The 133032-nt window shown below is 41.3% G+C and overlaps 2 protein-coding genes across 2 annotated transcripts; both read right to left on the minus strand.

The window, feature by feature from the left end:
- Nucleotides 1-15358: 15358 nt before the first annotated feature.
- Nucleotides 15359-54452, minus strand: LOC140485916 (NXPE family member 3-like). Its single transcript, XM_072584363.1, has 4 exons — nucleotides 53791-54452; nucleotides 33030-33103; nucleotides 22718-22927; nucleotides 15359-15903 (listed from the first exon to the last, which is right to left on the minus strand). The coding sequence occupies exons 1-4, from the start codon at nucleotides 54393-54395 to the stop codon at nucleotides 15359-15361; spliced, it is 1434 nt and encodes a 477-aa protein (XP_072440464.1). The 5' UTR covers nucleotides 54396-54452.
- Nucleotides 54453-84157: 29705 nt separating this feature from the next.
- On the minus strand, nucleotides 84158-106220 carry LOC140485917 (NXPE family member 3-like). Its single transcript, XM_072584364.1, has 4 exons — nucleotides 105573-106220; nucleotides 101026-101077; nucleotides 96782-96803; nucleotides 84158-84702 (listed from the first exon to the last, which is right to left on the minus strand). Exons 1-4 carry the CDS (start codon nucleotides 106175-106177, stop codon nucleotides 84158-84160), a joined length of 1224 nt encoding a protein of 407 aa, XP_072440465.1. The 5' UTR covers nucleotides 106178-106220.
- Between the last annotated feature and the right edge of the window lie 26812 nt (nucleotides 106221-133032).

Genomic DNA, 133032 nt, shown 5'->3' on the forward strand with positions numbered 1-133032 from the left:
ATGATGCACATTATTGACAGAATACAAATAGAAATTCAAGATTATCAATTCATCGGCTTCAGGAGCATTAGTTCTTTGTTGACACAATCTTTAGGAGTTCTTAATGCATGCAACACCTCCCCCACTTACTCTCACCCTCCCAACCTGCTCCATCATTAACTCTGCACAGCCTCTGGATGGCCTTCTCACTCACATGCAATAACAGTCTTGGCTGGGACACCCAATTTCATCTTCCATACGATCTCCCTCTCTCTCATTTAAGGAGGAAAACATCCCACAATCAGGCAGAAGTAATCAAGCTGGGTAGTCTGCTGCCCATCATTCAGCTCTTTGCCCTGTTATGAGGAGAGGATATTGATTCTGACTGTCCTGAGCAGTGCCTGGACTGCTATTGGAGGCTGGCTTTGATTTACTGCACTGGGATTCCCGAAGCAAAGGCTACTCCTGTTTTTACTGTTCTGAGGGGTATTGATTTCTGGCTTTACATCTTTGCTAAATGGCCTGGCAAGATAGTAATAATATGAGCCTGATACCTCTGGCCAAGAATACAATGTGTAGAAAGGCAAAGCAATGCATGCAGTGATGTTCTGAGCATCTTGGTATGTGCAGAATTAGTGAGCATTATGACAGCAAGCTCAAAGGTACAACCTGGTCTCATCCATGGGCTGGGTGTGTGTCCCTGACCACCAGTGTCCTTCATGTAATGTTACAGTCGTAGTTGTTGGTATAGGCAAAGATTAATTGATTGATTGACTTATTGTTGTTGCATGTACCGAGATACAGTGAAAAGTGTTGTTTTGTGTGCTGTACAGGCAGATCATACCATACAAAGTGCATCAATAGTAGAACAGAGTGCACAATACTATTTTTTTCTGGATGGCATGATGTAAATCATGGTGTTCCACAGGGTTCGGTCCTTGGACCCCAGCTATTTTCAATGTACATGAACCACTTGGATACAGGGATAGAAGGCTCCATAGCCAAATTTGCAGACAACACAAAAATAGGCAGGATTATAAATGGCAATGAGGAAATAACAACTTTACAAAGGGGTATAGACAGGTTAGGAGAGTGGGCCAGATGGAGTTTAACATGGACAAGTCTGAGAGGTCATGCATTTTGGTCAAAAAAATGGGAAGGCGACCTATTATCTAAATGGGAAGAGACTTTGGGGTGCTCCAATGCAGAGCGATCTGGGTGTTCTTGCTCATGAGTTACAGAAAACTAGCATGTAGGTACAGCAGATAATAAAGAAACTGAATGGAATGTTGGCTTTTCTAGCTAAAGGAATAGAATATCAAGGTAAGGAAGTATTGTTGCAACTATACAAGGCATTGGTGAGACTGTCCCTGGAGTATTATGCACAGTTTTAGTCGCCTTATTTGAGGTAAGATATAGTGGCATTGGAGGCAGTTCAGAGGAGGTTCACTAGATTGATCCCAGAGATGAGGGGCTTGTTGTATGAAGAGAGATTGAACAGATTAGGCCTATACACTCTGGAATTTAGAAGAATGAGTGGAGATCAAATTGTGGTACTCAAGATAATAAAAGGTGTAGATAAAATAGATGCAGAGTGAATGCTTCCTCTTGTGGGGCTCCAGAATGAGAAGTCGTAGTCTTAGGATAAAAGGTAGCAAACATGAAACAGAGTTGAGGAGAAGCTACTTTTCCCAATTCTGTGGAATTAACTTCCCCAAAGTGCAGTGGATACTGGGATAGTGAGTAAATTTAAGGAGAAATTAGACAGATTTTTGATTGGTAATGGGTTGAAGGGATATGGAGAGAAGGCAGGAAAATGGGGGTGAGAAGCATATCAGCCATTGTTAAATGGTGGAGCAGGCTCAATGGACCAAATGGCCTCATTCTGCCCCTATATCTTATAAACTTATGAGCTTATGAATACAGTATTAGAGCTGCAGAGAAGGTGCAGAGCTAACATTTGAGAAATTTACACGGAAGTCTGATAACAACAGGGAAGAAGCTGTTCCTGAATCTGTTCATACATGTATTCAAACTTCTTTATCTTACTCAAGTAACTGAACTGCTGCTGCACAAAGGCAAGATGGCGCCCAGCATCCAGATCAATAAAGTTTGGGCAATCGAACGCAGGAAGATCTGATGTGGATTTGGGTTCAGGTCTTTATATGGCTGGGGTAAGGTGTATTGATAGGTGGAGATAGAGCCGAAAGAGAGAGAAGAATAGTTGGACAGACAACTGAGCAGATAACCATCAGCCTAGGAGAATGAATAGCTATTAATGGGGACAATTAGTGGCTAACAATAGGTTATGTATGAGAGCATATCATTTGATAACAAGGCCTGGTGTTTGGGAGTTTGGGTAAGGACATGGAAGAAGGTGCCTCAAACATTAAAATTGTAAACTCGATAATGAGTCCAGAAGGCTGTAGAGTTCCCAAACAGAAAATGAGGTGCTATTCTTCCAGCTCACACTGAGCTTCACTGGAGCACTGAAGCAAGCCTGAAGCAGAGATGTTGGCCAGGGAACACAGTGGTGTGGTGAAGTGACAGGCAACTGGAAACTCAGCGTCTTTTTTTTTGTGGACAGAATGTAGATGTTCTATTAAGCATTCATCCAGTCTATGCTTCATTTTTCCAAAGGATAAATGAAATTTTATAACTGGATCGTTACATGTCATCATGAGATGCAACTGTTTTAATTGTAAGGGACTATTTGGTCTAGAATCTATGCCATAATACAGCATTCTGGGTAATACAAGATGGAGGATGGGAAAAATGTCTGGCTGTAACAGCTGCTCCTTTTTTGAGGTATTTTAGATGCTGGAGGTAATTTCCTCGAATTCCAGGAGCAGCAATTACTGTTTCATATGCTGTTGCATTGTTTTGGAACTTTAAAGTCAAAACAACGCAGTTTTAAAAGGGAGGAGAACAGACAAAGGAAACACATGTTGAGGTCATTGCAAGAGAGAGAGAGAGAGAGAACCTGCACAGTTACTGCCTTTGCTGTTTGAATTCGTGTATCGCTGGATATCGGAGTGCATCTAGGAAAATTATCAAACAGTGAAATTCACAACTGATCTTGGAGGAACTGATGGGAGAAGTTCATAGCACAGAATCAGATAAGTTAATCGTTGTTTGAAGTGTGGCTTACAGAGAATCTGCAGGAGTGAGTAGAGTAGGTTCTTTCTTGATTATATGCTTTTGGAGAAATGTCTCTTGATTAAACTTAAAATATAAGCCATGACTATTAATTTAACCTGGGGCAGTGTTTGTAGAGGAAAAGACGGTGTTATTTTCTGGGTCTTATTGAGGAAAGAGATCAATCTGAGACTGGTACAGTTGAGAACAGAAGCAAGTCAAATAGTCAGGGCAGGCAGGGGCAAGGTAGGACTCATAAATTAAACTGCATTTATTTCAATGCAAGGGGCCTAACAGGGAAAGCTCATGGCATGGTTAGGAACATGGGACTGGGATATCACAGCAATGACAGAAACATGGCTTAGGGATGGGCAGGACTGGCAGCTTAATGTTCCAGGATACAAATGCTACAGGAAGGATAGAAAGGGAGGCAAGAAAGGAGGGGGAATGGCATTTTTGATAAGGGATAGCATTTCAGCTGTGCTGAGGGAGGATATTCCCGGAAATACATCCAGGGAAGTTATTTGGGTGGAACTGAGAAATAAGAAAGGGATGATAACCTTATTTGGATTGTATTATAGATCCTCTAATAGTCAGAAGGAAATTGAGAAACAAACTTGTAAGGAGATCTCAGCTTTCTGTAAGAAAAATAGGGTGGTCACGGTAGGGGATTTTAACTTTCCAAACGTAGACTGGGACTGCCATAGTGTTAACGGTTTAGATGGAGAGGAATTTGTTAAGTGTGTACAAGACAATTTTCTGATTCAGTATGTGGATGTACCTACTCAAGAAGGTGCAAAACTTGACTTACTTTTAGAAAATAAGGCAGGGTGTCAGTGGGGGAGCACTTTGGGGCTAGAGACCATAATTCTATTAGATTTAAAATAATGAAGGAAAAGGATAAACCAGATCTAAAAGTTCAAGTTTTAAATTGGAGAAAGACCAATTTTGATGGTATTAGGCAAGAACTTTTGAAAGCTGATTGGAGGCAGATGTTTGCAGGTAAAGGGACAGCTGGAAAATGGGAAGCCTTCAGAAATGAGATAACGAGAATCCAGAGAAATTATATTCCTGTTAGGGAGAAAAAAAAGGCTGGTAGGTATAGGGAATGCTGGATGACTAAAGAAATTGAGGGTTTGGTTAAGAAAAAGAAGGAAGCATATGTAAGGTATAGAAAGGATAGATCGAGTGAATCGTTAGAAGAGTATAAAGGAAGTAGGGAAATCAGGAGGACATAAAGAGGAGATGAGATAGCTTTGGCAAATAGAATTAAGGAGAATCTATGGGGGTCTTACAAATATATTAAGGACAAAAGGGTAACTAGGGAGAGAATAGGGCCCCTCAAAGATCAGCAAGGCAGCCTTTGTGTGGAGTCACAGAAAATGGAGGAGATACTAAATTAATATTTTGCATCAGTATTTACTGTGGAAAAGGTTATGGAAGATATAGACTACAGGGAAATAGATGGTGACATCTTGCAAAATATCCATATTACAGAGGAGGAAGTGCTGGATGTCTTGAAACGCATAAAAGTGGATAAATCCCCAGGACCTGATCAGGTGTACCCTAGAACTCTGTGGGAAACTAGAAAAATGATTGCTGGGCCTCTTGCTCAGATATTTGTCTCATCGATAGTCACAAATGAGGTGCCAGAAGACTGGAGGTTGGCTAACGTGGTGCCACTGTTTAGGAAAGGTGGTAAGGACAAGCCAGGGAACTATAGACCAGTGAGCCTGACGTTGGTGGTGGGCAAGTTGTTGGTGGGAATCCTGAGGGACAAGATGTACATGTATTTGGAAAGGCAAGGACTGATTCTGGATAGGGTAAAAACAATGACTGCAGATGCTGAAAACCAAATACTGGATTAGTGGTGCTGGAAGAGCACAGCAGTTCAGGCAGCATCCAACGAGCAGCGAAATCGACGTTTCGGGCAAAAGCCTTTCATCAGGAATAAAGGCAGTGAGCTTGAAGCATGGAGAGATAAGCTAGAGGAGCTGGATAGTCAACATGGTTTTGTCGGTGGGAAATCATGTCTCACAAACTTGATTGAGTTTTTTGAGGAAGTAACAAAGAGGATTGATGAGGGCAGAGTGGTAGATGTGATCTATATGGACTTCAGTAAGGCGTTCGACAATGTTCCCCATGGGAGACTGATTGGCAAGGTTAGATCTCACAGAATACAGGGAGAACTAGCCATTTGGATACAGAACTGGCTCAAAGGTAGAAGACAGAGGGTGGTGGTGGAGGGTTGTTTTTCAGACTGGAGGCCTGTGACCAATGGAGTGCCACAAGGATCGGTACTGTGTCCTCTACATTTTGTCATTTGCATAAATGATTTGGATGCTCGCATAAGGGGTACAGTTAGTAAGTTTGCAGATAACACCAAAATTGGAGGTGTAGTGAACAGTGAAAAGGGTTACCTCAGATTACAACAGGATCTTGACCAGATGGGCTGAGAAGTGGCAGATGGAGTTTAATTCAGATAAATGTGAGGTGCTGCAATTTGGGAAAGCAAATCTTAGCAAGGATTATGCATTTAATGGTAAGGTCCAAGGGAGTGTTGCTGAACAAAGACACCTTGAGGTGCAGGTTCATAGCTCCTTGAAAGTGGAGTCGCAGGTAGATAGGATAGTGAAGAAGGCGTTCGGTATGCTTTCCTTTATTGGCCAGAGTATTGAGTACAGGAGTTGGGAGGTCATGTTGCGGCTGTACAGGGCACTGGTTAGGCCACTGTTGGAATATTGCGTGCAATTCTGGTCTCCTTCCTATCGGAAAGATGTTGTGAAACTTGAAATTGTTCAGAAACGATTTACATGGATGTTGCCAGGGTTGGAGGATTTGAGCTATAGGGAGAGGTTGAACAGGCTGGGGCTGTTTTCCCTGGAGCGTCGGAGGCTGAGGGGTGACCTTATAGAGCTTTACAAAATTATGAGGGGCATGCATAAGATAGATAGACAAAGTCCTTTCCTGAGGTAGTGGAGTCCAGAACTAGAGGGCATAGGTTTAGGGTGAGAGGGGAAAGATATAAAAGTGACCTAAGGGGCAACCTTTTCACGCAGAGGGTGGTACGTGTATGGAATGAGCTGCCAGAGGAAGTGGTGGAGGCTGGTACAATTGCAACATTTAAGAGGCATTTGGATGGGTATATGAATAGGAAGGGTTTGGAGGGATATGGGCCAGGTGCTGGCAGGTGTGACTAGATTGGGTTGGGATATATGGTCGGCATGGATGGGTTGGACCGAAGGGTCTGTTTCCATGCTATACATCTCTATGACTCTATGACTCTATCCCCTCTTTTTTGTTTAAGGAAGAGGAATCCTTTTCTGATAACATGTAAAGATCATAAGATGTAGAAGCAAAATTAGGCCACTCAGCCTATTCAGTCTGCTCCATTCAGATCATGGTTAATATGTTTCTCATTTTCCTGCCTTTACCCTATAATCTTTGATCCCCTTACCATCAGGAACCTATCAATCATTGTCTTAAATATACTCAAGGACTGAGCCTCCACAGCCCTCCACAGTAATGAGTTCCACAGAGTCTTCCTGAAGAAATTCCTCCTCATCTCAGTTCTAAAGGATGGACCCCTCTCTTTGCGCCCTCATGTCCTTGTCTCTCACTAGACATCTTCTCCTCATCCCCTCTATCCAGGCTCCTCAGTAATCTGTAAGTTTCATTCAATTCCTCTCTCGTCCTTATAAACTCCATCAAGTATAGACCCAGAATCCTTAATCGTTTCTCTTATGACATGCCCTTCACCCCCAGGATCATTTCTTGTAAACCTCCACCAGACCACGTCTAATACTGACCCATCCGTCTTTAGATACGTGGCCCAAAACTGCTCACAATATGCCAATGCAATCTAACCAGAGCCTTACACCGCCTCAATAGTACATCCCTGCTCTTGTATTCCAGACCTCTTCACATGAATGTCATGATAGAACTTGCCTTCCAAACCACTAACTGACCGTATATCTTAACCTTAAGCGAATCCTGAACTAGGATTCACAAGTCCCTCTGCATTTCAGACTTCGGAAGCCTTTTTCTATTAAGAAAATAGTCCATGCCTCTATTTGTCCTACAACAATGTATATAATCTCACACTTTCCCATACTGTATTCCATCTGCCACTTCTTTGACCACTCTTCTAGCCTGTCCAAGTCCTTCTGCAGCCTCCTACTTCCTTAACACTACTTGTCCCTCCAGCTATCTTTGTGTCATCTGCAAACTTTGCAATAATGACCTCAGTTCCTTCATTCAGATCATTAATGTATAAAGTGAATAGATGTGGTCCTAATACTGACCCCTGCGGAACTCCACTCGTCACTGGTTTCTATCCTGATAAGAGAACCCTTTTATCCCCACTCTCTGCCTTCTGCCAATCAGCCAATCCTCTATCCAGGCCAGTACCTTGCCCATAACACCACGGACTCCGATCATATTTAGCAGCCCCCTGTACAGCACCTTGCCAAAAATCTTCTGGAAATCCAAATAGATCATGTCCACTGGCTCTCCTTTGTCTAACTTGCTTGTTACCTCCTCAAAGAATTCTAACAGATTTGTCAGTCATGACCACCCCTTGACGAAGCCTTGATGATTCAATCCTATTTTACCATGTATGTCCAAGTACTCTACAATCTCATCCTTAATAATGGATTCTTAAATCTCACCAGTGATAAAGGTTAGGCTAACTAGCCTATTATTTCCTATCTTCCACCTCCTCCTCTTCTTAAACAGGGCATGACGTTAGCCATTTTCCAGTCCTCTGAGACTGTCCTTGACTCCAGTGATTCCTGAAAGATTACCACCAATGCCTTTACAATCTCCTCAGCTATCTCCTTCAGAACTCTGGGGCCCACTTGATACAGGTGGTTTATTTGCCTTCAGACTTTTCAGCTTCCCCAGCCCCTTTTCCTTCATGATAGCTACTACACTCACCTCTGCCCGCTGACTCTCGTGAAGTTCTGAGATGTTGCTGTCTTCCACTCTTAAAGCTGATGCAAGGTACCTATTCAGTTTCTCTGCCATGTCTTTGTACCCCATTAACACATCTCCAGCATCATTTTCCAGTGGTCTAAAGTCCACTTTTTTCTAATCTGTCTATAAGAAGTCTTGCAAGCTTCTTTTATATGAAACTGGTTAGCTTAGTTTCATATTTCATCTTCTCCCCAACCTTGTTGCTTTTTTGATCCTCTGCTGGTTTTTAAAGGTTTCCCAATTCTCTAGCTTCCCACTAATGCTCACCACATTGTCTGCTTTTCCTTTAACTTTTATGTCTCTGACTTCCCTTGTTGGCCATGGTTGCCTCATCCTCCCCTTAGTTTGTTTCTACTTTCTTGGGATGAATTTCTGTTTTGCCTCCCAAATTACCCCCAGAAACTCCTGTCATTGATGTTCTACCATCATCCCTGCTGGTTCCCCCCAACCCCCCACCCCCCACCCACCGCCACCCCCCCCCCCCCCCCACCCCCAGTCAACTCTGGCCAGTTCCTCCCTCATGTCTTTTGTAACTACTTTTACTCAATTGCAATACTTTTACATCTGTTTCCAGCTGCTCTCTCTGAAACTACAGAATGAATTCTATTATATTATGGTCATTGCTCCCTCGGAGTTCCTCCCACCTTGAGCTTCCTAATAATGTTTGCTTCATTACACATCACTAAATCCTGAATTTCCTATTCCCTTGTGGGCTATTCTACAAGTTGCGCCAAAAAAAGTGTAGACATTCCGTGAATTCCTGTTCTTGAGATCCACTACAAACCTAATTTTCCCAGTCCACCTGCACATTGAAGTGCCCCATGATTTTCGCAATCGTGCCTTTCTTACCTGCCTTTTCTATCTCCTGATTTATTTTCTTCCCCACATCCTGACTATTGACATAACTCCCATCAGGATCTTTTTACCTTTGTGGTTCCTCAACTCTACCCAAACAGACTCTATGCCTTCCAACTCTTGCCATTAATTGAATTTAATTTTTTTACTAACAAGGCAACCCTGTCCCCTTTGCCCACCTGCCTGTCCTTCTGATAAAATATGTACCCTTGGATATTTAGTTTCTAGCCTTGATCCCCTTGCAGCCACATCTCTGTGATACCCATAACATGGTGCCTACCAATTTCAATCTGCACTATTAGGTCCTTTACCTTGTTTCGTATATTGTGTGCATTTAAATACAGCACCCTCTATCCCTTGACCACCTCCATTCTCATAGTTATCCCCTTATCTGTTCAGCTTGAAGTTAGATTCCTGATCTTTTTCATACTCTCTGTCCTATTACTTGTTCTGGAAACTTTAACCTCTGCCAAGCCCTCCCACCTTTAACTCTTTCCATAATTTTCCATCCAACTGAAACCACTCCCCCAGCCCATTTAATTTAAAGGCCTATCCATAGCCCTAGTTATATGATTCTCAAGGACTCTCATGACTGGTCCCAGCAACATTCGCGTGGTGCCTATCCAGTTGGAACAGCTCCCTCCTTCCCGAGTACTGATGCCAATGTCCTGTGAATTTGAACCCATTTCTCCCACACCAATCTTTGAGCCATGAGTTTATCTTGCTAATCTTGTTGACCCTGTGCCGATAAGCTTGTGACTCCAGAAACTATTATCGTTTTGATTCTGCTTTTTAATTTAGTCTCTGGCTGCTCATATTCCCTCAGCAGAACATTTTTGCACTTTCTATCTATATCGTTGGTCCCTAAATGGCCCACAACAACGGGATCTTTTCCATCCTACTCCAATTTGCTCTGCAGCCCAGATGAGATATCTCGAACCTGGGCATAGCTTAAGTGGATATAAAGTTCAGGGAATTTGGAGACAATGTGCAAGTTCAGTACAGAAGGGAAGAGGTTCTTTTTGTATTCATTTTTTGGGGCTCATAGTTTTTAGTTTTTTTTTTAACAGGGTAAATTGAAGCCAGGGATCAGAATCCAAGCAGAAAGTGACATTACAGGAAAACTGTAAGTTCATTCATTTGTGGCAGGTAACACACCCTTCAGGACTCTCAATCTTGGCCACAGAGAACAGTGTCTATTCCCCTGACTATACTATCCCCAATTACAATGACATTTCCCTTCCCTCCACCCTTTTGAATGGCTTCCTGTACCATGACGCTATGGTCAGTTTGCACATCCTCCTTACAGCCCCCTTACGCTCATCCACATAGGGAGTAAGAATCTCAAACTTGCTAGGCAGGCTCAAGGGCTGAGGCTCCTTCAGCACTACCTCCTGGATCCCTCTACCTCTCTCGTTTGTAGTCACACTCTTCTGTTACTATCCACTGACTGAATGTGAGGTAGCTAATCAAAGGGGTGTGACTGCCTTCTGTAACACAGCATCCAGGTAACTCTCCCCCTCCCTAATTAGTTGCAGTGGTCAAAGCTCAGACTCCAGCTCATCAGCTCTGAGCCAGAGTTCCTCAAATAACCAAGACATGCTATAGATGTGGTCACTATGAACCACAATGGGATCCACCAGCTCCCACAGCATGCGGTTACCACACATCATCTGAACTGGCATCTCTATTTTATTGACTTAACTTTTAAGTTCATTTTGAAAATTTCATACTGCACTTTTACTTTGTAGCCTGAAAAAAATCTCCCGACTTACCTTAATTTGCAGATAACCTAAAACAGATTGTCAACTTAGCAGCTATCACTAACAAATGGACTTCTCGTGTTCCTGTGATGTCATCTTCTGCTGGGCCTCTGATCCCTGGCTTCAATTTATCTTGTTAAAAAACTATGAGCCCCCAAAAAAGCAAACAAAAAGAATCTCTTCCCTTCGGTCCTGAACTCCTACATTGTCTCCAAATTCCCAGAACTATAAACCCACTTAGGCTGCATCTCACTGTGGATGTGATCTCTCCTTCCTGATTGTGTGAAACTTACTGAGAGGGCATATGGATATATTGTCTCTGTAGATTTAAATTATGCCTTGGTGAATGTACAACATAACCAGAACTGATCCTTATACAGTTACCGTGAATGTGTAGTGTATCTTCACTTTGCAGTGCTCTCTGTCATTGTGGATAGATCTATATCATGTACCGTAGGCTTGTCATTGTTATCAGATGTGACATCTTCAGTGTCTGAGTTATCCTCCTGTGTGATGTGTGTTGATGATATGCAGTTGAGGTCATAGATTCCCTGCAGTGTAGAAGCAGGCTGTTTAGCACATTAAACCATGCTGACCTTCTGAATGCCATTCCCCCCAAATCCTATCACCTTACCCTACCCCTGTACTCCTGCATTTACCACGGTTAATCCATCTAACCTACACATCCCTGGACACTGTGGACAATTTAGCATGGCCAATCCCCCTAAACTGCACATCTCGACTTTGGGAGGAAACCAGAACACCTGCAGGACACCCGCACAGACACAGGGAGAATGTGCAAACTCCACACAGACAGTTGTCCAAGACTGAAATCAAACCCGTGTCCCTGGTGCTGTGCGGCAGCAGTACTAACTGCTGAGCCACTGTGCTACTCTATTGATGGCACCTAGTCCTTCTGATCCATTAAGTAAAGACCGATTTTTCCTTTAAATAACAGAAATGCTGATAGAATGCCACAGGGCTACTATTCCATGGTGAAATATCTACTTCCCAGCTTTATTTTATACGGCTTTATGCTCTGTAAAAATGTCTGTGCAAGAATCTGTATTGCACTGCAGAGGTTTGCTTTCCCATTTTTATTTTGCTGCTGGCTTTAAAGTTCTTCTCTTTATAATTAAACTTAATCTCCTTTTATTCTTGCTGTAAATTTAGAAGTTGCAGGCTTGTGCTCTTAGGTTGTATTTGTGCCGAAAGATACAGGTTATGGTGACAGCATGCCTTATCTGAGCAGTAAGATGGTGGAACCAGTAAATGGCTGTGAACAGACTAACCTTTTCAATGAAGAAAACTGTTTCTTTAATTTTTATTCCTGTTTTTTGCTGTAGGCGTGCTTCTTTTATTTAAACCCAGGAGCTATCCTTTCAACTTGTTTTAAATTGTCCTTTTTTCTTTAAATGAGAGGTTTTCTGTTCCTGATGTTTTTAAACAGAAGGACAAAGGTAGAATGCTCAATATGCTCAGTACAGGTTTATAACATTTAATCCTGTTTGTGGCATTTTAGAATTGGCTTTAGTTCAGCTTTGAAATTAGACAGAATGATGGATGACTGTTTAGAAAAAGATGTTAAACCTTTTCAGACTTTAGTCTTCACTCATTAGTTGCCATGACTTGCTTTTAGTGCCACTGTGGTGCATTTGTAGTTTTCTATACGTTCACCCATTTAACAAATAACACAAAGAGTCAGTTTTTTTGTGAGGCAAGTATCTTGAAGTTTATTCACAACACAAACCATTCCTAAGATTATATTATCACAGATTTACACAGTGTGTGGGTTATATCCCCACTAATGTTAGCGTACGTTACTTTTACAAAACTGATTGCCTGAATTGCACTGTCTCCATTACAGAGAAAGTGACTGAAGCTGAGTCAGTTACGCTTCTTATAAAAATCACATGTGATGATATTATATAATTGTGTTAATGGTACAGCCCCCTGTATGGTATGGAATCTATGCTATAATATGACATCCTACAATTCGAAGTCCGCTTCAGTGAAAAATGTTGAATTTCTTTCATTTCCTATCACCTCATTAACAGTTGGACTGTCAGGGACACCGAGGAAATTATGAGCAGTGAGAAATATCTCACGCTATTCTACGTATACACTGAAAATACTCAATCATATCTGTACTCTCCCACTCTCCCAATAATATCTGTCACCACAAAAAAGCCTTTCCATGCAAACTGGATCTTCAAAATTATTTCTCAGCAAATTCCACTACTAGCTTCCTGGAAACTTATCAAAACACATTTGTTTAGCTAGGGACATACACAATCCCATCCTCAGCACCAAATGTAATGTACAACTGAAAGTTGGTAAATAAATAGATATATATATATAAATGGCCACAAGATGGTGCTATTGTAGAAGGGAAATTATATTTTGGTTGGCCAGATTGTTAGATTTTGCTTTAGTTCATATTTACTTTTGAGTGATACCTTATGTCTCAGAGTATAGATTGCTTTCTAAACTTAAGCAATATTGTTTGAGCTGATAGATTCATACTATTTGTGGGTAAGTTGCAGCATAAATAAGAGGATAACTAATTCAATATTGATCCATTACATTCAATCCATGATGGCAATGTGATTATAACAGGACCTGTTTTCCAGGCACAGCACATAATGTATTGAAGCAAGTAGAGCAGAATCTTTTCACATGTGCAGCATGGAGGAGCAGCAGGGAGTTTATGCATAATATGAGAAGCATGTATTTATATCATTGATACTGATACCACAAATGTCTCACCACAGACATTCACATCACAGGTATGAGGATGGACACATTAGCTGATGGATTTATAGTTAAATCATCATTAGTGTACACTTTTGAGTGCCACATATCTGAAAGGCCATTAAAAACGTACACACATTCTGTATGATTTTTCTAAAATTGTTTCAAGGAATAGAAACTATTAGAGAGTTTGAAATATTGGGGCTAGTTCCACTGGAGCAGAAAAGGCTAATGGATATGAATAGAGATTAATAAAATTCTGAACAATTTTGATAGGGTGAATGGGGAAAATCTATTTCATTTGATTGCAAAGATCATTAATTTAAACATATATCCAATAGAGCAATGTGAAATCATTTTTACACAACATTTCAAGGACAGAGTATTTTGTCACATGGAAGCATTCAGGTAGAGGTGCGATTTTACAAGAAAATTGGACATCTTTGAAGCACATAGCGCACTGGGAAGAGAGTGGAGCTGGAGAATTCCTTAAGCTGCATCTTGCAAACTCACGATCTCGCAATGTAGAAGGACAAGGGCTGCAAATATATCTTCAGTTTCCCCTCCAAACCATTCACCATCCTGACTTGGAAATATGTCACCATTCATTCATTATTCACCATCCATGCTGGGTTGAAATCCTGAAGTTCTCTCCTTAGGACATTGTGGGGCATGTGGACTGTTGCAATTTAAGAACGCAGCTCACTACCACCTTCTCAAGGGCACCTACGGCTGGGCAATAAATGTTGGCCCACGAGTGATGCCCACATCCCATGAGTGACTTAAAAAAAAATGAATTTTACATTTCTTGAAAAAAAACCCTAATTAACAGAACAGCCTCCTGCCTTGACTGTCATTTTCCATCCTGTTGAAGATAGTATGACCTTCCTTACACCATCCTCTTAACCAGCCTTGAACTTCCTGGTATTAGCCACCTCTCAGTCACCACCACCTTCTTCACCACCCAGTCAGCTCTGCATTACCCTCCCTCCACCTCCCTATTCACCTGCCCACTGCAAACCTCGACTCCGCCACCAGCCGCCATCCTTTCCTCAACCAGTCACCTCTAACCAACCCCACACCACCACCACCACCACCATCTTAGGCCTTATTTTCCAAAATTCTGGCACCAAACTCTTTCCCAAACAATCACTGTCACGTTGCGCTCCCCTGTCCACCTTTTTCCATTCCCACATTAGCTAATATATTGCTGCACCCCATCACTGCTATCCAACCCCACCACAGCCACTTCTAGCTCCCAGAGAGTGAGGACTGCAGATGCTGGAGATTCTGCATCGAAAAGTGTGGCACGGGGAAAGCATAGCACATCAGGCACCATCCGAGGAGGAGGAGAGTCGATGTTTCAGGAATGCCTGATGAAGGGCTTAAGACCGAAAAGTTGATTTTCCTGCTCTTCAGATGCTGCCTGACTTGCTGTGCTTTTCCAGTGCCACACTTTTCAACACTTCTATCTCCCAGCCTAATTGATAGCAGTGGTCCAATCTCCCATTTGACTTTGTCAGCAAGGTATTGGTTAGTGTGTATGGTAATGAAGACAGGAGTGCGATATTGGGTGTTCCTTGAGCTTCTGGTACTGCGCTGGAAGCCTACATAGCCAGAAACAAAGAGGGTGCACCCACACCCCGGGCTGATATGTTAATGTTAGCGAGTATATCTCTGGGTGCCTCTGAGTGTTAGATTTGACATTTCTTCCTTGGGATTTTTAAACGTTTAGTGGATGACTGTGAAAATAACTGCTGTCCACATGAATTAAAGAGGATTAAATAAATCTTGGAGCTCAAATGGCGCTGTTAATTTTCATGGTATTTTCAACAATAATTTGAAGATTGCAAACTGCAGTTGGAACATATTTAAAACAGTGTATAACCCTTTTACAATGGACACACATATGAAAGAAACACATCTACTTCATTCTTTATAATGACTTGCTGGGCATGTATTTTATGAGGCAAGTAATGTGCTATCGTCATCTCCCAGGCATCCACAAAAGCCACGTTGATGCCCTCAAACATCTTTCTCATCACTAAGTCAAGTTGATAGGAATACCAGTCACTGCTGTGGAGGCTGATCTCCTGTGAAATGGCCTGGACATTGGCAGTCTTTATTACAACCAGTGTATCTGGGCTCCTTTCCAGCAATCGTAGAATTGACCTGCGGATATTCTGGAGCCTGCGGATGTATGGTTCAACTGGGAAAGTGTTGAAATGACACCAAATGGTGAAGGCTATAACAGTGTTCTTTCCACCTTTAATATCATCCAGTTTATTTGCGATGAATGGCAGGTCCTGACTCAAAGTAGGGGAGATTCGGATTGGTATGCCATGGGAATAATATTCCATACCAATTTTGTTTACTTTCTCCTCAGCAAATTGAGAGTTGATAAGCGTATTATTAGCAGCTCTCAAAGTTCTAAGACCTAAGACAGAAGATTACCATAAATCATTACTACTTAACGGAATTAGGTAAGGAAAAGAGTGCAATATTGTATAAGTTAGAAACTGTAGGACAAGGAAAACAAAACAGCATCTCTATTACAGAAACGAATGTGAACAAGTGTCAGAGATTGCAATAGCATTGAGAATAATGCAGAAGTTAGAAGCTTTAAAGTCAAAAGAATAAGCGGTCACATTAGAGAAACATAGCAAGAGAAATAATGCAAGCGCACGATTTAATTGCAGAGATGGGTCAAATAGATGACAGGATTGAGCATCGTGTAGAAAACAATTTCCAAGATCCAGGATTGCTTCAAACGTAAATATTAAATCACGAGCTGAACAACAAATAAACTATTCTATTCAACACAGCCTATATTTTATTATGCTACAAATATAAACAAGTGACAGATATGTTTGAATAAGCTCTATAAGATTTTGGCAATTATTTTAATCTGAGAGCAAATAAAATGTTTAGAAGATCAACATATAATAGAAGAATTGTAAGTAGCGGAATTGTTATGGTGCAGAATGAGTCAAAAAGTGTGGTGGTGGAAAAGCATAGCTGGTCAGGCTGTATCCGAGGAGTAAGAGAGCTGATAAGATTAACTACAGTGTGGAAACAGGCCCTTCAGCCCAACAAGCTCACACCGATCCTCTGAAGAGTAACCCACCCAGACCCATTTCCCTCTGACTAATGTTCCTAATAGTAGGAGCAATTTAGCATGACCAATTCACCTAACCTGCACATCATTGGACTGTGGGAGGAAACCGGAGCACACCCACGCAGACACAGGGAGAATGTGCAAACTCCACACAGACAGTGGCCCAAGGCTGGAATCGAACCTGGGACGTTAGTGTTGTGAGGCAGCAGTGCTAACCACTGAGCCACCGTGCCACCCTTGATGTCTTGAGCATAAGCTTTTCATCAGGAATGTTGTGGTGGGGAGCCTAAGGGAGCTGACAGATAAATGGGAGGGGGCTGGGGGGAAAGTATCTAGGAATGCAATAGTGGAGGGTGAAGGTGGTAAATCGGAGTGGAGGGTGGAGTGGATAGATTGGAAGGAAGACGGACAGGTAGGACAGTTCAAGAGGGCAGTGCCAAGTTGGAGGATTGGATCCGGGGTAAGGTAGGGGGAGGTGAGATGAGGAAACTGGTGAAATCAACATTAATCCAATGTGGTTGGAGGGTCCCAAAGTGGAAGATGAAGCACTCTTCCTTCAGGAGTCGGGAGGCTAGGATTTGGTGGTGAAGGAGTTGCATGCCCTTGGAGAAGTGGGAGAGGGAGTTAAAATGATTGGCCACAGAGTGGTGGGGTTGTTTTGTCCGAGGGTCCTGGAGATTTTCTCTGAAATGTTCTGCAAGTTGGCCGCAAGTTGGTGTGATAAGATGACAGGACATCTTATGGATGTGTATGCAAAGCATGATTCAGCTGGCAACAGACTGCTGATTGGTTTGTGCAGATGTGACAAGTTGTGGATGCTTCAAGTCATCAGTTTGATGACAGCTCTCTGATTGGTTCCCAAGAAAATGCTTAGGAATTTAGAAGATTATTGCTGGCCTGCTGGAAAATCAAGTTTTGGATCTCTATCTCTCTGCTGTAAAGGTCTGAACAAAGCCAGTTATATTTTTCCATCCAGTTGCTGTAAGCTGTTGCCATTAATTGGGAACTACGAGACTTTGCATTTAGTGTACCAATCACCCTGTGCCTTCTTTGAAGAAGTAAAACAAATTGGAGAATAACAATTGGAGAACAGAAGATAATGGAAGACAAAAGGAACAAACTCACCAAACCCTGAGGACTAGTCCTATTGAACTGTGTTTACCCATTTTGTTCCCTCCACCTATCACACAAATGTTTTCTTTTTTGTTTAATGGCGTCTGGCAATATGTGTTTATAGTGATTTAAAAGGGGATTAGAGGTTTAATTGTACAAAATTAGGTGGTTGTTTTTGACTGGTGCAAACATAATAGGCCAATTTACATCATTTCTGTGCTGTCAACCTCTATAATTCTATGACTATGCTGTATCCTAGACCAGTCCCCAAATCTGAGGACACATACAATGCTACTCATGATCCAATTTGAATCTGAATAAACTCCAAAGTCGCATCTTCTTTGGACTGTAGTAAATCCCAGAAGGACTCATCAACATTTCAATTCCAATAATATTTCTTTCTCTTGTGAATTCAGATTTCGAAGCTCATTTTTTCATTAACCTGTAGAGATTGTTCATAAAATTGTCCACAATTCCCCTGGATGCTCAGCTACTGTTTCAGAAAATAGCTCCAGAATGAGACATTTCTGTTATGCTGGACAATTTGAAAGGTTATGACTATTTCCCCTGATAGTAGAAGGTGAAAAAGAGATTAGTTTGAAATTTTTGGGATTATAAGGGGCTAGATAGAATAGAATTAGAGAAACTGTTCCCATTACTAGAAGGGTTGATAATCAAAGTGTACAGTTTTAAAATGTTTTGCAAAGGTTTTGAATGCACTTAGGATGATTCTTAAGCTCCAGTACTTCCAGGTCACCATCAATATGAATGAATTATCTGTCTGATGGAATCAGTTTAACAGAAAAGCATAGCTAGGTTCCTCGACTTAGAAGTAGCACTGTTTAGAACAAATAAGAACAAATAATTTCTAATCACAACTAAACAACTGTGAACTTCCAACACATTTTCTTGACAGGTCTTACTCTTTCCCTAATTATCCATTCTTCCTTCATGTTCCCATAAAATAACAGGATTTTCCTTCATTTTACCTGCCATTGTCCTTTTAGGTCTCATTTACTTTCCTAATTTCTTATTTAAGCTTTCTTGCAATTTAGGGATTCTGCTGTTTTGAGACCTTAATATTCACCATAAGCTTCCTTATTCACCTTTCTGCATCTACTCTGTCAAGTTCTCCAAGAATCTTGTATACTTTAATAAGTTGACCTCTTATTCTTCTATATTCCAGGCACAGACTTTTCAACTTCTCCACATACAGCAGTCTCTCCATACTTGTTTCAGCCTATAAACCTTCCCTCCAATGCCAATATATCTTACCTTTAGATAAGGGATCCCAAACTATTCACAGAATTTCGACTGAGGTCTGAGTAGTGCTTTGTAAAATTTCAGCAAAATCTCCCATTTTTCTACTCTATTCCTTTTGAAATAAAGTCTAAACTTTCATTTACATTCCCTGTTACCTGCTTAACTTGGATGCTAGCTTTTTATACTTCATAGGTAAGGGCTCCAAAATGCTTCTGGTCTGTAGCTTTCTTCAGTCTTTCTCCATTTAAATAATATTCTACTCCTCTATTCTTCCTGCAATAGTGCATAACCTCACACTTTCCCACATTATATTCTACTTGTCAAGGTTTTGCTCACTCATTTAAACTGTCGATATCCCCTTCAGACTTTGTGTGCCATCCTCACCATTTGTCTACAGCCTACTCTTTGTGTCAGCTGAAAACATGGCTATAGTACATTCAATTCCAGCATCAAGGTCATTAATATATATCCTAAATAATTGTGGTCCAACACTGATCCACGTGACACTCCACTAATTACAGATTGCTATCCTGAAAGTGTCCCCCTTATCCTAACTCCCTATCTTCTGTTAGCCATCCAGTCCCCTGTCCATGTCAATATACTACCTCAAACCCCATAGGCTTTTATGCTGTTAGATCACATGATGTGTGGTATCTTATCAACTGCCTTCTGAAAATCCAAATATATTTCATCTATCACTTTTCCTCTATCCATTCCGTTTGTAACTTCCTCAAAGAATGCTAATAAGTTTCTCAGATATGATTTCCCTTTCATGAAGCCATGTCAATGTATGTGTTTTTAAATGCTCTGCTATTAAATCCTTTTCAAAAGACTCAAATATACTCCAATAACTTACATTCAGCTAACTAGCCTGAAGTTACCTGATTTTTGGCTCTTTCCTTCTTTTAAATATAGGAGGAGCTCTCCTGTTCCACACAGCTCCATTTTCATGCAAGTTCTATCAGTTCTTGTTTGCCAGCTGCTTCAGTCTCAGTATTGCAGCCCTGGGAAACCTAGCCACTGTTGTTGAATTCAGGTGGCTTAAAAGAAATGAATGTGGAATCTCTTTTGAATTTTGAAATTACTGTTTCACTTCTGCAGAGTGAGCTAATGAGATAGGTTATTCCACCCCCATGGTTAAATTGCAAATGGTAGGTTGTGAATAACTTTCATATGTCTAACAATTTGGCACTCTGGATTAGTGGTGCTGGAAGAGCACAGCAGTTCAGGCAGCATCCAAAGAGCAGCGAAATCTACGTTTTGGGCAAAAGCCCTTCATCAGGAACAAAGGCAGTGAGCCTGAAGCGTGGAGAGATAAGCTAGAGGAGGGTGAGGGTGGGGAGAAAGTAGCATAGAGTACAATGGGTGAGTGGGGGAGGGGATAAAGGTGATAGGTCAGGGAGGAGACGGTGGAGTGGATAGGTGGAAAAGGAGATAGGCAGGTAGGACAAGTCCGGACAAGTCATGGGGACAGTGTTGAGCTGGAAGTTTGGAACTAGGGTGAGGTGGGGGAAGGGGAAATGAGGAAACTTTTGAAGTCCACATTGATGCCCTGGGGTTGAAGTGTTCCGAGGCGGAAGATGAGGTGTTCTTCCTCCAGGCGTCTGGTGGTGAGGGAGCGGCGGTGAAACAGGCCCAGGACCTCCATGTCCTCGGCAGAGTGGGAGGGGGAGTTGAAATGTTGGGCCACAGGGCCCCAATGTGAGACTGGGCGCCTCCTAACAGAACACTTTAGGGAACATCTCTGGGACACCCGCACCAATCAACCATACCGCCCCGTGGCACTGTCTGCCCATCTTTAACAAGGTAATTCTAGTCTGGTGGCCAGGTAAACTTCCAAATTACCTCACTTACATGTTTACTTTGCCAGAAGAACTTTTTGCGATGAAGGTTATGTTATCAAGAAAACTGACATTTTCAGCAAGGAAAAAAAAGCCTCAAAAGACACCACATTCTTTTCCTGTTTAAACCCGAGCAATGAGTAAGATCAGTGGCTTTAAATAGCTTTCACTTTTTAAGGTTTTTTAAGATGCCTAACCTTCCATCAGTAGACGATAAGACAAATGAAGAGATGCTTGAAATTGCAACAACAAAATTAACTCAAAATCACAAGATCCAGACAGTAACATGTCAGTACTTTGGTCCTTTGAATAGAGCTAGAAATCTACAGAGTTTTCTGTTGATGGGCAAAGTGAAAGGCAGCTGGAAGAAGGATTGACCTTGATGTACTTGTTGGCAAATATCACAGAATGCTTGCAAACAAATTAAAGGAGATGTGACAGATTGGACAAGGCAGACACAAGCATATTCTTATAGTAGATCTTCTGGTAGGGGTAGCTGCAAGATTTATACATTAACCTAGAACTGATTGTTTTGCTTTATGAGCGTAAGTATTCCAAATGTGTAAACCAGGCAGTAGTTAGTAACAGCAAAGCCAGGATGTTACTTATTGTACAGTGGCTACAGGTATGCCATGAAAGAAATAGCTGAGTAAATTAATTAACCGTGCACTAGTTCATGGAATTACATCTAAGAACTGATTCTAATCTGATGAATAAATAGTAATTAAGGACGATTATGGCACAAATTAGGAGTAAAATTAGGGCGCACGGTATTGGGGGCAAAGTACTAGATTGGATAGAGAATTGGTTGGCTAATAGGAAACAAAGGGTAGTGATTAACGGCTCCATTTCGGAATGGCAGGCAGTGACCAGTGGGGTACCGCAGGGATCTGTGCTGGGACCGCAGCTTTTTACAATATATGTAAATGATATAGAAGATGGTATCAGCAATAACATTAGCAAATTTGCTGATGATACAAAGCTGGGTGGTAGGGTGAAATGTGATGAGGATGTTAGGAGATTACAGGGTGACCTGGACAAGTTGGGTGAGTGGGCAGATGCATGGCAGATGCAGTTTAATGTGGATAAATGTATGGTTATCCACTTTGGTGGCAAGAACAGGAAGGCAGATTACTACCTCAATGGTATCAAATTAGGTAAAGGGGCTGTTCAGAGAGATCTGGGTGTTCTTGTCCACCAGTCAATGAAGGCAAGCATGCAGGTACAGCAGGTCGTGAAGAAGGCTAATAGTATGCTGGCCTTCATAACAAGAGGGATTGAGTATAGAAGCAAAGAGGTGCTTCTGCAGCTGTACAGGGCCCTGGTGAGACCACACCTGGAGTACTGTGTACAGTTCTGGACTCCAAATTTGAGGAAAGACATTCTGGCTATTGAGGGAGTGCAGCGTAGGTTCACGAGGTCAATTCCTGGAATGGCAGGAAAGACTGAAGCGACTGGGCTTGTATACCCTTGAGTTTAGAAGACTGAGAGGGGATCTGATTGAAACGTATAGGATTATGAAAGGATTGGACACTCTGGCAGGAGGAAACATATTTCCGCTGATGGGGGAGTGCCGAACCAGAGGACACAACTTAAAAATACGGGGTAGACCATTTAGGACAGAGATGAGGAGAAACTACTTCACCCAGAGAGTGGTGGCTGTGTGGAATGCTCTGCCCCAGAGGGCAGTGGAGGCCCAGTCTCTGGATTCATTTAAGAAAGAATTGGATAGAGCTCTTAAAGATAGTGGAGTCAAGGGTTATGGAGATAAGGCTGGAACAGGATACTGATTGGGAATGATCAGCCATGATCATATTGAATGGCGGTGCAGGCTCGAAGGGCTGAATGGCCTACTCCTGCATCTATTGTCTATTGTCTATTGTCTATAACACTGAAACCAGATGGCTGATTCTAACCTGGTACAAATCGTGTCAAATAATCAAACCACTGGCGTATTGTGGAATCTCCAAAAATATGAACAGTTTTCCCACGAAGACAGTTTGTGACACTGGCAGGAGAATTGAAGCTCCGAACATTACAGCTTGTTGATGTCCATTTGTCTTGAAAATAAAATCCAGATGGTGAAAGCAAAGGCTTGCCAGGCACACATTCTCCAAGGCTTACACCTGAAAATAAAGTTCATGGAGACTTGAAAGGATTTCAGTCACACATTTTCTGATGCTGTTTATCATTACAATATGTCCTCAAAGCATTTTCACATTGAATAGTCATTGTTTACTTGGCAATGAAAAATCAAATTGTACTTTTTATTGATTGCATGAGAAGTGTACAGTCAACAACTATGTTCCTGTGAGAAAAGTCCTATCATGGTCTTAAGTTGCAACAGTATGGAGGAGGCAGTCTTCAGTCTTTGTAGGAGCACATTACTGCAGATGCTAGAATATATACTGAAAACAAACAAAATGCTGGAAATCACAGTGAGTCAGGCTGCTTCTGTGGAGAGAGAATGAGCTAATGTTTAGAGTCTAGATGACTCTTCACCTGCTCTTCTTATGCTGAATCACAGGTAAGGAATATTCGAACAGAAGGACGTAAATAATAACGTTTTAATCAGAAAGGGAATCAAGGTTCATAGGGAAAAAGCTGGAAGATGGAGTTGAATATTATCAGATCAGCCATTGAATGGTGGAGCAGACTTGATGGGCTTAATGGCTTACATCTTATGTTCTTATAGTAAAGGATGAAATGAAACACAGTATAGGACATTCCCCAACATGGCATGTGGCATGGAGGTCAAATAATTAGGTAAGTTAGAGCTGTTGAGATATCTGGTCCCTTTCAACTACCAAAGCAATTAACCTTGGCGCCTGATGTTCCATGGATGACATTCCTAATCAATTAAGGTCCATAAGTAAACAATTAATGGCGTTTAAAGACCTCAACCGGCCATCTCAGCTGACACCCCAGATGTGAGAATAGTGGCCGCTTTCCTGACAGGGAAACCTGGGTGGTGTGCTTGGTGGTGTGCTGGGTGTGCAGGAGGAGATGCAGGGACTCGATTTGCCCCAATATGGAAGCAATTGGGCATCTGGATCGGAGCTGGGAGTGCCTGCTGAGAGCATCAACTGCCCTGGCTTGGAAACCTGCTGACTCAGAGTCACAGAATTAGACAGCACAGAGGCAGACCTTTCGGTCCAACTAGTCCATGCTGACTATGTTCCCAAGCTAAACTAGTCCCACCTACCTGCGCTTGGCTCATATCCCTCCAAATCTTTCCTATTCACGTACATATTCAAATGTCTTTTAAACATTGTAACTATAACACCATCCACCACCATTTCTGGCAGTTCATTTCACACACGAAACACTTAGTAAAAAGTTGCCCCTCATGTCCTTTCTAAGTCTTTTTCCTCTCACCTTAAAAACATGCCCACTAATTTTGAATTCCCCCACCTTAGCAAGATGTCCCTTGTTGTTCACTGTATCGATGCCCCTTATGATTTTATAACCGCCTACACTCCAGTGTAGAAATCCCCAGCCTTTCCAGTCCTTTTCTAATATCTCAAATATTCCATTCCCAGCAACATCCTGGTAAATAATTTCTGAATCCTCTCTAGTTTATATCTTTCCTAAAGGAGGGTGACCAGAACTGCACACAGAAAAGATCTCATCAACATCCTGTACAAACTCAACATGGCATCCCAACTCCTACACTCAAAGATCTGAGCAATGAAGGCAAGCATGCTAAAAACCTTCTTAACTACCTTGTCTACCTGTGACACAAATTTCAAAGAATTATGTGTGCGAACCCCTAAGTCTCCCTGAATGACACACTATCCATGGCCGTACCATTAATTTTATTAGTCCTATCTTTGTTTGTATTAACAAAATGCAATACCTCACCTTTATCCAAACTAAACTCCTCCACCCATGGACTTAATTGATCAAGATCTTTTTGTAATCTCAGATAAGCTTCTTCACCGTCCACCATACCACCAATTTTGGTGTCTTTCATAAAGTTACTAACCGTGCCACTTATATGCTCATCCCAATCATTTAACTAAATGACAAATTAAAGTGGACCCAGTAACAATCTCTGTGGAACACTGCAGATCATAGACCTCCAGTCAGAAAAACAACCCTCCACCACCATTCTCTGTCTCCTACCATTTAGCCAGTTTTGTATCCAAATGGCAAGCTCACCCTGAAACCTATGTGATCTCATTTTACTAATTAGTATACGACGTGGAATCTTGTCAAAGTCTTTAGTAAAGTCCAAATAAACAATATCTATCAATGTAATCTCAATCTTTTTGGTTACTTCGTTAAAAATACCAATCAAGTTTGTGGTACACTATTTTTCTCACACAAAGCCATTCTGACTATTCCTAATCAATCCTTGTATCTCCAAATACATGTTAATTCTATTTTTCATAATCACCCTTAACAATATACCCACCACCAGTGTCAGACTCAGTGGTCTATAGTTTTCAGGCTTCATACAGCTTTTCTTAAAAATGGCACAATGTTAGCCACCCTCTACTCCCCCAGCACCTAACTAGATGACACAAATATTTCTTCTAGGAGCCTGTAACTTCCCCCCTAGCACCTACAATATCCTGGAATATGCTTTATCAGGTCCTGGAGATATATCCACCTTTATGTTTACTAAAACGTCCAGCACTTCCTCTCTGTAATGTGTACTGTTTTCAAAATGTTGGTATTTATTTCCCTGAGTTTTCTAGCCTCCATCTCTTTTTCAACTGTAAAAGCCGTCGAGTCTCATCGCTCCCCTTGACCCCCACCCACCTTGTGTTATGCTGAGAAATCCCACCCTCCCTGGCTGCATAGCTTGGACATCTAGTGATGATCTCCATGTCCCAGTGGCTACCAGCCTCTGATTGGTCCACAGCTTCTGAGGGTGAGATATCAACATAGAGATATCTGATAGGCAAAGAGGTTTGCCTGTCAGCCTTGAGTAGCTGACTGGAACTTTATCCAGTGAGCTTTCATGTTGGTGGGGGAAAGGGATTACATTGCTCAAAGACAACCACCACTGCATCTAATGCAGAGAGCACTGAATAATAGCAAGCCTCCCAAGAACAAGAACAAGGACAAGAACAAGAAAGGATCACATCCCTCCCCACTTTAAAAGTCTTATTCCCAATAATAAGCAAAGTCTGTCTTGGCATCAGAAACTAATCATTCAGCCTCTCAAGCCTGTTCGGACATTCAGTTGGGTTATTGATGATTTGACAATCAAATTTATTTTGTCACCTTTCTACCATATTCCTGAAAACCGTAACAAACAAAACTTGATCAAGCTCACTCTTTATGGAGATAGAGTTCTAAATTTTACATTATTGTTTGAGTGAAAATACTTCGTGATTTCACCCTTAAAAGGTTAGCATTAATTTTAAGGTCTCGCCCTGGATTCTGCCACCGGAAGAAATCGTTTATTTGCAAATTTGCCACTGGATCCTTTCATTCACCTCTGGTCCTCTCTTTTGAACCTGGAAAATGAACAACTCACACATTACTATGGACTTGAATTAAATAGATCACGGCTTATGACAGAAATCTGGAAAAAACGGTGGTGATAAATTTCAGCTGATTTGGCTGATTGAGAGATTTAAAACTGCACTCACCAACTTATAGCTGGTTTTAATAGAGGTAGAGAGGTAGGTTGTGTGAATATTGCGATTGTAGAGTTGTACTTGTGTTGAGCATTGTAATTAGGCTGTGTCTAAGGTGTAACCTGAACTCTAGCTTTAACACTGGCTGGCTTCCCTGACCTCGTTCAGGCGATTGTCAGAAGGAATCATTACAATTTTTTCCAGCACTACCTGTCAGCCAGCAGGTGCAGAGGTGTATCCTCCATGTTTACCAAAAGACCTGTTAATCCATCAGCATTCAGATTAACCTGTCTGACCTCACTTTGTCATCTCAATTCCTCTCAGGATAGCCATTTCCTCCCTAGATCCTTCAACTCCACTCGTGATCCGATATTTGCTTTCTACATTTTCCTCCCTCCATAAGGACATGATAACAAACAAAATAGGACTAGCAGTAGGCAATTCAATCCTTCAAGTCTCTTCCACCATTTTAAAGGATCATGACTGATCATCCAATCAGAATCCTGTTCCTACTTTCACCCCATACTCTATGATCCCTTTAGTGCTAAGAACTATATTCATCTCCTTCTTGAGAACATTCAATGTTTTGGCATCAATCACTTTCCCAGGTGGAGAATTCCATAGGCTCACCACTCTGTGTGAAGAAATGTCTCATCACATCATGTTCTGAATGAACCCCCCCCCCCCCAACCCTATGATCACTGACCCTTTGCCATCTTGTCTTGTCCGCATATCCAACAATTCATGTGATTGACTCCCTTCCTAAAAGATTACTCCTTTCTGTCCATTAAACACTTCCCCCCACCTACACCCTGGAAATCACACTCCCTCCTCTACACTCCCTTGCTGTGCTGTGCCTGTCCGACATTTTGGATTCTAAAAATATTTGTGTTTCCATTTAACAGGACTTTAATGACCAAGGAAAAATCTGAGCTGCCAGGGCAAATACGCCACTGAAGCAAATTGCAGGCAGGGAGGCTAAAGACATGCAGCAGGTACATGGAGAAGCCATGACCTCATGTGGCTGGAAGAGGAAGCAGTGGGAGGGATGGTGGAAATTTGATGATGGAGGCAGCTAATGGAAGAAATAAGGCAACTACTGAAGGATGAGATTACTGTCAATTAAAGCTTGAAATGGGCTTCGGATATCCCATGGTGAAGTTGGATCTGAGACCGTACAACAGGCTGACGATTGAACTGTAGGGTCTGCAAGTGCCCAGGTGCAAGCTTCGTGTTACTCAAAATAATTATGTTCTCACATAACTTCAGAATATTTCAGCTAAGTACTAGAATCATGAAGGATTTCAAGGCATTTGGGAGGATTGGTGCAAGGATAGAAAGGGAAAGTGAGGCCTGCAGATGCTGGAGATCAGAGCTGAAAATGTGTTGCTGGAAAAGCGCAGCAGGTCAGGCAGCATCCAAGGAGCAGGAGAATCGACATTTTGGGCATGAGCCCCGCTCATGCCCAAAACGTCGATTCTCCTGCTCCTTGGATGCTGCCTGACCTGCTGCGCTTTTCCAGCAACACATTTTCAGCAAGGATAGAGAGGCAGGGTAATCAAGGGTTGTTCTGTTTACAGTAGATAAAATGCAGAGGATATCTGAAAAAAATATATTCAAAATCATGAAAGATTTTGATCGTGTAAATTGAAGAAATTGCCAGGGGATTGTAACTAGGGAACATTGATTTAAGAGAATTAGTAAAACAAATTGTAAAGAAATTATTTTTGTTCTTGTGCAGCGAGTTGTAAAATTGTGATTTAGAACACATTCCTTTAAAGCAAAGTGGAAACAAATCTAGTAGTAATATTTAGAAGAAAATTAGAGAAAGGTTTACAGGAATAATGGAAATGTAGGAAAAAACAGGTCTGTAATGTGAAGAATTGTTAGCAAGCGGAATAACACCTCTGCTTCTGAATAAGTTCAGTGCCTTCAGACCCTATACTCTGTTCTCCATTCTGATTTGTCTTTTATTCTTTAACAGCTTGGGTTAAATTCTCTCACCAGCTGAGTTTATGACAAATGCCTCGCTTTATGGCCCTCATGGCCTAATGGTTAAGACACTGACCACTGAAGCCAGGCTTAGTGGGTTCAAATCCTGTATGAAGTGAACTGAGCTTCATGGGTAGCATGATGACTCAATGGTTAGCACTGCTGTCTCACAGCATCAGGGACCTGGGTTTGATTCTACCCTCAGGAGACTGTGTGTGGAGTCTGCATATTTACCCTGTGTCTGTGTGGGTCCAAAGATGTGCAGGTTAGGTGGATTGGCCATTCTAAATTGCCCATGATGTGCAGGTAAGGTGGATTAGCCATGGGAAGTGCAGGGTTACAGGGATGGGTGGGATACCCTTCGGTGGGTTGGTGGGCTGAATGGTCTGCTTTCACAATGTAAGGATTCTATGATTTTAGGTCATTAGCATCCGAAAAAACAGTCAGCAGTTATTTAGGGTTTAGAGACCATCTGTATAGTTTAAGATAGTCACACAAGTATAATTTATAAGGAAAGTCCTGGGTTAGGAGCAGTAGTTTATAGACAGGTAAGCTCTGAAGATAGTACGGCCATGGAATTAGAGGACTTGCCACCTGCAAGAAACTGAACTGCATTCTATTTTTGCAGTAATGTTTAACATATAGTTTATTTAATACCAATATTGCACGTAACCATTGTGATGTAAAATGTATAAATATGCTGTTTTGAGCTGTAAATGGCAGAGTGTCTTGAAGCTTGACTCTGAGCTCTCTCCCACATTGCATTGGTACAAGCTTGAATAAAGAAGCCTGTAACCACCTCCTGATTGTAGGCTCTTTATGAAATCACATGGGTAGAAAATCCTCCAACAGATAATCTGAAAATTATTCTGACTGAAAAGATTAGGGCCAATCAAGGATAGTAGTGGGAAGTTGTGTGCGGAATCAGAAGGGATATGCAAAGTGCTAAATGAATATTTTTCATCAGTATTCACACTGGAAAAAGAAAATGTTGTGAAGGAGAATACTGCAATACAGGCTACTAGTCCAGATGGGATTGAGGTTCACAAGGATGAGGTGTTAGCAATTCTTAAAAGTGTGAAAATAGATAAGTCCCCTGGGTCAGATGGAATTTATCCTAGGATTCTTTGGGAAGCCAGGGAGGAGTTTATTGACCATGTAAAATAAATGGGACAAAAACTCTTGAGAGAGGGTAGAGAGTTTTGATTCATTTACGATACACACTTAAAGAACATAGAACATAGAACATTACAGCACAGTACAGGCAACTTTTAGAGATCTATGTACATGAACACCAAGATCTCTCTGCTCATTTACACTACCAAGAATCTTACCATTAGCCCAGTACTCTTTATTCCTGTTATTCCTTCCAAAGTGAATCACCTCACACGTTTCCACATTAAACTCTTATTTACCACCTCTCAGCCCAGCTCTGAAGCTTAGCTATGTCCCTCTGTGACCTTTGATCTTTGCCTTTGATCTTTATGTCATCATTGTCTACAGGAATAGTGTTGGATGACAGTTCAAGAAGGGGAGTAGAGACACCACTGGTAATTATAGACCAGTGAGCCTTACTTCAGTTGTGAGTAAATTGTTAGAAACGGTTATCAGAGACAGGATTTATAATCATCTCAATAGAAATAATTTGATCAGGGATAGTCAACACTATTTTATGAAGGGTAGGCTGTGCCTCACAAACCTTTCTGAGTTCTTTGAGAAGGTGACCAAACAGGTGGATGAGGGTAAAGTGGTTGATGTGGTGTATATGGATTTCAATAAGTTCCCCACAGTAGGCTATTGCACAAAATATGGAGGCATAGGATTGAGGGTGATTTAATGGTTTGGATAAGAGATTGGCCAGCTGAAAGAAGACAGAGGGTGGTGGTTGATGGGAAATATTAATCTTGGAGTTCAGTTACTGATGGTGTACAGCAAGGATCTGTTTTGGGGCTACTGCTGTTTGTCATTTTTATAAATGAGCTGGATGAGAGCATAGAAGATGGGTTAGTGAATTTGCAGATAACACTAAGGTCGATAGAGTTGTGAATAGTGCCGAAGGATGTTATTGGTCACAGAGGGACATAGCTAAGCTTCAGAGCTGGGCTGAGAGGTGGTAAATAAGAGTTTAATGTGGAAACGTGTGAGGTGATTCACTTTGGAAGGAATAACAGGAATAAAGAGTACTGGGCTAATGGTAAGATTCTTGGTAGTGTAGATGAGCAGAGAGATCTTGATGTTCATGTACATAGATCCCTAAAAGTTGCCTGTACTGTGCTGTAATGTTCTCTGTTCTATGTTCTTTAAGTGTGTATTGCAAATGAATCAAAACTCTCTACCCTCTCTCAAGAGTTTTTGTCCCATTTATTTTAAATGGTCAATAATTCAGTTAAAATATAAGTAAATAATGTTATTTAATAAATTAGGCATTCATACATATCACATTCCTCTTGTAATTGCTGGGCTAATGTGCATAGTGGATAACTCAAAGACCAGTTTTGAAACTTGCCGATCCAATGATCATTGAAAAACTGCAACTGTTGGAATGCTTTCCTTCTCAATCAATTTGATCAGCTGTTCGGCTGTGTTTTGATAGTAAAATCTGTCCTAAGAATGACGTACAATACCTCAGCAAGTTCTAATCGAGAAAAAAAATTCAAAATAAAGTTTTTTTTTAAACAGAAGTATGAAACCATGTGTTTAAATGGTTAAAATGCCCAAAACAGCTCAAGTCTCAAGATTTATGTAACTAATTCATGGTTTTTACAAAAAATAAATTGTAACAAGGTCAGTATTAGACACATGGATTTAAACTTTAAAAATACATTTTTGTGGAATCTATCTTAATTGTTTTATGGAGTCATAGAGATGTACAGCATGGAAACAGATCCTTTGGTCCAACTAGTCCATGCCGACCAGGTATCCCAATCCAATCTAGTCCCACCTGCCAGCACCTGGCCCATATCCCTCCAAACCTTTCCTTTTCATATACCTATCCAAATGCCTTTTAAATGTTGCAATTGTACCAGCCTCCACCACTTCCTCTGGCAGCTCATTCCATACACGTACCTCCTTCTGCGTGAAAAAGTTGCCCCTAAGATCTCTTTTATATCTTCCCCTTTGACTCTAAGCCTATGCCCTCTAGTTCTGGGCTCCTCCACCCCAGGGAAAAGACTTTGTCCATTTACTCTATCCAAGGCCCTCATAATGTTGTAAACCTCTATAAGGTCACCCCTCAGCCTCCGACACTCCAGGGAAAACAGCCCCAGCCTGTTCAGCCTCTCCCTATAACTCAAATCCTTCATCCCTGGCAACATCCTTGTAAATCTTTTCTGAACCTTTTCATGTTTCACAATATCTTTCCAATAGGAAGGAGACCAGAATCGCATGCAATATTCCAACAGTGGTCTAACCAATATCCTGTACAGTTGCAACATGACCTCCCAACTCCTGTACTCAATACTCTGACCAATAAAGGAAAGCATACCAAATGCTTTCTTCACTATCCTATCTACCTGTGTCTCCACTTTCAAGGAGCTATCAACATGCACTCCAAGGTCTCTTTGTTCAGCAACACTCCCTAGGACCTTACCATTAAGTGTATAAGTCCTGCTAAGATTTGCTTTCCCAAAGTGCAGCACCTCACATTTATCTGAATTAAACTCCATCTGCCACTTCTCAACCCATTGGCCCATCTGATCCGGATCTTGTTGTAACCTGAGGTAACATTCTTCGCTGTCCACTACTCCTCCAATTTTGGTGTCATCTGCAAACTTACTAACTGTGCCTCTTATGCTCGCATCCAAATCATTTATATAAATGACGAAAAGTAGAGGACCCAGCACCGATCCTTGTGGCACTTCACTGGTCACAGGCCTCCAGTCTGAAAAACAACCCTCCACCACCACCCTCTGTATTCTACCTTTGAGCCAGTTCTGTATCCAAATGGTTAGTTCTCCCTGAATTCCATGATATCTAATCTTGCTAACCAGTCTCCCATGGGGAACTTAGTCAAATTGAAGTCCATACAGTTCACATCTACCGCTCTGCCCTCATCAATCCTCTTTGTTACTTCTTCAAAAACTCATTCAAGTTTGTGAGACATGATTTCCCATGCACAAAGCCATGTTGACTATCCCTAATGAGTCCTTGCCTTTCCAAATACATGTATATCCTGTTCCTCAGGATTCCTTCCAACAAATTGCCCACCGCTGACATCAGACTCACTGGTCTATAGTTCCCTGGCTTGTCCTTACCACCTTTCTTAAACAGTGGCACCATGTTAGCCTACCTCCAATCTTCTGGCACCTCATCTGTGACTATCGATGATACAAATATCTCAGCAAGAGGCCCAGTAATCACTTCTCTGGCTTCCCAAAGAGTTCTAGGGTACACCTGATCAGGTCCTGGGGATTTATCCTCTTTTATGCGTCTCAAGATATCCAACATTTCCTCCTCCGTAATATGGACATTTAAATTAAACATGGTACTCAAATTCTTAATTAACTGAGTAAATGAATATGTAGACACATTAAATTGTATTTTATTAGTATACTTAAGTGCCAGCTACACCCATTACATAATTCATTCAAATAGAAAACCTTTAGTTTGGAATTCGTGGCAATAATTTATACTTACTTACCTGGTGTAGGTGAAGGACGTACAATGACATAACTTCGACCTTTGGGCAGTATGGGCTTTTTGATGTTTACCTTACTGAAAATATAATACATTGGTTACATGTTAAGCCAGTGCATCATTCAACTATTAATAAGTAGAGTTTGAAATGTGCAAAGCTTAAAATTATATACAGGAGTGAATTTTCACAGTGGTTCTCATTGTCAAATAGGACAAAAGAGTTGAGGAAATAGCACAGAAATGCATCCACTGCATTTTATTCAGACATTTCTCCAGCCTTTCCACCACCACTCCAATGGATAAGCAGGAGGCCCATTACAAAAATTCAAATCGACTTACTGAAGGTGTAAAAAGAATCTCTCTCTCAATTTAAAGCAGAAATTATGATTCTAGTGCACTTTTGAAATGTGTGCGGGTAGATTTTTAAGTTTTGACCAGAGTTTTAAGTTAACCCACAAAGTTATAGAAGTTATGTGATGCTTATTTTCATTGCAGTTAATTAGATGTAAAATTGGAAGACTTCATAATGATCTGGTCATTCATCTCATGCAGCATTTTAAAACCAATTGGTAGATGAACAATGCAAAATAGCTGCATAAGTTTACCCAGTGAGTCGCTGAGTCACAGAAACCAGAAACATCAATGAAATAACTGCACAGAGGCCAATATCCCTTCACCAAATCACCTTTTATATACATGTACACAATACAAAGACTCTGGCTAAATCAGAGCCAGTACCTAGAGTGAAGAGAATCCCTGGGACTCCTGTTTATATCTGTCATCCAGAATTCCCTGACTGGCCCAGGTTAACAGCCCCAATCAGGGATCTCATACTCAACAAGGTCTATCTGGCCAACCTCGTGTCAATCATAACAATCAAGTCTGGTGTTATATCCATACTGAGTTCGCTGAAGCCAGTGAACCCTGCTAGCAGTTTACCAATTTAGGATATTGAGGGAAGTGCAAATCAGCCTCAGCTATACTGTTCCAGAAGCCAATAGGTTGTGTTTAAGTACCATTATATCTGAAGGATCATATCGTTAAGTTGGACAAAATATATGCATATATGAGAGAGACCAGTGCCTATAGAATTGTAATTAGGGAAATATGTTCTGGGATGATTTTTTTACTAGAGTGCAGAGGGTCTGTGAGGAAGGATAGACAGTTGATAAGACAAAGTTGCAGTCAGTGTGATGGGTTCAAGTCATAGAGTCATTGAGTCATAGAGATGTACAGCATGGAAACAGACCCTTCAGTCCAACCTGTCCATGCCGACCAGATATCCCAACCCAATCTAGTCCCACCTGCCAGCACTGGGCCAATATCCCTCGAAACCCTTCTTATTCATATGCCCATCCAAATGCCTCTTAAATGTTGCAATTGTACCAGCCTCCACCACTTCCTCTGGCAGCTCATTCCATACAAGTACCACCCTGTGTGAAAACGTTGCCCCTTAGGTCCCCTCTCACCCTAAACCTATGCCCTCTAGTTCTGGACTCCCTGACCCCAGGAAAAAGATTTTGCCTATTTACCCTGTGTCTGTTTTAGCACAAGAAGTGTCAGGAATAAGGGTGAGCATGGATCAGTACTTGGAGCTATGATATTGTGACCATTACAGAGATTTGGACATCACAGGGATGGGAATGGTTGATGGATGTTCTAGAGTTTAGATATTTCAAAAGGAATAGGGAGGGAGGTATAAGAAGTGGGGTAGTGGCATTGCTAATCAGGCCTAGTATCACAGCTGCAGAAAGAGAAATTGTCGAGGAGGGTTTGTCTACAGAGTCAGTATGGGTGGAAGTCAGAAACAGGAAAGGGGCAATCACTTTTTTCGGGGTTTTCTGTAGATGCCTAATAGCAATAGAGACACGGAGGAACAGATTGAGAGGCAGATTTTGGAAAGTAAATTGACATGGGTGACTTCAACTTCACCAATATTGATTGGAACCTCCTTAGTGCAAATGGTTTGGATGGAGCAGATTTTGTCAGGTGTATCTGGGAAGGATTCCTGACTCAATATGTAGATAGACCGACTAGAGGGGAGGACATATTGGACTTGGTACTTGACAATAAACCAGGTCAGGTGTCAGATCACTTGGTGGGAGAGTATTTCAGTGATAGTGATCATAACTCCCTGGCCTTTGCTACAGTCATGGAGAGAGATAGGAGCAGACAGCATGAGGAAGTATGTAATTGGGGAAGGGGGAATTACAATGCTATTATGCAGGAATAGTGAAGCATAAAATGGAAACAAATGCTCTCAAGGAAATGCATGACAGAAATGTGGAAGTTGTTCAGGGAGCACTTGCTGCGAGTGCTGGATAGACTTGTCCCACTGAGGCAAGGAAGGGATAATAGGATGAAGGAACCTTGGATATCAAGTGATGTGGAACATCTAGACAAGAGGAAGGAGGAAGCTTACTTAAGGTTGAGGAAACAAGGATCAGATAGGGCTCCATAGGGATAAACAGTTGACAGGAAGGAACTGAAGAATGGACTTAGGAGAGCTAGATGGGGGCATGAAAAATCTTTAGTGGGCAGGATTATGGAAAACTGTAAGGTGTTCTACACTTATGTGAGGAACAAGAGGATGGCCAGAGTGAGGGTAGGGCTAATCAGTGATCTTAGAGGGAGCTTATGTCTGGAGCCAGAGGAGGTCCTTATGAATATTTTGCTTCAGTATTCACTCCTGAAAGGGACATTGTTGTTTGTCAGAACAGTGTGAAACATGCTGACATATTTGAATAGGTTGATGTTAAGAATGAGGATATACTGGAAATTTTGAAAAACATGAAGATTGATAAGTCCTCTGGGCCAGATGGGATATTACTACAGGAAGAAAGGGAAGACTTTGGCAATGATCTTTGTGTCCTTACTATCCACTGGAGTGTTACCATATGATTGGAGGGTGGCAAATGTTATTCCCTTGTTCAAGAAAGGGAATAGGAATAACCCTGGATATTACAGACCAGTCAGTCTTATGTCGATGGTGGGCAAATTATTGGAAAGGATTCTGGGAAACAGGATTTATGATTATTTGGAGAAGCATAGCTTGTTTAGAGAAAGTCAACTTGGGTTTGTGAGGTGGTAGATCATGCCTCATAAGCCTTATTGAATTCTTTCAGGATGTGACAAAACAATTGATGAAGGTAGAGCAGTGGATGCTGTGTATGTGGACTTTAGTAAGGCGTTTGATAGATTCTCCATAGTAGGATGGTTCAGAAAGTAAAGACGTATGGGATACAGGGAAATTTGGCTGTCTGGATATAGAATTGGCTGGCCCATAGAGTACAGAGTGTGGTAGTAGATGGAAAGTATTTAGCCCGGAGCTCAGTGACCAGTGGTGTTTTGCAGGAACCTGTGCTGGGATGTCTGCTATTTGTGATTTTTATAAATGACTTGGATGAGGAAATGAGAGGGTGGGTTAATAAGTTTTCTGATGACATGAAGAATGGTGGTTAGTGTAGAATGCTGTTGTAGGTTGCAACGCGACATTGACAGGATGTAGAACTGGGCTGAGAAGTGGCAGCTGGAATTCAACCTGGAAAATTGTGAAGTGATTAGTTTTGGAAGGTCGAATTTAAATAGATTAGAGGGTTAAAGGCAGGATTCTTGGTAGTGTGGAGGAACAGAGGAATCTTGGGGTCCACGTCCATAGATCCCTCAATGTTATCATCCAAGTTGATAGAAGGTGTATGCTGTGTTGGCTTTCATTAGCTGGGGGATTGAGTTTAAGAGCTGTGAGGTTATGCTGCAGCTCTATAAAGCTCTGGTTAGACCACAGTTGGAATATTGTGTTCAGTTCTGCTCTCATTATAGGAAGGGTGTGAAAGTTTTCAAGAGGGTGCAGAAGAGATTCACCAGGATGCTGCTCGGAATGGAGTGCATGTCTTATGAAGAAAAGTTGAGGGAGCTAGGGCTTTTCTCATTGGAGTGAAGAAGATGAGAGGTCACTTGATAGATGTGTACAAGATGTTGAGAGACATAGGTGGAGTGAATAGCTAGAGACTTTTTCCCAGGGCGGAAATGGCTATCATGAGGGGGTGTAATTTTAAGGTGATTGGAGGAAGGTTTAGGAGAGAGGTCCGAGGTATGTCCTTTACACAGAGAGTGGTGGGTGCGTGGAATGCACTGCCAGCAGTGGTAGTAGAGTCAGATACATTAGAGACATTGAAGTGACTTTTGGATAGACACATGGAAGATAGTAAAATGTAGGGTATGTAGGTTAATTTGATCTTAGAGTAGGATAAAAGGTCAGCACAACATCAAGGGCTGAAGGGCCTGTACTGTTCTATGTTCTATGTAAAACACTTTTTGAATAGCGTCAAATGGTTCAATAATCTCCAGTGCATGTCATTACAAGATTTTTTTTATTTGTGGGACGTAGGTGTTGCTGACTTGGACAGCATTTATTGTCCATCGTAAGTCGCCTTTGACAAGCTGGTGGTGAGTCACAGTCCATGTGCTGTAGGTAGACCCACAATGCTATTAGGGAGGGAATTCTGGGAGTTTGACCTAATGACACTAAGTGACCAGCGATATAGTTCTAAGCCAGGATCATGAATGGTTTGGTGGGGAACGTGCTGGTGATGATGCTGCATTGTCCTGGATGGTGTCACTTTTCTTGATTGTAGACTGGAGATGCATTCATCCAGGTAAGTGGGGAGTATTCTATCACACTCCTGGCTTATGCCTTCCTGATGGTAGAGAGGCTTTGTGGCGTCAGAAAATGAGTTACTCACTTCATTATTCTTTGCATCTGACTATCTCTTGTAGACATTATATTTATTAGATTAGTCCAGTTGGGTTTCTGGTTAATTGTAATACTCAGGATATTGATAGTGGAGGATTCAATGATGATAACACCATTGAACGAGAGGTGCAAGTGATTAGATTATCTGTTATTGGAGATGGTCATTGCTGGCATTTGTGTGGCACAGTGGCTCAAGTGGTTCGCACTGCTGCCTCACAGCGCCAGGAACCCGGGTTTAATTCCAGTGTCGGGTGACTGTCTGTGTGGAGTTTGCACATTCTCCCTATGTTTGCGTGGGTTTCCTCCAGGTGCTCCAGTGCATTAGTCAGGGGTAAATTGTGGGAATGGGTCTGGGTGGGTTACTCTTTGGAGGGTCAGTGTGGACTACTTGGGCTGAAGGGCCTGTTTCCACTGTAGAGAATTTAATCTAATCTAATCTCCCCATGCCTACATTGATTTCCTCCACGTTCTTCAGTTTCCTGACACCATCCAAAGATGTGCAGGTTAGGTGAATTGGCCATGCTAAATTGCCCATAGTGTTCACGGACGTATAGGTTAGGTGCATTAGTCAGAGCAAAACATATGGCAACAGGGTAGTGGAATGGGTCTGGGTGGGTTACGCTTCAGAGTATTGGTGTGGACTGTTTCCACACTCTAGGGATTCTATGATTTTCAGTCCCAGATTGCATACTTTCCAGGTCTTGTTACATTTGAACATTGACTGCTTCAGTGTCTGAGGAGTCATGAATGGTACTGAACATTGTGCAATCATTAGTGAACATCCTCACTTCTGATCTTATGATGGAGGGAAGGTGTTTGATGAAGCAGCTGAAGATGGTTGGGCCACAGACACTACCCTGAAGATCTCCTGCGTTTAAGATGACTGACCTCCAAGAACAGTGATCATTTCCTGTTTACCAGCTATGACTCCAACCAATGGAGTGTTTTCTCCAATTCACATTACTGGACGTCATTTACACCACACTTTGTTAAATGTGACATGAATGTCAAGGACAGTGTCTCAAAGCTAGTTATTTTTTTCTAAAAGCTGTTCCTTGGCTCAAGGATATTCTGTTTTTGATTTTTTTCAGAGGTGTAATAAACCAGGCCGGTCTCTGATCAGACTGGTTTGGTACAGAGATGAAAACGATTTTAAGAGGCCTTTTGTTTATATGTAAACAGATGGGACTTCAGGCCAAAGTGGTCATGTTTTAGAAGTGACCTGTATAATGAAAGGGGAGTGGTCTGCTCTCTAGCTGAGCTGAGCAGTTTAGTTCAGTCCAGAATTAGTTGGGAGTTCAACAGTGAGCTGTGTGGACACAAACTCTCTCTCTCTCTCTTCCCTTCTAACATCAACCTGTAAGAATATGTTCCATTCATTTATATTGGTTTCTAATGGAGTTTGCTTATTGGGACTGTTGTGTGCATTTGGAACAACACAGTTAAGTCTAGTTTGGATAGATTGAGTTCCGTAGGGGTTCTTTATTCTGTTCTTCATGTTTAATTGTGTAATTTTGTGAATTATTTTTTGTCTGTTTTATACCTGGTTGTCAATCTAGCTAACTTATCCTAGGTAATTTTTCATTGTACACTTACAGAAACACATTGCAATGTTATGGTCTGGACTGCCTGCTTAAGAATGTTTTGAGTGGTCTGGCCTAGTCCATAACAGATTAGGGACTGGTTGTGGGATTTTAAACAGTGAGTGGTAGTTGCTAGTGTCTTTATTTTGGGCGTTGGCTTGGTTGGGTAGACAAAACTTGGGATAGTAATGGCTCTTTGAGTCACCAAAAGTTTTCTGGATGCGGATGTGGTGACTTTGGAAGTATTGCAAAAAGTGAACAAGACCAAGCTGCAGGAATAGGCAGAGATGCTGGAATTGGAACTGCCTGCTTCTGTGAGGAAAGGAGAGATAATTATAGCAGTAGCTCCGAATTTAAACTTGCTGGGGAAACCATCAGAATCTGTAGAGATGTCAAGAATCTCCGTGCAAATGAAGCAGCTTGAGTTAGAGGCAAGAGATAAGAAAAGGGCAGCAGAAATGAAACAGTTTGTGTTACAATTAAAAACAGAAGAGAGGGAAAAAGAGAGAGCAGCAGAACAGGGAGAAAAAGAGAAAGCAGCAGAACAGAGGGAAAAATAGAGCAGAGAAAGATAAAGAGAGAGTTTTTGAACTTCAAAAACTGACACTTACAAATGAAAGTCAGCTTAAAAGCCTGGAGAGAAAGGCTGAGGATAGGCTTAGTGAGGAAGACAGTGAGGATAAGCAAGCCTCTGATCATCAGAAGCCCAGTGAGAAACTGTTTAAGTATATTCAAGCATTGCCTAAATTTGAAGAGAAGATATGGAAGCCTTTTTCATCTCATTTGAAAAGGTGGCTAAACAAATGCAGTGGCCACTGGCAATGTGGGTTTGGTTGATCCAAGTGAAACTTGTGGGTAGGGCTGGTGAGGTATTTGCATACTATCAGAGGAGGTATCTGGGGAGTATGAGGTGGTGAAAGAAGCCATTTTAAGTGCATATGAACTTGTACCAGGAACCTATAGGCAATGTTTCAGGAATCTCAGGAGGGACCCTGGTCAAACCTATACTGAGTTTTAAAAGATCAGAGTAATTTTAATAGATGGATAAGAGCTTTAAAAATTAAGCAAACCTATGATGCCCTAAGAGAGGTAATTATTTGGGGGGAATTCAAAAATTTATTGCCTGAAGTAGTGCGAACTCATGTGGAAGAGCAGAGACTTAAAACAACAAGGTTAGCAGCTGAAGTGGCTGATGACTATGAGCTAGAACATAGAACATAGAAAAATACAGCGCAGTACAGGCCCTTTGGCCATCGATGTTACGCCGATCCAAGCCCACCTAACCTACACTAGCCCACTATCCTCCATATGCCTATCCAATGCCTGTTTAAATGCCCATAAAGAGGGAGAGTCCACCACTGCTACTGGCAGGGCATTCCATGAACTCACAACTCGCTGAGGAAAGAATCTACCCCTAACATCTGTCCTATACCTATCACCCCTTAATTTAAAGCTATGCCCCTCATAATAGCTGACTCCATACGTGGAAAAAGGTTCTCATGGTCAACCCTATCTAAATGCCTAATCATCTTGTACACCTCTATCAAGTCACCCCTAAACCTTCTTTTCTCCAATGAAAACAGCCCCAAGTGCCTCAGCCTTTCCTCATATGATCTTCCTACCATACCAGGCAACATCCTGGTAAACCTCCTCTGCACCCGTTCCAGTGCCTCCACATCCTTCCTATAGTATGGCGACCAAAACTGCACACAATACTCCAGATTCGGCCGCACCAGAGTCTTATACAACTGCAACATGACCTCAGGACTCCGGAACTCAATTCCTCTACCAATAAAAGCCAGTACGCCATATGCCTTCTTCACCGCACTATTTACCTGGGTGGCAACTTTCAGAGATCTGTGTACATGGACACCAAGATCCCTCTGCTCATCCACACTACCAAGTATCCGACCATGAGCCCAGTACCCCATCTTCTTGTTACTCTTACCAAAGTGAATCACTTCACACTTACCTACATTGAACTCCATTTGCCACCTTTCTGCCCATCTCTGCAGCTTATCTACATCCTGCTGTAACCTGCCACATCCTTCCTCACTGTCAACAACTCCACCGACTTTCGTATCATCCACAAACTTACTCACCCAACCTTCTAGCCCCTCCTCCAGGTCATTTATAAAAATGACAAACAGCAATGGTCCCAAAACAGATCCTTGCAGAACACCGCTAGTAACTGCACTCCAAGATGAACCTTTACCATCAACTACTACCCTCTGTCTTCTTCCAGCCAGCCAATTCCTAATCCAAACCTCCAACTCACCCTCAATGCCATACCTCCGTATTTTTTGCAGTAGCCTACCATGGGGAACCTTATCAAACGCCTTACTAAAATCCATACACACCACATCTACTGCTTTACCCTCATCCACTTCCTTAGTCACTTTCTCAAAGAATTCAATAAGGTTTTTTAAGGTGAAGGGTGGAAGGTATAGGGGAGATGTCAGGGGTGGGTTCTTTACCCAGAGGGTGGTGGGGGCATGGAATGCGCTGCCTGTGGGAGTGGTAGAGTCAGAATCATTGGCGACCTTTAAGCGGCATTTGGATAGGTACATGGATGGGTGCTTAATCTAGGTTAGAAGTTCGGCACAACATCGTGGGCCGAAGGGCCTGTTCTGTGCTGTATTGTTCTATGTTCTATGTTCTATGTTCTATGTTTGTGAGGCACGACCTGCCCTTCACAAAACCATGCTGACTATCCTTGATCACATTATTCCTATCCAGATGTTCATAAATCCTATCCCTTACAATTCTCTCTAAGACTTTGCCCACAACAGAAGTGAGACTCGCTGGCCTATAGTTACTAGGGTTATCCCTACTCCCCTTCTTGAACAAGGAACCACATTTGCTATCCTCCAGTCTTCTGGCACTATTCCTGTAGACAACAAGGACATAAAAATCAAGGCCAATGGCTCTGCAATCTCCTCCCTTGCTTCCCAGAGAATTCTAGGATAAATGCCATCAGGCCCAGGGGACTTATCTATTTTCACCCTTTCCAGAATTTCCAACACCTCTTCCCTACATACCTCAAAGCCATCCATTCTAATTAATTGTGACTCAATATTCACATCGGCAACAATGTCCTGTTCCTGAGTGAATACTGACGAAAAGTATTCATTCAGTGTCTCCCCAATCTCTTCAGCCTCCACACGCAACTTCCCACTACTGGACTGGACCTATTCCTACCATAGTCATTCTTGTGGTCCATAAAACACAGCTTGGCTTCCAGAATCAATTTCTACCCATGAGGGATAGAAATTGGGACAAAAAGAAATCCTCACAAGGAAAGGGAAAGGTAGATCTCAGTGAACATCATCAGGATAACTTATAATGGGGTAAAAAATAAACCCTTGAGGGGGACAAAGAAGTTAAAAAGCTTAGGTGTTCTCAGTCTAATAAAGTGGGCCACACAAAGCCACAGTGTTGGTGGACTAGGAGAAAGCCAGATCTAGGAAAACAGGACAAGTCTGGAATTTTTGTTGGACTAGTAACAAAAAGCACAAGGGAAGTTAGACAATTGCTTCAGAGTGCACAAGGTGATCAGCGGTTGATTAAGGAGGAAGTGCCAGATCTGCTTAAAAAATATACATGCAAGAGTAAAGTTTATTCACATAGGCCAGGAGTAGTAGGTAAGGACGTTACAATATTAAGGGACATAGGATTCTCTCAGCTGAAGGAGGAGGCGATATGAACTCCTGTGAGACTGCTACCAGAAAAGGTACTGGCAACAAGAATTCATGATGAGATAAAAAGTGCTCAATTATGTAAAATGAGGCTAGAGAGTCCAAAAAAGTGTGGAGAATCTGTGATAGGGGTTCTGGACAAACCCTCAGCTCCAGGAATACAGTTTGTCCTTGCAAATGATATAGCTGATTCACCATGCTGCCTACTCGAGTTCAAAAGTCAGTGGAGATGCAGACAACTGAAGACATGGAGAATGTTTATCCAGGAATTTTCCCTGATTGTGTGATCACAAGATCACAGAGGTACAAGCTGAAGCAGGAGAGATCAAAAGGCACAGATAAGGAAACTGACATAGGGTTATCCAAAAGTTTTTTGATCAGATAAGTGGAACAGAGAAGGAGCAAATAGATAAGTATGCCAGTATCTTTAACACTGCTAAACTGATTGAATTACAACAGAAAGATGTGAACATAAAACAGTCATATTAAAAAGCATTTACAGAGAAAGAAAGTGATTGCATTTCTTTGTGTTATTACTTAACAAATGATGTCTTCATGAGGAAATGGAGACCCTCACATATCGAAGCAGATGTGAAATGGACAGGAATTTATCAAATTGTTTTGCCAGTAGGGTATAGAAAGGAGGTGCTGCAAGTGGTACATGAGCGACCACTTGGAGGTCATTTAGGGGTGAGGAAAACACAGGCTAAAATACAGAGACATTTTTACTGGCCTGGACTACACAAAGATGTAGTTCAATTTTGCTAGACATGTCATATATGTCAATTAATCGGAAAACCACAGGCAGTAATAAAACCTGCACCTTTAAAACCTATTCCAACATTTGAGGAACCTTTCACGAGGGTTTTGATTGATTGCATAGGTCCCCTACCTCAAACAAAAGGTGAGAATAAGTATTTGTTAATGATAATGGATGTATCAACTAGATTTCCAGAGGCAATCCCATTATGCAACATCACAACAAAATGGGTTGTAGAAGAATTACTTAATTTTTTTACTAGCTATGGACTGGCAATAAAGATCCAGTCAGATCAAGGATCAAACTTCACATACAAACTATTCAAGAAGGTTTTGGATAACTTGGGAATAAAACAATTCAAAACTACTGCGTATCATCCAGCATCGCAGAGCGCTTAGAGAGATGACATCAAACACTAAAGACCATGTTGTGGGCTTATGGTCAGGATTATCCAGATAATTGGGATAAGGGAGGTCAGTTTGTACTTTTTGTGATCAGAGATGCACCGAATGAATCAACCAAATTTAGCCCATTTAAAATAACTTTTGGGCATGAAGTAAGAGGACCATTAAAATTGATTACGGAGAAATTATTAAGTCAGAATTCAGAGACCACCCATTTGGATAATGTGTCAAATTTTAGAGAACCATTAAATAGAGCTGTAGAGTTGGCTGGATAGCATTTAAAAAGCATCACAGCATACAATGAAACAGCAACGGATAAGAAATCACAAATTCGCAATTTTGCAACTGGGATAAAGTATTGGTGTTACTTCCAGTAACAGATGAGCCTTTAAAAGCAAGGTTTAGTGGACCATATCAAATTGAGAGGAAATTGAGTGAAGTGAACTACTTGATAAGAACTCCAGACAGGAAGGAATCTCACAGAGTGTGTTATGTGAATATGCTCAAAAAGGTATTTTGATAGGGAAGGAAAGCAAGAGGAGAAGGTGTTAATGATTACAGCACAGGAGGAAGAACCAAGTTCAGAGGATTGGACAATGAGGAAGTTGTCAAAAATTGGGATAAATTATTGAATTACCTTCCACAAGAACATTGAAATGACCTGAAAGAGTTATTACTATCACATGGGGAGATAAGTGTAAATAAGCTGGGAAGTACTAACCTAATTATACATGTTCTAGATATAGGAGATGCTGTTCCAATTGAACAACATCCTTGTAGGCATAACCCTCTAAAGTTAGCACAGGCTCAGATGGAGATAGAGTGCATGGTCCAAGATGGAGTATTTGAAGTGAGTTACAGTGACTGGAGCTCACCCATAGTCATGGTACCAAAATCAGATGGTACCCAAAGGTTATGTGTGGACAATTGCGCAGTCAACGCCATTACAAAGACTGATGCATATCCAATTCCAACTGGAGGACTGTGTCAAAAAAGTGGGACAGGCAGCTTATGTTTCTAAGTTGGACTTGCTCAGAGGTTACTGACAAGTACCTCTGCCAGAGAGAGCAAAGACAATTTCGGCGTTTGTAACGCCAAATGGACAGTATCAGTTTCAAGTCATGCCACTTGGTATGAAAAATGCCCCAGCCACACTTCAGAGTCTGACTAATAAGGTCATTGCCCAACTGTGTGGTGTATATTGATGACCTGGTGATTTTTAGTCATTCATGGAAGGAACATTTACAGCATTTATCGTACTTGTTCAATCGACTTCGGAAGACAGGCTTGGTGGTGAACTGAGCTAAAAGTGAATTTGCCAAAGCCCAAGTCACCTTCCTGAGCCATGATATTCGACACGAACAAATGGCACCACGGGATGCAAAAGTGAAAGTAATTGGGGCATTCCCACACCGTCAATGAAGAAAGCAGTACTGTTGTTCCTGGGATTGAGTGGATTTTACAGAATGTTTGTGCTGAACTTTAGCAGTGTGGCTGCTCCAATCACTGAATTGTTAAAAAAGGGCAAGAAGTTTCAGTGGACAGGAAACTGTCAAAAGGCATTTGACAGCCTAAAAACTGTGTTAACCATTGCCCCAGTATTAGCCACACTAGATTACAAAAAGCCTTTCAAGGTGGCTATTGATGCCAGTGAGATGGGTGTCGCTGCGGTGCTCCTGCAGGAGGATGACGAGGGGATAGAAAAACCCATCGGGTATTTTTCTAAGAAGCTGAACATTCACCGACAGAAATATTCAATGGTGGAGAAAGAGACTTTAAGCTTGGTGTTAGCATTGCAACATTTCAGTGTTTATATTACCAGCAATGCATCTGAGACAATCATGCACACTGATCATAGCCCATTGTCATTTGTGGAGAAATTTAAGGACAAAAATGCCAGACTGTTTAGATGGAGCTTGTTGTTACAACCATTCAATTTGACAATTGTGTACGTGGAAAGTCGCAAAACTGTGATTACCACTGCATTGTTGAGACTCGAATAAGATACAGGGATATTCAGTGGCGGGTGTGCCACGGCTTGAATTTGCATGTGGTAGTGCTTGTTTGCATGTTTATAGTTAGTATAGTGTATCTGTGTGTTCAGACTAACAGGGATTTTGAAAGGTTAAAAATGAAGCCATCTTTTGGTATTGATGGTTCATTTTATTTTAGGGGGGGCTGGTGCCACTAAGTTAGCCCTTTTTTTTAAAATTAAAAGCTATTCCTTGGCTCCAGGATACTCTGTCCTTAATTTTTTCCAGAGGGGTAATAAACCAGGCCGGGCTCCAACCAGACTGGTTAGGTACAGAGATGAAAAGGATTTTGAGAGGCTTTTTGTTTAAATGTAAGCAGATTAGATTTCAGGCTAAAGTGGTCATGTTTTGGAAGTGCCCTGTATAAAGAAAAGGGAGTGGTCAGTTCTTTAGCTGAGCTGAACAGTTTAGTTCAGTCCAGTAGTTGGGACATCAACAGTGAGCTGTGTGGAAACAAATTCTCTCTCTCTCTCTCTCTCTGCCCTTCTAACTTCAACCTGTAAGCATCTGTTCCATTCATCTATACTGGTTTCTAACAGTGTTTGCTTATTGGGACTGTTGTGTGGAATTGGAACAGCATAATTAAGTCTCGTTTGGATAGACTGAGTTCTGAAGGGGTTCTTTATTCTATTGTTTATGTTTCATCGTGTAATTTTGTGAATGAATGTTTATCTATTTTAAACCTGGTAGTCAACTTCGCTAACTTTCTCTGGATAATTTTCATTATACACTTACCGAAACAAATTGCAAAGTTATGGTTTGGGGCTGTCTGCTTAAGAATGTTTTGGGTGGTCTGGTCTAGTCCATAACAGCTGTTACCCTCACTTCCACCCTGGATTTCAGTTCTTTTATCTATCTTTGAGCCAAGACTATCATGAGGTCAGGAGTTGAATGGCCCTGATGGAACTCAAATTGGGCATCACTGAACATTTTATTGCTAAGTAAATGCTGCTTGATAGCACTGCTGACGACACCTTCCATCCCTTTACTAATTGAGTGGAGACTAATGGGGTGGTAATTAGCTGGGTTGGATTTGTCCTGGCATGTTCTTATTCATTCTTCATTGATTCAGGATTTATCCCCTAGATTGACAGCAATGGTAAAGTGGGGATATGGCAGGACATGATGTTAAGATTGTGTTGGAGCACATTTCTGCTGCTGATGGCCTACTGTGCCTTATGGATGTTTAGTCTTGTGCAACTATATCAATTTGAAGTCTTTACTATTGAGAACAGCCATAATGCTACATTACACCATGTAAGATATTTTCAATGTAAAATAAGAACTTTGTCCCACAAGGACTGTGTGATGATCACTTTAACTGATACTGTCATGGAACAATCCATCTGCAATGGACAGATAATGAAGATGAGGGCTTTCTTTCTTGCTGGTTCCCTCACCATCTGCCAGTCTGACAGCTGTCTGGCAGCTGTATGCTGTAAGGTTCCTACCAACTTGGTCAGTCGTGCTGTTGCCAAGCCATTACTGTGGATATTGAAATTCCCCAAGCAGAATACATTCTGTACCCTTACCACCCTAGTGATTCCTCTGTTCAACATGGGGGAGTACTGATTCATCAACTAAGAGAAGCTGGTCTTTGGTAAACAGTAGGAAGTTTCCTTGCCCATGTTTTGGTATCATCAGGCTTGATGGTGTCGGAAATCAATGCTTAGGGCTCCCAGGACATCTCCCTCCTGACTAGACACAACTGTGCTGCCAACTCTGCTGGGCCTGTCCAGCTGGTGAAATAGAACATATCCGGAGATGGTGATGGTGGTCATCCAGACCATTGTTTTCCCTTCTGACCAGTAAAATTACCCAAAAGGACAGCAGATATTGCTGTAAACTTGCACCAGTTCACACTGTTTTGCCTGGACTGTATTGCAAACTGAAGGGTATGCAGGGAGATTTTAACAATTCAACATCAAAGGCACAATCATAGAATCCCTACAGTGTGAAAGCAGGCCATTCAGCCTTTTGAGTTCACACTGATCTTCCAAAGAACACCCTCCCCTTTCCCTGAGATCCTGCATTTCCCATGGCTAATCCACACATCTTTGATCAATTTAGCATGACCAATCTGCATAACCTACACATCTTTGGACTGTGGGAGGAAACTAGAGCATTCAGGGGAAACCCACACTGGGAGAATATGCAAATTCGACAAAGACTGACACACGAGGTTGGAATTGAACCTGACTCCCTGGCTTTACAAGGCAGAATGCGAACCACTGAGCCACCATGCCATCCCAAGTATATGTTTCAAATCTCTGGGCATCAGTATCAAGATATCATCAGGTAGCTGGGGAAAGAGTGATATCAAAAAATAAATTTCCGTTTAAAACTTAAGTGAAAGTTGACATTCCTGGAAAAGAGTACAAGGCTGGAAACACGATGCATTAACTTTTTAAGGTTGTTCTCACTTTAAACTTGTTGTGCTGTCCACCCTATAATGAGTGGAGAAGGAACACGAGACATTACGCGTGTAGTGTCTCCCACCCTCCCTCCTCCTCTAACCTAAAAAAAAAGGACTCAATTGGCTGAACAGGTAAGCTACTTAGTGTTCTTGTTTTGGAGACTAAGTGTAGAGTTATGGCAGCGCAGACAGTGGAATGTTCCTCCTGCAGGATGTTTGAGGTAGGGGTGACCACTGATGCTCCTGTTGACTTCATCTGCAGGAAGTGCAGCCAGCTCCAGCTCCTCACAGACCGCGTTAGGGAACTGGAGCTGGAGTTGGATGAACTGAGAATTATTCAAGAGGCTGAGAGGGTGATCGATAGAAGCTACAGGGACATAGTTAGCCAGAGAACAGAGGTAGCTGGGTAACAGTTAGAGGTGGGAAGGGGAGGAAGCAGGCAGTGCAAGGATCCCCTGTGGTCGTTCCCCTCAACAATAAGTATACCGCTTTGGATACTGTTGGGGGGGACGGCCTAGCAGGGATAAGCTGCAGTGACCGGGTCTCTGGCACGAGGTCCGGCTCTGAGGCTCAGAAGGGAAAGGGGGAGAGGAGGAGAGCGTTAGTTATAGGAGACTCTATAGTTAGAGGGACAGACAGGTGGTTCTGTGGACATGGGCGAGACTCTCGGTTGGTTTGTTGCTTCCCGGGTGCCAGGGTCCGAGATGTCTCGAACCGTGTCTTCAGAATCCTTAAGGGGGAGGGTGTGCAGCCAGAAGTCGTGGCACATTGGCACCAACGATATAGGTAGGAAGAGGGGTGAGGAGGTCATTCAGGAGTTCAGGGAGTTAGGATGGAAGCTAAAAGCTAGGACGGACAGAGTCGTCATCTCTGGGTTGTTGCCGGTGCCATGTGACAGTGAGGCAAGGAATAGGGAGAGAGTGCAGTTGAACACGTGGCTGCAGGGATGGTGTAGGAGGGAGGGCTTCAGGTATTTGGACAATTGGACTGCATTCTGGGGAAGGTGGGACCTGTACAAGCAGGACGGGTTGCACCTGAACCAGAAGGGCACCAATATCCTGGGAGGTAGGTTTGCCAGCGCTCTTCGGGAGGGTTTAAGCTAATTTGACAGGGGGATGGGATCCGGACTTGTAGTCCAGCAAGTAGGTTAGCTGTTTTTCAGGAAGTCCAAGAATGTAGGGAGGCTATGGAGAAGGTAGCACTGACAGGGAATACTTGCGGACACAGAGATGGGTTCAAGTGTGTATTCTTCAACGCAAGGAGTATCAGAAATAAGGTGGGTGAACTTAAGGCGTGGATCGGTACTTGGGACTACGATTTTGTGGCCATCACGGAAACGTGGATAGAAGAGGGACAGGAATGGTTGTTGGAGGTTCCTGGTTACAAATGTTTCAGTAAGATTAGGGAAGGTGGTAAAAAAGGAGGGGGTGTGGCGTTGCTAATTAGAAATGGTATAATGGCTGCAGAAAGGCAGTTCGAGGGGGATCTGCCTTTGGAGGTAGTATGGGCTGAAGTCAGAAATAGGAAAGGAGCAGTCACCTTGTTGGGTGTTTACTATAGGCCCCCCAATAGCAGCAGAGATGTGGAGAAACAGATTGGGAAACAGATTTTGGAAAGGTGCAGAAGCCACAGGGTAGTAGTCATGGGTTATTTCAACTTCCCAAATATTGATTGGAAGCTCTTTAGATCAAGTAGATTCGACAGGGCGGTGTTTGTGCAGTGTGTCCAGGAAGCCTTTCTAACTCAGTATGTAGATTGTCCGACCAGACGGGAGGCCATATTGGATTTGGTACTTGGTAACGAACCGGGACAAGTGATGGGCTTGTTAGTGGGTGAGCATTTTGGTAATGGTGATCACAATTCTGTGACTTTCACCTTGGTTATGGAGAGAGATAGGTGCGTGCAACAGGGCAGGTTTTACAATTGGGGGAGGGGTGCAAGACAGGATCTGAGGAGCATAAGTTGGGAGCATAGGCTATCAGGGAAGGATGTCGTTGAAATGTGGAACTTTTTCTAGGAACAGATACAACGTGTTCTTGATATGTATGTACCTGTCAGGCAGGAAAGAGATGGTCGTGTGAGGGAACCTTGGTTGACGAGGGAGGTTGAATGTCTTGAGGGGAGGAAGAAGGAGGCTTACATAAAGTTGAGGAAACAAGGTTCAGACAGAGCGTTGGAGGGATACAGGATAGCCAGGAGGGAGCTGAAGAAAGGGATTAGGAGAGCTAAGAGAGGGCATGAAAAATCTTTGGTGGGTAGGATCAAGGATAACCCCAAGGCCTTTTGTGCGTATGTGAGAAACATGAGAATGATGAGAACGAGGGTAAGTCCGATCAGAGGCAGTAGTGGGAGACTGTGTATTGAGTCGGAAGAGATAGGAGAGGTCTTGAATGAGTACTTTTCTTCAGTATTTACAAATGAGAGGGACCGTAGTGTTGAAGAGGAGAGGATGAAACGGACTGGTAAGCTAGAGGAGATACTTGTTAGGAAGGGAGATGTATTAGGCATTTTGAAAATCTTGAGGATAGACAAGTCCCCTGGGCCTGATGGGATATATCCTAGGATTATGTGGAAAGCAAGAGAGGAAATTGCAGAGCCGTTGGCAATGATCTTTTCGTCTTCACTGTCAATGGGGGTGGTGCCAGGGGACTGGAGAGTGGCGAATGTTGTGCCCCTGTTCAAAAAATGGAATAGGGATAACCCCGGGAATTACAGGCCAGTTAGCCTTACTTCGGTGGTAGGCAAAGTAATGGAAAGGGTACTGAGGGATAGGATTTATGAGTGCCTGGAAAGACACTGCTTGATTAGGGACAGCCAGCACGGATTTGTGAGGGGTAGGTCTTGCCTTACAAGTTTTATTGAATTCTTTGAGGAGGTGACCAAGCATGTGAATGAGGGTAGAGCAGTGGATGTAGTGTACGTGGATTTTAGTAAGGCATTTGATAAGGTTCCCCATTGTAGGCTTAAATAGAAAGTCAGGAGGCATGGGATAGTGGAAAATTTGGCCAGTTGGATAGAGAACTGGCTAACCGGTCGAAGTCAGAGACTGTTGGTAGATGGTAAATATTCAGCCTGGAGCCCAGTTACAAGTGGAGTTCTGCAGGGATCAGTTTTGGGTCCTCTGCTGTTTGTAATTTTTATTAATGACTTGGAAGAAGTAGTCGAAGGGTGGGTCAGTAAATTTGCCGACGATATGAAGATTGGTGGAGTTGTGGATAGTGAGGAGGGCTGTTGTCAGCCACAAAGGGACTTAGATATGATGCACAGCTGGGCTGAGGAGTGGCAGATGGAGTTCAATCCTGTCAAGTGTGAGGTTGTCCATTTTGGAAGGACAAATAAGAATGCAGAATACAGGGTTAACGGTAGGGTTCTTAGTAAGGTGGAGGAGCAGAGGGATCTTGGAGTCTATGTTCATAGATCTTTGAAAGTTGCTACTCAGGTAGATAGAGCTTGTAAGAAGGCCTATGGTGTATTAGCGTTCATTAGCAGAGGGATTGAATTCAAGAGTCGTGAGGTGACGTTGCAGCTGTCCATGACCTTGGTAAGGCCACATTTGGGGTATTGTGTGCAGTTCTGGTCACCTCACTTTAGGAAAGATGTGGAAGCTTTGGAGAGGGTGCAGAGGGGATTTACCAGGCTGTTGCCTGGAATGGCGAATAGGTCATACGAGGATAGGTTGAGAGTGCTAGGCCTTTTCTCATTGGAACGGCGAAGGATGAGGGGTGACTTGATAGAGATTTATAAGATGATCAGGGGAATAGATAGACAGTCAGAGACATTTTCCCTGGGTACAACAGAGTGTTACAAGGGGACATAGCTTTAAGGTGAAGGGTGGAAGGTATAGGGGGGATGTCAGGGGTAGGTTCTTTACCCAGAGAGTGGTGGGGGCATGGAATGCGCTGCTTGTGGGAGTAGCAGAGTCAGAATCATTGGTGACCTTTAAGCAGCAATTGGATAAGTACACGCTTAGGTGCTTAAGCTAGGACAAATGTTCGGCACAACATCGTGGGCCGAAGGGCCTGTTCTGTGCTGTATTGTTCTATGTTCTATTTAAGCAGCATGCAGGGAATAAAAATGCTGATGTCTGCATATGATGGTCATGGGTTTTGCTGACCTCAAAAACCACCTCACTATGAGATTTATTGACTTCCATAACAAGAAAGTGAACTCTCTTGAAATACAACTAATTTCAATGTCATGTTATTGGAATTTGCATGTGAAGTTGTAGTGATGTCACTAAGTAACCAGTCACAATTTGAAAAATTCTCACAGACAGGAAAACGGGCAATGAAAGGCATTAAAATAATCACTTCATAAAATTTTTTCTACAAAGTGAAGCAAATGTTGGGACATACACATAGAATTAAGGCAGAAGCTGAAATATCCATCAAAGTTTTTAAAAACAACTTAGCTTCAAGGATTTTGTTTAAAGATCTACCAATAGCTTATCATAAATTGGTGGCATGGTGGCACAGTGGTTAGCACTGCTACCTCTCAGCGCCAGAGACCTGAGTTCAATTCCTGCCTCGGGTGACTGTCTGTGTGGAGTTTGCACAATCTCCCTGTGTCTGTGTGGGCTTCCTCCCACAGTCCAAAAATGTCCAGGTTAGGTGAATTGGCTATGCTAAATTGACCGTCGTGTTAGGGGAATGGGTTGCGGGTCGGTGTGGACTTATTGGGCCGAAGGGCCTGTTTCCATTCTGTAAGTAATCTAATCTAAATCTGCCAATTGCCGCCATTCTGCTAATATACAGAGGAACCTTGATTATCTGAATTTTAGATTATCCAAAAACGATCTCAATGTACATCAAAAAGAAAAGTGTATTCAATTTACCTGTACTGATAAACTTGTGGAAACACTGACAAAAGCAAAGAAATACAAGCATCTCAAGCAAGAGTGACTGGATATTTTTAAACCTAAGGGTTAGTTACACAGTCCTTTGTAAAAGTAAATGCTTCGTTCCCTTCAGAGGAAGTAAACGCATCGCGAAACTGAGTTCAGCGGAAACTGACAAATGCTCTTGTGATTGTAGAAGCTGTTCAAGACCTTGCTTTGTGTCTCATGTGAGGAAAGCAGCAATCAAACTATAGTAAATAAGAAATTGTTCAGCGACATACCTTTGGAAGTAACGTTCTTCTTCTCCTACGAAGAGATCTTGCTGATACTCTCCCATTGTGTGGGTTAAGCGAGCAGAACAGGGAAGCTTCTTTGGTTTGTCACAGAACCAGGGCTCCCCAGTCTTGGGGTCAGTAAAGTTACAGAATGGTTGAGATTGAGGCAAACAAAGATTACACACAGTAGTCTCGGAGGCATTTCCTGATTTGAAAGTACTTTGAAAATATGCTCTCTCTGGCTGTTTCTCACGTAGTCTTTTAAGTGCTTGGATCCCTTCACTGGGATGAACCAACAAAACAAAAGCTTTAACTTTCCCCGGCCAAAGTAATTTAAAATTGATACGATAAATTCCATTTTGGTTGTCTATAACTGTTCCTGCTGAACCAGCTTTTAAAGCTGGGGTGTGGATCCGAGCTTGGAGATAGTCACCCCCATATTGCTTTGGGTGACGATCAAAATCTCTCATCTGCAGCATCACTTGTAACTGATCTCCCACATAGAAAGTCTTTACAGAATTTAAAATTACAAAGCGAACACGTGATGGGTCGCTGCTTTTCTGAAAGGGCACAGCAGAATTCGGGGGTGTAGGCCATTCGATCATTTTCATAAGGAATGTTCCCTCTGACCTTTCTTCAGGGGTGAAGCTATGATTCTGGTAGCCACATTGCAATAACCTGTCTGTCCAAGGTGCCTGCTCTTCTTCAATGTGTTCCTTTGTTGACTTTGATGCTGAAGCTGGGTATCTTTTCTTACTTTGCCCTGGTCTAGATGCTGAATATTTACTATACTGTGAATAGGAAGGAAATTTTTTTAATAAATATTTTCTATATCCTGCTTCCATTTGTCATTTTCAATTGTAATCCTTCAACTTGTTAAAGAGAAAAAGCAAGAAAGCTAAACAGAGTAGTTTAGGCCTTAGATGTTTTTTGGACTTTTGGCACAGACTGTGACATACTTTTAAATTTGGAAAGCTTGTCATTTTCTGATATTGTGATTATGAATGAGAGTCTGGCCTGACACCCGATATACCAATACTCTGAGCCGGGACTGTGGGATCCTTGGGATGAGGTGTTGTAGGACATGAAATAATGCAAAACATGCTCCCGCAAATTGGTGGCTTTGGAGAGATGGGAGATGGAATACTTGACGTAGAATTCTAAGCTCTGGAGCCATCTGAGTAGCAACAATATTTATATGACATATTATAATAAAGATGAGAAGGCCTGACTACCAACCCCTTGTAGTTTGATCGAACCTTGCCACCCATTCTCTTCATTATTCTAGTCTAAATGTCTGTCCAATAATCCACGATGACGGATGAATCACTAAAATGTCTCAGCAGAGTCTTGTCTTAGATAACAGAACATAGTAGATTATACTCCAGTAAATATATACAGGTAACAGTAACTCTTAGGCACATTAACTACCACAGCAAGAAGTAGGTAAGAACTGTATGGCTCACAAGAAGACAATGCAAGTCTCCAACTGCTGTCAGTCTAAGCCACTAAAATGGCCCAAACAGCTTGATGCTTCAGCATTAGCTGCATTAAGTATGAGATTGGTCAAAGCCTCAGTTTATCTTGAATTGACTTTTTCATTTCCATTCATTTATACAACAGCCTAGTTCAGTTTCTGATCAGTGGTAAGCCCTAGAATATTTAAAGAGAATTTGACAATGGGTCATGCCCTTAATTGTCAATAGGTGATGTTTTGATTAACTTTTGTTTGAGATGGTCTTTGTCTGCCACTTGTCACTTATCAGGCCAAGTTTGGATGTTGTCCAGGTCCTGCTACACTGATCCTTTAGTATCTGCGGAGATGCAAGTGGTACTGAACATTGTGCAAACATCAGCAAATGTCCCTAATTCTGGGCTTATGATGAAAGTAAGGTTATTGATGGAGAATCTGTACATGATTTTAGCCTAGGACACTATCCTTAAGAACTTCTGCAATGATGTCCTGGAAGTGAGATTATTGACGTCCAATAAAAACCATTTTCCATTTTGCTAGATATGACTCCATTTACATTGGCTCCTTAGACTTACACCTTTGAAATTTGTAGCCTCTGATACCCAAAAGGACAGGGCAGCAGATGCATATTAACACCCACACCCGCAAGTTCTCCTCCAAACATACATTCTGATTTGAAACTACATAATTGTTCCTTCACCATTGCTAGGCTTAAATCATTTAACTCCCTCCATTTTGACAGTGTTGGGGAATTGCAATGACTCAAGAAGGCAATTAACTGCCACCTTCTCATGGGCAACTGTGGATGGACAATAAATACTTGGCAAAATCCTGCAACACACAGATCTCTAGCATTAGGCTGAAAATTCAAGTATACAGGCAGTCACTGAGCTGGACAAAAAAGATCAGCGTTTGAAGAAGCTTAAATCAATTAGGGATTGTCAGCATAGTTTTGTGTGAGGGAAATCATGTCTCACAAATTTGATTGGGTTTTTAAGGAAGTAACCAATAAGATTGATGAGGGCAAAATGGTAGACATTGTTTACTTGGACTTTAAGTAAAGCCTTAGACAAAGTTCCACACTGTCGACCAATTAGTAAAGTTAGATCACATGGGATGCAGGGTGAGCTTGCCAGTTGGAAATAAAATTAGTTCAATGACAGGAGACAGAGAGTGATGGTGGGATTGTTGTTTTTCCGACTGGAGGCCTGTGACCAGTGGTGTTTCACAGCGACTGGTGCTGGGCCCACTTTTGTTTGTCATTTCTATAAATGATTTCAATCAGAATATAAAAAGCGTAGTTAGTAAGTTTGCAGATGACACCAAGTTTATAGCGGACAGTGAGGAAAGTTATTTAAGATTACAAAGAGATCTTGATCAAGAATAGGGAGGATGAACATGTGGCTTGAGGGATGGTGTAGGAGGGAGGAGTTCAGATTTGTGGGACATTGGAACCAGTTCTGGGAAGGTGGGACAATTACAAATTGGATGGTCGATACCTGAACCAGACTGGAACTAATGTCCTTGGGGGAGGTTTTGCTACTGCTGTTGGGGAGGGTTTAAACTAATGTGGCAGGGGGTTGGGAACCAGAAGAGAAGAGTAGTAGACAGTGAGGTGGAAACTGGAGACTGTAAGGATCATGACGTTAGCATTACCAAGGGGAAGAATAGGCAGAGCAAAGATGAACACAAAAAACTGGTGGCCTGAAGTAATGCAAAGAGTATAGTGTTTAAGGCAGATGAACTTAGGGCTTGGATTGGTGCCTGGAGGTATGACATTATTGTGATCGCAGAGACTTGATTGAAGTAAGGGCATGATTGGCAACTAAATGTTCCAGGATCGAGATGCTTCAGACAGGACAGGGAGGAAAGTAAAATGGTGGGGAGGAGTTGCATTGCTGGGCAGGGATGATATCACGGCTGTGCTAAAGGAGGACACTATGGAGGGCTTGAGCAGTGAGGCATTATGGATAGAGCTGGAAATAAGAAGGATGTAGTTACATTGTTGGGGAGGTACTGCAGGTTTCCCAACAGTGAGCGTGAGCTAGATGAGCAAATAGGAAAACAGATGATTGAAAGATGTAGAGACAACAGGGTGGTGGTGATGGGATTTTAATTTTCCCAACATTGGCTGGGATACACTTAGTGTCAGAGGTCTGGACGGGGCAGAATTTGTAAGGAGCATCCAGTAAAGTTTTCTAGAGCAGTATGTCAATAGTCAAACTAGGAAAGGGGCCATATTGGGCCTACTGTTGGGGAATGAGCCAGGCCAGGTGGTAGAAGTTGCAGTGGTGAATTTCTTTGGAAATAGTGACCACAATTCTCTGTAAGTTTTAGAATGCTCATAGACAAACATAAGAGTGGGCCTAAGGGAAGAGTACTAAACTGGGTCAAGGCCAATTATATCAAAATTCAGCAGGAGCTGGGAAATGTAGATTGGGAGCAGCAATTTGAAGGGAAGTCCACAATTTTTATGTAGGAGGCTTTCAAAGATAGGTTGAAGATAGTGCAGGATAGGCATTTTCCTTTGAAAACAAGGGATAGGAAAGGCAAAATTTGTGAACCATGGATAACAGGAGACATGCAACGAGCCAAGAAGAAAAGGGAAGCATATATAAGGTCCAGGCAGCTAAGAACAGAACAGGCCTTGGAGGAATATTGGGAGAGTAGGACTAATCTTAAACGAGAAATCAAGTGGGCTAAAAGGGGTAATGAAATAACTTTAGTGAACAGAATTAAGGAGAATCCCAAGGCCTTTCATTCATATATTAGAAGCAAGAGTGTGACTAGAGAAACGCTTGGTCCACTAAAAGATAAGGAAGGAAGGTTGTGTGTCGAACCTAAGAAAATAGGTGAGATTCTCAATGATTACTTTGCATCAGTGTTCACTGAGGAGAGGGGCATGATGAATATTGAGATTAGAGATAGAAGTTTATTTACTCTGGTTCACACTGACATAAGGAGGGAAGATGTGTTGGGTAGACTAAGAATATTAAGATGGACAAAACCCCAGGACCAGAAGGGATCTATCCCTGGTTGCTGAGGGAGGCAAGTGAGGAAATAGCTGGGGCCCTAACAGATATCTTTGTAGCATCCTTAAATACAGGTGAGGTGCCAGAGGAATGGAGGGTTGCTAATGCTGTCCCCCTGTACAAGAAGAGTAGTAGGGATATTCCAGGTAATTACAGACCAGTGAGTATGATGTCAGTGATAAGAAAGTTGTTGGAGAAGGTACTGAGGGATAAAATATATTATATTTGGAAAAGTATGGGCTTATCATGATAGGCAACATGGTTTTGTGTGGGGGAGACTGTGCCTTACCAACTTACTAGAGTTCTTTGAGAAAATGACCAAGGTGATAGATGAAGGAAGGGCTCTAGATGTCATATACATGGACTTTAGTAAGGCATTTGATAAGACTCCCCATGGTAAACTAATGGAGAAAGTAAAGTCACATGGTGTGCAGGGTGTTCTAGCTAGGTGGATAAAGAACTGGTTGAGCAACAGGAGACAGAGAATAGTAGTTGAAGGGAGTTTCTCGAAATGGAGAAAGGTGACCAGTGGTGTTCCACAGGGATCAGTATTGGGGCCACTGTTGTTTGTGATATTCATAAATGATCTGGAAGAGGCTATTGTTGGCCTGATTAGTAAGTTTGCAGATGACATGAAGATTGGTGGAGTAGCAGAAAGCATAGGGGATTGTCAAAGAATACAGGAGAATATAGATAGATTGGAGAGTTGGGCGGGGAAGTGGCAGATGGAGTTCAATCTGGGCAAATGTGAGGCGATACATTTTGGGAAGTCTAATTCTAGAGCAAACTATACTGTAAGCGGAAGAGCCTTGGGTAAAGTTGATGAGCAGAGAGATCTGGGAGTTCAGGTCCATTATATCCTGAAGGTGGCTACACAGGTGGATAGAGTGGTCAAGAAGGCATGGTATGCTTGCCTTCATGGGACAGAATATTGAGTATAAGAACTGGCAGGTCATGTTAAAATTGTACAAGACTTTGGTTCGGCTGCAACTGGATTACTGTGTACACTTCTACTCACCACATTACCAAAAGGGTGTAGGCACTTTGGAGAGGGTGCAGAGAAGGTTTATGAGAATGTTGCCTGGTATGGAAGGTGCTAGATTTGAAGAGAAGTTGAGCAGGTTAGGATTGTTTTCATTAGAAAAAAGGAGATTGAGGAGGGACCTGATTGAGGTCTACGAAATCATGAAGGGTATAGACAGAGTGGAGAGAGATAAGCTTTTTCCCACGGCGAAGGATTCAATAACAAGAGGTCACACATTCAAGGTAAGAGGTGAAAGATTTAAGAGGGATACATGCAGAAAATACTTTACACAGAGGGTGGTAGGTGCCTAGAATGCATTGCCAGAAGAGGTAGCAGAGGCAGGTATGGTAGATTCATTTAAGGTGCATCTGGACAGATGCATGAGTAGGTGGGGAGCAGAGGGATACAGATGCTTAGGAATTGGGCAATAGGTTTAGGCGGTCGATTTGAATCAGCACAGGCTTGGACGGCTGAAGGGTCTGTGCCTGGGCTGTAAACTTTTCTTTGTTCTTTGTTTTTTGTTACCAATTGGGTAAATGGAGTGAAGAGTGGCAAATAGAGTTTAAATTCGATAAATGCAAAGTATTGCATTTTGGTAAAACAAACAAAGACAAAATTTTCACAATTAAAATTAGGGCTTTGGGCAGTGATATAGAACAGAGATATAGGGGTTCAAGTTCATAATTCTTTAAACTTTGCATCATCTACAGTTAGGGGGGTTAAGCAGGCATTTAACGTGCTTGTTGTCATTGCTCAGATCTTTAAACATGAGTTGGAGCATTATGTTGAGGTTGTATAGGAGGTTGGTAAGGTCCTTCTAGAGTATTGTGTCTAGTTCTGATCTCCCTGTTATAGGAAGGATATTATTAAGCTGGAGGGTTCAGAAGAGATTTACCAAGATGTTGCTGGGAATGGAAGTTTTGAGTTATAAGGAGATGCCTGATAAACTGAGATGTTTTTTCACTGGAGCGTAGGAGGATGAGAGGTGACCTTATGGCAGCTGATAAAATAAGGAGGGGTATAGATAAGTTGGGGTGGAGGATTTCATGACTAGGAGGCACATTTTGAAGGTGAGAGGAAAAGGTTTTAAAAAAGACTGAGGGGCCTTTTTTTTAACCTCAGAGAATGGTTTGTGTATGGAATGAACTTCCAGAGGAAGTGGTGGATCTGAATATCGTTGCATCATTTAAAAGACATTTAGACATGAATAAGAAATGATTGGAGTGGGATGGGCCAAGTGCAGGAAGTTGGGACCAGTTTAGTTTGGGATTATGGTTGGCATGGACTACTTGGATCAAAGGGTCTGTTTTTGTGCTGAATGACTCCATGACTCTGTGGCTGTATGAATTGGAAGATCTCTAATCGCAGCTAACCATGCATTCTCTAATAAATGGTCAAAACAATTGCACTTTCTACCATGTTGTATGGATGTGACAATTCACTACACTGTACGAGCTGCTACTCATATGATGGTTTCAGCCATGGCTTTTACTCAGTGTACTACAGGACCTGCTTCATATAGTGCTATAGACAAAAATCACTTTGTGGTCTAGTTAGAAGAGTCTGTTAGAATTAACAAGATTTAGGTTATTGCATGTTCGTAGCTGGTTTTGGTGTACATGATTTGACTGGCTTTGTTCCAGAGATTTTGAGGAGAACCAGATATTAGGTCTCAATTCCTTGTGATCCTAAACTGTTTTGCCCACTGCTCCATAGGACATAATCAGAGTTGACGTCTCTGCTTTAATCCTTTCAAACATTTTCAGACACTTCTGGAACTATGGACAACAGTATTTCAGCTATCTCGATATACAAATATCATTGGAATCCTTTGATTTGTTTCTGGCTCAGAAATGCTCCAATTGTCTTTAAAGACCTCACGATCCGTGATCCTAAAGCTACCTGTCTTGGCTATGGATATACAACGACTGCTATTTCTCTATCTGTTCTGTGATTCAGAGTGCTTTCTGCCAAACGGCTCAGTGAGGACCTCTGCAGGTTTCTTCCACTCACTGCAAGGTAGACCAAATTCTCCAGCAGCCTTTCTTTCACAAAACCCAAACGAATTGCTGCTTCTTTCAACACACAAAACAAAGCAAAGGAAACTTATAAGCAAGGATTCACAATGAATCAGAATCTCCACGGAAATGTGGCTTGCTTTAAACTTAAACAGACTGTGATTATTTTTTCCTTCATTATAAATATTTGATTCTGCAATGCATATAAATAATTTAGTAATAGAGATGTACAACACGGAAATAGATCCTTCGGTCCAATCCGTCCATGCCAACCAGATATCCCAAATTAATCTAGTCCCATTTGCCTGCACCTGCCCCATATCCCTCCAAACCCTTCCTATTCATATACCCATCCAGATGTTTTTTAAATATTACCAATCTCTAGCACTTTCTCTGGCAGCTCATTCCATACACCCCACCACACTCTGTATGAAAAAGTTGCCCCTTAAGTCACTTTTATATCTTTCCTCTCTCACCCTAAACTTCTGCCCGTTAGTTCTGGATTCTCCCATCTGAGGGAAAAGACCTAGTCCATGCCCCCCATGATTTTATAAACCTTTATAATGCCATCCCTCAGCCTCTGACACTCCAGGGAAAACAGCCCCAGCTTAATCACCCTCTCCCTATAGCTCAAACCCTCCAAATTTCTATTGCTCATGGATCCTACTGCCTGTTTTCATTTCCCATTGGCTTCATTGCATCAGAGATTGATCATTCATTGTTGACTCTTTTCATTATGGAGTCTGGCCTTGCAAGATCAACATGTGTTAACTTTCAAATAAATCCAAACGTTTTTGAGTTGCATTTTCATCAAAGTTGCTTTTCAGTTTCTCAATCAGATGCCTCCACTTGCCTAGAGTTAAACGATGTAAGCTTAAAATCAAACATTATATTCTAAAGCAAAATCTAGGCTTTCATAACAATGAAGAAGAGGAGAAGTTTCTTCTCTTGATGGCCAGTGATCTCTTCCCTAGACAGTAATGAAGGCTAAGTTTTTGAGTACATTAAAGGCTGATTTAGACAGATTGTCAATTGATAAAGGACTCAAGCATGATTGGGGACAGGCAGAAAAATTGATTGAGGCTACAGTCAGATGAGCCATGTTTGTATTGACTAGAGAAGTAGGCATGATGGGCCAAATGGCCTAGTCATAGAGTCATACAGCACGGATACAAGCCCTTTGTCCCAAACTGGTCCATGCTGACCAAAATGTCCATCCATGCTAACCCCGTTTCCCTGCACTTAGCCCACATCCTTCTAATCCTTTCCTATCCGTGTACTTGTCCAAATGCCTTTTAAATTTTGATAATCTATCCACCTCAATCACTTCCGCTAGCAGCTCGTTCCATATGCGTACCAACCTCTGTGCCCCTCAGGTTCCCTTTTATTCTTTCCCCCTAATCTTAATCTGATGCCCTTTAGTGCTCGATTCCCAGAAAAAGACTGAGTGCATTCACCATATCCATGCCTTTCATGATCTTATACACTTCTATAAGGTTTGCCCTCATTACGCTCTAAAGAAGCAAAGTCCTAGCCTGTCTAACCTCTCCCTCTAACTCAGACAATTGAATCCAGGAAACATCCTTGTAAATTTCTCCTCCACACTTTTCAGGTTAATAAAATCCTTCCCTTAACAAGGTGATAAAACTGAACACAATGCTCCAAGTTCTGCCTCACCAACATCCTGTATAACTGCAACATAACATGCCCTGACTGATGAAGGTCAGTGTGCCTAAAGCCTTCTCCATTGCCCTGACTCCACTTTCAGAGAACCGTGCACCTGAACTCTAAGGTCCTTCTGTCCTTCCACACTCCTTTAGGCCCTCCCATTCAACATGAAACTCCTACCTGGATTTGACTTTCCAAAATGCAAGACCTCATACTTACTGACAATAAACTCCATTTGCTACTTCTCGGCTCACCTCCCCAGCTGATCAACCTCCTGCTGCAATTTCTAATAACCTTCTTCACTGTCCAAGTTACCGCCTATCTTAGTGTCATCAGCAAACTTACGAATCATGCCTTGTACATTCTCATCCAAATCACTGATATAGATATCAACCAACAATGGGCTCAGCACTGACCCCTGAAGCACTCCACTAGTCACAAGCCTCCAGTCTGACAAACATCCTTCCACTATTACCCTCTGCTTCCTACCATCAAGCCAATTTTGTATCCAAATTGCCAGATTACCATGGATTCCATGCGACCTAACCTTCCAGATCTAACCATGTGAAACCTTATCAAAGGCCTTACTGAAATCCATAGAGACTACATCTGCTGCCCTGCCCTCATCAACTTTCCTTGTCACTTCATCAAAGAACTCTAACAAATTTGTGAGGCGTGGTCTCCCACTCACAAAGCCATGCTGACTACTCCTAATCTAATCCTGTCTTTCCAAATGCATGTTTATGAAGAATCTTCTCAAGTAACTTACCCACCACAGATGTTAAGCTTACTGGTCTGTAGTTTCCAGACTTTTTTTTGCTGCCCTTCTTGAATAATGGCACAGCATTCACTACCTTCTGGGACCTTACCCGTGACTAACCTGCAAAAATATCAACTGGGGCCCCTGCAATTTCTTCTCTAGCCTCTTGCAGTGTCTTGCATCTATTTTTTATAATCTTACAAACTCGCAAAGCCCAGCCTTTAATTCCTTGCTTCCTCGATTTCTGCTGTGATGTTGACACTCATCTGATCATCATTTATTCTTTGCCCCCTAGCTTTTTGTGACATGTTGCGTTAATTGCATAATGGAATCTCCAAACTGGCTTGCCGGATTATTCTACCCTTAAAGGAGTAAGTGGCAGTCTTTAGTTGCACTGCTCCTTGCAGTTGAAAAGGACACCAGCAAGGAATTGGGAAGATGCTTACTGTCTATGTGCTGGGAGACATTAGGGAATTTGGGTGAAAATGTGACCCTCATTTAACAAAGGCAACACATGGGCTTCCTTAATGGAAATATGTGTGTATGTTGGATGAGGGCAAGATTGGACATGCCTTACGTTAGCCTGCTGGCACTTAATAGCCAGGCAGATAAAGAAGTGGTCCAAAACCGGGGCATGTTGAAGCTCAACTCAGGGAGTTTATTATTGTTTCAGGAGAAGAGGGAGGAAAGAAATGTAAGAGGTGACAATAGCAGCAAAAAGAGCATAAGCATCCATTACAAAAGTAAAAGGCAAAACATAAAATCATCCTAAGACCAGCCAACTGGATAATCATCATAACTATTCATCCCCAATACCTTAATGCAGTCCATGTTTCGAATCAGCAGCAAAAATGTCATCAGCTGGAAAGTGGATTGGCGTACAGACATGGTGGGTACTTGAGGCCTCACAATTGGCTTATATTTCTACGCAGTTTGGCAAATACTTGCAGATTATTTTATCTGAAAGAAAGAAATGGGAAAAGTAAACACTAACTGAAAAGCTGGCATCCAAGTTCAGTGGGTAATAAGGAAGGCAAATGAACAATTGGCCTTTGTTTTAAAGGGAATGGAATATAAAAGTAGGGAGGTTTCCCAGAAAGTATACAAGGCATTAGCCAGGCCAATGCTGGAATACTGTGAACAGTTTTGGACCCCTTATCTAAGATGTACTGTCATTGGAGGCAGTCTAGAGAAGGTTCACTAAGCCGATCCTGGGTTTGGAGGGACTCTTTTAAGAGGGAAGGTTGAGTAGGTTGCATGTGTACTCATTGGAATTTCGAAGAATTCAACGTTATTGAATTTGCAAGATTTTTAAGGAACTTGACAGGGTGGATGTGGAGAGGTTGTTTCCCTTACTGGAGAGCCTAGAATCAGAGGGCATAATCACAGAAGAAGGAGTTGCCTATTTATGACAGAGATAAGGAAAAATTTCTTTTCTCAGAGGGTAGTGAATCTGTGAAATTATTTGCTGCTGAAGGCTGTTGAAGCTGCATTGTTAAGTATATTCAAGGCTGATGGGCAAATGTTTAATCAATAAAGGGAATCAAGGATTATGGGGAAAAGGCAGGAAGTTGGAGATGATGATTATTAGATCAGCCATGATCTCACTGGATACTTGGGCTACTTCTGATCTTATGTCTAATTTCTTATATATCTGGACAGCAGCCTAATAGTCTTAACTACTGCATGCTTATTTGTATTGTCCTTTTATAGCACCATGATTGCAGACACATGTTTAAACATAAGTGCCTACTTTGTCAGTAGGCTATCATAAACTTTATACCTAGAAAGGAAGAGTGCCAAAATACAGCTAATGATTAGCTCAGGGGAGATAGTAATCAAGTTGCAGTTGTGCGTAGGTTTGAGGACAAGGAGGGTATAGGAAAAAATGTAGAAAGGGAGAAGTGGAAAGTAATTCTCCAGAATGTTACATTCATTGGAGCTGCACCCATGCAGGCAATTAGACAGTATTCAGTCATATTTCTGGCTTATGCATTGGGGCTTATGGTTTGGTATAGAGGAGATCGGAGGTGTGTTAACCTGCCACAGAATTCTGAGCCTCTACAAGGATGTCAGTATTGGGGGATTCAGTGATAGTGATCCCATTGAATTTCAAGGGTAAAAACCACACACCACCAGGCTATAGTTCAACAGGTTTATTTGAAAGCACTCAGCTACCTGCCACCCAACCTCCCCCCCCCCCCCCCCCCCCTATTTATCTCTCGGCCCCCCCCGGCCCACAAGCCTATTGCTGATGAAGGGCTTATGCCCAAAATGTCAATTCTCCTGCTCCTGGGATGCTGTCTGACCTGCTGTGCTTTTCCAGCACCATTCTCTCGATAATAAACTGATGTTAAATGATTTTTAACTTTGTCCACCCCAGTCCAACACCGGCACCTCCAAATGATGAATTTTAAGGCGTAATGGTTGGATTCTTATTTGTTAAAAATGGTCATTGCCTGGAACTTGTGTGGTGTGAATGTTACTTTCCATTTGTCAGTCCAAATCTTGCCATCTTTGGGCATAGAACTGCTTCAGTATCTGAGCAGCCACAAATGGTGCATTTATCACTGAATATTCTCTTCTTTGACATTATGACGGAGAGAAAATCATTGATGAAGCAACTGAAGGTGATTGGGCCTAGGATGCTATTCTGAGAACCTCCTGATGTTAAGATCATTAATCTCTAGCAGCCACAACCATTTTCTGTGCTAGGCATAACTCCAACTATTGAATAGAATCTCCCCTTGCAGAGTAGGGTTCAAGCTAAATAATAGAGGCAAGGGATCAAATATGGAAATAGGTAGTATTTCATAGAGTGGAGGCAAGGCAAGTAAAATTGTAATATGGAAAATAAGGATCAAAGACTGGCAGAAAGAATGCTAGAAAAATGAACTATTTGGGTGTTACTGAGTTGATGTGGAATTTATCATCTGATTTCTTAGAAAAGGTCAAGAGTCAAGGAGCATTTTGGTTTATTTGCTGTTTATTAAAAATAAACTGTTTGTGGGAAAAGGTGAAAACCTAAAGCTTTTAAGAGTTGAGATTGATTTGTGCCTTTAACGGCTTGACAACAAGCCTGAAGGAAAAATGGTAGGATTTTTGCTGCCATCAAGTAGCAACAGCCTATGGACTTATGGTTTTTGTTTTAGCGCAGACCTTAGTAAAGTTGTCAGGAGGGAAAACATTTCCAAATCTCTCTCAGTGAGTAAAACATAAAACTGTTAACGAAAACCAGCTGAAGCAATATCTCAGTGAAGTATTTATTTGGAATCAGAGAATGTTCCAGAAATCAATATTTCTGATCTCCTCATAAACTTTGAAAGCTAAACTGTTAACATATTCCAACAGCCTTGATTGGACCAAGTTTTCATTCAAAGTGAGGGTTTTTATTGCTTTGTGGCCAATAGCAACTTGATCTTGTTGACTGGAAACCAAACAAACTTGTAGTGAGTCAACTCATTCTGCCATTTTAGTTTGGATTCTTGATCCACAATATGTTGTTCTCTTTACCCTTTCTTTTCCGACACATAATACCTCTGCAGCATGGTGTCTTGTTCGGTCTGTGAATGAATGCATATTTTAGGATTGAGTGTGATATAGTTTAATTGAACATAATAGTTTACGTGACTAGTTTTGTCATTTGTTATGCATAAGTTTCTTTCCTCATAAACAAGTTATTTTTGAGTTGAAAAAAATCTGGTGAAAATCTATTTTGATCGAGATAACAATAATAAATGGAAACAAATGACTATATTGGTAGTTAAATAAACTATCAGTACTTATGGTATAGTTTATGGATGAATGGGGCTCGATTACTAGCGCAGTCCTCCATTGGAGTTGTACCCAGAGAGAAAAAATCTAATACTTAACCCACAGACGACCACTATGTGTTACAGAGATAAGAAAAAGACAAAGCTAATGGCTCTGTATCAGAATGTGCATAGCATTCACAACAAATTAAACAATTAAAATTTGACTGTACAAATTGAAGTACAGGCAGTCCCTAGGTTGCAAATGTGTTCCAATTTTGAGTCCATTTGCAAGTCGATTTGTATGCAAATCGGAACACTATGTTGGACAATATTAAAAAGCTGTTTGTAAATACGGGAATTGTTCTTATGTCAGATCTTTAAAAATATACCCCTATTTGGGAATGTATTTGTAAGCACAAGTATTTATAGGTCGGATGTTCATAAACTGGGGACTCCTGTAAACAAATATGCTCTATTACAAAGACATGGCTGTAGAATGACAAGAGTTTGTTCCTCAATATTGAGCAGCATTTAACATTCAAGAGGAATAGGAAGTTACAAAAAGACAGAGGGGATAGCACAGTTAAAAAACATTTGTTAAAGATGAACTTGCTGCTGGACATCAGGGTGGAAAATCACTGGGTGGAGATGAGGAATGCAGGGCAAAAAGTTCACTGGTAAGTGTGGTTTACAGTCTCTCTAACATTAACCTTAATGTTGGAGAAAATAATTGAGAAGAAATATTGCACCCTTATGTTAAAGGGATGGCAATAATCATGGATAACTAATCTCCATATAGAGTAGCAGTGGTGTATACCATCTACAGGTACACCACAAAAATTCAACAAAGATCCTTAGACATCACCTTCCAACCTGATGACCTCTTCCATTCAGAAGGACAAGCGCAGCAGATACATGGGAACATCACCACCAGCACGTTTCCTCCAAGCCACTCACCATATTGACTTGGAAATATACAACAATTCTTTCAGTACCGTTGGGTTCAAGTCCTGAAACACCCATCCTTGCAACATTGTGGGTCTACCTAAAGCACATGGACTGCAGCAATTCAAGAAAGCAGCTCACTGCTGTCTTCACAAAGGGCAGTTTATGATGGGCAATAATTGCTTGTCCTACCAGTAATGCCCACATCTCATCAATGAATGAAAAACAGAATGCTTTCCCACTTCCATGTGAAATAGTTTATGGAGTGAGATTCGTAGTGTGTACGACAACATGGCACACTTTGTCAAGCAACCTTCCTCACTCCACCTTATTAATTACGTAGCCAGGTTCTTGGGCATCTTTCTCACGGAATTGCTCAGCTGGAGAAGGGGAAGTGCTCACTACTTCTGGGATCTTCTGACTTTTGCACCTCTGGTGCTCTATTTAAATCTAAGCTGCACACAACCGGAAGCTAGGAAGTATCCCTTCCACTGGGTGTTCAAGCTTAACATTGCAGACATGACTTAGAGGAAAGGAAAACTCGCTCCCACTTTGTAGATGATAATCTTGAGCTGTATCTGGAGGGGTTGGTGGAGTGGCATGCAGTTCCTTTTCTAGCTGATTGCCATTGGAAAGCACAACTACAGGCACAGCCAACCAGGGAGCAAACTGCAGCCTAGTGGGACCTGGGTTCGATTCCAGCCTTGGGTGACTTTCTGCATGTGGTTTGCACATTTTCCCTGTGTCTGCATGGTTTTTCTCTGGGTACTTCAGTTTCCACCCATAGTTCAAAGATGATGTGGAGGTGCCTGTGTTGCACTAGGGTGGACAAAGTCAGACGTCACACAACACCAGGTTATAGTGCAACAGGTTTATTTGAAATCATAAACTTTTGGAGCGCAGTTCCTTAGTCAGGACTTCACCTGATGAAACTTTGTGATTTCAAATAAACCTACTGGACCATAACCTGGTGTCTTGTGACTTCTGACTTAGTCCATAGATGTGCAAGTTAAGTAGATTTGCCAGGGTAAATGTTTACGGGGATAAGGTTGGGGCTGGGGCTGGGTCTGGATGGGATATTCTTTGGAGGGTTGGTGCAGACCCGATGGGCCAAATGGCCTCTCTATGTACTGTAGGCATTCTATGATTCTATAAATCAATATCTGTCAGAGTGAAGCAGGACTCCCACAGTGTTGAAAGAAGGTGAATGACTGGCATGGTATAAAGGTGCACATACCTTACATTCACAGGACCTTTGTTCTAACTCTGCCACTGTACACTCAGTTCACAAAGATCATGAATACAATTCTCAGCAATGTGTGCATTATGTCCAAACAACAGCTCTTACCCAACTCATCCTCCCAAAATACTAACATTTCCTGCCCTCTGTGCTTCCTGTTCATTAACTAGGTGCATCTCACCAATTCTTTTACTTGTACGTCACCGCTAATTACTCTCCATCCATTTCCAACAGACTCAATCCATCCATTTATCTCTTGTAAGAGAAATTGGATCCTTCACGCCTCGCTCCCAATAACCAGAAAATACTGGAACTAGCCTGAAACTCTTGTGAGGATAGTGAATCGTCTACGAGGAATCAGCCCAGTAAGTTCCATTGTGCTGTGCTGCTGTGTTCTCCCATTAACACCAAAGTTAACTCATTCTTAATCAATACAAGCTTTGATTCCTCTTCTGGAACTAATTCCCTCTCCTCACCCATGCAGACATCAAGCCAGCAAAACTTCCCCAGACAATGGTTAGTACCAGAGACCCTCAATTCCAGTTCCACCTCTGAGGAGGCTTTTGTCTACATTTTTTGACAAGCTCAGAAACTTTCACCATGCTCAATATGGCTTCCAGATTAGACTTGGGAGCAGATCCTGGTGAGTACATCTCTGCAGTTGGGGAAAAAAAAAGGCAGGCCTCAGAGGAATGCTGGAAATCAGGCACCTGCTCACTTCCAGACAGAAAATCCTATTCTTGGCCATGAATAGCTTCAACAAACTGCAGAAACTGGAACAGGAGAATACTAAGGCTGTCAGTAAACTGGATCGAAGGGTGGAGTAGTCCATTAACATTACCAATGCTGTGCTAAACCCAACATGTGTGCCTCTGGTTGCCTTTATGAATACGTTGATGATCACCTTGGAAATATAGGTCCAACACATTCAGTGACTGCTAGGTATGGGCATCAGTAGAGAGTGTGGTGCTGGAAAAGCACAGCAGGTCCGGCAGCATCCGAGGAGCAGGAGAGTCAACGTTTTGGGCTTAAGCCCTGATGAAGGGCTTATGCCCGAAACATCGATTCTCCTGCTCGTCGGATGCTGCCTAACCTGCTGTGCTCTTCCAACACCACGCTCTTGACTCTGATCTCCAACATCTGCAGTTCTCAGTTTCTCCCGGATATGGGCATCACTCTATCTGTACATGTTTAGGCAAAGCAAGAGGGGCTTGAGAGATGTCTAACTCACTCCAGCCGCCCTTCCTCTCAGGGAGACAGAGTGCACTCAGCAGGCACTAACAGGAAGGGGAAGCGAGAGACAGCACCTCATCCACACCCCCACCCTCATCACCACCTGTCCATCCCACAAACTTCTTCCTGAAATCCTAAATTCCACAGCAGCACAAGCTGAGGAGGGTAAGCGATCATCTGGAGTGGAAATGCTCAGCAGGTTATGGCTTTTTAGGACCCAAATCATCAAGTGCTGGCTGCCCAAGTCTTGTAATCTAAAGGACTGATCACAGAACAGGCGTCCTCTAACCCAGCTGTGGGAGCTGGCACAGAGGTGCAGTCGGAAGCTTAAGAGACATTTACTTCACTCCAGACTGAGAAAGAAGAAAATGTACTAAGGGCAGATAGGAGACTTGGGTGACACATCATTGTATGTATCCTTTCCTTTCTGTAAACTTGTGCGTACTTGCACTGTTAGAATACCTGGCGTATTATACAATTTCCTGTCAGACCTGGTGAAGCTACAGCTATGTGACAGATATTAAAAGTCACCCAACACCAGGTTATAGTCCAACAGGCTTATTTTCAAGTACAAGTTTTTGGAGCACTGCTCCATCATCAGGTAGCTAGTTGGGCAGGATCATAGGACACAGAATTTATAGTTAAAGATCATAGTGTCATACAACTAATGTGAAGTATTGAACAAACCTAGATTGTACCACCGTCTTGATCGCACACCAGCTTCTGCATGAATTTGCTCCTTTAACAGCAATCCAGGTTTATTCAATACATCGCATCAGTTGTATGACACTTTGATCTTTTACTATAAATTCTATGTCCTAAGATCCTGCTCCACGAGCTATCTGATGAAGGAGCAGTGCTCTGAAAGCTAGTGCTTCCAATTTAACCTGATGGACTACAACCTGGTGTTATGTGATTTTTAAAGTTGTCCACCATGGTCCGACACCAGCTCCTCCCCATTATGTGACAGATGAGCAGCGTCTTCAGATGTCTTAAGGATAAAAGACGTTGCAATGGCGAAGCATTGCTCACCTCTCACAAGCGATTGACTTTTTGACGGCAGTTAGCCTGAAATGTCAAGGAGCCATTACATTCAGAACTGCAGCCAAGACACTGCACTTTAATAAGGCCAACACTGGAGTGAGACACAATGTACAGGGAATCCACCATAGCCTGGATTAGCCTGCTTAGCTTGCACACATAATTCCACTCTCACAACCAACATGTGAGTGAGGGTATGGCATCAGTGATGGTTGCACACCTCTCTAAAGGGCAAGGCTTACTCTATGAGTCAGTCAAGTGAATGCACTGCCTTTCAAGGCTAATATAAAATAATGACACAAAATAATGAGCAGCTCATATATCCACTCTCCCGTACTATGCTTTGGTCTACTGAGGTGAAACTGCACAAAATGCTGCTGCTTACAGATTCTATTTTAAACTTGAACCATTTCAGAGCAACTTAACATCAAGCACACATTCCAAAACATTGAAGAATTACTGATGTTGGAAAGGACAAAAGATCATAGAGTAATAGAGATGTACAGCATGGAAACAGACCCTTCGGTCCAACTAGTCCATGCTAACCAGATATCCTAAATTAATCTAGTCCCATTTGCCAGCATTTGGCCCATATCCCTCTAAACCTTTCCTATTCACATACTCATGCAGATGCCTTTTAAATGTTGCAATTGTACCATTCTCCACCAGCTCATCCCATACCCACACCATCCTCTGCATGAAAAGTTGTCTGTTCAGTCCCTTTTAAGTTGCTCCCCTCTCACCCTAAACCTATGCCCTTTAGTTCTGGACTTCCCTACCCCAGGGAAAATACCTGGTCCATTTACCCCCTCATGACTTTATAAATCTTTATAAGGTCACCTCTCAGCCTCCGATGCTCCAAGGAAAATAGCCCCAGCCTATTCAGCCTCTCCCTTTAGGTTAAACCCTCCAACCCTGGCAACATCCTTGGAGATCTTTTCTGAACCTTTCAAGTTTTATAACATCCTTCCAATAGGAGGGAGACTAGAATTGCACACAATATTCCAAAAGCAACCCAACCAATGTCCTTCTTTCGGGTATTCTGGCAGATGCCTGTAGAGCTACCGAACCTTAGCCCACTGCAAACCTAGATTACACTTTCACTGACTCAAGTCTTTACCCTAATGGTCTATTGGACACAGTTTGTATCTACACTGTAAAGTGGGATCACCTGAAGATGTCATGCATACCATCACGTGGATAATGAAATGTATATTCAACAGCACAAAAGGTCAAGGACTGTAAAAATAGCAAGGTCCTTATATTTCTTGCATTAAGCAATGACTGCTTGCCAGATTATCAACAGAATCTTAAACAATTGAAATCCAAACTCCAATCCTTCATCCTGGAAGTGAGGCTGAATTAGGTTCTCTCTGGCCTTGCATACTCTGAAATGCTTTGCTCTGTCATGCCCCAATCCACAACCTCATCATCATCTTAAAAAGATTAATGTTGATCACCCTTGTTTCTTTCGTTAGACAGTGCAATGGCATTTGATGTCTGTGAGTGCTGGATTCCCTCAAAAAATGCCACTGGAATTAAGCCAGTGGGATTCAGCTGATGAGCCTGGGACGGGGGATGGTTCAGAAGCCCTGCAGAGGATAGCACAACCCATAAGTGACTCAAAAAATGTCACTTCAAATAAACAAGGCTGATGTCCAGCCTGCAGTGCTAGAGAGGGACGAGGCAGAACTCAATGGAGTTAGAAGGGCTGGACTTTGACCACTAGCTATGAAAGAAGGTAAGTAAGGACCTGGGCAGGTAAAAAAAGCTGACAAGGCAGAGTTCGAGATCTGGTTAACAGATAGACTGATAGTAAATTTAAAGCAGAGACCAGATGAGTTCTCAGACAGAGGAGGAGGAGTGAGGATGAAGCCTTACTTACTGGAAGATATACAAGGGAGCACAGCAGAAGCTAAACACCCACCTGATGTTCCAGTACTGACCAAGCCCTCCTCACATAGTCATAACAATAGGAGGTCCTTCCAGGAACTGACCTGCTCCTTCAGGATAGCAACATCTGGTGCATCACTCATGGCGTCTATGTTTCTGTGGCCACATATACTTTTGCGGCATGGTGTACTGTGGAGATGGGGAGAGCAATAGTAGAGACTCCAATTTTGTTTCCATCATATGACTGACCAAGAATCTCTTCCAATCTTAGCACCTGCCATTAGAAGGTTTTACACGTTGAAACTTGAGCTGTTTGGCCAGGTTATGAATGCATTTTACTTGGACATCAGGTTTTGGGGTGGGATTCAAACCCAGGGGCAGAGGTGCTACCCAATGCACCACAAGACCTCCTTCAGTCAAGTCTGCAAGAGGCATAACCAGTGTTTCTTGAAAGACAATTGGACAAAAGATACTTTTGTGTGAACACGGGCTGAGGAAGAGCCACCATTGCTCTGACTGGCACTGTAACAGTCCAAAAAAACCATTGTTGTCCTGACCTTTTTCCTCCTATTGATCTATTCCTCGCCTGATCACCAACCTCCCTTCTAGTCATCCTCCACGTTTTCCAGGCCTACCTGAAGTAGAGGTGGATTGCAGTCCAACTTTGTCCTTGTGGAAGTGAGGAGTTGCCCAGTTGTTGTCTACTGATCGCTGACAATATGATGAAGCTCGATGCCTAAATTCAGGTGCGGTTTCATTATCTTTCCAGTAGGAGATGGGGCAAAGCAGAAGACGAGACTGAATCTAAAAATAACTTTCTAATTTCCCACTCCCAGCGTAGAACCATGAATGCATATCAGAAACACTGCTATAAGAACAACTCCATTTTCTTGCAGTTATTTTAAATGTTTAGAAAATAGTGGAAGGGTACACTGAATTTCTAACAGAAACTCCTAGCGGGTGGGTCTCCTGCTACACCAAAAGCTGGAACATGACTCACGTATTAACTTGATAAATCTACTCAACCTACTGTTTAACAATAAACTGAGCACTCTTTTATATGTCACTGATAAACAAACAACAACGATTTTGGCTTCAAAATATAATTTATGTTACAGTGTATTTAATTGTATTGAACAGCACACGCAGTTCCTGATTTATGCAAATAACTCAAACACCAAGGTTAATTGCAGATTTAAAAAAGTAGGAACATTGTGAACCCAAAAGTGGTATTGTCACAAATTGTTAATTTGAGACTGTTGATAGGAATGACAATATCTGCTCAGTGTTACATATTGTAAGCTTCAGTGGACTCTTACACAAATACATTTCACACTGAGTCAGGGGATTTCAGAGATATTAACTGTAAATGTGAAGTTTTTTTGCATGTGAGAAATAGGAAACAAAACCTTTCTATCTGTGCAATGTTGAGTGCTTAACAATTGACAGAAGTAATCTGCGCTTTTCCTTTCCTTACCTTTCTCTGTTGCTGTTCTAAGTGTGAGATTCAGCCAGCCATGGTTAAAATACCAAATCTCAGGTGGACACCCAAGCAAATTCTAACCTCTACAAATAAAAAGGAGCAACCAACAGCATGGTGTTTTTTAAAATGTAGATTTTCACAAGAAGTCACCAATCACAGACAAAAAAAAATAAACACTGTGTTTAAAGGTTGTCATATGGAGATTCCATTAAGAGGATTTGGTCTAATTACAAGCCATGGAGAGGGATAGGTGACCTTGGGGAAAAGCAAACTCAGGTAGTGTGAAGGTCACTAGTAACATTAGTGAAGGATACTGATTGAACCACAGGCCATTCAAAGGGTAGTACTAATGCGATACAATTGGGACTTAGCAGACTGATAGCAGAAGAATGGGAGTGATCAAGTCTCAGGCTGGGGAATGTTAGAATTTGCAGGAGGTGGATAATATTAGCCTAAGGGGTGGGATTAGACTTGAGTAGGTAGAAGGGGACTTAGTCAAGGAAGTCTACATTCTTGTGAGTGAATAGCACCAGGTTTTATTGAACAGAACTACATAGGGAAAAAAACGTTGTATGAGGCCTTTTAGCTCATTGAATCTGCACCAACCTACAGTCTGTTCTGTTCCATTCTGTGCTATCCCACATTATAAGAAAATCGCATAATAGCAGCACCATTTTTACCGGAATCGTATTATAGCCAACACAGTTAAGGAAAGTTTGCGTTCTATAAATAATGGTCTAAATTCTTCAATCGTTTTATAGCCAATTTGTATTGAAGAAATACATGTTATTGCAGAACTGACTGTATTTGCACTCATCCCAGTACTAACCCCACAGCTTTAGGACATTTCAAATGCTCACCTATGTATTTTTTAAAGGGTCTAAGGTTTCCCATTTCTACTGCCCTGCCAGGTAGTGCATTCCAGATTCTCAGCACCCTCTGGGGGAAAAGCTTTATCCTCAAATTCCCTCCAAGCCATCTTGCCTTCTATCCACACAGTCCATGCCTGTCATATTCTATACACCTCAATCAGGTGTCTTCTCAGCGTACTCTGCTCTAAAGGAAAAAACTTGTGCCTGTCTAACCTCTCTTCAAGGCAATATGCTCCAATCTAGGCAACATCCTGGTGAATCTTCTCTGTACCTTCTCAAGGGCAATCGCATCTTTCCTATAGTATGGTGACCAGAACTACACACAGTAATCTGGTTATTACCTAACCAAGGTTTTGTATCACTCCAACATAACCTCCTTGCTTTTATTATCTGCATCATGACTGATAAAGGCCTTCTTAACCACCTCATTAACCACCATCAAGCGTCATTGGTCAAACACTCCAAGATCCTTTGAACTTCCTCGTGTTCTACTATTTATTGAGCACTCCCTTGCCTTGCTATTTCTTCCAATGTACATCACCTCACATTTACCAAGGTTAAATTCCATCTGCCACTCATGGTCCATGCAACCAACCTGATTACAGTTTCCTGAAATCTAAGACCTTCTTCTTTCTCACTATTAACAACATGGTCATCTGCAAACTTACTTATTACCCTGCCCACATTCTCATCTATTTTATATGTATATATCACAAATGGCCTCCAGGCACACAAATAGCTTTCTACCAACACCCTCTGTCTCTAATCACTAAGCCAATTTTGGATACATCTTGCCAAGTAAAATAACCACCTGCTGTTAAAGAATGGTCTCTGCAGTTGGGTGGATGTGCCTGTGGTTGGTCATTCGTTTCCTTCACTGACAATGGAAATGCTAACTGGTCCATACAGGTTCTGAGTTTCCATTTGAGCTGGCCTTTGTTGAGCTTGTTGAATATTTGTGTCCTGGCAACTCTGGCAATGGTTTAGCAGCCTTGTTAAAATGAAATTTGACTTCCTGCCATTTCACTTTGACTTTTCACTCACACCTATACTTCTTCTGGTTTCAGTGGCCGTATGTTTCTTTGGAAGAGTCTTTTGTGTACAGAATGACATTTGATTTTGCACTGGACTATTTTCCATGCCTTAAATCGGTTGTTGAGGATTGCTCTGTGTATACCTATGCAGGATTAGTTTGATTTCTTTATGATACCTTTAGCAATTTTCACTGCGCCTATTCCCTAGGTGCAAACATAACCAGTTGACCTTGTTGCATTCGGGTTAATCCAAATCCTGTGTTGCTGGCATCAAACTACAGGATGCCATCATCATTTATGTACTATTTCAACTTGATTACTTGCTTGATGATAGTGAATGCTTCTTCTTGTTCTCTGCCCCAGTAGCACTGCACTTCCTTGGCTGTGAATTGATGTAATAATTCACACTCCACGATAAATCAAGCATAAATTTTACCAAATAGTCAATGAATCTAACAACTTGCTACACTGTTTTTATACCTACTGATTGTTGCACCATTTTTACAGCTCACACCTTTTTGGGATGTGAGTAAAGAGCTTTCTAGTCAGTCTGTGGCCTATGTGGTACCTTTAATTACAAGTTATTTTGCTCAACTTCTGTTCTGTTCTGTACTGTTGAGCAGTCTCACTAGATTTTGATCATGATCAGCAATGGTTTCTTCCCGTATAGCTTTAACTCCAGAAAGATCACTAACTATCTCATGAGGTTGGCATTGATATTCATCTGGAGCAGAGAAAGTACTAAAAATCATGCGTAATCATCTAACTCCTTAAAGACCTGCTGAGTGTATTTAAAATGCTGCTGCTTTCATCTTGCTTCATATGCCAGGGTGGTGAAGATTCTTTAAAACCAAAAGAACTGCGGATGCTGGAAATCAGAAACAAAAGCAGAAATTGCTGGAAAAACTCCACAGGTCTGGTAGCATCGATAGAGAGAAATCAGAGTTAAAGTTTCTGAAGAAGGGTCACTGGACCCAAAATGCTAACTCTGATTTCTCTCCACAGATGCTGCCAGACCTGCTGAGCTTCTCGAGATATATCTGGTGAAGAATTTTGCCTTTACAAGTTGTAACAAAATCCTTCCAGAGGTTGACATGGGGTAGTGAGATTTCTTCAGCATTTTATTGAGATGTTTTGAGTCAATGCACACCCTCAGCTTTCTGGGCTGTTTCACTGCTAGCACACTACTAATCCATTCCGTAGGAGTTGTCACTTTTTTGATTATTGGTTTTTTTGCGGCTTTTCTAACTTGTCTTTCAGATTAATTTTGAGGGCAGCTGGAATGTTCCCTAGCTAATGTTGAACTAATCTTACACTCTACTGACTGAAGATAGTCACCTGGACGACGTCCTAATCTTGTGAACACATCTTTGTACTTATCTAGGATGCACTCCATGGCCAATGGATTAGCATGCAACTCAACATTGAGGCCTATCAGCCCAAGCTTTCAACTTGTTTCAGCTGAGATGAGTGGCATTTGCTTGCAGTTTATGATCTGGGACTCCTGATCTCGTACATGTAATATGTCCCTTTGAAATGAGTATGGTGCTATCATACAGTCTCACCTTTACTTTAAGGACTTCATTTTTGCTTTACCAAGTTAAGCCAATTTGCACAGCTGAGTGAAGGCCACGACATTGCATGTCGGACCAATCTATCTGACCTTTTATGAAGATCTGAAAGTACCCTTCTGAAATCTTCACTCCAACAGCCACAAGCCATTTCAAACCTATCAGCTTGATTGAACTGTTGCACATAGTGTAGTGATTCCTCAGAATCTTCAGCTACTATCTCTCCATTGGCCATCCATTCCTGCTTACATTGCTTCATTTTAGCCATCGTCGAGAGTGTGGTGCTGGAAACCCTCAGCAGGTCAGGCAGCAGGTCTCATTCCTGATGAAGGGCCTATGCCCGAAACATCGATTCTCCTGCTCCTCGGATGCTGTCTGACCTGCTATGTTTTTCCAGCACCACAATCTCAACTCTGATCTCCAGCATCTGCCGTCCTCACTTTCTCCTAGTTCATTTTAGCCATACACCTGCATGCAACATGACTCATCTTTTTGCAGTGAGAATATTGATTTCCTCATGTTGGACATAATATCTCCTGTAGTATTTTCATTCTAGTCTTTTTAATTGTTCCAGATACTTTCTAAACAACCTGTTCAGAGGTGTTATTACATACCTCTGGAGTCGGTGGGCTACTGACTCCTGGCTCAGAGTCAGAGGCATGACCATTGTGACACAATAACCCTCCCTGTTGTGCCTGGTGTACCTGTCAGCAAAAGGCAGTCTGTTCTACCATGATTGTGCTCTAGCTGTCAATTTACAACCTCAGCATTTAGATGTGGGTCAGTCACATATCTGACTGCAAGTTTGCCTTCTCTCTGTCAGGACCTTTTCACTTTTGGATTCCTTATTTCTAATACAGTCCTGTATCTAGCTGGCTTCTCCTTTACTTGTTCAAATTCACAGGATTCTGCAAATTGAGTTAATGATGTTTACATCATGATCAATGGATTATTTTACATTTTTTCCTTTGTGTTGAATGTGTACTGTTCATATGTAAATCTCACCTGGGGTTGAAGGCATGCCTTCAAAGCTTTAAAAGATTCTGCTGCCTGTTGTTTTTTTTTGGCATTTGAGAGAAACTTTTGAAAGGATCATAGAATCTCTACAGTTTGGAAGCAAGCCATTCAGCCCATCGAGGCTACACTGACCCTCTGAACAGCATCCCTCCTAGACTTACTCCCTACCCTGTCCCTGCATTTCCCATGGCTAATCCACCTAGCCTTGCACATCCCTGGATATTATTAGCATGGCCAATTCATCTAACCTACATTTCTTTGGATTGGGGGAGAAAAACAGAACATCTGGAGGAAACTCATTCAGAGTGGAATTTGTCTTGAAAATCTCATTCCAACAGTTATAAAAGTGTTGTGACTTTTACTTATTCAGGTTTGCTCAACAAATCTATTGCAGTGACATAATTCTATCATTGTTCAAGGAAGAATCCTCAGTTTTCCCTTAGATCTCCAGAAGTTTGAACTGCAGCAATTGGCGTAACAATATTCTCTCAAACAATGCTTTCACTATGATCATCAGTCCATTCTTGTTATTTGTATGGCAGCTCACAACTCTTGTTTTTTTTTTAATTTCAGCTCTAAACACTCATCTCAGTGCTTCTTCTGACACCATGCAAATATCACACTATCAAATTGTTACATTCAGGATAAACTAAGTTATATAAAACGTACAAGCCAACAGTGTTAAACAAAAGCATTTTATTGAAAAGAAGCTTAAGATATCTGCCCACATGATGTTTGCCCCGTAGTAGAGGTCAAATGATTATGGCAGTCTAGGACGACATTTGTACCTGATTGTATTTCAGTGTTAGCAAAGACAAAGTATAGGTGCTACAATTAGCCGCTTCCTGTGGGCTAAAAAGGAGGAAAGTGAAATTTAATGCTGCGATTCACTTTTCCTCCAGTTTTGAGTTAATTATATTGATGGAAAAGGAGATGTTTCCTTGTGTGCTCCACACTTGTTCCTTCCCAGTTATAATGATCCTTACATGGGACTAAGAGATTGATTGCAATATTGTGACCTGTTGATTTGCTTACCTGCCCATAGAAAATCTTGCAAATATCACACTATCAAATTGTTACATTCAGGATGAACTAAGTTATATTTATTTGCATGCTGTACAATTACATAGAATCTGTGTAATTGTAAAAAGTTCTTCAAATTAAGAATAAAAGTTTTCATTGAGCTAAGCAGAAGTTCATCAAAATATTGAATAAAACAGCGCTGAACATAATTGGTTGCTTTCAAAAATATTTCATTGACAGCCTGATGAAATGTTTCATGGGCAATGATTCCATGAAATCTCAATTAGCCTTTGTTGATGCATTAAGTCGAGTAGAGCAGAAGCCCTGAAAATAGACTAATTTGTATATCATATGGATTTTTTCAGTGGTAATTGAGATGTGATCATTTGAAGATTCGGGTATTGTCAAGATGAATAATCTCTTGGCCATACACTATTCCATTTTTTTAAGATAAATCCATAACTAGAAAGTCCTATTCTATTGGCAGAAATGCAATAGGCTACAACCACTGCCTGGCTTTTATTGTCAGATGCCGCGTGACATCAAGTTATAGTCCAACAGGTTTATTTAAAATCACAAGCTTTCGGAGCGCTTCTCCTTCTTCACTTCATCTACAAAGGACTCACCCTCCGAAAGCTTGTGATTTTAAATAAACCGGTTGGAATATGACCTGGCATTGTGCGACGTCTGACCTTGTCCACCCCAGTCCAACACTGGCACCTCTGCAGCATGCCTTTTATTGCAAGCAGAAAGCTGATTAAGTACAGAAAATTTACTTTCTCTCAATTTTCTTGTCCTTCACTGTCACAACTTCAGAACTTGGTGGCAAAAGAGTTAATTTTCCAGTTCTTGTATATTTGTTACCAGAGTTCTTAAACAATAAAGATCCTCAGGATTCAGGTATTAAAGCAAATGAACAAAAACAAATTGCAGAATTACTTCTTGTAGTGTATTTGTAACTGATGTGGCAATTAGGAGAAAGTGAGGACTGCAGATGCTGGGGACCAGAGCTTAAAAATGTGTTGCTGGAAAAGCGCAGTAGGTCAGGCAGCATCAAAGGAGAAGGAGAATCGCGTTTCGGGCATAAGCCGATTCCTGAAGAAGGGCTCATGCCCGAAACGTCGATTCTCCTTCTCCTTTGATGCTGCCTGACCTGCTGCGCTTTTCCAGCAACACATTTTTAAGCACTGATGTGGCAATGCTTATCTTATCCTTCATAACACATGTGGCTGGGCATGTACTAAGCTGTTTGGTTACATAGAGCAATATATTTTCTTCAGCATGTCATGCTTTAAGTAGCCTGAATTAAAATGAAGTCTAAAACATTCATACCCTCACTGCTTTATGTTATGACACATTAATGATCACATGAGCATGACTCCTAAAGGTATACTGACATAATATGTCTCTTAAAGGTTTACTGACTGTGAGGCATAACACAATAACAGGATGACCCTAAAGTCAACCAGTTGGACTTGGCTAGCAGGAGACTTCAAGAGCAAAAATTGGTGTGGGCAGGTAAAAGGGTAGCCTGACTCCCCACTAGTTGAACAGTTCTAAGATCCCATACAGGATGACACATAGTGAGTGTGCAGAGAAAGGTCAAAGACTCCTGAGTCACTTCTGCAAACATCATGATGCGCTGCTCATAGCAGTCATCATACATACTTTCCAACAATGTTTGGATATCCATAAAATGTTCAACCCAACGTCGAGGGTATTCTCACTTTAATGTAAGGCATGTGGTTTTTATAAATATAATTTAGTTTATAAACTGAATTTTGAACTAAATCGCTTCATTAGTATGAAAAGGTTAATAATCAACTTTTTAGTATTTCTGGAGCCTTTTTTTGTTTAACCAGTATGACAGATAGAGTCCTTGGTGTGAAATTGGAAACTTGCATTGTAAAAGCTTTACAACTGGACAGAGTAAACAATTTAAGAAGTCCAACTTGTGTTTAGTTTAGAAGGGCCAGGAACTGATTATTTCGCTTGGGTGAAAAAAAGACCATCAATTGAGAAACTGTGGTTCCATTTTGCACATGTTCTTGTTGAAATTGAATGTAAGGACACAAAATCATAAATTGCTGGAGAAGCTCAGCAGGTCTGGAAGCATCTGTGGAGAGAAAGCAGAGTCAATGTTTCAGATCAGTGACCCTTCTTCAGGTTGCTGTCTGACACATGCTGGATTTGATCAATTTTCCAATGTACTTCACTTTTTTTTAAGAAATCTTCATGCAAGTAATCAATACCCACATGCCACTGGGTTGAAACCCTAATTCTAAAGAGATTAATATATGTGAATATAAATTACACATCTATTATCACACTGTAAGTAGGCCTGTAAATGGGAGTGGGAATGGGTGGTAGTAAGATGGTGTGAGCCATGGATGTGTGGAGCCTGAAATATTTGTGAAGCCACAAAAAATGAATTGGCAAAAGTTTTGGCATCGGCCTTTGAGGGTCACTTATTGGGATTATACAGTTCATCCACATGTCCCTTAAGATTTCAACTGGGGCTTAACTGCATCATATTTGCTTGATTTGATTAAAAGACTTCTAACTGTCTGTAATAGCTGGATACTCGGCAACACATTGTAATGCCCCAAATAAATATCCGCAGTCATAGCATTACCAGCAAGATAGCAATAAGTCTAGCAATTTCGCTTTGAAGCAGTTGTTGTACCATAAATGCTGGTTTTTAAAATAGAGTAAACTAGAATAGAGGCCAACGCATAGAGAATAAACACAAAGTTGTAGTTCAAAATTATTTTAAAAAATTATACAGTCACTAGATATAATTCTCCCACATTAAAGGATGGCAAGAAAGGGCAACCTTTAATTTAGCTATGTCACATAAAGCATTGAAAGTTAAGACAAACGTGGGACTGAGTATCTCCTAATGGAAGAATCTTTCTCCAGGTCAAAACTTCCACCTAAGATTCTGACACTACTGGGTCAAGATGCATTCCATATCATTCCTAGAGGAAAAGTCGGTAAAAGAATACTAATACTTGGAAATGAATGTAATAGATGAACTGGAGCTCCATTTTAAAGCACACAGAAAGGTCATGCCACTATGTCTCCTTCACCAGTTCTACTGCCTTTTTTTGCAGTCATGCCACTGAGGGAGAACCCACAATGGAAATAACTGCAATTCATATTCAACTTTGACATTCCAAAATTTAGGAGTTTTGATGGCATTGTAATTTTTCATTGTCCTTTAAATCAATTGAAATTTCATGATTACTGAAAACTATTGAAACAAATTTAAAATGAATTTAACACTTTTACAACGGACACACATATGAAAGAAATACATCTATTTCATTCTTTATAATGATGCTTTTGGGATGTAATTCATGAGGTAGGTAATGTGCTATTGTCATCTCCCAGGCATCCACAAACGCCACGTTGATGCCCTCAAACATCTTTCTCATCACTAAGTCAAGTTGATAGGAATACCAGTCACTGTTGTAGAGACTGACCTCCCCTGGAAGGGCCTGGACATTGGCAGTCTTTATTATAACCAGTGTATCTGGGCTCCTTTCCAGCAATCGTAGAATTGACCTGCGGATATTCTGGAGCCTGCGGATGTATGGTTCAACTGGGAAAGTGTTGAAATGACACCAAATGGTGAAGGCTATAACAGTGTTCTTTCCACCTTTAATCTCATCCAGTTTATTTGCGATGAATGGCAGGTCCTGACTTGAAATGGGGAGGATTCGGATCGGTGTTCCATGAGCATGGTATTCCACCTTGATTTTGTTGTCTATATCTAAAGCAAGATGTGGCCCCGTCTTTCTCGGATTGCCAAGATCAAACTTCCTCAGACCTAAAACAGATACTATGTAATTAGTGTCACATTATCAAAATAAATTCATATCTTCTTGTCACACTAGCCCATCCAATCAGTCTTCATTCAATCATGCTAGATGCCCCACACCATACTTTATTATATTATCACAAACATTAATCCTGGTATTTTCAATGAACACAAAAACGTCTTTACAACCATAAAGTGGAATGTCTAGCTCAACTTGTTTAAACAAGTGACTTTTTTGATACATTCATATGATGGTGCACATATACTCTCTGTTTTTATTGACTATCTTCAGTGAGAAATAATAGCTTTATGCTCTTCATTTCCCTTGCATTGAGGGATTTGCGAATGATTCTGTATGACCTCCATCAGTTCAGTCAAGACAAATAACATCATTCTTAGGATGCCTACTCTCTCTATATATATTAGAGAAGTTATAAGGCAGTTTGTTGTTTCTTTTGATCCTGATTACGATTATCTGAATGAACTTATCTTGACATTTATATGCAAGGTAAGAAGTAGATGCTTTCCCCACTTTACCTTCAATCCAAAGTCTCTGCATTGCCTTTGGGAGTCTGCTCTGCAATCTATTATAAGGACATCACAAGGAATGTTTCGAAGCTCCTTTTTAAAATCCTTTACACATCTTTTAAGTTGATTCATTTCTAAATATGAGTCTATTAAAAATTTAGAACTTAATTTTCCATGTACATTAGCTTTTATGTTATACTGTGCAACAGTAACGCAATTTGAAAGTAAGAATTAAGAAAGGCCACAAAAACTAAACAATACAAACTTAATAAGGGTGCAGAAACAGAGATATGTGGGGATTCACATACAAAACTTTGAAGGTGATAGGACCAGTTGAAACTATTAAAATACATGTGGAAGCATAGTATAACAAGGCAAGAAAATTATGGTAATCCCCTTCACAAAACACTGGTTAGCATATTGTAGGTAGGATATTTAGAGGAGATTTCTCAGAATAATACAATAAATAAGGCACCTCAGTTAACTGGAAAGACTAGAGAAGATGTGATTATTTTCCTTAGAGCAGTGAAAGTTAAGAGAGATGTCTAAAGTTATCATGGGTTTGATACTATAGTAGAGGGAAATAGTTCCTGCTGACAAATAGGTTTGTACCCAGTAGACATAGAATTTAATTAAATGACTAATGATCTACTGCAGGACAGGATAATAAGAAGAATGTTCTCATGCAGTAAGTCTAGAGTGCATTGCCTGATTGGATGATAGAAGCAGATTCAAAAGGAACTTACAGAAGAAATTTGAATGTGTATTAGAAAAAGAAGAATTTGCAGTGCTATGGGAAAGAATTTGCAAGTTTAACTAATCAGATAACTTTTACATTTAGCTGCTCCAGTACAGTTACAACAATGACTTTTACCCAACAATCTGGGAAACTTCCCAGTTATATATTGTAGTGAAAAAGTCGGGCAAATCAAGCCCAGTCAAATACCACTCCATCAGATTACTTTTGATCATAAGCAAGTGGTGGACGGGATCAAACAGCACTTGGTCACCAAACTTTGCTTACTAAGCCCTCAGTTTGGATTCCCCCAGGGCCACTCAACTTCTTACTTCATTACAGCCTTAACATGGATTACCATGGCCTGAACTACAGAGTTCAGTTGAGAATGACTGTCTTTATCATCAAGGTCACATTTGACAAAATATAGCATCAAGAGGTCCCAACAAAGTTAGAGTCAATGTGAATCGAAAAAGACTCTCCACTGGTTGAAGTCAAACTGAGTATGAAAGATGATGGTTGTGGTTGGTGGAGGTCAGTCATCTCAGCTCTAGGACATCACTGCAGTATTAGGGCTTACCTAATCTAAATGGACTGTGGAGTGATTCAAGAAGGAAGTTTACAAGAGCCCTCTCACTCAGCCTGGTGCATTAAATGTTGGCCTAGCCAGCGATGCCGATATCCCATGAATGAATGAAAAAAAGGCAGCTGTGCAGATAAATCACCTCTACTGCTATAAATTTCCATCTTTCTTTGAGTCTAATAAATCAATGACAAAAGAAATCATGGCAAAGAACATAGAACATAGAACTATACAGCACAGAACAGGCCCTTCGGCCCACGATGTTGTGCCGAACTTCTAACCTAGATTAAGCACCCATCCATGTACCTATCCAAATGCCGCTTAAAGGTCGCCAATGATTCTGACTCTATCACTCCCACGGGCAGCACATTCCATGCCCCCACCACTCTCTGGGTAAAGAACCCACCCCTGACATCTCCCCTATACCTTCCACCCTTCACCTTAAATTTATGTCCCCTTGTAACACTCTGTTGTACCCGGGGAAAAAGTTTCTGACTGTCTACTCTATCTATTCCTCTGATCATCTTATAAACCTCTATCAAGTCACCCCTCATCCTTCGCCGTTCCAACGAGAAAAGGCCGAGAACTCTCAACCTATCCTCGTACGACCTACTCTCCATTCCAGGCAACATCCTGGTAAATCTTCTCTGCACCCTCTCTAAAGCTTCCACATCTTTCCTAAAGTGAGGTGACCAGAACTGCACACAGTACTCCAACTGTGGCCTAACCAAAGTCCTGTACAGCTGCAACATCACTTCACGACTCTTGAATTCAATCCCTCTGCTAATGAACGATAATACTCCATAGGCCTTCTTACAAACTCTATCCACCTGAGTGGCAACCTTCAAAGATCTATGTACATAGACCCCAAGATCCCTCTGTTCCTCCACCTGACTAAGAACCCTACCATTAACTCTGTATTCCGCATTCTTATTTGTTCTTCCAAAATGGACAACCTCACACTTGGCAGGGTTGAACTCCATCTGCCACTCCTCAGCCCAGCTCTGCATCATATCTAAGTCCCTCTGCAGCCGACAACAGCCCTCCTCACTGTCCACAACTCCACCTATCTTCGTATCATCTGCAAATTTACTGACCCACCCTTCGACTCCCTCTTCCAAGTCATTAATAAAAATTACAAACAGCAGAGGACCCAGAACTGAACCCTGCGGAACTCCACTTGTAACTGGGCTCCAAGCTGAATATTTACCATCTACCACCACTCTCTGCCTTCGACCGGTTAGCCAGTTTTCTATCCAATTGGCCAAATTTCCCTCTATCCCATGCCTCCTGACTTTCCGCATAAGCCTACCATGGGGAACTTTATCAAATGCCTTACTAAAATCCATGTACACTACATCCACTGCTCTACCCTCATCCACATGCTTGGTCACCTCCTCGAAGAATTCAATAAGACTTGTAAGGCAAGACCTACCCTTCACAAATCCGTGCTGGCTGTCCCTGATCAAGCAGTGTCTTTCCAGATACTCGTAAATCCTATCCCTCAGTACCCTTTCCATTACTTTGCCTACCACAGAAGTAAGACTAACTGGCCTGTAATTCCCGGGGTTATCCCTATTCCCTTTTTTGAACAGGGGCACAACATTCGCTACTCTCCAGTCCCCTGGTACCACCCCCGTTGCCAGTGAAGACGAGAAGATCATTGCCAACGGTACTGCAATTTCCTCTCTTGCTTCCCACATAATCCTAGGATATATCCCGTCAGGCACGGGGGACTTGTCTATCCGCAAGTTGTTCAAAACGTCCAACACATCTTCCTTCCTAACAGGTATCTCTTCTAGCTTATCAGTCCGTTTCACACTCTCCTCTTCAACAATACGGTCCCTCTCGTTCGTAAATACTGAAGAGAAGTACTTGTTCAAGACCTCTCCTATCTCTTCCGACTCAATACACAGTCTCCCACTACTGTCCTTGATCGAACCTACCCTCGTTCTCGGCAAAGGTAGCAGTTTACTCAGGAAGAGAGGGTATATCCAAGACTTTGGTAAGATATCAGTTGTCATTCAATGGCACTGACAATGGGAAATAATGCAATTAGGTCGGTCACTGATTTTACAAAATACACAATTTCACCTTGCTTTAAAATTAATTTTTCAGTGAGATGGATTTGGTTGTAATTATCCAAAATTTTGCCTATTTTTAAAGTGAGGTTAGAAGATGAGGAAGGAGGACTCTTATTCTGCAGTGGTAGTGAGCCTACCTCTGAGTGAGGGGGCCTGGTTCAGTCCCATTTTGCTCCAGAGATGTGTTCTAACATCTCAACTCTGAAGAGATTGATTTGGAAAATATCTGTTGTCCAAAGAATGCAGTGAACTGGGAAATGTAAAATACATAGAAGATAAGGAATAATTGGATTAGTGTGTTAAGAATTATTTTACCACCATTTATTTGCACATCATGCAAATGGACTGTGGAATGGTTCAAGAAGGAAGTTCACAAGACCTCTCTCACTCAGCCTGATGCATTAAATGTTGGCCTGGCCAGCAATGCCCACGTCCCATGAATGAATGAAAAAAAGGCAGCTGTGCAGATAGATTAAATTATCACACCATTTGCATATCCTTAGTGTTATAGAATGTTTTCATTTGCTGTTATGTATAAACAATTTGAAAAAATTTCTACATCATTTGGCGAAGCATAGAAGCTTACATGTTGAAATGTAAGGCCTTTTCTAATATTGAAGATGCTGGGTTATAAAAACTAAAGTTCTACAGTGGCATATTTAATGGCTGGTGCATTTACAGAATTACAAGTTTAATTGGAAGCAAGTTTAATAACCACAAATAGGAATTCATTATGGGAAATGGTGGTGGAAAATTGCAACAAAATTTTGTCACAGAAACTAAGATGATCGACAGGAGGTACAAGATTTCTAGTGAGAGATGTAATGTAAGAAGAGCTATACCAGGTTCAGAATGTTAACTCTGTTTCGTTTTCCAGACCTAATGAGTTTCTCTAGCATTCCCTGTATTTATTTCAGGTTTCCAGAATCCACAGCACCTGGCTTTTATTTGAAAATTTTTAAGGTACTATTGTTGATTATAGAATCCCAGAAATGTCAATACAGGAGGATGTCATTTAACCCAGCATTACCATCTCCAATTTTATTAATTCGAATCCTATTTTCCAATATTTTACACTGCACATTGGCTATTTATCTTTTTATATAATCATGAACAAATCAGTACAGAAGCAAGGAACTTGGCAGGTCTATTTGCATGTGTTTATTCATAAATCTTCTAACTAGAGTTACTTGTCAGGAATTTAGAATTAGATTTTTCCAGTTGAATTCAATGGAAATAAAACTCTGAAGTGATGGACAACACGTGGCTGATTTGTCATTAACCATCTTATACTGTTTCCTTAAAAGGTTATCCACATTATATGTAATCATTTATTCTGCTCAACTCAAAATCATTTTATTTATACTCAACCTATTTACAAACTATGGCATATGGATTTTGCCCTAAAGTGTATTGTGCACAAATGACAATTCATCAAAATTCATAAATGTAAATACTCGAGTAAATAGATGCTGATTGAGAAGTTTATGAAATTTAGCTTGAGACTGAGTTATAAATAACATGTAAAGCAGATTTCAACACAATTCAAAAATGTCAGAGCAATAGCTGAGCCTAACCTGACACAAATTCAGTCAAATATTCAAACCACTGGCGTATAGTAGAATCTCCAAGAATATAAACATTTTTCCCACGGAGACAGTCTGTGATAACTACAGGAGTGTTAAAACGTCGGATGTTACAGCTTGTTGACATCCATTGGTCCTGATAATAAAATCCAGCTGGTGAAAGCAACGGCTTGCCGGGGACACATTCTCTGAGATCTTTACCTGAGAATTGGAAAGGCAAGACTGAAACATGAGCTAAGATACGTAAACACTAATACAGGCCTTAAACATACATATGAGTAGAGAATGAAAAATATGTAACATTCAAGATAAAGACTTTTAATTGGAAATTCTCAACCACCCTAGTATTGTGCATTTAAAGCAATAGGTAGCAATAACGTGGATGCTGCCTGAACTGCTGTGCTCTTCCAGCACCACTAATCCAGTATTTGATTTTCAGCATCTGCAGTCATTGTTTTTACCAAATAGGTAGCAATGTCTACTTAGGAACTATATGTTCAGATAAATGGCTGGCAAGGCATTTTCTAAACTCTTCCACATTTTAAGAAAAAACTTATTCGGAAAGCTTAGCGACCACAGTGAGCTCACTGCCTGTCATGAGAAAACACAAAATAGGAAATCTGACCATCGGAATACACTGGAATAATTGTTTACTTCTTGGGAACTGTTTAAACAAAACACACCAAAAGATGTACATGCTAAAACAAATGCTTATTTTAAAATCAGTTATGTATTTCACACAAGCGTCCATTGTTTTTCAATCTTCTACTGGACACTTTGGCTCTGTCTTTAGTGACTTCCCAGCGCCTACTCCTAGTCACATTCTAGTGTGGCATCACTTCCATTCCATGGAAAATGCCTGATCCGAAGCATTCAAACACAGTCATAATGTCATTCTTTTGAAGAAGGCCACTTGGCCTACTACCATCCATCTCTCCAGAAAGCATTCAAGTCAGTCTCACATTTCAGCTTTGGATGACAAAATCATTGACTGAGAGATTTTGAGGATTTTTGGTCCCATTGTATTTTATTGAGATAGCAAGAGGATAATGAAAGAGGTATGGAGGCAGAAGATGGTGTAAAGTTCTTTCCCACAAACACCCTTGTCAATTTGTCCAAAACCCTAAATCTGTGTCACCTAGTACTTTGTCAGCTAATATGAACAACTTTTAATTTACCATATCTAACCTTGTCATAATCTTGTACATCTCCATCAATTCTCTCTTACATTTTCTTTGCTCCAAGGAGAATAATCCTAGTTTCTCCACTGTCATTCACAGAACAATTCTGGGTAAACCTGCTCTGTACCTTTTCAAAGAACATGCCTTTTCTTTCTTTGCCAATCCCTCTGAAATGTACTTTTGATTATTCAAATTCCAGCCATGGCCATTTTGCATCCATGATTCAGTAAAGCCAATTTCAACTTATTTACCATATATACTTGTGTAAAGGTTGAAATTTGAAGACTTTTTTTATAAGCTGAAATTAGGGGGTCGACTAAGACACAAGGTATTGTTTTCGAGGGGATGAAATTCATGCTCGGTATGAGTCAAAAAATAGATGAACAAGAGCTAGGTTTCTATATAAAATAATAAACAACAAAAGAAAAAAAACTTATGGTCATTATTGAATATTTGTCTACAAAATAACTGTCTCCATTCTGCCTGCTACAGTAGAATGGTACAATGGTTCCCCCTGTATCCCTGGGGGATATGTTTCAAGACCTACTGCAGAAGCATATCTAAAGCTGTTCTGTGCATTTGTGGTATAATTTATACCATAATTGAACTTTTAGAACTGACTGGAGATGTAAGATAATCCTATGAATTATGTTGATAATTGAGGCAGATATTATTAGGCAGAAAGACTTGCAATTAAATCAGTCATATGAGGGTATGCTGCTTTCAAATCTCTTGTACTTTTTGTATTGTTTATGTTTCTTGGATACTAGTAAAGTTAAACAAAGTAAAATGGCCTCAGCTTGTACATACTTTCATACTATATCAGTCAATATCTACAGTGGTTGAGTACGAGATTCATGGTGAAGAAAACAATTTATATTCAAGTCTTGATTGTCATTTGCATTTCATCTTCGAGTAGTATTTTGCAACAGTATTTACTGTGGAAAAGGATATGGGAGATATAGACTGTAGGGAAACAGATGGTGACATCTTGCAAAATGTCCAGATTACAGAGGAGGAAATGCTGGATGCCTTGAAACGGTTAAAGGTGGATAAGTCCCCAGGACCTGACCAGGTGTACCCGAGAACTCTGTGGGAAGCTAGAGAAGTGATTGCTGGGCCTCTTGCTGAGATATTTGTATCATCGATAGTCATAGGTGAGGTGCCTGAAGACTGGAGGTTGGCAAACGTGATGCCACTGTTTAAGAAGGGTGGTAAGGACAAGCAGGGGAACTAATGACCAGTGAGCCTGACCTCGGTTGTGGGCAAGTCGTTGGGGGGAGTCCTGAGGGACAGTATGTACATGTATTTGGAAAGGCAAGGACTGATTAGGGATAGCCAACATAGTTTTGTGCGTGGGAAATCATGTCTCACAAACTTGATTGAGTTTTTTTGAAGAAGTAACAAAGAGGATTGATGAGGGCAGAACGGTAGATGTGATATATCTGGACTTCAGTAAGGCGTTCAACAAGGTTCCCATTGGAGACTGATAAGCAAGGTTAGATCTCACAGATTACAGGGAAAACTAGCCATTTGGATGCAGAACTGGCTCAAAGGTAGACCACAGGGGGTGGTGGTGGAGGGTTGTTTTTCAGACTGGAGGGCTGTGACCAGTGGAGTGCCACAAGGATCGGTGCTGGGTCCTCTACTTTTTTCCATTTACATAAATGATTTGGATGTGAGCATAAGAGGTGTAGTTAGTAAGTTTGCAGATGACACCAAAATTGGAGGTGTAGTGAACAGCGAAAAGAGTTACCTCAGATTACAACAGGATCTGGACCAGATGGGCCAATGGGCTGAGAAGTGGCAGATGGAGTTTAATTCAGATAAATGCGAGATGCTGCATTTTGGGAAAGCAAATCTTAGCAGGACTTATACACTTAATGGTAAGGTCCTAGTGAGTGTTGCTGAACAAAGAGACCTTGGAGTGCAGGTTCATAGCTCCTTGAAAGTGGAGTTGCAGGTAGATAGGATAGTGCAGAAGGCATTTGGTATGCTTTCTTTTATTGGTCAGAGTATGGAGTACAGGAGTTGGGCAGTCGTGTTGCAGCTGTACAGGACATTGGTTTGGCCACTGTTGGAATATTGCGTGCAATTCTGGTCTATTGGAAAGATGTTGTGAAACCTAAAAGCGTTCAGAAAAGATTTACAAGGATGTTGCCAGGGTTGGAGGATTTGAGCTCTAGGGAGAGGCTAAACAGGCTGAGGCTGTTTTCCCTGAAGCGTCAGAGGCTGAGGGGTGACCTTGTAGAGGTTTACATAATTATGTGGGGCATAGATAGGGTAAATAGGCAAAGTCCTTTCCCTGGGGTTGGGGAGTCCAAAACTAGAGGACATCGGTTTAGGGTGAGAGGGGAAAGATTCACACAGAGGGTGGTATGGGTATGGAATGAGCTGCCAGAGGAAGTGGTGGAGTCTGGTACAATTGCAACATTTAAGAGGCATTTGGATGGACATATGAATAGGAAGGGTTTGGAGGGATATGGGCCGGGTGCTGGCAGATGGGACTAGATTGGGTTGGGATATCTGGTTGGCATGGACAGGTTGGATTGAAGGGTCTGTTTCCATGCTGTACATCTCTATGAATCTCTAACTCTAGTAAGTAAGTTTTTAAGTTTTAGCAAGAGAAAGACAATCATAAACATGTCAATTTCTAAATGGTCATTTAAATGGGAAACATACCTTCCAGGCAGCCCCCAGTCTCTGGTTCTGGAATACGTTTATTACGTTTGGGCCACAGTAAACCATGGATAGTGGAAACCAATTCTGCAGATTACAGTAATTCTGAAAACCTGGAGTGGAGCCAGATGGCTGGTGGACCAGAAGACCCAGAACAGAATGGTACAGCCAGCAGACTGGAAAGCCGGAGCAGAGCGCAATGGGTAGGCACAATGACTCATAAACATTGACCTGTAACTGTGTAGAACTAGGGTCAAGGTATACACGAGATATGGAAAATACAAGACTTTTTTGGACAAAAATAAAGGGTCTGCTTATACATGAGATTGGAGTCAAGATTAGAGTGGTGCTAGAAAACCACAGCAGGTCAGGAACGTTTCCTTCATTAAGCTTTTGCCTGAAACGTCGATTTTCCTGTTCCTCGGATGCTGCCTGACCTGCTGTGCTTTTCCAGCACAAGTCTAATCTTGACTCTGATTTCCAGCATCTGCAGCACTCACTTTCTTCTTATACATGAGATTGACCTATATACAAGTATATACGGTATTTCAATTATTTTTTTCATATTTTCAATGAATGGGCCATCAATTCATCTATCTTGCTGTGAATGAATTCAGGTGAAAGGGCCTTTCCTTCTGTTTTTTTTTAACCATTTCCTCTTCTTTGACACAAAATATTGGTTTGCACTTTCCCAACATTAATCTGACTGTGTCCAGAACTTTACATTTTTCAAATTTCTGAAGAAAACATGAAGCTGAACATATTAATCAGTTGTGAAAATTGTTTTTTGTATGGACTCAGCTTAAAAGAATATGTCTAGACAAGGTACGTGATTAAATTAAATTCAGTAAAATATTCAAGTTAAGGAGAAGGATGAAATAATAGATTCATTATAATTTGTAAGATGAGAAGTTTGCTACTTTTTACATTTTGCTATCTTGGCCTTCCAGTTTATGCAACTGCATGTAACAACCTTGAATCTGAGGCAAAAAGAACGTTTGAATCATAAGGAACAGGTTGATACCAGTTTTAATAAAGATTTTTAAAAAAGTAAGTTAGATGGGACCATGGGATTGATGCAGATTTGAGGGTTTGGATCTGTGTATTGTACCAGGAAATGTGCAAGAAGATTTATATTATTATGGATTAATTCCCATTGGTAATGTGGTCTTATGTCAATGTAAGACTGGTGGAATGCTTAAAGTGACTCAACTTATTGCAAGTTAATGACTAGCTTTTAAACTGTTAGATGATACGGAACAGAGGTATGGTGTCTGGAAAGCCCTAGGTAAACTAATACAGTTCCAAAAAAAAAGTCGTTTTGAAGTTGGGGTGGGTTGCAGAGCTCTTTGTCGTAATGTTATTTCATTCTAGATGGGAAAAATCGATGGAACTCAAAGAAACCTCATTCTCAAACAAAGGAAGTTAGACCATAAGACTATAGGTTTTAGGAGCAGAAATTAGGCCATTCAGCCCATCAAGTCTGCTTCGCCACTCAATCATGGCTGATACATTTGTCAGCCTTTCTTCATTCCTGAAGAAGGGCTCATGCCCGAAACGTCGATTCTCCTGCTCCTTGGATGCTGCCTGACCTGCTGTGCTTTTCCAGCAACACATTTTCAGCTCTGATCTCCAGCATCTGCAGTCCTCACTTTCTCCTGATACATTTGTCAACCGCATTTTCCTGCTTTCTCCCCTTAATCCCTTTGATACTCAAGAACCTATTCATCTCAGTTTTAAATATACTCAGTAACCTGGTCTCCACACCCTTCTGTGGCATTGAATTCCATAGATTCACCACTCTCTGGCTGAAAAAGTTTCTCCTTATCTCCATTCTAAAAGGTCTTCCCTTTACCCTAAGACTGTGCCCTTAGGTCCTCGTCTCTACGACCAATGGAAACAATTTCCTCATATCTACTCTGTCCAGGCCATTCAGTATTCTGTATGTTTCAATTAGATTCCCTCTCATCCTTCTAAACTCCATTGAGTATAGACCAAAAGACCTTAAATATTCCTCATTTATTAAGCTTTTCATTCCTGGGACCATTCTCATGAACTTTCTTTGAACATGCATGAGGGCCAATACATCGTTTCTGAGATATGGGGCCCAAAACTGTGCACAGTACTCCAATTGTGGTCTGATCAGAGCCTTATAGAGCCTCAGAAGTACATCCCTGCTTTTAGATTCAAGTACTTTCAAAATAAATGCCATCATTGCATTTGCCTTCCTACCTACTGATTCAACCTGCAAGTTTACCTTGAGAGAATTCTGCACTAGAACTCCCAAGTCACTTTGCACTTCAGACTTCTAAATTTTCTTCCCAAGTCCATGTCTATGTCTCTGTTCTTCCCAACAAAGTGCATGACTTCACACTTTCGGACATTGTACTCCATCTGCTACTTCTTTGCCCACTCTCCTAACCTGTCTATATCCTTCTGCAGCCTCCCTGCCTCCTCAGTGCTACCTGTCCCTCTATTGATCTTTGTATCATCTGCAAACTTAGCCAGAATGCCCTCAGTTCTTTAATCTAGACTGTTAATGTATAAAGTGAAATTATATGGTTCCAACACTGAGCCTTACAGAACACCACGAGTCACTGCCTGCCATCCTGAGAAGGACCCTTTTATCCTCATTCTCTGCTTTCTGCTGGACAGCCAAGCTTCTATCCATGCTACTACCTTGCCTCTAACACCGTGAGCCCTTATCTTACTCAGTAACCTCCTGTCCAGCACCTTGTCAAAAGCCTTCTTGAAGTCCAGGTAAATAACATCCATTGGCTCTCCTTGGTCTAACCTGCTTGTTACTTGCTCAAAGAATTCTAGAAGATTTGTCAGGCATGACTTCCCCTTGATGAAACCATGCTGACGTTGTCCTATTTTACCATGCACTTCCAAGTATTCAGAAATCTCAACCTTCACAATGGTTTCCAGGCCAAGGTTAGGTTAATCAGTCTGTAATTTTCTATCTTTTGCCTTACTCCCACTTTAAACAGCGGTGTCACATTAGCAATTTTCCAGCCCTCTGTGACCCTTCCTGATTCTAGTAATTCCTGAAAGATTACCACTAATACTCCCACTAGCACTTCAGCTATCATCTCCCTTAGAACTCTGGGTACATCTGGTCCAGGTGATTTATCCACCTTCAGACCATTCAGTTTTTCTAGCACCTTCTCTTTGGTGATGGCAGCCATGCTCAGCTCTGCCCCTTCACTCTCTTCAACTTTTTGGATGTTACTCATGTCTTCCACTGTGAAGACTGATGCAAAGTAATTATTCAATTCCTCAGCCATTTCCTTGTTTTACACCACTACTATCTCTCCAGCATCATTTTCCAGTGGCCCAATGTCCATTTTTGCCTCTCTTTTGTCCTTTTATACATCTAAAGAAATTTTTACAGTCTTCCTTTATATTATTGGCTAGCTTACCCTCATATTTAATCTTCTCTCTCCTTAATTCTTTTTTTGTTGCCACCAATTGGTCTTTGTAAGCTTCCCAATCCTCTAATTTCCCACTGCCCTTGGTCACATTACATGCTTTCCCTTTAGCTTTTATGCTGTTCCTGACTCCCTAGTCTGCCAATGGTTGCCTCATCCTCCCTGTACCATGCTTCTTTTCCCTTAGAATGAATCTCTGCTGTGTCTCCTGAATTGCTCCCAGAAACTCCTGCCATTACTGTTCCACTGTCTTTCCTGTTGGGCTCCTCTCCCAGTCAATTCTACCCAGCTCCTCCCTCATGCCTCTGTAGTTGTCTTTATTCATCTGTAATACTGTTACCCCTGATTCTATCTTCTCCCTCTCAAATTGCAGCGTAAAATCAATCATATTACGATCACTGCCTCCTAAGGGTTCCTTCGCCTTCAGCTCCCTGATTAAGTCTGTCTCATTGCACAACACTAAATCCAGTATTGCCTGTTCCCTATTGGGCTCCATCACAAGCCACTCCAAAAAGCCATCTCATTGACATTCCACAAATTCCTTTTCTTGCAATCCACTACCAACCTGATGTTCCCAGTTCATCCGCATATTGAAATCCCCCATGATCACTGTAACTTTGCCTTTCCTACACATCTTTTCTATCTCCTGGTGTATCTTGTGCCCCAGCTCCTGACTACTGTTTGGAGGCCTGTAGGTTAAATTATAAATGTTTATTGAATTCTTCCCCACCCCAGTTCTTTTTTTTATGACTGTGACTTAGTATTCCAAGCTACCTTGCCAGAAGAAATGTTTTCTCAGAATGTTCTTTGTCAAACTCTTTAAGAATGTTTAAGGGGCTTGATTGGCAGGTGGGTGAGGGCATTCAGTTAGCTACCCAACTGAATGAGTCTTAACCCATCTATAAACAGCTTGAATTCTACACTTTTTCCTATACTTTATTTTGGTAATGCATATTATATTCTTATGTTTCTATTCCAATTCAGATGTCAGCCCTGAAGTCCATGTAGTTAACTAGTTTAATGATATTCAGCAGAAGATTCCAACCATTGCAACAGCCTAACTTCAACAATTTTTTGTCAGCGTCAGGAAAGTGAGTGAGATGGTAGGATGAGCTTGGTGTTGGGTGGGTGTTGAGGGAGGGGATTGGATGTGTTATGGTTCCGATTGAGTGTAAGGGCAATGGTTGGGTGTTGAATATTGGGACAGTAGTCAGGGTGCTGTCAGATGTTGTGGATGTAGGTTTTGATGCCCTAGATAGTTTGAGGTTGAGCAGGAATTGCTCAGATGATTGGGAAGTGGTGGAGTGGGGTGGGGCAAGTTCAATGCTGACTTTAACAGTGATTGGGTATCAGATTGGTCAGTGTGAGTGATTGGAGCTATGCTTGCTGTGGATCATAAAAAGGAATTCAGGCTTGTGTACTGTTTAAGATTGTTGCTGCACTTTTCAAGTTCCATCATGTTAATTTTAAATGCTTGGTTGAATGGTGGTTGGTTAGCTCAGTTGTCTGGAACAGCTGGCTTGGGCCACTAGTAAATGCCAACAGTGTGGGTTCAATTCCTGCACTCACCAAGCTTAACATAAAGGTCCTGCCTTCTTGACATCACTTAGAGGCATGGTGATCCTTAGACTAAGAGTAATGCCTGGAGACTCCTCCTTTATTCTTTGTCATGTAGTCCTTTTGTAACAAAAGCTTGCTCATCTTCCAAATCCTCATCATTCCAAAATGATTCTTATTTTTCATTTGTACTGAGCCAACCCAGCTATATCTTTGTGCCACCTCTTCACATTCCTCTCCCATTTACTTTCCAATTTAACTTTGTAATATCAGCAAAACTGCACAGGTTATATTTAGTCGCTCATTTAATACCTCACTCTTGTTTATATGTAACTGTGGCTCATGTAGTGGCCCTTGCTGTAGAGGAGGCCTCATTCCTGATGAAGTGCTTTTGCCCAAAATGTCGATTTTCCTGTTCCTCAGATGCTGCCTGACCTGCTGTGCTTTTCCAGCACCACTCTAATCTAGACTCTGATCTCCAGCATCTGCAGTCCTCACTTTTGCCTTGCTGTATAGAGCCAGTTACAGCCTGGCAACCCAGAAATACTTCTCCCCCTCACAGTTTTCTGCCTATTAACTGATCCAAGCTAACAAATAGCTACCCAACTGAATGGGTCCTAGCCCATCTATAAACAGCTCGACTTCTGCACTTTCTTTCTATACTTTATTTTGGTAATACACATTATATTTTTATGCTTCTGTTCCAATTCAGATGTTAGTCCCGAAGTCCATGTAGTTAACTAATTTAACAATATTCAGCAGAAGATTCCAATAATTTCAACAGCCTAACTTTAACAATATTTTGTCCACGGGTAACATTATGATGTCTGGACTGATGACCCTCCAGTTTCAATGTAAAATTTGAAGTGACTATACCCCGTCAGATCCTGAGTGTCATTATGCCGGTTCTGAATTTTTTTTAAAAATCCTCTTCAACTGTGTTACTACATCGCTCTGGAGTAGGAGAGGCTCAAACCCAAGCCTTCTAGATCAGAAGCAGGAACACAACCAGTGTTACGCGAGAGGCTCTGTGTCTGATTCTGACACTACAGAAAGCAAATGAGAACAACGTTTCGCAGGCTGCCTGCCTTCCATATCAAGTCAATTATTGGCCAGGGTTTAGTGCTCTGTGGACTAAGTGATGTCGCACGGCAGTTTCAGGGACAATTAACTCACTGTGTCAAGAACGTTCACTCGACTGAGCACTAATTAGGTACTGTGCGGACTTGTTCTTCACCTTTACCACCACTGTTACAATTACATGGCAACAAGAAGAAAGTAGGCATTACTTCGCCTTTTTACTTTTACTGCACTCCCATCTCAAGCTGTCGTCAGAGGGCTGATTAAATCTAATTCATTGTATGTGGTGCTGTAGGGATTCTACAGTAACAATAGGTGCACTGTAACTCAAATGAATGCAAACTTATCAAGATTAGATTCCCTACAACGTGGAAACAGGCCCTTCAGACCAACTAGTCCACACTGACCCTTCAAAGAGCAACCACCCAGACCCATGCCCCTACATTCACGCTGACTAATGCACCTAACACTACAGACACTTTAGCACATCCAATTCAGCTGACCTGCACATCTTTGGACTGTGGGAGGAAAGCCACACAGACACAGGGAGAATGTGCAAACTTCACACAGACTTGCCCGAGGCAGGAATTGAACCCAGGACCCTGGTGCTATGAGGCAGCAGTGATAACCACTGAGCCACTGTGCCGCAAGATTTGTCTGAGAGCACCCTATTCACACTAAAGAAGTTATAAAAGATGATTATGCTCAGTCGATAATAAATGAGGTAACTCACTAAATTATACTTAAACAAGAGAAAGTAGGCATTACATATTTAAGTGTTTGCAAAGAACTACCTCATGTTCCATCTAATATCTGACACTGCCTATCCCCTCATCAGCATAATAATTCAGACTTCTCTTACCTGCATGAGGTGAAGGCTTTACAGTTACATGAGCCAGGCCACTGGGCAATATGGGCTTCTTGACATTGACTTGACTGAAAATATATGATTGTTATTATTGCATGTTTGATCTTCATGGAAAGAATGATTAGCTTGTATGATTGGAAAATACAGTTTCACTTGTTCCATTCCTTGCTAATCTCATACAGAAAGGTTTGGTTTAAAATTACTTTCACAGAATGGTTTCAGATGTCACTCAAATTCTTGGTTGGTCAGAATGGCAGGACTATCTAAACAACCTTCATTTTTCCACTAGTTGGGCTCCACTGGTGAGTGTAATAGCCTAAGCTAACTTTCTGATCACAAGTTACAAAGTTGGGTTCTCCAGCCTGTTGCAGATAATCCTGCCAAAAGGACAATGGAACTCTAAAAGAGAAGGTCACATTGTATTAATATGAACATCAAAATTAGCCTCAGTGCTGTCAGTAAAGTGGGGTTAATTCATCAAAAAAAATGTTTAATAGTACTGAATTGTTCAGTATTGCTGAAAGGCATTCTGATGGACAATGCACCCATTAACACTGATTGACAGATGTCAGACAGATCGTATTTAAATTATAAATCAAATAGTTTGACTCCGATTAGTCAGAGCATTGTCTGAGAAATGAACCAGTGAATGGCTGCTAACTAGTTTGTAGTGGTGAAATGGCTCAGCGTGTGTATATGTTCATTTTATCTGGAAAGAATGGGGGTCCCTTGAATTAATGTATTTAACTTCTGGTATCATGTCTGTGACACCACTGTGAACTTGGATGGCTGTAGTTGTCAGCATAATTCCCTGCACGTTCAAGATGCTCCAGAAAAAGAAAAATGACAAAATCACATCTAATGTGATCCTTCCAGTATGGTGGTGGGTAGGGCTTCTGACTCCTGGGCTCAGCCATTTCATCCAGTTTTCATTTCATTGCTTTTCTTTTTTCTCTCTTTTATTGTGTTTTTTTCCCTTTTTTTGCCATTTATTTTACTTATCCCTCCTGGTGATGACGGAAGAGGTGCATTTGGGTTTCCAGTGGCATTTGAGCCCAGCACAGATTCGTGGAGGTGATGGTGAGGTTGAGTTTGGGTCCAGGATGAAACCTGGCACCATCAGCAGTGGTTGCATTGACGAGTTGGGCATGATACAGACTCATGGCCCTGGTGGAGTTGGGTTTGTGCCAATGTGGTACCCAGTAGCATCTGCTTTGGTGTGGTCCATCAGGGGCTCATGATAGTGAGATGGCGGGATGGTGCCCAAGATTGGCAACTTGCATTCTGGTAGTGGCTGTGTGGCAAAGGGGACTTGAGCCTGGCCACCAGGCCTATGGCCCATGATGGAACACTTAACAAGATGGACTGTAAAGGTGAACACTTCTTCTTTAGTTCTTCATTTTTCTGCCTTAATACTCTCCGTTTTGGTTTATTTTTCTGTGCATTAAGATGGTGCCAGATAATGGCCACAGCATACAATATAACACTTCTCATTGTATTTTGTAACAAAAAATTAAATCAAATCATGTTAGATGCTGTGTTGCAAGCTTTGTAATCTCAGCCATGTTGTGTGTGGTCAGTACCTCGCCTGTTTGCGAATAGACAAAGGTCATGCTATTTTATATGATCTCCCAGGCTTTGGGATGTACAGTATCACATTGTTGAGTTAAGTGATTGAGGGCAGGCATGGAGAGGTTTTGTTCAACTGCCATCACAACATCTTCAAAAATTCTGCTCCTCTCTCTTTGGTCTGCAGCAGGTTGTGCAAATTTAGTGGCCATGCTATAGGTGTCAGAATAGCATTCTTGTCCATGAACCAAGAAGTTGTGCAGCCCCAGTACTTGAACACAGCACCTTGGTGGAGATTGTTGCTTTTCAGAGATGTTAAACCAAGCCCCTTCACATACTCTCAAAACTGAAGTAGAAGAGTCCATGGAAGAAGAGGACGTCTATCTGTGTTCTGCTTGATATTGATCCTTTAATCAGCATCACTGAAACATGATCCACTTATTTAGTTCATTGCTTTTGTCGAACATTGTAGTGTTCTAATATTGGTATCCCATTTCATTACATTGGAAAAGCAATTTCTGCAGACAAGTATCTAAGACACTTTGTTGGCTATGAATTGACTTGAGTTGTCCAAGGATGGAAAATGTGCTACATAAAAGATAGTGTTTCTTATTTACTCATCAGATCTAGGCATCACTGACTGGCCAGTGCTGGTGAGCTGCCTTCTTGGACTTCTGCCACACTTTGATGCAGGTAAACTCCCAACAATGTTTGGGAGGGAGTTCTAGGAATTTGACTCAGTTGACATGAAAGGAGTGGTAAGATATCTCCAAGTTAAGAAAGTGAATGGTTTGGGGGGAAACACGCAGGAACTTAGTGGTGGTGCTCTATTTATTTACTGCTATCATCCATCCATTTGGTTGTAGTTATGGATTTACGAGGTACTGTCTAAGAAGCCTTTATGAATTTCTGCAGTTATCTTATAGACCGTACATTGTGCATCGTTGGTGGAGTAAGTGATTGGCTGTGGATGTGGTTTCAATCAAGCATATTGCTTCGTCTTGGAGAATCAAGCTTTTTAACTGTTGTTGGAATGGCACTCATTTGGGCAAATGGAGAATATTCTATCACACTCATGATTTGTCTTGTTGATCATGATTAGGCTTTGCATAGTCAGGTGGTGGGATATGTGCTGCAGCATTCCTAATCTCCGACCAGTTCTTGTAACCATGATATTTTTATGGTTAGTCCAGTTCACTTTCTGCTCAATGGAAAGCCCCAGGTTGGTGATGGTGAGATTCAGCAATGGTATTACCATGCAATGTTAAGGATACAATTGTTATATTCTCTCTTGTTGTCTGTCACTTGTCTTGTGTGAAAGTTACTTGTCATGTATCAAAACAAGCCTGGATATCATCCAGCTCTTGCTACACTTGGACATTGTCTGATTGACATTAGACTAACAAGATTGGAATTCAAATGCAGAGTTCAAATGCAAGTTTCAGAGTTACATACTATAAATCTATTGGTTTATGATTTAGCTTCGGAACCATAATTACTCAAGCTGTATTTTGTTGAAAAGTCTCAAATGGACTCAGTCTAATGCTGCTGCATGGAAGGATATCTTCAACTGCTGCCTTTTTAGATTCATTTACAAGATGAGGGTATTCCTGGCTAGACCAGCATTTATTTCCCATCACACAGGGCAGTTGAGAGTCAACCAAATTGCTGTGGGTCTGGAGCCACGTGTAGGCTAGACTAGGTAAACATAGCAGATTCCTTCCCTAAAGGACGCTAGTGAAAAAATGGGTTTTTCTGATAATCGACAATAAATTCATGGTCATCATTAGACTCTTAATCCCAGTTTTTTATTGAATTCAAATTCCACCATCTACCGTGATAGGATTTGAACCAAGTCCCCAAACATTTCCTGGGTCTCTGGGGATTAATAGTCCAGAGATGATAGTGACATTTTCACTTAATAGGCAACTTTTAAAGTCTCTGAAATGCCCTTGGATGATGCAATTGCATGTTCTATTGTTAGAAGAACAGTCACTACATTCTCAGGGCCAATGAAATCGGATCAGTAATAAATGTGGTCATCCCATCAATGTCCTCATTCTGACCATAGCCAGCAATTAACTGTAAGAGAAAAGGTCAAGAATGCCCACATGAACAGGCCCAGGAGGTTAGAGGTTGGAACATTTTTGAGTTAAGGACAGGGGGTGGAATAGAGGAAGAGTGCCTGAGTGATTTTACAGAAGAGGGTTTGAAAGAAGGGTGAAATTTGTTAAATTTTCTTGTTAAATTTTCAATGTATGCTTAACTCAGTGAAATTATTTGACTGTCAAATAAATCTTCTCTGTAACTCCTGTGCAACTCCTGTCCGTAACCAGATTTGAAACAAAGGGATTGTGAAGGAGGGCGTTTTGAATTAATCGTAAAATTAACCAGATTTGAGACTGCAGCCAAAGTGTTCTATCTTGCCTGACACGGGTCTTTCCAAACAAACTAGTCAGTGAATGTGGAAGCTGAGGATCCTATTTCAAAGGGTAAAAACTGTTAAAATTAGAAACGTTAGAAATACTAATTGTTTAGAAAGCGGGCAGAAACTTCATGTTCCTTCACCCATTCTACAGTTATATGTAAGTGATCTTTGGTGACCTGTGATTTGATTGAAAAAAAGCTTCCCTGACTCTTAATAAAACCTCCAATTAAATGTAACAGAATGGTATAATACTCTAAGATTTTCAATATTGGAATTTTGAATTGACATTCCAGTATCTAGCTCTGTTATTATGAAGTTAAAAATCACACAACACCAGGTTATAATCCAACAGGTTTAATTGGAAGCGCTAGCTTTCGGAGCGTTGCTCCTTCATCAGACAACCACCTGAAAGCTAGTGCTTCCAATTAAACCTGTTGGACTATAACCTGGTGTTGTGTGATTTTTAACTTTGTACACCTCAGTCCAATACCGGATTCTCCAAAACATGTTTTTATGAAGGTCACAGAAAGGAAGATAGAGGACATAAAAGTTTAAAAAAAGCATACCTTTGGAAATAATGACCTTCTTCTCCTTCTAAAAGGTTCTGCTCATAGCCCGCCATAATATGGTTGGTACGAGCAGAGCAGGGAAGCTCCTTTGGTTTGTAACAGAACCAAGGCTCCCCAGTCCTGATATCAGTAAAGTTACAGAGTGGTTGAGATTGAGACAAACAAAGATTACACACAGTGGTCTCGGAGACAGCTCCTGATTTGAAGGTACTTTTAAAATATACTCTCTCTGGCCGTTCCTCGCGTAGTCTTTTAAGTGCTTCGATCCCTTCACTGGGATGAACCAGTAAAACAGAGACTTCAACTTTTCCCGGCCAAGATAAGTTAAAATTGATATAGTAAAATCCATTTTGGTTGTCTTTAACTGTTCCTGCTGAACCAGCTTTTAAAGCTGGGGTGTGGATCCGAGCTTGTAGATAGTCACCCCCATATTGCTTAGGGTGGTCTTCAAAATCATACATCTGCAGCATCACTTGTAACTGATCTCCCACATAGAAAGTCTTTGCAGAATTTAAAATTACAAAGTGACTGTGTGCTGGGTTGCTGCTTTTCTGAAAGGGCACAGCAGAGTTGGGTGGTTTAGGCCATTTGATCATTTTCATAAGGAACGTTCCCTCTGATCTTTCTTCAGGGGTGAAGCTGTGAGTCTGGTATCCACATTGCACCAGTCTTTCTGTCCAAAGATCCCTCCTGGGCTGCATTTGTTGCTTCTTTCTGGAGTTAAGTATGGGAAGTGGGTAAATCCTCCAGTTCTGTTTTGACTCATATATTGAAGCATTATGATTCTGTGTAAAAGAGCAACTTTTTAAATAATCTGTACATAATAATTTCTATTTCCAGTTTTAGTGACTACGTTTCAATGCTTTTCAATTGTGTCGCAACAGATTGGGGTTCATCGTTAGGATTTGAGCAGTTTGCATTTCAGATTCATGATTTGAACAGGTTTGGACAGATCCAGTCTGAGATTTGGACAGATCTGAATAGATTTGGGATGTGATAAAGCCCAGTAGATTTAAACTCTCGCAGGTTGGTGTTCTCGATCTTTAAATAAAACGTAAGTGAGACAATTTGTTTAATTTCAGTGACTTGTGGTTGATTAAATTAAAAGTGACAAAATAGCTAAAGAGGTTCTGAGATTTGAAGATGATTCTCAAATTTGCCAAGAAAGTTTAGAAGGAAAGAAAAAGGCCATACTTTTAGAATTAGCAAAGAAGTTTGGGTTTAACTAAGGACAAAAGTAAGCTGAAATTGTAAGAGAGTTACTCAAACATTTGGTGTGTCAGAGATACAGACAAGTGAGGGAGAGTTAGAAAAACTTAAATTGCAATTGACAAGAATGAAGTCAGAAGATAAAGAGAGAGAAAGAGGAAGGAGAGAGGGAGAGAGAAAGAAAAAAAGGGACAGAGAGGAAAAAGAGAACGAGAGAAGTTTCTTAGCTGAGCAAGAGAGAGAATTTGAACTTAAAAAGTTGCAACTTAGTCAGCAAAGTCAAGTTAACAGGATGGGGATTAAAAGAGTAATGACATATACAAATAGAACATAGAACATAGAACATAGAACAATACAGCACAGAACAGGCCCTTCGGCCCATGATGTTGTGCCGAACTTCTATCCTAGATTAAGCACCCATCCATGTACCTATCCAAATGCCGCTTAAAGGTCGCCAATGAATCTGACTCTACCACTCCCTCGGGCAGCGCATTCCATGCCCCCACCACTCTCTGGGTAAAGAACCCACCCCTGACATCTCCCCTATACCTTCCACCCTTCACCTTAAATTTATGTCCCCTTGTAACACTCTGTTGTACCCGGGGAAAAAGTTTCTGACTGTCTACTCTATCTATTCCGCTGATCATCTTATAAACCTCTATCAAGTCACCCCTCATCCTTCGCCGTTCCAACGAGAAAAGGCCGAGAACTCTCAACCTATCCTCGTACGACCTACTCTCCATTCCAGGCAACATCCTGGTAAATCTTCTCTGCACCCTCTCCAAAGCTTCCACATCTTTCCTAAAGTGAGGCGACCAGAACTGCACACAGTACTCCAAATGTGGCCTAACCAAAGTCCTGTACAGCTGCAACATCACCTCACGACTCTTGAATTCAATCCCTCTGCTAATGAACGATAATACTCCATAGGCCTTCTTACAAACTCTATCCACCTGAGTGGCAACCTTCAAAGATCTATGTACATAGACCCCAAGATCCCTCTGTTCCTCCACCTGACCAAGAACCCTACCATTAACCCTGTATTCCGCATTCTTATTTGTTCTTCCAAAATGGACAACCTCACACTTGGCAGGGTTGAACTCCATCTGCCACTCCTCAGCCCAGCTCTGCATCCTATCTAAGTCCCTCTGCAGCCGACAACAGCCCTCCTCACTGTCCACAACTCCACCTATCTTTGTATCATCTGCAAATTTACTGACCCACCCTTCGACTCCCTCCTCTAAGTCATTAATAAAAATTACAAACAGCAGAGGACCCAGAACTGATCCCTGCGGAACTCCACTTGTAATTGGACTCCATGCTGAATATTTACCATCTACCACCACTCTCTGACTTCTACCGGTTAGCCAGTTTTCTATCCAATTGGCCAAATTTCCCTCTATCCCATGCCTCCTGACTTTCCGCATAAGCCTACCATGGGGAACTTTATCAAATGCCTTACTAAAATCCATGTACACTACATCCACTGCTCTACCCTCATCCACATGCTTGGTCACCTCCTCGAAGAATTCAATAAGACTTGTAAGGCAAGACCTACCCTTCACAAATCCATGCTGGCTGTCCCTAATCAAGCAGTGTCTTTCCAGATACTCGTAAATCCTATCCCTCAGTACCCTTTCCATTACTTTGCCTGCCACAGAAGTAAGACTAACTGGCCTGTAATTCCCGGGGTTATCCCTATTCCCTTTTTTGAACAGGGGCACAACATTCGCTACTCTCCAGTCCCCTGGTACCACCCCAGTTGCCAGTGAAGACGAGAAGATCATTGCCAACGGTACTGCAATTTCCTCTCTTGCTTCCCACATAATCCTAGGATATATCCCGTCAGGCCCGGGGGACTTGTCTATCCTCAAGTTGTTCAAAATGTCCAACACATCTTCCTTCCTAACAGGTATCTCTTCTAGCTTATCAGTCCGTTTCACACTCTCCTCTTCAACAATACGGTCCCTCTCGTTCGTAAATACTGAAGAGAAGTACTTGTTCAAGACCTCTCCTATCTCTTCCGACTCAATACACAGTCTCCCACCACTGTCCTTGATCGGACCTACCCTCGTTCTCGTCATTCTCAGGTTTCTCACATATGCATAGAATGCCTTGGGGTTATCCTTGATCCTATCCGCCAGGGATTTTTCATGCCCTCTCTTAGCTCTCCTAATCCCTTTCTTCAGGTCCCTTCTGGCTATCCTGTATCCCTCCACTGCTCTGTCTGAACCTTGTTTCCTCAACCTTATGTAAGCCTCCTTCTTCCTCTTTACTAGACATTCAACCTCCCTCGTCAACCAAGGCTCCCTCACACGACCATTTCTTTCCTGCCTGATCGGTACATACATATCAAGGACACGTCGTATCTGCTCCTTGAAAAAGTCCCACATTATATGTCAAAACTCTGCCACATTTTGACGAGGAAGATGTTGAAGCCTTTTTTATTTAATTTGAAGAATTGGGTAGACAGATGGGGTTGTCCAAGGATTAAGGGGTAATGCTAGTTCAGACTAAACTGGTAGGCAGACCTAGTGAGGTGTTTGCCGCACTGTCAGATGAGGCGTCAAGAGATTATGAAGAGATCAAACAGGTTATTTTAAGTGCTTATGAATTGGTAGCAGAAGCATATAAACAGCAGTTCAGAAAGGTAAAGAAGGAACCAGGTCAGACTTATGTTGAACGGATTAGCCATAGTCATTTTGATAGATGGGTGTGTGCTTTAAAGATAAATAGGACCCATGAGGCTCCAAGAGAGATTATTCTGCTGGAGAACTTTAAAAATTCACTTTCAGAGATTGTAAGAATTTATGTGGAAGAACAGAAAGCTCAGGAAGTGAGAAGAGCAGCAGAATTAGCAGATGAGTACATAATGGTGCATAAGACAAGCTTCTGGCCAGACTTTTGTCTTGTGAGGGACAGAAGTCGGGAGAAGAGGAGATCCTATACTACGAAACCAAAAGTAGAGAACACTGGTGTTTACTAGTGTTAAATAAGGTTTAAAAAAGAGGTTGGAAAGGAGGTGAAAGGCCTCACTGTGATAAAGTGGGATACATCAAGTCACAACGCTGTTTATTAAAGAAAAGCACTGTGGGGAAAGATCTGGCAAAAGAAGCTAAGCCAGTGTCATTAATGAAGATAGTAAAGCAAACCCCAAGAAGAGCTGAAGAGCTGCAGGACAGCACACAGCCTAGACAGGGGCTGCGATTGGAGTTAGTACCTGATCACTATAAAGAATTCACCTCTGTGAGTAAAGTTCACTCAGGAAGAACAGGGGGAGAAAGGTAGGAAGTTATAATTTTGAGAGATACAGGATCTAATGAGTCGTTGATAGTAAGGGATGAGTGAATTTTCACTCTTTCTGATTTGTTACCTGAGAGTGTGGTAATTTGTAGGATTTATGGACAGGAATTTAGCATTCCCCTATGTAAGATCAGGTTGGAGTGCCACCTCAAGACTGGGGAAGTTACAGTGGGAGTGATTGACAGAATGTCAGTTCCAGGAATCCAGTTTGTTCTTGGAAATGATTTAGTAGGATCCAAGGTGGGAGCGACACCCTTTGTTGTCGAGAAACCCAAGGAAGACCCAGAAACCAAGGAGTTATAACAGAAATATCCTGATACTTTCCCAAATTGTGATGTAATCAGATCCCACTATCATAGGCCACAGCATGAAGCAAAAAATAAGGAGAAAGATGAAGGAGTTGAGGTTCAGTTAGTGGACACTCTGTTTGATATAATGGTGCAGGAAAAACCTGAATAGGCAGGGGGTCAGACGGAAGAGTTTAGTCCTGAGAGGCTAAGGGATTTGCAACAGAAAATGATGACAATAGAAGATATATATGTGGATGCGTACTCTGAACGAGGATATTCCTGCGGGTTATTACCTGAAAGATAGAATCCTAAGACAGAAATGGAGATCACAGCAGATTAGTGCAGAGGAGAAGTGGGCCAAAGCGCACCAATTTGTGTTGCAGGTAGTATACAGAAAGGACATGTTACGGGTAGCGCATGAACTGCCTGTAGGAGGTCACCAAGGGGTAAGAAAGACTCAGGCCAAAGTGTAAAAACATTTTCATTGGCCTGGAATGCACAAGGATGTAGTTAACTTTTGCCACACATGTCATACATGCCAAATGGTAGGTGTGCTACAAGTGGTAATAAAGTCAGCACCTTTGTTGCCAATTCTCACATTTCAAGAACCTGTCACACAGGTTATAATTGATTGTGTAGGTTCCCTCCTGAGAACTTAAAGTGCAAACTATAGTGAATGTGTTACCAGATTTCTGGAGGCAACTCCATTATGGAGTATTAAGGCAAAAAGGTTGGTAGAAGAGTTAGTAGCTTTCTTCATGTGGTATGGGCTACCCAGAGAGATTCAGTCAGACCAAGGGTCAAATTTTACTGCTAGGCTAATTAAGGAGGTTATGGATAGCTTAGGTATAGAGCACTTTAAATCAAACGCGTATCATCCTGAATCCCAGGGACCTTTAGAAAGGTGGCATCAGACCTTGAAGAACATGTTGAGAGCATACTATCAGGATTACCGAAATGATTAGGATAAAAGTATCCCATTCGTATTGTTTGCCATTAGAGATGCCCCAAATGAATCTACTCAGTTCACTCCCCTCAAGTTAGTATTTGAGCATGTAGTGAGAGACCCTTCAAAATTAATTAAAGAAAAATTGACAGGACCAAAATTGGAGGCCTCACACTTAGATTATGTATCAGAGGTGAGGGAGAGATTAAATCAAGGAGGTGCGTTAGCTAAACAGCACCTAAAGAGGGCACAGCATAGAATGAAGCAGGTGGCAGATAAAAGATCTGAAAATTGGACTTTTCCCGAGGGGTGATGTGTTAGTACAGTTACCAGTGATAGGAGATCCCTTCAAAGCCAGGTTCAGTGGTCCCTATCAAGTTGAGGAAAAGTTGAGTCAGGTGAACTATCTAGTAAAGATGCCAGATTGGAAAAAAAACAGTATTGTGTACGTCATGTGAACGTTTTGAAACTGTATTACACTAGGGAGAAAAAACTGGAGAAATAGGTGTTAGTTACTGCCCTGCAGAGTGAAGAATTAAATCTAGATGATGTGAATTTTGATGTGCTTCAAAATAGATTAGAAAATGAGGAAGTTCTTGAGCAGTGGGATAAGCTAGTAAACTATCTGTCTCAGGAGCACAGAACATAGTTGAAAGATTTGTTACTGCAGTATAAGGACATATGTAAGAATCAGACGGTGGGGTGGCGGGGAGGGGGGGTGGGTGGTGGGAAACAAATGCTATTGTACATAAAATGGATGTAGGGAATACTGCTCTGATAAAACAACACCCCTATTGACTTATTCTTTCAAAGCCAGATTGGTCCAGAAGGAGGTGGCGGCCATGCTCAACAAGGATATCATTGAACCGAGCCAGAGTGAGTGGAGTTTGTCGATCGTGACCCAACGAAACCGGATGGGACTCCACTATTTCGTGTTGATTATCGGACGGTCGACATCATTACAAAATTGGACTCATATCCAATTCTGAGATTGGAGAACTGCACTGAGAAAGTTAGACAAGCCAGTTACATCACCAAGTTGGATTTACTGCATGGTTACTGGCAGGTACCTTTATCAGAGACAACGAAAGAATTTTCTGTGTTTGCAACTCTAAATGGGCGATATTAATTTAAATGATGTCTTTTGGAATGAAGAATGCACCCGCCACATTCCAAAGGCTCATGAACAGAGTTGTGACTTGGTTAAGAAACTTTGCAGTCTTTTGGGAAAATGTAGGGATCTTTTGTAAGTCCTGGAAAGACCACATGGTACAGTTGGCAGAGCTCTTTGAATGACCATGAGAAGTAAAACTGGTAATAAACTTAAATAAAACAGAATTCACAAAAGCAGAGGTGATGTTCTTGGGTCATAACATCGGTCATGGAAGGTTGATGCCGTGGAATGCAAAGACGAATGCCATCAAGGAATTTTCACGACCAACCTCAAAGAAAGAGGTTCTTTGATTCTTGGGACTAAGTGCATTCCATCGAAAATTTGCTCCAAACTTCAGCAGTATAGCAACTGTTAACTGATTTGCTGAAGAAGAACACAAAGTTTTGGTGGACAGAACAGTGGCAGGAAGTATTCAACTATTTAAAAGCAACATTAACCACTGCACCAATTTTAACTACACAAAACTTTTCAAAACCTTTTAAAGTTGTCATCGACGCTAGTGACATAAGAGTTGGAGCTCTACTGCTATAGGAAGATGAGGATGGAATTGAATTGTCAGTTGGTTACTTTTCAAAGAAACTCAACATCTACCAGAGGAAATACTCCACGATTGATAAAGAACCATTGAGTTTGCTACTGGCCTTACAGCATTTTAATGCGTATGTCACGAACTATGTGTCAGAGACTGTTATGTATACTGATCACAAACCTTTTACAATCTTAGAACACTTTAAAGACAAGAATATGAGAATATTTCATTGGGGTCTTAAGTTACAGACTGTTAATTTATATATCGTATATGTTGCGAGTTGTAAGAATATAATCACAGGTGTGTTATCACAGATTTAATGGATAAAGTATCGATGAGATTGGTTTCTATTCAGTGATAGGTAGGAATAAGTTAATATGAACTTAGATTAAAGTCATTTGCATGTCATGATATTGCAGTTGAGGATTAGAGAAAAAAAATGAAGCCATCTTTTTGTTAGGATTGTTCATTTTTTCTTAAAGGGGGAGGTGTTATGAAGGTGTAGGGGTACTGCACCTTTAAGAGAGTTGAAAAGCTAGCAAGGATTTAGAGAAACAGAGAGCATCTGGAACAAGGTAATAATTTAATATTTAGTCGAAACAGCTAAAGTAGAGGGGTTGCCATGAGATGAAAACAAATTCAAATTCAGCCAATCAGTTTAAATTATTCCCCAAGATACCAAACTCCAATCAAGTTTGAATATAGTATTTTGATAATATTAAAGTCAATGAAACAATCCAATTTTTTGGGGTATAAATATCAGACATTGTGAACAGTTAGCCAGAGCGGCAAAGAGAAATGCCAGAAGACCAATAGATCTAGGCTGCTAGTAAGAGATCTCCAAGAGGTACTGTCTGGAGAAGGAGCTTGCACAGAAAAAAACATCAAAACCAACCTGGAGAGAGAGAATCTACAGAGGAAACTCTACCGAGGAAACTCAGCAAAGCTGACTGGTTTTGAAACGTGATTATTTTTCTGTAAGTTGTAATTGGGGAGGGGGAGGTAAAAGATAGGTTTAAGAGAAAGGAGTTGTAAATAGTTGTTAGTTAATCTTCTTTGTTAGACTTTAAAAAATTGTCAATTTTGACTTTAAAATCATGACTTTTGGGATAGTTCTTTGCCTCTCGAATTTTAACAGATTATAGCACAGGGTGAATCTTATCTGTGTGTCTGGTTTAAATTAGCAAAGGGGCTTACCCCATGTTGTAACAGTATCTATTACAGTCTAAAAAACTCCTGAAATCAATAAAGGAAGTGTTTTGAAATGAAGATATCCTGAGGGTTACACATCACTCAGTGATTAAAGAACATGCAGTTACACACAACATTCTAGTATCTGGTGTGTTTTATTCTTAATGAACAGAAAAATAATTGGTCATCAGCTCTGACATATCACACCATTAGCATGAGAGTAAATGATTCTCTCCATGCTATCAATCTCAGTGGTCTTCCTTGGTAATTTACTGCAGATGTTTACCAATTATTCTCCCAGTTCTCTCATCATAGGTTCTCTTTTTATATGTTTTGCCTTGTGGATTTGAACACTTAACCATTGTGAGCAATTTGTCCAGATCACGTATCAATTCTCTTCATAATTCTAAAAGCCCTAGAATTACATCATGAAGTAACTACATCTGAACACATCAGCCTGGTTTTTATATTCCCAAGTTGGCAGTATGGGTTAGACAATTTCCTGACTTGCTGGACCAATCTCAGGAGAAACTTTCCAGGACGGCAGGATCTTTGTTCAAGTCAAGTGAGTGTGGAGTGCAGCAAATGCAAGCTCAGTTTAGAGTTGGACCTGCTGCATCAGGGTGCAGATGTGATTCCTGAGTATGCTGATGGTTTGGACATCAAATGGGTTGAAGATTTAGGTCAGTTGTGGTGCACTGATGTTCAGAATGGTTACTGGGGAAAGAAACTGGAAGGACACTGATGCCCATAGGACAGGATCCCAGTAGAGAAAATTACGGAAAACATTGAAAACAATATGGAAGTTAGAAGAAAAACATGTAATTACAAATAACCAAACCACAACAAATCTAGAAATACTTTCCATTTGTAATACATGTCACATTTTAAACATGGTCACCTCATGCATTGTTTGTCATATCAGTTTGCAGAGAACAAACTTTGATTACTCCACCCACCTTGATTTGTGCAATGCTTAAAATGACAATTAACAATACCATCAGTGTCAGCAGTGTGTAAACGCAGAAGGATGTGGGATAGCGAAACAACGACTTTGTGGATTTTCCATCCATACTTGGAGTTCACTGATTAACTTGATTACCAAAGAGTTCAGAGAACCTTTCCTGTTTCAAAAATCTGGGGGAGGAAAAGCAAAAACAAGCTAAGCACTGAAGGTCATTCATACTATTGAATCTCTCTTATATCATTTCATTTTTTTACTGAAACAGCAATATGCCAACAAGTGACCATGTTGTGATTTATCTTTGAATGTCAGGTTGCCATTGCAAAAAAAAACAATGAGTCAATAAAGAAATAGAAGCTGAGACCATTAAAGATAGAGTGTGCCTATTCTTTGGAGTAGTGTTCTCTTTGGTAAGTATTATCTGCTATCATGAATGACGAGTAAGCAGCAAATGAATCAGTGAATTCAGAATTGAAAACTTTTACATTCAATGCAAATTTAAATTGTTTAAAGTTTAAAAACAAAAGCCATTTCAATGGTGGTATGCGAATAACAGCATTATGTCTTTATGTTCAGATAACAAAATCTATTTCATTCATAAGGCAATGTAAATGTTAATAAATAATGTAATGATCACATTATTGTTTCATCCGTTGGCATGTTTGTAAGACTGTACAACGTAGCTGTTGTCATGACTCACTGGAGTAACCCACTGAAATCAAGCCTTCATATTCCCAGAGTTGTCACTAAAATGTTTTAAAAATATCATGGCATGAAAAAAGTTCTTAATTTTCCTGTCTCCTAGACTCAGGTTAATATAAATTATGGACCAGATTGCTGTCTTTAGATTCTCTATAGTGTGGAAACAGGCCCTTCGGCCCAACAAGTCCACACCGCCCCTCCAAAGAAAAACCCACCTAGACCCATTCTCCTAACTAATGCACCTAACACCTTGGGCAATTTAGCATGGCCAATTCACCAGACCTGCACATCTTTGGACTGTGGGAGAAAACCAGAGCAAGCCCACACTGACAACGTGCAAACTCCACACAGATAGGCAGGAATTGAACCCAGGACCCTGGTAGTGTAAGGCAGCAGTGCTAACCACTGAGCCACCGTGCTGCCATAACTGCTATTTATGAAAAATATGTAGATTCTAGCCAAATGTAAATAGCTATGAGCAGTTGACATATAACTCTACCAGTTACTCTAACTCCTTGTAAAAACTCTTACATGCATATACAGACATGTACAGACAGATAAAAATGTTGGTGTCATTGTCTGAGGGAAAGCAAATACTGAGAAATCAGTTGAATGAACAGTTTACTTCTAGCGTTGGATGTGCTTGATTTTCGTTTCGCAAGTCCTCCAAATCTCCAATTTTTTCTGTCTGAGCTCAGTTACTTCTTCACTGGTTCACAAACTATAAAGTCCATGACTTATTGATTAAAAGCAACACCTTATAGTAACTAGTGAGAGAAGACAACTGGCTCTTCTTAGCTTCAGGTATTTTACTAGATAGACAGAGAGAGAGAGAGCGAGAGAGAGAGAGAGAGAGAGACTACCTCCCTTTCCAGAGGTCCAAGGGCTTGCCCTATATTGTTCATATTCATAAACTATTTAGCTATCCAAGAACCAAACAAAGAGTTGACAGTTGGCTGAGGAAATTTGCCATCTACAGTTGGCCATAATTGCCCGAACCAATCAATTATTTGATCCTGTTTGAATCTCACTTTACACAAATGCTCCATATTGTGCCAGCTACCCTTATACCTCCCCCCATAGCTTGCAAAGCAACAATGTAAATATACTCACAAGGGGTTTCAGTAACTGACTCTTTAAAAGTATAGCAATTCCTTCCTTGATTGTTAAATAGGGCTTCTTTCCAATTCTGTCCACAACCAAAAACAAAATTAAATAAAAAGAAGCAGACTCTATATTCTTGACTTTGTGTGATAATGCATGGAGGGTGGTGAATTAATAACCTTTTTTAACATCTCTCATGATTTTTATTTTTATTAATGTCAATAGAAATGAGGGAGATTTGAAATAGTAGGAGGTTGATTAGTTCGGTTGGCTGACGGCTGGTTTTTGATGTAGAGTGATGCCAACTAAATGGTTTCAATTCCTGCATTGGCTGAGTCTGCCTTCTCAACCTTGCCCTTCACCTGAGGCATGGAGACCCTCCGGTTAAACCACAACCAGGACATATCTCTTTAATGAGAGACTGGTCCTGTAGTGACTTTACCAGTATGATAGCTTGCAATTCCAAATTTTCATTGATTCAAATATCACCATCCGCAATGCTGAGGTTCATACCTCTGTCAAGAAAATTAGCCTGATTACAAGGCTAGTGACAATAACACTATGGCACCACCTCCCCATTGCTACCTCATCTCCCCACAAATCTCTGAACCTAACGCAATTTGGTTGGATTAAAAGTCTGCTGCTTGAGAATGAAATATTCAAATTCAGTTCATTGCTATGCTGAAACCTTGGTGAATCTTTAACGTAAAGAATGGCTTTATCTCTGACATTGAAGCCACTGTTGAATGTTTGTCTCCTTTAAATGACTTTTAGTTTCCTCAGATCATGTCAGGGTACATAGTTGTTTTTATTAATATAGTAATACTACATTAGTAATGTAGTGTAGTAATTTCTCCTTTTTAAGTTGTAACACAGTAGACTTACATGTATTTCTTCCATTTGCACATACACTCATTTTGAATGACCTCATCATGTTTAACCATAGATGCTAAAGTTGATGAATTCTCTTCATTCTGCTCCTTCTAAATATCTGAATTGGTTGCATCAAAGGTCTACTACCAACTTCTGGTAATTAAGGATATCAGATTCTAAAGGTTTACCCGTGGTTGGAAAACAATTAAGTAGTTCTTCCAAAACCGTGAAAACTTTGTGGTTTTTTTCCCTCAGGTTCAATGAACATTTTTCTAAAATCTATGAAATCTTCTTTTCTTGAGTTACATTATGTTGATCACTGGTATTTGCCTTTTGAACTGGTTGAGGTGTTTCAATACACGATATAGTATCAAGAAAGGAAAGAAATATGAACGAAAGAGTAAGGCCGATTAGGGACCGGGTGGAAATCTGTGCTTGGAGCTGGAGGACATTCGTAGGGTATTGAATGAGTACTTTACATTCTGTTCTCATTCAGGAGAGGGAGGGTATATGTACAGAGTTCAAGAAGCAGGAATATGAAATTGTTGAGCAGATTGACATAAGGAATGGGGAGGTTGATAGAGCTTTTGGCAGACTTAAAAGTGGACAAGTTCCAAGATCTGGATGAGTTGTATCTCAGATTGATGTGGGAGCAAATAATGGAAATTACAGGGGCTCTGACCCAAATTTTCAGATTGTCTCTGGCCAGAGGTGAAGTGCCAGAGGATTGAGGATAGATAATGTGGTTCCACTTTTCAAAAAATGGTGGTCAGGATAAACTAGAGCATTACAGATTAGTGAGTCTCACATCAGTGATAGGGGAACTACTGGAGAAAATTTTGATGGAGGGAATTAATCCACTTGGAGAGGCAAGGTTTCGTCAAGGAAAGTCAGCATGCTTTTGTCAGAGGTGGTCATGCCTAACAAATTTGATTGTTTTTTTTGAGGGGTGATCATATCTGTTGATGAGAGTAATACATTTGATGTAGTTTATATGGATTTTATCAAAACCAAGCATATGGGATCCAGGGTAACTTGGTAGATTCCAAAGTTGGCTTAGTGGTAAGAGAAAGAGGGTAGTGATAGAAATGTGATTGTGTAACTAGAGACCAGTTTCCAGAGGCAAACCACAGATATTAATGTTGGCTCTCTTGTTGTTTGTGATATATAAATGATATAGAAGAGGATAGGTATGGGGGATAGTGGTGGGGAATATTAAGTTAAGAGTTTGCAGAGGACACACAGATTGGCCAAGTGGTTAATATTGAGGAAGACAATTTTAGTTTACAGGAAGATGTAGATGGGTTGGCCAAATGGGCAGATCAATGGCAGATGGAATTTAAACTTAAAAATTGAGTTAATGAACGTTGGAAGAAATAACAAGACAAGGGAGTACTCAATTAACAACAGAACACTCGGAAACTCAGAGGGACAGAGGGATCTTGGGGTGCTTGACAACCGATCCCTGAAGGCAATAGAGACAGGTTAATAGGGTGGTTAAGAAAACATACAATACACTTGCCAGCATCTGCCGTCCTCACTTTTGCTTATTTGCCTTTATCAGTCATGACATACATTATAAAGGCTATGTTGGATCTGTGCAAAATTTTAGTTAAGTTACAGATGAAGTACTGTGTGCAGTTGTGGTCACCACACTGTAGGAGAGATGTGTTTGCACTGGAGAAGGTGCAGAGTAGGTTCACCAAGATGTTACCCCTGAGTTGGAACATTATAGCTATGAAAAGAAGCTGGTTAAGCTCGGGTTGTTTTCTTTAGAGCAGAGAAGGCTGAGGGGGAACCTGAGTGAGGTGTGGGACATTATGAGAGACATGGACAAGGTCAATAAGAATTAGCTGTTCTCCTTAGTTGAAGGTTCAATAACACAAGGAAGAATTTTCAGGTGAAGGGCAGAAGGTTTGTGTTAAAAGATCTTTGAAATGTTTCAAAGTGAATAAATGATGCATTACTCCCTAACATGGAGATAAGACTATATTCATGTCATTGTCCTCCATTTTCTTAATGGTTTTCATACCTTTTTAAACAACATAAATTATTTTGTTCTCTCTGTTTCTTTTGCAGATGTATGTTTGAAAAGAAATGGTGTCATGCTGCTATTGCAATTTTTCGAAAAGTTTTGATTGTGCATTAAAAGTTAGGTTTTATTACTCAGAATTCTAACCTAAATAAACTCTTTTTTTGTCTTTGACATTTCCTCTTATTAGTTGAATTATATCGCACTTTCTACAATTTCCTTCATGAATGGCCTTCATATCAAATATTCTTTCCTTCTTTATTGAAGAATTTTAAGAGTTTAGCAATGTTCATTATTAAATATTATGAATTGTGCCCTCTTTTAATTTCTCAGCCTAAAGTTTTCCTTAAATGTACAAAACATCATCTCTCTAAGGGCCTTGACACTCTTTAGGTGTCCAATATTATATGACATCATTCTGTTTTTCCCTTGCTGCTTTTTAAGACTGTGGTCTACGTAAGTATCTTCAATATTTTCCATTAATTCCAGTTGTTTTCAGTTTCCAGCAGTATTAGTTACTTGCTTAAAGGGAGCAGGCAGCCCAGAGTGGCTGCTGGCGAGAATGAGAGCAGGGAACAAGTGGCAGTGGTAGCCAGAACAGGCTGCGAGGTGGTGAGAGCAGACAGCTGGGGCTCCTATGAGGGAGAAGTTGAGCCCTTGTGAGGAGGTTGAGCCAGGCAGTTATGGACTATGGTGTTCACCTGTTAACTATGCTTATTTCTTTTTCTACCTTTTAGTAATAAAGACTGTAATGTTTGACTTTTTAACTTTGTTTTCCTTATTTTTCTGCTTTGTACCTAAGATTCTGTTCCCAGAAACCTTTGTGTCTCAGATGATGCCGTAAGTGGTGACGTGCAAACATTTTGCTGACTCATGTCAGTTGATGTAACAATAAATGTTTTTTTTTAGAACTAGAATCCTTACAGTGTGGAAACAGGCCCTTCAGCCCAACAAGTCCAAATTGACCCTCCAAAGAGTAACCCACCCAGACCCATTCCCTTACATTTACCCCTAACTAATAACCTACACAATGGACAATTTAGCATGCCTAACTTGCACATTTTTGGAATGTGAAAGGAAACCGGGGCACCCAGAGGAAATCCATGCAGACACAAGGAGAATGTGCAAACTCCACACAGTCAGTTGCCCTGAGGCAAATCTAATTCAATTGCTAACTGTTGGCTCCTGCACTCACTGAACTAATTGGCTCTGTGTGTTTTTGTGTCCTCAATTAACATTTTCTTATTTGCTTCTTCTCAGATAGTTGGATATTTTGTAGAACAAAAGACTTTTCTTTCGGCTTGTGCTAGTTGCAGTTACCATCTTATAATGTCAGGAGACCAAATCTCCAGCAAGTTACAATGGTGTGAATGAGAAGCCTCAGGTAGATTCATTGCCACCAATCTTTCATTTTGGTATCAGTCTATGTTAATGACAACATGAGGAAAAGAAATGCCACATATAATCAGCAGGAGCTAAAAGATTTCATCTGAATAACCAGTAAAGGTTTATAATGTAGTTCTTATTGACTAGTTATATCACATCTGAGATAAATGCTAGCCACTTGTGAGATACCATGTTCAATTGAAAAGTGCATATAAATGCGACTGAAACATTCTAGAACACAAAATTAGAGACATCTGCAACTCCCAGGAAGAGACATCTATATCCTTAACATGATGGATGTATATGATCTCATTATGTTCGCTAACTGTTTCAGATACATCCTATCATATCCAGCAACATAACAAATTTGTAAATATAAAGGAGTGTCTTAAAGGAACAAAGAGAGGATATGGATTAGGGAGGAAATACCAGAGCTCACAGCCTTGACAACTGATGTTATAGCTACCAAAGGTTGAGTGAATAGCGCAGGACTCCTGAAAGGCCAGAAATAGAGGACTGGAGGGATTTCTGAAATTTGTAGCACTGGAGGAAATTATCGATATGGAAAGGGTGAAACCTGGGTGGAATCTGAAAGCAAGGATGAGAAGTTTAAAATTGAGCAGTAACGCTATTGTAACCAATGTGAGTCAGGAAACCCAAGTACAATGGGTGAAAGGGACATGGTTCGTATTAAAACACAGCAAGCAGAATTTTAGATTAAACTCAGGTTTGTGGAGGGCAGAATATGAGATTGGTCAGGAGTCTGTTTAAATACTTAAGCTTAGAGATCATGCAGGTTTGAATGACAAATAGAGGATGAACTGAGGCTGGAACAAGGTTGAGTGATGAATGGGAGTTAGAAATGGACACTTTTAATGATGGTGCCACTCTGTGGCTAATGTTCATCTTGGGACCAAACACAAAACTAGGGGAGTAAGCAGGTGAGCTCAACTTCAGTCATTTGGCAGGGATTGGAATAAAATTGGGAGGTGAGGGAGTGGAGTTTAATGTGGAGACCAAAGATTAGGTTAATTCAGGAGATTTTTGCTCATCTAGTAAATAAGAATCCAAATGAAGCCATCGGCAGGAATATTAATCATAGAAGATAATGAATACTTCACCGTTTACACCTCAGGTTAAAATCACAAACCAGGACCTGAAAGATGATTCATCTGACCTGGAGCAGGTTTCCTTCCTGTTTAAAATCTAAGATGCAGTCAAACAGATGTGTAGCAGGAGATGAATGGGAAAGTCTTGTTCCATTTTAATTGCCAGTCTGCTTGGTTTCTGTCCTATTTCTGACAACTTGTATTTGCAGGAGTTTAAAGATAAAGTCTCTGCGAACTGGATCTTTGCCCTTTATCATGCAACTTACGTACTGTTTCTTTTTTAGTCAGCATCAAACTCCTCATCAGGCATGGCTTCTGTAGAATAAAAAATAACTCATGAGGTGTTCCACATAATAAATGATAACCTTCGGGAAATAACAAAATTAAACTCCAATATTATGTTAAAGCTTATGAAGTCTATATAAAGAGGAATAGTTTAGATATTTCATACAGAAGATGGACAAGGAATATATCTAAGACTGATTTATACACCTTGCACTTAAATCTTAGGGAAAAAAGCATGGTAAAATATTAAACATGAAAGAAACTTACGAGTAGTCACAACATTGGAGTTTGCCTACAATTTTAAATCTTACTCCCAGAACAAAATGAAATGAAGTTAGCAGTCAGAGCAGAAACATTCTGTTAACATTAAGCTATAACAATCAGCTGTCATAATTATTTTTTACTTACTATATCTTCAAACATTTTTAGAAATACATATGTCTACAACAGAACGGTTTTTAATCCAGACTGCCATTCCTTGTTTTTTTCAGTCAACTGTCATTGAAATAGTAAACGTGAGTACACTTTGTTCAGCATATGATGGTAATAATCATCAACATGGTACAAATGTACATAAGGTGTAATATTAACCAACTTAATGGTTTAAACCAGTTGTTAAGTGGATTAAGTGCTCCTTCACTCAATCAGAATTGTATCAGAAGTATCTGGCCACAAACTCCATACTTTAATATCTCATTTTGTTTTGAATATAATTGCTGTGAATTACTTTGTGAAAATGTACTGTTATTTCTTCTCTTGTTTTCTTTCCAATTTTATTTCTCTATTGCTTACTTGCATTCGCTCCATCTTTAAATATTGCATGCCCCTGGTTGGTGAAGTGAAATATTTTGGTTTGCAATTCTTTGACTGTTGGACAAATGTCTGGGTCCCTGTTTACCGTATTACCTCTAGTTAACTGTCACACTAGCCACTAACAAGAAGAGACTCCATGTGAGCGTTTGTGATCAGTTTCTGTAGTTTTCCTGCCTGTGGTCATTCCAAATGATTTACAGTTTGTTAATATTTGAGGAAGACAAGCAGGGAATCTATTGTGCAAAGGTTACGAGTGCGATAAAGCATGGTGCTGGAAAAAGCGCAGTGGGTCAGGTAGCATCTGAGGAGCAAGAGAGTTGACGTTTTGGACATAACTTTTCTTCAGAACTGGGGAGGGGGAAGGGTGCTGAGAGTGATTCCCACAGCTACCTTGACTACACCTCCCACGCTCCCCCCCCCCCCCCCCCCCATAAAAACACGATCCCCAACTTCCATTTCCTCCACCTCTGCCGTATCTGCTCTCAGGATGAGCGATTTCACTCCAGGACATCCAAGATGTCCTCCTACTTGAAGGACCATAATTTTCCCTCCCATGATCAACAGTGGACTCAATCGTGTCTCCTGCATTTCTTGCAGCTCCGCCTCAAACCCCATTCCCCCAACACTAGCAAAGACAGAATCCTCCTGGTCCTCACATTCCACCTCATCATTCTCCAAATCCAGTGCATCATCCTCTGGCATTTTCATCAATTACGGTCAGATCCCACCATCAAAAATATATTTCCCTCCCACCCCATCTGCATTCTGTAGGGACCATTCCCTCTACAACTCCCTCATTTGGTCCATAATGCCCACCAACCACCTCTCCACACTCAGCACCTTCTCCTGTCACTGTAAGAGATGCAAAACCTGTGCTCACCTTCACCCTCAGCTCAGTACAAGGCCCTGAATGATCATTCCAAATTGAGCAGAGATTTATTTGTACATCCTCCAACCTCATTTATTCTATCCAGTGCTCTCAATGTGGTCTCGTCTACATTTGAGATAGAGCACAAACTCACAGAACAGTACAGGAAACATCTCTGGTCTGTACCCACCAACCAGCCCCACCTTTTTGTGGCCATCTATTTCAACTCTCCCTCCCATTCCCCCCATGACATGTCCATTCTGGGCGTCCTCCACCACCACACAAGGCCACCCTCAAAATGGAGGGGGAGCACCTCTTCTTTTGCCGTGGGTGCCTACAACTACACAGCATGAACATTGAATTCACCAGTTTCCAAATCTTCTCACCCTCAACCCCATCCCAGATCCAACCTTCTGACTCAGATCCGTCCCCTTGATCTGACCTACCTATTCATCTTCCTTCTCACCGACCTTTCACTATCATCTCCTACCTTCGCCTACCCATCGCCATCTCACCTACCTTTCCCCTCGCCCCACTTGCCCCTTCACCAATATATCAATCTATTTGTGGGTGGCACGGTGGCACAGTGGTTAGCATTGCTGCCTCACAGCGCCAGAGACCCGGGTTCAATTCCCGCCTCAAGCGACTGACTGTGTGGAGCTTGCACGTTCTCCCCGTGTCTGTGTGGGTTTCCTCCGGTTTCCTCCCACAGTCTAAAGATGTGCAGGTTAGGTGAATTGGCCATGCTAAATTGCCCGTAATGTTAGGTGAAGGGATAAATGTAGGGGAATGAGTCTGGGTGGGTTGCTTTTTGGAGGGTTGGTGTGGACTTGTTGGGCTGAAGGGCCTGGTTCCACACTTATCTAATCTCTCAGCCCCCTTCCCCTCCGCAGTCCTGAAGAAGGGTTAAGCCTGAAACGTCAACTCTCTTGCGCCTCAGGTGCTGCCTGACCTGCTGTGCTTTTTCCAGCTTTATCAACTCTGACTGTCCAGCATTTGCAGTCATCACCTTCTTCTAAAGGTTAAGAGTCTGAAAGGGTTAATATTGCGGAGTTGGCTAAACATTAGCACAGTTGAGATGAAAAACCTCACAACCTTTAAAAAGTACTTGGATGAGCGCTTGAAGTGTCAAAACATTCAAGTCTGTGGTCCTAGTCTGGAAAAGTGTAGATCGTATATTTTTGGTGGTACAGACCTGATGGGCCAAATGGTCTCTTCTGTAATGTATAATTCTCTGATTCTATCACCCAGTAGGATGATGTTACATGGACTTGGGTGAAGAAATAGCAATGGATCTCAAAGAAATGATACCTAGCTTCAATATTACTGTCATAGTTTCAAGCAATTGGCTGAATTTTCCCATTTGCATTTGAAGTGTGCGGCTGCATAAGTTTCATGGTATCCAGTCCATTGTGTGAATTTTCTCCTGCAACCATCTGCTTTTCACCTCATTCATTTTGCAACCAAATTGTTGAGCAGATCACTTGGCAAGCAAAACAAAAGTGCTGACCCATTGGCACGTCCTTTGTCATTTTTGACAGCTTACTTTTTTATAAAGTTGCACCAACAATATTTAGAAAAGTTGGATTTCTGACTTTTTTTCCTCTTCTCTAAATGATCTCAGGCTTGTTTTTCAGATCTTCTCAACTGCTTCAGTCTTCTAAGCAGTATATCCTGAGCTGCCACAATGTGCAGCACATGATGAGTTTTGAATTCATGACAGACTGCTCTGGGGAAGGCCAGTCAAAAATGGTCTTCAGGCTTATTCTTCAAAGTGATACCATTTATTTACTGTCACACATGGCAATCTTATTCCAGGCTCTCATTCATACTTGCAGTAAGTAATCACTAAACATATGAGTGAATAAATCTATGCTCTTCAAGTGTTCAAATCCATGTGCTGACTAAGTCTCTTTCAGAGATTCTCACTCTGTTTTCACTACAGAGTGTTCTTGCCAGTGTGCTCTAACTTTACCAAAACTGTAGTATTTATACCCATTGATATAAACATTGCTCCATTGTTCTGTTACGTTTCCAGAACCCACGTGGTGCAGGAGGTAACATACCAGCATGGATACGCAAGGCAATATTAGTTGTGGATTTTAACTCCCCAAATATTAAGTGGAACTATTTTAGTGTGCAAGGCATTGGACATGTGCCAACCTCTAAGAACCCTCATGACGCAAGTCTGATCAACTTACAGTATGATTCTGCACATCAGTGCTTCACCTCTGGGGCAGAATGGCAATTATGTTGTAATGTTGCAACAAGATACTGTGTGACTAGAATGGTACACCAGCTCATGCGATGGGCCAAGGTACACCTCTGAACTGTTCACTTGTGGTCATTCACTCTGAGCCAACCTCGATGCTCATTGCATCCTTGCCTTGTTTTGCCTTTTTGTACCTCACCCACCAAATACCAAACTCACATTACTGTTGTCTTGCTGATCTACTTAGCCCAAGCACAAAGTAACTTGTCATGGTTGTGAGCTGTCCTCAGTCAGGTCAAAGGAGATAATCTTCAGTCAGGACGTCCCAGCTCAGTATGTCAAGGGCTGTTTTAGATACGAATCCAAGGGCTTAGGCATGATCAGTCAGCCATTTGAGGTAGTCCAAGTCAGGATCCTCGAATCATGAGGGGTGAGGATCTGAATGCCGAGTCTTTTTGTCCTATTGTGGCCCTTTACCTCATGGAATGTGAGAGCCAGTTATTAAAGAAGATGAAAATGAATAGTTCAGCTGTATTTTTGAAAATAGTCCTTGTCCTATGACAGGCATTTGGTAAGGTACTGCTAACTTTACATTTGGCAAGGTTTATACCAAATCAGCTGATTTTACTTTCTGAAATAAAGCTTCCACTTATTTCAAGTGGTCCTCCGCAGTGTCCAATATATTACCATATTAAACGACACAGTTAGGAACACTAGCTACCACTTGATTCATAAGATTATGGAAAATTCTCCAAACTTTTTTTTAGCTCAAATGTAATTACTTAGCAATTGAAAAGACCGTTTATTATGACAAAGGTCGACAGCCCTTTAGCTTCAGGTTTTAAAAGAACTTGCCCTTTAACAAATCTACTTTGGTGAAAAATCTGGCATTTCCAACCCTATCAATAATCTTCCAAGTGAGGAATTGGACAGGAGGCTGTCGTTATTACTGCATTGACCATTTTTAAAAATAAACGCAGAATCTGTTTGCAGCATTAACCCTAGCTTTAAACATTATGAGGGACATTCAGCTGCTTTGATTGTGTTTGGTTAGACTGGTTTCCAACATAAAGTTAGACTCATAACGCATGGAAACAAGCCATTTGTTCCATTGATGACCAAGTTTCCCAAACTAAACTAGTCCTACTTGCCTGCATTTAGCCCATATCCCTTTCAACCTTTCCTATTCATGTACCTATCCAAATGCCTTTTAAATATTGGAACTGTACCTGTATCTGTCACCTTCTCTGGCAGTTCATTGAATATATGAAGTAATCTCTGTATGAAAAAGTTGCTCCTCAGGTCCTTTTTAGAATCTTTCTCCTTTAAAAATATGCCCCCTATTTTGAGCTCCCCCACTCTTGCCCTCTGCTTATAACTCATACTCTCCAGTCCCAGCAACATCCTGATAAAACTTTTCTGATTCCTCTTCAATTTAAAAATGTCTTTCCTATACCAGGGCAGCCAGTACATCAAAAGTGGCTTCAATGTCCTATGGAACCTTAACATGATGTCCCAACTCCTTTAGTCAAAGTTCTGAGCAATGAAGGCAAGTGTGTTAAATGCCTTTTTAACCATGCTGTGACATGAATTTCAAAGAACTACATACCTGAACCCCTATGTCTTTCTGCTTGACAACACTAACTACAGCTCCTAAATTCTCATTCAAATCATTTATATAAGTAACAAAGAAAGGTGCACCCAGCACTGAACCCTGCAGAACACCACTGGTCACAGGCCTCAGATCGAAAAAATAACCCTCCACCATCGCCCTCTGTCTTCCACTGTCAAGCCAATTTTGTATCCAATTGGTAAGCTCTCCCTGAATCTTACATAATGTAATTTTACTAATTCCTCTCTCACACAGAACCTTGTGAAAGGCTTTACTAAGATCCACATTGACAATGTCTGCTGTTCTGCCCTAGTCATAGGGTCATAGAGGTGTACAGCATAGAAACTGATCCTTTAGTTCAACTCATCCATGCCAAACAGATATCCTAACCCAATCTAGTCCCATTTGCCAGCACTTGGCCCATATCCCTCTAAACTCTTCCTATGCATATATCCATCCAGATACCTTTTAAATGTTGAAATTGAACCAGCCACCATCATTTCCTCTGGCACCCTCTGTGTGAAAATGTTGCCCCTTAGGTCCCTTTTAATTTTTTATCCTCTCACCTTAAACCTTTGCCCTCTAGTTCTGGACTCCCCCACCCCCAGGGAAAAGACCTTGTCTAGTTACACAATACATGCCCCTCGTGATTTTATAAACTTCTAAAAGGTCACCTCTTAGCTTCCGATGCTCCAACATTCTTGGTTACGTTCTCAAAATCTCAGTCAAGTGTGTGAGACATGATTTCCCATGCACAAAGCCATGCCGACTATCCATAATCAGTTCTTGACTCATCAGGTGCATATAAATCCTATCTCTCAGATTATCTTCTCATAAGATACCCACCACTAATGTCAGATTCACAGGTCTATAGTTCCCAGGCTTCTCTTTACAGCCTTTCTTAAATAAAGACATGACATTAGCCACTGTCCAGTCTCCAGTATCAGGCCCGTAGCTAGAGATGATACAAATAGAAGTGAGAAGATTCTGCCATTTTAAAAACATGAATGGATAATATTGCACACCTTAATTTAGAGTCACAGAGTCAGGGATGTACAGCACGGAAACAGACCCTTCGGTTCAACTCACCCATATCGGTCAGATGTCCTAAATTAATCTAATCCATATACCAGCATTTGGCCCATATCCCTCTAAAACCTTCCTATTCAATTGCCCATTAGGATGCCTTTTAAATGTTATTATTGTATCAGCCTCCACCACTTCCTCTGGCAGCTCATTCCAGGCACACACCACTCTCTGCGTGAAAAAGTTGCCTCTTAGGTCCCATTTAAATCTTTCCCCTCTCACCTTAAACCATAACCTCTAATTCTGGACTCCCCCACCGCAGGGAAATGACTTTGGCTATTTACCTATCCATGTCCCTCACGATTTTACAAATCTCTATGAGGTCACCCCTCAGCCTCCGACGCTGCAGGGAAAACAGCCCCAGCCTATTCAGCCTCTCCCTATAACTCAAAACCTCCAATCCTGACAACACTCTTGTAAATCTTTTCTGAACACTTCCAAGTTTTACAACTTCCGTCCTATAGCAGGAACACCAGAGTGGCAGGCAGTATTCCAAAAGTGGCCTAAGCAATGATTGGACATCTGCAGCATGGGATGGCATGGTGGCTCACAGGTTAGCACTGCTGCCTCACAGCGCCAGGGACCTGTGTTCAATTCCAGTCTCTGTCTGGAGTTTGCATATTCTCCCTATGTCTGTGTGGGTTTTCTCTGTCTGCTCTGGTTTCTTCTCACAATCCACTGATGTGAAGGTTAGGTGAATTGGTTGTGCTAAATTGTCCATAATGTTGAGGAATGTGTAGGTAAGGTGCATTAGTCAGGGTAAATGTAGAGTAATGAGTCTGGGTGTGTTCCTTTTCGGAGGGTCGGTGTGGACTTGTTGGACCAAATGGCCTGTTTCCACACTGTAGAGATTCTATGAACATGATCTCCAAACTCCTAGAGTACTCACCAATAAAGGCAAGCATTCTAACACCTTCTTTGCTATCCTATCGACCTGCAACTCCACTTTCAAGGAACATTAAACCTATACTCCAAGGTCTCTGGTTCAGCAACACTCCCCAAGGCCTTCCCATTAAGTGTATAAGTCCTGCCCTGATTTGCTTTCCCAAAATGCAGCACCTCACATTTATCTAAATTAAATTCCATCTGCCACTCCTCGGCCCATTGGCCCATCTGATCAAGATCCCATTGTAATCTGAGGTAATCTTCTTTGCTGTCCACTACACTTCCAATTTTGGGTGTCATCTGCAAACTTACTAATCGTACCTTCAATGTTCACTTCCAAATCATTTATATATATGACGAAAATCAGCAGACCCAGCACTGATCCTTGTGGCACACCGCTGGTCACAGGTCTCCAGTCCAAAAACCAACCCTCTGCCAACACCTTTTAGAACATAGAACAGAGAAAGGTACAGCACAGAACAGGACTTTCGGCCCACAATGTTGTACCGAGAATTAGTCCTAATCTAAAATAAAATAACCTAACCTACACACCCCTCAAATCACTCACTGCTGTCCATGTGCATGTCCAGCAGTCGCTTGAATGTCCCTAATGACTCTGCTTCCACCATCACCACTGGCAACACATTCCATGCATTCCCAACTCTCTGCATAAAGAACCTTCCTCTGACATCTCCTCTATACCTTCCTCTTAATATCTTAAAACTATGACCCCTCGTGGCAGTTAATCCTGCCTTGGGAAAAAGTCTCTGGTTATCGACTCTATGCATGCCTCCACTACCTTGTACACCTCGATCAGGTCACCTCTCTTCCTTCTTCTCTCCAGAGAGAAAAGTCTGAGCTTAGTCAACCTCTTTTCATAAGACACGCCCTCCAGTCCAGGCAGCATCCTGGTAAACCTTCTTTGCACCCTCTCGAAAGCCTCTGTATCTTTCCTAAAATAGAGCGACCAGAACTGGATACAATATTCCAAGTGTGGTCTCACCAGAATTTTGTAGAACTGTAGCAAAACCTCACATTTCTTAAAATCAATCCACCTGTTAATGAAAGCTAAAACACCATATGCTTTCTTAACAACCCTATCCACTTGGGTAGTAACTTTGAGGGATCTATGCACTTGAACACCAAGATCCCACTGTTCCTCCACACTGCCAAGAATCTTATCTTTAATCCTATATTCAGCATTTGAGTTCGACCTTCCAAAATGCATCACTTCGCATTTATCCAGGTTGAACTCCAGCTACCATTTATCAGCCCAGTTCTGCATCCTGTCAATGTCGTGCTGCAGCCCTCGATACTATCAATGGCATCTCCAAACTTTGTGTCATCGGCAAATTTACTAACGCACCCCTCAACCTGCCCCTCACAAAGCCATGCTGACTGCTTTTAATCATGCTATGCTTTGCCAAATAGTCATAAATCCTCTCCCTCAGAATTCTTTCCAAAACCTTGCTGACCATAGACATAAGACTGACTGGTCTGTAATTGCCAGGGATTTCCCTATTCCCCTTCATGAAAAGAGGAACAACATTCACCTCCCTTCAATCCTTCGATATGACTCCCGTGGAGAGTGAGGAAGCAAAGATCTTTGTCAGCGGCTTAGCAACCTCCTTTCTCACTTCTCGGAGCAGTCTAGGATAAATCTGATCTGGCCCAGGGGACTCATCAACCTTAATGTTTGCCAAAATTTCCAGCACATCAACTGCCTCAATCTCGATCCGTTCAAGCCTGGTTCCCAGTTCTTCAAAGTTCTCATTCACAACAAGGTCCCTTTCCTAAGTGAAAATCAAAGCAAAAAGCACATTTATGGTTTCCCCTATCTGCTCAGACTCCACGTACAAGTTTCCTACGCTATCCCTGACTGGCCCTACGTTCTCCTTGATCATTCTCTTATTCCTCACGTATGAGTAAAATGCCTTTGGGTTCTCCCTAATCCCTCTTGCCTAGCCTTTCTCGTGCCCCCTCCATGCTCTCCTCAGTCCATATTTGAGCTCTTTTCTCGTAAGTCTGTAATCCTCAAAAGCTGTGCTAGACCCTTGCTTCCTCCATCTTACGTAAGCTGCTTTCTTCCTTTTGATGAGAAGCTCCTCTGCTCTCATCATCCAAGGCTCCTTAATCTTAACCCTTCTTGCCTGTCTCAGAGGAACTAATTTATGTATCACTCGCAACAACTGCTCCTTAAACAGTTTCTGTTGTGCCCTCTCTGTGTCATTTCTGTGGAACATTTGTTCCCAATCTGCACATCCCAAATCCTGTCTGATAGCATCATAATTTCCTTTTCCCCAATTAAATATCTTCCCTTGGTAACTGCTCCTATCCTTCTCCAAGGCTATGGTAAATGTGAGGCAGTTGTGGTCACTGTCACCAAAGTGTTCTCCTACCACAAGATCTGACACCTGTCCTGGCGCATTGCTGAACACCAAATCCAAAATGGCCTCTCCCCTCGTCAGCCTATCTACATACTGAGTAAGGAAACACTCCTGAACACACTGGACAAAAACTGCTCCATTCCAATCATCTGCACTAAGGAGGTTCTAGTCAATACTGGGAAAGTTGAAGTCACCCATAACAATAATCCTGCTACATCTGCATTTTTCCAAAATCTGCCAGCCTATGAATTCTTCGATCTCCCTACTGCTATTAGGGGGTCTGTAGAATTCCCTCAGTGAGGTGGCTGCTCCCTTGCTGTTCTTAACTTCCACCCATACTGACTCAGTAGACAAACCTTCCTCGACAACCTTCATTTCTCTAGCTGTGACACACTCTCTGATTAGCAATGCTGCACCCCTTCCTCTTCCACCCCCCCCCCCCCCCACTCCTGTTTTTTTTTAAATGTTCTAAATCCTGGAACATCCAACAACTATTC

Source organism: Chiloscyllium punctatum, chromosome 15, assembly GCF_047496795.1.
Source record: "Chiloscyllium punctatum isolate Juve2018m chromosome 15, sChiPun1.3, whole genome shotgun sequence".
NCBI lineage: Eukaryota > Metazoa > Chordata > Chondrichthyes > Orectolobiformes > Hemiscylliidae > Chiloscyllium > Chiloscyllium punctatum.

Bases quoted from the DNA above. Each gene is read 5' to 3' on its own strand.
- LOC140485916 (XM_072584363.1), bottom strand. From the start codon at position 54,395: ATGAAAATGATCGAATGGCCTACACCCCCGAATTCTGCTGTGCCCTTT. The intron at 33,104-53,790 runs GTATGTCGCTGA...TTATATTTTCAG, and splicing joins GAAGAACGTTACTTCCAAAG to TAAGGTAAACATCAAAAAGC. The intron at 15,904-22,717 runs GTTAGAATCAGC...CTTCTGTCTTAG, and splicing joins TTTGACACGATTTGTACCAG to GTCTTAGAACTTTGAGAGCT.
- LOC140485917 (XM_072584364.1), bottom strand. From the start codon at position 106,177: ATGAAAATGATCAAATGGCCTAAACCACCCAACTCTGCTGTGCCCTTT. The intron at 101,078-105,572 runs GTATGCTTTTTT...ATATATTTTCAG, and splicing joins GAAGGTCATTATTTCCAAAG to TCAAGTCAATGTCAAGAAGC. The intron at 96,804-101,025 runs GTAAAGCCTTCA...GCTTTTGACAAG, and splicing joins GTGGCCTGGCTCATGTAACT to GTGCTGGACAGGAGGTTACT.